The sequence below is a fragment of the Peromyscus leucopus genome, chromosome 5, assembly GCF_004664715.2.
Source record: "Peromyscus leucopus breed LL Stock chromosome 5, UCI_PerLeu_2.1, whole genome shotgun sequence".
Classification (NCBI taxonomy): domain Eukaryota; kingdom Metazoa; phylum Chordata; class Mammalia; order Rodentia; family Cricetidae; genus Peromyscus; species Peromyscus leucopus.
In genome coordinates, this window is record NC_051067.1 from 144,535,765 (window position 1) to 144,679,943 (window position 144,179).

A 144,179-nucleotide genomic window follows, 5' to 3' on the forward strand; every position below is an offset into this window, starting at 1 on the left:
AACCTGGGGTTAGACACCATATGAATAATTCTCTATGCAGAAAGGCTTTTGAATTCCCGTTTGCTCCGGCCTGACCCATCCTTTGTGCCAGCACACCTAAGGTGTGGCTCATTTGCTCTTCGGAAACACAAGGCGACAGCAAGCTTGTATAGCTAGAAGCAGTTCTTGAGGATGAAAAGGGCCAAGGAAAAACATCTTGACCCTGACTTGACCCCAGGACCAGGGCTTGAAATCCCACCGATCCCTGAGCTTGCCCCAGAATCAGACCACAAAAATCTACCAATCGCAAGCTACCCTGGAAAGCTCTGCCCCCCAAGAAATCCTGTATGAGGTCTGTACCTGGTTTGGTTTCCTGTTGTTTCTCACACCAGGGAGGAAGCCACACTCCTGGATGTTTCCTTCCCAATCAATCTCTAGAGTGAGGCTTGTTGTGCAGCGTGACATTTTCCCCCGAGAGGACTCCAGCTGTAACAGTTTTCACCAGAGCAGAACTGTTAACACTTTTCCAGGGGAAACCTTCCCCTAGCAGAGTTATTACACTCTGGGAACCTAAGCAGAGCTGTAACACTTTCTCTGGGGAAACTTTCCCCTAGCAAAGCAGTGCTGTAACACTTCACGGGTCCTGAACAGAGCTATAACACTTCTGAGCAAAGCTGTAACAACTTCACTGGGGAAACCCTCCCCTGCCAAAGCAGAGTTGTTACACTTGCTTTGCGGAAACCTTTCCCTGGAGCAGGGCTGTAAGCTGTTACGCTTGTGCTGACTTTAGGTATTCCTTGGCTCCCGACTGCCACCTAAGCTGCATTGCTAACAGTTTTCAAGCAGCCAAAATACAATCAGAAGCTAGGAGAAGAGAGGTTTAGTTTAGCGTAAGGGGCCGGGGTGAGAAATGCTGGGAGACAGGTACTGCATGAGACTTGTCCCAGGCTTCCATGGTACCTAACAGTACACAAATCATGTTCAGCACATCTTCACGAAGTGAATACTCTGCTATAATTACAGTTAAAGAGAAAAACAACCAGATCGCCCATCTTCACCTAAACCAAGATAAACATTCAGGGACTTGTGGTGTAGATCAAATAGTAGAGTAATAGCAATAATTACGAGGGACAATCACTTAATTTCACATAAGATATATTCTAGTTCCAGCGCCTCATGAAAATACTCCCCCACATTTAATGCAGGCACTGGACAGCAGTAGTCCTCAAAATGGGGTCCTCAGACTATCAGCCTCAACATCAGTGGGGACTCACTAGACTTGCAAATTCCAGGGCTTGCCCTGACCCCAGCTAGAACTCTAGAAAATTCTAAAGCAAAGCCCAGCAATTAGTGTTTTAATAAGCCCCAGGTTTTAATAAGATGAACGTTCGGCGTTGGAAAGAACACTCTGTGTAATCACCCTTGTAACTGGGCTAAGTAAGTACTCGTGTTTATGTTTGGGAAATGGTGGCAAGTTCTGATTACCCTTTCTTTTTCCATGTGCTGACCTGGACTCTGCAGCTGAACCCTGAATTCCTAATCTTCCTGCCTCCATCTCCTGAGTGCTTCTGGGATTACAGATGGCACAGCGCCATGAAGTCAAAAAACTGCAGGCGAAAACCGCTCCATTTTAACTAACCTTGTGGTTTCCAGAGCAAATTGATTTTTGGGGGGGTGAGGGGTGGGGGGGGAGGCGGTGGAAGGTTCGAGACACGGTTTCTCTCCGTAGCTTTGGAGCCTGTGCTCCAAAAGGAACTGCTCTGTAGGGCTGCGCGGACACCCACCTGCCTCTGCCTCCCGATCCCTGGTATTTACGAGTTTGCGCCACCACTGCCCCCGCGGTATTTTTTAAAAAAAATTATCCTCCCTGCCTCAGACTGACAGGCAATTTAGCAGGTTCCAGCCAATGGGAAGCTAAGCTCGAGGCACTAGCCCATCCCAGCGGCGCGATTGGCTGACGTCCACGCCCAACGCCAGCCAATCGGCGCACGGCGCCCGCAGGGGAACGACGCGCGCCTTGGGTTTAACATGGCGGGGGCTGTCAGCTCCGCGGCCCGCAGTGCGCCGGGCTGTGCTGACCGGGAGGACGCGGACTCTCCAGAGATGGAGGTGACGGAGCCGGCGGGAGACGACGCGGAGCTGCTCGAGGGCCAGGTGCAGCTGGGGGTCCCGGAGGAGGAGAACGCGAACCTGGTGGCCGAGGCCGAGGCCGTGGCCGCCGGCTGGATGCTCGACTTCCTCTGCCTGTCTCTGTGCCGAGCCTTCCGCGACGGCCGCTCCGAGGACTTCCGCCGGACTCGGGACAGCGCGGAAGGTGAGTGCGGGCCGTGCACGGCCCGGGGGGGCTGCCCTGCGGCCCGAGACCTGCTTTCCCGCACACCCCGGGCGGGTTCACGGAAGACCCAGGCCGCGCGAAACCCGCCGCCGCCTCCTCCCGTTGGCTGGGAGCCCCGCCCCCCGCCGCCTTCGCCCCGGTTTAGTGTTCAAGTCGGGCTTGATAGGAAGGAGGACAGACTGGGTTAAAATGTAGAAAGTGGTGGCCAGTCCAGTTGCCACTGCCTCTTTCGGCCTCCCCTCACCTAGGTGCTCCTTTAGTTGTGTTCCGCGTTCCCATGCTGGGAACTCTTGAGTCAGTTGGCGTTATGTTTGTTTGCAAGCCCCCTGGACCGGCTCACAGTGGTGGTCAAGCCAGACCCGGCCAGAAGATGATAACGTTACCATGACTGTGTGTATCTATAGTATAAATGTAATATTTTTGGTTGTGAGGCTAGCCAGCTATCCCTCCAGCCAGTATAAATGTAATATTTACCAAAATTCTCATCAAGCCATATTGACAGACTGCATCTCAGCTATAACAATATTCAGGTTATTTATAGAAAAGTGAGTTAGTTAATCTGAGGTGCTAGTAGGTGAAGAGGGGTGCTCTAGATCCGTGTGTCATGTTACAGTTCAAAAAAGTTTCCACACCGATAAAGCTGGCGCCATGGCGTGGGTAAGTAGCTGTAGAAAATTAAATCCTGAATTCAAGTCACTTCACTGTACTTTCGTTGAGAATAGGCTACGGTTACTCCATGGTGATAGATTAGGGTTGGAGACATCACAGTGAACTCCTGTTAGTTAATACATATGCAGTCTTTTGGCTTCGTGTGCTGTAACATGTATCTGACGTAATCGGCGCATGGAAAGAAGAGGTATATCTTGCACAGTTCTGGGTGTTTCTGTCCCTGGAACCCTGAAGAGTCAGCTCATCGTGGTGCCCAGCTCCTAGTGGAGCAGAAGAGCGAAGGTGGCAGTCTTTTCAAACACGGGGCACAATCTCAGCTACCCCTGTTCATTTAAGTTAAGGGCAGTGTATCCGGGAGAGAGCAGACTGTCAAAGGTGGCAGCCACAGGGAGCAGAACTTTTTGATGCCAGGATGTAAGAGAGACAGGAGGAGTAAAGGTCCCACAGCCCCTTAAAAAGACACCCTCGATGACTTAACATCTGCAGGAGGCTCCATGTCCTAAAGTTCTACAGTCTCTCAGCAAGTGTGTGGACTAGGCCTTGAGAAGGAAGCGTTCTAGATTCAAACTACAGCAGATGAATATAGGAAACTTTAAGAATTTGGAAGGAGGGAGGCGTGCCTGGGGGGGGGGTAGAAGAGCTTGTGAATGCTTATCTTACAAGCCTAGGATGTTAGTTTGATCCCCAGAACCCATATAAAAAAGCTGAACACATTGTATTCGCAGCACTGGAAAGACAAGGTTCACTGGCCGGCCAGCCTACTTTGTCAAGCTTCAGGCCAATGGAAGGCCTTGTCTTAAAAGGGAGAAGGGAGATGAGGAGAGGTGGCTCAGTAGTTAAGAGTTTAAATGTTAAAAAAAAAAGTTTGACAGTGTCTGAAGAATGAGACCCAAAGTTTGCCCTCTGGCCTGTGTATGTGTGACATATCCGGGAATATGGTTGGCTCACCAGTATACATATTCACTGCCAAGTGCATCTTTGTGAGTATTCAAATATTTGAGAAATAAATGTTTTAAAATCTATCTTTATGAATTGAACAAACTCAATGGAAACCTTGACATATGTATAATATTTCCTATAATATAAAGAATTTCATAGTATAAATTTCAAAGTAGTGCTTTGATACATTTTATAATTTAGATATGACTCTTTCCTTGGTACTATTTGTAAAAGCAATTTTGAGTTTTTCACAATTGAGTTACATTTTGTAAGAACAATATGTTACAAAACTTTCTGATTTTTAAAAGATTGAACACTTAGAATCTATAGGTCTATGTTTATGATCAGTTTTTGTTGAGTGTTAGATTAGTCAAGGTTCTCTAGAGTAACAGAAGCTACAGAATAAATCTATATATAGAAAAGGAATTTATTAGAATTATTTACAGGCTGTGGTCCAGCTAATCTGTAATGGCTGCCTGTGTACGGAGTCCAAAAATCCAGTAATTAATTGGTCAATCCATGAGGCTTGATGTCTTAGCTGGTCTTCAGTATATACCGGAATCCCAAAGTAGGAAGTAGGCTCTAATGTCAGTGAAGGAATGTTTATCGAGGGTGGGAGGACACTAGCAAAAAGAGCTTCCCTCTTCCATCTCCTTTATATAGGCTTCCAGTAAAGCATGTGGCCCAGATTAGAGGTGGATCTTCCCACCTCAGAAGATCTGGATCAAAGGTTTGTCTTCCCACCTAAATTCCAAATTAGAAGTGGATCTTCCCACTACAGATAGTCCAGTTAAGCAAAAAAAAAAAAAAAAAAAAAAAAATCACTCATAGGTGTGTCCAGCCATTTTTTGGTTTTAGTTAATTCTAGATGTAGTCAAGTTGAGAACCAAGAATAGCCATCCCAGGTGTTATAATCTAATACTTTACACTGAATTGTGGCTACCAGATTGTGATAATATTTTAATAAAAGTTTTTCTTTTCTTTTTTAGCTATTATTCATGGACTACCCAGGCTTACAGCTTACCAATTGAGAACTGTGTATATATGTCAGTTTTTGACAAGAATTGCAGCGGGAAAATCTCTTGGTAAATACAAATTTGATATTAGAAATCTTTTAACTTATGTCTAAATATAAGACATGAGAAACTGATGAGCACTATATTTTCCTTTTGTGGCAAGGAGAGAAAGTTTGCCTATACATCTAGCATACACATAAGCATATCTAAAGCAAATAAAGAAATACAGTTTTGTCTTTCTAGAACAGTGACTCTCAAGCTTTAGCCTGCTTCATATTATGTAAAGGGCTTCTTAAAACAAGAGAGCCATTCTGCCTCCCCATGAGTTTGGCTCCCAGATGATTCAGATGTTATAGTGGGAGGACTACATTTCATAGACTCCTGGAGATTTCAGGTGAAGTGATGACAGCCACCATACACACACTGTTTGCTGGCAGTTGTTGAAACTTGATGCCTGTCCTTGTACAAGAAAACATAATTTGTAGTTGTAATCTGTCTCCCTTATTTTTATGGTTCATTTTAGACTATAATGGACAACTTTATTTTATTAATCATGACTCATATTTACAACATGGTCATTTAGAAGGCTGTTTGGTAAAAATAATTACTTTATGTTGGTTTTTATAATTTATAAAAAACTTTCCCAGCAATATTTGTTGGTGAACAGTACTTACATGGAACTGCTTACTTATAAAAATGTATTATATAAACTCTCAGACTATTCACCATACTAAATTATACCTAAGCCATATAACCTGCTTTATTTGGAGAATGAAATTAGGGGCTTGGTGTCTAATATTATTCCTGGGGCAATTAACATTCTCCCCACAATATGGAACCCATGACAAACCAGAGTAACGTTGACACCAAATTCTAACTCGGTGAACCAGTTGGTTTATTGTAGTTACTTAACAGGATCGTGGACAACTCAAAAGCAATTGCATCACCAAAAGCTCATCCCGGTATGAGTGGCAACTCAGGAAAGCTGAAACTCTAGAGCTCTCTGGATAACTTGTAGGCAGTTCAACAGGCTAGGGAGTCTCCTTTTCTGAGTAGCCCCTACTTAGCCATAAGGGAGGGGCTTGTACATCTGGTAAGTTTCAGGGACTTCCTGGGTCTTTATACGCTTACCTCTAGGATGGAATATTTGAACTAGAAGGAAACTGCTGCACAGCAGGGCTAAAATAGATGCAGAAGAGAGGGCTATGTGTAGGTTAGGGCCTGTGGCTGAAAAAGCTAACAAGGTGATGTAGACACAATTGGAAAATTTCAGACCATAACTTACAGTATTGTAGTTAATTGGGTGGTTTTGTAAATTAGATGTGGCAGAATATTCTAAACTGCTTAGCAGTACTTTACATATAATAGTTACTCTGAATATCTTTGTTTCTTTCCAGGTAATCTTCCCTTCAAGGGATAAAAAAACAGATTTTGTAACTAAGCTGTGGTTGACTTGTTTTGTTTGTTCATTTTTGCAGAGACAGGGATTGAACCCAGGGTCTCGTGCATATTAGACAAATGCTATACCAGTGAGCCATATATATCTATCCTGACTCCATGGCGTAATCTTTAAGTGTACCAGGATTCTGTTTTGAATATATATCTTAGATAAAAATCACACAGATCATCAAGCAAGAATCAGTTTCACCCTAGTTAAAGTTTAGGGTTTTGTTTGTTCGTGTTTTGCAGTGCCGTGTACCCAGGGCCTTTGACTTGAAGGTGAATGTGCCACCATCAAGCTGTAGACCCATTGGATTTTCGGTGACCTTTTAGTAATTCCTCATAGTAGCACTTCCCAGTAGAAAAGTGGTCCATGTTTGAAATTTAAGATGTTTTAGTAATTAAATTAAGACAACTAAAAGAAAGTAGAATTAATTTTAATGGTATCTTGTTTAACCCAGTAATCCAGTATTTTTAAAATGCCAAAAGGTTGATGAGGTATCTTATTTTTGTAGTAAGTTTATGATGTAGTATTTTATGTTTAAAGTAATCTGTTTCAGCTAGTTGCGTTTTAACTCCTAAGTGCTTATAAGTAGGTAGTAGCTGCCATATTGGCTCCTGTCTCCAGCCCCACAGAGCTGAAAAATAAGACATCTCGGGGGGAAAAATGTTTATAACAAGTTTTCTCATCTCAAAAACTTTTATGTACCTCAGGCTGTCCAGAAACTCATAGTCCTCCTGACACAGAGACTTGTAGGTGTGTGCCACCATGCCTGACTCTTTATTTCTTCAGGTCTAAGATTAGGAATTTCCAGGCCTCTTACACTGCAGCAGAGTTCAGCAGATGCACTGTGAGGAAAAGCCAGTCATGTGTGTTCAGTTTCTTTAGTTTCCAGTCTACCAATCCAATGTCAAGGAACCCATCAGAAGCTTTTCTGATTTCTCTTTTCCCTGTAAAATGCTGCCTACTCGACCAGGTCTTCAAACCCCATCCAGAAGTAAGCCCGGGCAAGAAAAGAGGAGACAGGCGCACGTTAGCAGCTCACCTCCACGGAGACTCTTCAGAACTCCGGCTTGCCTCACTCTCGTTGTTTCCATGTCAGCTCCTTGTCCTTTGCAACACGACTTGACATTTCCACCTGTCCTACTTAGAGGGATTGTGTGATGGTTATGTGACGCCTGCCGCTTTGCCGTTCTGCTCCAGGCTGGGGCCTTTTGTTCTTCACTTGGATTTTAGCGCGCGCACTCACACACACACCCGGTTCTATGAGAAATGTAAGTGGAAGGTTTATAAATTATGTTGAGGGGCCAGAGAGATGGCTCAGTGGTTAAGAGCACTGGCTGCTCTTCCAGAGGACCCAGGTTCAATTCCCAGCACCCACATGGCAGCTCACAACTGTCTGTAGTTCCAGTTCAGGAGATCTGACACCTTCACACCAATGCTCATAAAAATAAGTAAGAAAAAAAATAATAAATAATAAATTACATTGAATCTGTTGATCACTTTCATAACGGTAGCCATTTTTACAATATTCTGTCAGTCAGTGAGTATGGGAGGTCTTTTCATCTTCTGGTGTCTCCAACTTCTTCAGTATCTTAAATTTTTCATTGTACAGATCTCTTACCTTCTGGTTTAGATTTAATCCTAAGTACTTTATTTTACTGTGATCAAGATTTTTTTCCTGGTGCTTTTCTCAACAAACTTATTATTGGTGTAAAGGAAAGCTACTGAATTTTGCATTTTGATTTTAAATTCTGCTACTTTTCTAAAAGTGTTTATCAAATCCAGATGTTTTGTAGTAGTTATTAGGGTCTTTTGGGCACAGAATCATGCCGTCTGCTGAGATGAGCTGTTCTTTGAGACACACAGTAAGTGGTCTTTAAAGGTCCTGGTATCTGCCTCTCCCAGGTTTCTAGTCCTACTTCAGAGAACAAGGAAAGTTGCCTGATAAGCTTTTTTTATTAGTAAGAATGTCTTTTGTATCCCTCTGCCTTATATTCCATCTCAGTTTTCCCAAATGTTCTTTTTGTCCTGTCTGTATTTCTTGGTTATTTTCTCATTATCCTTTCTTGTTATTTCTTCTTACAGCACTTGGCTTCATGTGTGCAGAGTAAGTGTTCTACTGAACTGCATCCCTAGGTCATATTCTAGAGCTTAAGCAGTTTCCAGATGTACCTAGTCATCCATGTGTTTGAAAATTCCTGAATGATTCTCAAGTAGAGCAAACATAGAGCCCCTGGCACTATAATGTACTTCTAGGAACGTACTAGGTATATTGGCTTGTTCACATTATGTCATTTATGGATTATGAAGTCCACATGGACAGAACTTGTTTTTATTTTTGTTTTGAAACAAGGTCTCACCCAGGCTAGGCTTGAATTGTGAGTCATGCTCCTGCCTCCGCCTCAGAAGTGCTGGGATTATAGACTTGAGTTACCATGTATTATGGTTTGTTCTTTGTGTTTGAATCTTAAGTACTGAGTACAACTTGGATTATAAATTATTATTTTTTTAACCTGAAATATTGGAAATGCCAAAAGAGGCCAACAGAAAATTTAAATCCATGAAACTGCTAATATGGATGGCTATTTAGTATATGAAGTTATACCCAACATTAAAATTCGCTTCAGTATATTCACTTATTGTGTAGTTGAGTTGAAATGAACCCTAACAGTTATGAAACTAGAGCTTTAGAGTAATATAGCTAGTAAATGGTTCCTGCCCCAAAATTTAAAATATAGTTGTATAATGGAATAAGAGCATTTTTACCTCCAAGACACTTAAAATTGTAGCCAGGCATGGTGGTACATACCTGTGTTCCCAGCACTCTAGAGGCCAAGACAGAAAGAAAGAACTGGAACTTAAGAACTGGGCTACATAGCAAGACCTGTCTTAAATAAATTTTTAAAATATTAATAAAAAGTTTCTGGTTTTTATAATCCCAGTGGTTTTTCTTTTTTTTCTTTTCTTTTTTTTTTTTTTTTTTTTTTTTTTTTTTTTTGGTTTTTTCGAGACAGGGTTTCTCTGTGTAGCTTTGCGCCTTTTTCCTGGAGCTCACTTGGTAGCCCAGGCTGGCCTCGAACTCACAAAGATCCGCCTGCCTCTGCCTCCCGAGTGCTGGGATTAAAGGCGTGCGCCACCACGCCCGGCTCCCAGTGGTTTTTCTTTCTCTCTCTCTCTCTCTCTTTTTTTTTTTTTTTTTTGGTGAACAAATTAACTTACAAAAATCATTTCCCTAAACTGTTCTGTATGAAAAATGCCTGGCATATAGTATATAGTGGATAAATTTGAAAAAGGCGAAGTTTTTAAGGTTCTACTTAACTTATAGTTAATTTGCTTTTCTGTTTTAAAAGATGCACAGTTTGAAAGTGATGAGCGTCTTACACCCTTGGAATCAGCCCTGATGATTTGGGATTCAATTGAAAAGGAACGTGACAAACTTCATGAAGAAATACAGAATTTAATTAAAATTCAGGTATGAGTAGTATTTTGTGCTTGCTGTTTTGCTGTAAAATTGTATCAGTTGCTTTTCTCGTTGATGAAACAAAATCCCTAACTAGAAGCATCTTAAGGAGAGGCTGTAGAGATGGCTTAGTGGTTAAGAGCATTTCAGTTCCCAGCCCCACATTAGGAGTTCACAGCCACCTGGAACTCCACTTCCATGTTCTGGTCTCTGCAGGCACCTGCACACATGTGTGTGCACACAGATTTATACACATAAAGAAAAATCAATCTTCTGAGGAAAAAGTGGAAACAATAATCAGAGAAGAAGGGTTTGTTTTAGCTTATAATTTAAGGAGAGACAGCCCATGTTGGGAGGCATAGCATAGGAGTGAAGTGCTTGGTCATCTCGTGTCTGCAGTCGGGAAGCAGGGAGAGATGAATGCCAGTGTCCACTTACTTGTTCTTATTCAGCCCATAACAACCCTCACCCATGGAATAGTGCTGCCACTATTGAGGGTAGGTTTTCACTGCTCAGTTAGTCCATTCTGGAAATATGCTTCTAAGTCCAGTAAATTTGAGAGTGAATATTAACTGTCACAAATATGAAAACATCTAATATCCAGAATAAAAATAACCTGTCAGAAGTTGTGCTATAAACCTAGTGAAAATCTTAATGAAATCTTCTCCTTTAGAGCATTGGCCCTTGGCTTAGAGCCTTCACATGAGCACCAAGCCCAGATCCTAATGTTTCATATCTAGGTGTAGGTTGCCTCTCTGTTGCAGGAAGTACTGTAGCTATTTAAAGTTCCAAACAAACTTTAAAACTAAGGATTCAAGCTCTTCTCTTTTTTTAACGAAAGGATTATAAATACAGAGGAAAAATAGCAGGTTGCTTGTTTATTTTAGGGTGTTGGTTCCGGTGCTGGGGATTGAGCCCAGGGCCTCACACATGCTGTGCGTGGATTTTTGTGATGAGAGTATGTAGAATTTTAACCATGCTAAGACTTGAATTTTAGTAGACTGCTTAAGAATGAGAAACCAGAAAAGCCAAACATCTGCCTGCAGTTAAAGAAAATACTTCCTTGGTTCAATACATTTTTCCTCAGCTTTAGAAGATTTGTAATTTTTTTTTCTTAAGTTGCACAAGAGAGAGAAACCCAAGGTGGTTTCCTACTTAGTGTGATGCCAAACGAAATTAGGACCCGGAGATGAGACATTGTGCAGAAAAACGCCTGCTTCTTCGAGAATTCAACTTACAAAAAAGAGACTTTTCATGTTTTCACAATCTTTGAGACTCTAAAGAAAGCTGACTGTTTACTACACTACTAGACAGTTGAGAAGGGGACAGTGACATTTAGGACATTGTTGCGTTTGCCTCGCTGTTGTATGCATTTCACATAACAGTTCCTCATTTTGGGTTGTGAGCCTAGCCCTTAACGACTGAGCCATCTCTCCAGCCCTCACATAACAGTTCTGCCGGGGGTAGGTGTACTCTCTCCACCATGTAGAGCATATAGAAATGAGCAGAGGGATCAGTAGTCTTTCCAAATAATAAATTCACTTCTAATCTATTAATTACTGCTTAGAGATGCTGGATATATCATTGTAAATGTGTACAGAGCTAATAAGAATTTAAAAAAAAATTTAAACCATAATTATTTCATCATTGAAAAACTACTTTGTATCTTTATCAAATAAAATACATAAAAATGTTTTAAATGACGCCTTTCAGAATTAACTATGCACTTAGTCAAATAATGGTTGGGTATTTTAAAAAGCAACTTAAGATTTGTATATGTCCTCTTTAAGGCTGTGGCTGTTTGTATGGAGAGTGGCAGCTTTAAGGAAGCAGAAGAAGTGTTCGAAAGAATATTTGGTGATCCAGAATCTCACACGGTAATTATTTATATTAAAACAATAGAATTAATTTTACAGCTGTTTATATGGGGTAAGGAAAATGGAAAGAAAATTGAAAGAGAAAAGAAATGCTTTACCAAACTCAGTATATTAAAAAAATAATTCTAACAATCAATACAAAAATGTACTATTTCAGTTACCCTTTTTTATATCAAGTACTTATATTTACAGTATGGCTGACTTGATAGCCAGTCCCATTTCAAGGGCTCAGAAGTTACAATGGGATTTGGGGGCTGCCACATTAGGCAGCATAAATATAGAGAGGCAGTATAACTTGTTTACTTTTCTAGAATCTGTCACCTCATTTATTGATTGATTGATTGACTGATTTTTATTGTTGTGTTGTTGAGATAAAATCCATTGCTGTATCCAAGGCTTACCTCAAATCTCAAGATACTTAGCCTTCGCCACTATAGTACTAGGACTGCAGACACGTGCTGCTGGGCCTTTCCCCGTTTTCTGTGCTTTCCTCTTCCTTTTTCTTCCCCTTTTCCTTTTTGTGAGGTGGGATCTTGAGAGTGTGACACCACTCCCAGCTGGAGTTTGTTATATGATCATTTGCAGTTTGTCTGTGTATATTAATACGGTCAGTAGGCCTCTGGTTGTTAAAATATTAAATACAGTGTTGTTGGGGTAAATTAAATATCTTCAAAGAAAGAAAAGATAATCTTATATTTTTAGCAAATTTTTTTATTGAACATCTATCCCTCTAGAAGAAAACAGTGTGTTCTGGATATTTAAGTAGATATGTTTGCACCAAGAAACACACTTGTGGGAGGAGCCCCTACATCAGGAAACTAGCTAGCTCAGAATGTAGCTCTATGGTGGCACTATAGCACTTGCCTAACATATACAAGTGCTAGATTTGGTCCTTGGCACCACCAAAAAGAAAAATCAGCCAGGCATGGTATAGTACATACTAATCCTACACTCAAGCATATCTTCTGGTCATTTGAGAAAGTGTTTGTCTTTCCCAGCATAACTACTAACCAGTCTTCTCTCCCTAAAGATCTGTTTTATAATGGAATCATATACAAGGTTGTGATTATAGTAGTTTATTCATTTCTTTTTGTTGTTGTATGAGTAGGTAGTAATTTAACTTTCCTGTGCTGGACATTTAAGTTATTTCATTCTTTGCTTTAGGTAAGACATTATCTGATTTGACCCTTCTCCTAGGATATAATACCCCAGAAATTTCAACAGAGAGCCTGATGATTTTGTTGGATTTCCTACTCATGTGTTGTCTTCTTAGTATTATTAGATTAATGAAAACTGTTTCTGTCTCATTAGAGAAAAACTTAGGAACAATAAACATAAAGTACTTAGGAGAAAGTATTCAACTGCCCTAGTGTTGGCATAATCAGTGAGACATTGCCAACTAACTCATTGAACTAGTTCCCATACTTTCAGCCTGGCAGCAGTTTTCATTGGTTAGAACACCAACAATTGGCCCACAGGATGGCCAAGTGTTTAGATGCCTGCTTATCTTCCTCTCTGAAGTATAAATTGATGCATTAGAGAGCCAAGGAAAAATATGCAAGCACACATTCCAGTGAGTTCCATTTCTGGAAAATATCTTAGAATAACTTATTTTTTCTCTATATGCTAAAAGCCACGAAGTTTAAAAGACAAACAGGAAAATCCTAGATCTTACTGAGACAGTCTAGGATCGAGCCTACAGTCTTTTCAAGTTCTATAGTATTTATTGTTTATCCAGCATTGAGACAACTACTGTATAAGAAAAATTTATATTGGGCCGGGCGGTGGTGGCGCACGCCTTTAATCCCAGCACTCGGGAGGCAGAGCCAGGCGGATCTCTGTGAGTTCGAGGCCAGCCTGGGCTACCAAGTGAGTCCCAGGAAAGGTGCAAAGCTACACAGAGAAACCCTGTCTCGAAAAACCAAAAAAAAAAAAAGAAAGAAAAATTTATATTGAGCACAAAAGGAGTAAGAGAAATTGTTTGAACATTGCAGTAATAGCAAATAACTGCAGTTCTTCAAGCAGGTAAATGAACAAGTGATGATTGATCAATATACTAGACAGTGGTACAAATAACTTTTCCTATACATTAACATAAGTAATTGCCGGGAACATAGAATTAAGGAAAAACACACTTTTACAAATGCTACTATTTGTGTAAGATTAAAGCCACAGGACTTCAGGGATGCTGCAGTGAAGTAAATTGCTTGCTATGCCAAAGTATGATGACCTGCACTCAGATTCCCAACGCCCACATAGAAAGGCAGACATAGTGGCAGGTACCTAATCCTGGTGTTGGGAAGCAGAGACTGGAGGATCACTGGGGCTTAGTGATTAACCAGTCTAGCCAATCAGTGAGGATCGGGTTCAGTGAGATAACCTGACCAAAAACATCAGGCGGAGAGCAATAGGGGGAGACGGACATTGATGCAAGCATCATATATGCACACCAGAACCTATAAATCACGTTAGAACTGGTGAACAACACTACCTTATTTACAGACATGTAAGTATGTTGTACAAGTGTAAAGAAATGGACCTTGGGGAAGCGGCAGTACTGGGAACAGAACCAATGGTCATGCTTAGACTAGACAAGCACTCTGCTTCTGACCAGCTGTGCACACCTTCAGCCCTAAGCAGTTTATAAAGATAGTCAATTCTGAAGTCTAGGGAACAGTTAGAGGTGAGGACAAAAAAGTGGGATGCAATCAAAGTATGGAAGTAAACAGATTTTAAACATATTGATAGGGTTTTGTTTTTAAACTGGGCAGTGGACAATTAAGTTTATAATCTCTGTTTCCTCCTATGTGTCTGAAACAAAACATTCAGAAATGTAGGGCATTAAAAAGGAAGAAAATACATGCGTTTTTAAAATTGTATCTTGAGTTTATGTTTACAAAATAATTGTTTTTCAATCAAATATATATTTGAGATTTGTTTTGTATTAATACATTTCTGTTTTTTCTTTAGTCTTTAGAAAGGAAATTACTCAGGATAATCTCTCAGAAAGATGCATTCCACTCCTTTTTTCAACACTTCAGCTATAACTGCATGATGGAGAAAGTTAAGAGTTATGTGGATTGTGTGCTAAATGAAAAATCATCAACTTTTCTAATAAAGGTACACATGTTATCTCAAGGAGAGAGAAATTGTTATAATGAAGGAGAGTACTTGAAAGGGAAAGTCTTATTATCTAACCTGAATTTTAAGTTAATGGCGATTAAAGCGGAATATCTTTTTTTTTCATTTTTTAAATTTATTTATTAAATTTAATTTTACATATCAGCCACGGATTCCCTTGTTCTTCCCACCCCACCCCAACCCGCCCCCACCCCCCACCCCCCACCCCCCACCCCCGCCTTCCCCCCAGCTCATCCCCCATTCCCATCTCCTCCAGGGCAAAGACTCCCCTGAGGATTGAGTTCAACCTGGTAGATTCAGTCCAGGCAGGTCCAGTCCCCTCCTCCCAGGCTGAGCCAAGTGTCCCTGTATAAGCCCCAGGTTCCAAACTGCCAGTTCATGCACTGAGGACAGGACCTGGTCCCACTGTCTGGATGCCTCCCAAGCAGATCAAGCTAATCAACTGTCTTATTTATCTGGAGGGCCTGATCCAGTTGGGGGCTCCTCAGCTGGTTCATAGTTCATGTATTTCCATTCGTTTGACTATTTGTCCCTGTGCTTTATCCAACTTTGGTCTCAACAATTCTCGCTCATACAAACACTCCTCTTTCTCACCATTTGGACTCCTGGAGCTCCACCTGGGGCCTGGCCATGGATCTCTGCATCTGATTCCCTCAGTCATTGGATGGGGTTTCTAGCATGACAATTAGGATGTTTGGCCAGGTGGCCTTTGAATACTTCAGAGATCTATTCAGAGGGCCTGATCCAGTTGGGGGCCCCTCAGCCTTTGGTTCATAGTTCATGTGTTTCCATTCGTTTGGCTATTTGTCCCTGTGCTTTATCCAACCTTGGTTTCAACAATTCTCGCTCATATAAACCCTTCTCTTTCTCGATAATTGGACTCCCGGAACTCCTCCCGGGGCCTAGCCGTGGATCTCTGCATCCAGATTCCTCAGTCCTTGGATGGGGTTTCTGGCATGACTATTAGGGTGTTTGGCCATCCCATCACCAGAGTAGGTCAGTTCGGGCTGTCTCTCGATCATTGCCAGCCGTCTATTGTGGGGGTATCTTTGTGGAATATCTTTGAGGTAATTATACTCCAAAATATTTAGGTACACATGTGTATGTGTGCCAGCAGAGGGCATCACATTCTCTGGAGCAGTCGGGAGCCACCTGATACAGGAACAGGGAACTGAACTTGTCATCCGCAAGAGAAGCTCTTAACCACTAAGACATGTCTCCAGCTACCAAAATTTTGTTTAAATCGCCTAGAGAACATTGTGTCTATCTATCAAATGTATTTACAAGAGGTAAAAACCTTCCACAGTGCCTATAAACCAAGCAATAGCTAGTGGAGTTGCGAGCGTCGTCAGAATCGTGAACATAATTTGGTACCTTCTGTTAGCCTGGGAACAGATACTTCTGCTACAGCTATCGAAGATTATGTGTGACCTGTTCAACATGCCTGATGTGTTCTTTTTTCTCCTCCCTCCACATTCCACCTGTTCTTAAGGCAGCAACAAAAGTAGTGGAAAATGAGAGAGCAAGGGCAGTCGCTTCTGAGGATGAACCCAGTGCTGCTCACACTGAAACAGAGGCCGAAGTGGATTTGAATAACGGAGAAAGGTGTGTATACTCTGGATTTTTTTCAAGGGTTTAGGAATATTTTGTCTTTACCGTAAGTGATGCTAGTAAGCCATTATTAAAGTAATAATTGAGTGATTGCTGGGTTCTCTAATTGATGGTTTGAATACTTGGAGTACGATAGAGTTATTTCATGATTTACATGGATGATATGTTAAGCAAAGTATGAGTGAGAAAATACCAGTTTAATGTGTATAGATTTATTTACTATTTTTAGTGAAGGTCTGCTTAAGAAGTGAAGTGGAAATTAGAAACCTGGTTCATTTCTGCCTCTTATTTGAGCTCAGATTCTACTTGCCTTTGGTATAAACTAAGTTATTCTGGTATTTTAAGGTATTGTTCTCTATATTTTTCAAGGATATCGTGCTCTACTCAAAAAACAAAACCCAGCAGTTGGCTCCAGTGCTGGAAGAAGTACCCTAGTCAGTCCTGACCGCTGAAGGCAGTAGTTCAGTCTCAGGTTATTTTCAGGGATTTTCAAGGTTGGTTTTGCTTTAGGGTTTTTGTCTGTCTGAGCTGCATCCTCAGCCAAAGGGTGGTGCTTGTTTGGTGTTTGGTTTTTGTGTTATTCTTTTGGACAGCTCTTTGTGTAACTGAGGCTGCTCTTGACCAAACAGTCACTTTGTCACCGAGGCTCACTTTGAACAGATCCTGAGCCTCCTGCCTGGACCACCCAAACGCTACATTTATAGGACTATGCCACCACACTCGGCTGGGGAGTGGGAGGAGGGTTAAAGTAAGTGTGTGTGTGTGTGTGTGTGTGTGTGTGTGTGTGTGTGTGTGTGTGTGTGTGTCAGTCAGTGTCAGAGAACAGCCTGTGGGAGTTGGCTCTCTATCATGTGGGCCCCAGATAGTGAATTTCTGGGTAGTCAAGCTTGGCCCCAAAGAAACAGTAACCTTTATTCACTCACTAAGCCATTTCTCAAGATGCTAAGGGTGAATAGTGCACTTTTGTTTTATGAGCTAACCCTGTTGAAGAAGATAAAGTTTGACCATTATAAAGATTCTTTCTTTTTTTAATTTTATTTGTTGTTCTTGTGTGTGTATATGCGTTCATATGTGTACCAGAGTGCATGTGTAAAGGTTAGAGGACTTCTGGTAGTTGGTTCTTTCCTTCCAGGATGGATTCTGGGAATTTAAGTGAAGTCATCAGATTTACAGAGTGAGTGCTTTTTTTTTTTTACCCACTGAGCTATTTGTTGACCCAAGATTTCTCCTGTTGAACCCATGATAAATTTTTTCTATTGTTGTATACTTAACCCAAGGCTAGATAGTTAAGACCTTTTCATTTCTGGATGAATGGATTTAGTAGCCCACATAATGCTTAAAGTTCCAAGGATGCTATCTTAACTACTTATTTAGAGGTGGGGGTTGGGCCCCAAGTTAGAGAAACACTTCATTGTAACCCTTAGGACTAAGGCTAAATCATTCTAGAATCTTCTCCTTTTTGTTCCTGTGTGTCAGCATGGCTTGCTCCTCATTCATCTCAAAGGCTTCACTAAAGTCTCATTTTGGCTCTATTACTTTATTTTGTTTGGAAAATAAATGATCCTGAGACCAGGACATTCATGTAATTTAAGCCTTCTTGCCCAATGTAATAGTGCTGTATTATAGAATTAAGACCTAAATCATAATGTTTAGAGATAATAAGTCCATTTCCTATCTCCTCTCCTTATGTAGCACCACTCAACTTTTTTTCGAAGCTCTCCTAGACACAGACATAGTACAGAGTGTAAAGTAGAACCCTTCATGTTCTCATCTGCTTCTCTACACTCTTGACTCTCCTTGACTGCATATATCCAACTGTCTTTACAAGACTTTGGATCCCATCTCAGCAATACTGCTCTGATGATTTGTATCCAAGGTTATAATGTAGCTTGGTACCACACAAATACATCCTTAAAGTAACTTCCAGAGTTCACTTTGCAAAGGTAAATGTTTAGATTTCTTCCCAGCTTAAAACTCTTAGCTTACAGTACTAAGAGAGTGAACCCAGGGCAGGACATGAATCATACTTTTTTTTTTTTTTAAATTGAAAATAGATTTTTAAAAATATAGTCTATTCTAATTATGGTCTCCCCTCCCCTAGTCTTTCCAGTTTCTCCCCATCTCCCCTCCCATCCAGATCCACATCCTTTCCATCTCTCATTAGAAAACAAATGGGCGTCTAAGGAATAATAAAATTCGATTAATAAAAAACAAATATGACAAAACAACCAAACAAGAAAAGAAGTCAAAGAAAAAGTACAAGAAACATATATAGGTGCAGAGATACATATTTGCACACTCAGGAATCCCAGAAAAACCAAAACCAGAAACCATAATATATACAATATATACAAAGGACCTGTAAGATAGAAAAGGAATAAAACACCCTGACTTAACATTATGAGACAAAGAACCTCCAAAGTTACTGCTGAATTCATTTTTTGTTGGCCATCTACTTCTGGGCATGGGGCCTACCCTTAAGAATGGTTTCTTGCTGGCCAGTGGTGGTGCATGCCTTTAATGCTAACACTCGGGAGGCAAAGGCATGCAGATCTCTATAAGTTTGAGGCCAAAGAATTGTTTCTTTCCCCAGTGAGACTCCCTTAAAGAAAACTAATTTTTTATTTTTAAGTGGTTATCAATTGGAGATAGTTTCTTGGTTAGTGATAGGGGCATGTGTCCACTTCCCCTGTCAGCACCAGGACCCCATCTGGTGCAGATCTGTGCATGCTGTGCATGCTGCCCGTGTCTGGAGTTCATATGTATGCCAGCCCTGTTGTGTCTAGAAGGCCTTGTTTCCTTGCTGTCTTCCATCCCTGCTGACTCTAACACACTTATCTTCTCTTCCACATAATTGTCTGAACCCTGAAGAGAGGGATTTGATGGAGACATCCCTTTTAAGGCTGAGTGTTGTAAGTAAAGTCTTTCACTCTGTATATTGTCTAGCTGTGAGTCTCTGTATTTGTTTCTGTCTGCTATAAGAAGCAGCTTCTGATGATGGCTGAATAAGACACAGACAGATCTATGAGTATAGCAGAATGTTGTTAGGAGTCATTTTATTGCTACATTCCTTTAGCAGGACAGTAGAATTTGTTTTTATTAGCAGAACATAGTATTTGAGACTATCTAGTCTCAGGTATCTTGGTCACCAAGCAGTGCCGGGCATGAGTTCCATCTCATGGAGTGGGCCTTAACTCCAATCAGGTATTGATTGGTCACTCCCACAAGTTTTGAGCCACTGTTTCCCCAGTTGTTCTTGCAGGAAGGTCACCATTGTAAATGGAAGGATTTGTAGCTGGGTTGGTCTTTACCATTCTTCTTTGGTAGCATGCAGAGTTATACTCATGTACCATGAACAGTAGTCAGTAGGGTGAAGGCTCTATGTAGGCACCAGCTTGATTTCTTCATGTTCATTGAGTTGTGTAGGTGTTGTCTTTAGCAATAAGGTCTTATTGTCAGTTTGTGGAAAGCTACCAATAGCCTTAACCATAACTCTTTGGCCAACAACTCAATTAGATGTAACCTATTCCCTGTACTGGAAGCATCATTTGATGACAAGAGATGTTCAGTTGAGGCTGTGTCTCTCCTGTTACTTGACAATTTCATTTAGATTACCTTTATGTATGTATATATTAATAGGAAACTACTACTGTATGAGGTTTCCTTATGACCCCTCAAATAGCTCTTAGTTTTAGCTTTCCCTCCCATATTCCTTCCCTCTCCTCCTTCCATGTTTGATCATCCAATTCCAACCCCTCCTTCTTGTCCATCTGCAACTATTCTATTTCCATTTCCTAGGGAGACCCATCCCTCTCCCCCAGTCCCTTATTGTCTTCTTAACCTCTGTGGCGGTATGGATTGTAGCTTGCTTATCAGTGACTTAACAGCTAACATCCTCATATAAGTGGGTATGTGTATTTATCTTTCTGGGTCTGAATGGCCTCACTCAGGATGATTTTTTTTTCTAGCTCTAGCGTTTCATGATTGCATGTCTTTTAACCATTGAGTAATGTAAATCATACTTTGACCAGGATATCTGCTGCATTTGCAGCCTTCCCACCCTCGTTTCAGTTATCTGAGTTAGCAGTTGACATTTGCATTCTTGTGGTACTTAGATTCAAGTAACCCTTATTTACTTAATGACCACAAAGCTCAGAAGTGGTGGTGTATCAGAGGGTGACCCTGAACTTTGATCCACCTACCTCCACCTCAAGTGCTAGAATCATAGGTGTACACCACGTCACCCAGCTTGTCAGAACAATATTCTATCTGTGAAATTATATGGAAAGAAAAAATTTCTAAGGTAAGCATGTTTCCCCATACTTGTAATCCCAACACTTGGGAGGCTGGAGCAAGAGGCTCTTGAGTTTAGAGCCAACATAGGCTCCTTACACAGCAAGACTCTGTCAAACGCATGAAAAGGGGAAAAAAGAACTTGGCCAGGGCTGGAGAGGTGGCTCAGCAGTTAAGAGCATTTGCTGCTCTTGCAGAGCACCAGGTTTGGGGCCATTAACTACTGTCTGTAACTCCAGTACCTTCTTCTCACTGTCTCACGCGGAACACATGCATATGCGGGCACAGCACGCATGCACATAAACGGAAATCGATCTTGAAATCGAAAACAAGGAAAGAAAGGGTGTTGTAGCACGAATCTTAAAACTTCTTATTCATAAAAACAAACCCAAGGCCAGTTATTGGGGTGAGCGCTGGAAGATCAGAGAAGCAGAACAAGCCACAACTTCCTCACCTCGCCAATTCCTCAGCTGATCCTATTTCCTCAAACTGGAAGCCTCTGAGTCCTCATCCAGAATGAATCTCAGCTGAACTGTTTGTTGCTCAGAAGCCTAAAAGCTTAACTAGCCTCGTTAAGTAATGGCTTTCTGCCATTACTTCCTGGGATTAAAGGCTCTTGTTACCATGCCTGGCTGTTTCCAGTGTGGCCTTGAACCCACAGAGATCCAGACGGATTTCTGCCTCTGGAATGCTGGGATTAAAGGTGTGAGTGCCACCATTTTCTGTTCTGTTCTCTGACCCCAGATACGTTTATTAGGGTGCACAGTATTTTGGGGAACACAATACCACCACAGGGTGCTTTTCAGATTTTGCTGTCTTTGTTGTTTTTGCAGAGGACTGTAACATTAACTCCCCTTTGCCCACCTGCCTTACACTATCTAGCAGCACAGAACAGAGTTCTGTGATCTTAAAATACTATCTTCTGTTCTTAGAAAAGTTCCTTGGTTCCTCCTTTCCTGGGTTCCCTTCTTTTTATTCTCTTCTAGATAAGCTCATATTTTCTATTCAAAGTCTCCTTCAAAGATCACCTGTGTGAAATTTTGTGTAGCTCTCTGATTACAATTGTTAGGTATGTGTTCCCACAGTACAAGGTATCAAATCATGTATCCATGATAAACCCTAACTTTTGCAATAAATTACCTGTTTATCATAATACTAAGAATTCTTTGAAAGTTTTTTTATTATTCATGTTTTATTTGCTTTGGATTTGTTTTTTCATTTGTTTGGTGTGTGTGTGTGTGTGTGTGTGTGTGTGTGTGTGTGTGAGAGAGAGAGAGAGAGAGAGAGAGAGAGAGAGAGAGAGAGATAGATTGTGGCTATGGCTGTGTGTTTTATCAAACCTAGAGCTTTATACATTCTAGGCAAACATTCTACCTACTGGGTTATACCTCAGACTTTGTTGAAGGAACCTGATTAACTTTGAACATCTTAATTGGCTCAGTATCCATCATGCCTGGCTCCTTACCAGAAACAAATTAAAAATTTAACTGAGTGCTAATTATGGAGAGGAAAGTCAAAATGAGAGACAGGATTGAAATATCCAAACCATTCTGAAAGCTAACCCAGGAAGAATCGAGTTCAGTGGGTGTTGTGGTGCATGGATTGATGCTAGAGCACTTGGAAGAGAAAGCAGGAGGGGCATGAGTTTGAATCTGCTCTGGGTTCCATAGGACATTGTCTCACTTCCCACCTACTGCCACATCCTCTAGAAGCTCAATTTGAGACAGATTAGAAAGACAAGAAAATAAACTTGAACCCATCAAATTACATACATTAAACACCTTTTGTGTTTTTCATGTATCAGTTGTACTCAGTAAAGCTGTTAAAAGAGAACTTCATGGAATAGGAGTTTTCTAAAGAAAAACATGATAAATTCTTGGTTGCAGTACTAACTATGCTTAACTTGTGTCTTGGGAAGTTTGATTTGTACTTCCTAAGCACATCTGAGCAAAAAGTGGCCACCTTTTAATGGACTCCGTAAGTCCTTTATCCAAGATGTTTCTTGTGGATTGAAATATGTCTTGACTATGCACCAAGTTTCATTTGTATATATTCTTAGAATCTTATTTTTCTTTTAAAGTGTTAATGGCCAACAGTCTACAGAAACTGAATCTTTAGTGGATACAGTATCCATAATAAGGTAAAGTAAAATGATATTTTTTTGTCCCTAAAATCATTGATGAAGCAATTCATGTAGATTTAAATATGTTATAATTGGCATAATTAAATACAGCTCAGAGTTCTCTTTAACTCAACAGATATTCAAGACCCAGAAATGTCTTAGAATTTCTAGCTATAAAGACTTTGATATGGAATCTAGGGTTGTTTTGCATAGTTTCCAATAGATTGTTAGACTAACAGATAGGGAGCATGTGAGCTTATTCTGGTATTCTATCATCATAAGGCTCACAGGAAAGGACTAGAAAGTACATTTTCTTATGTGTGTCCATATTCCAATTATATAAAATTATTTGAAAAACTCTTTCTGGTCTACTATAAATGCTGTGCAAGACAATCTAAAATATTCAAAGAGCAGAAAGTCTGTGTAAATGATTTCAGAAATATCAGTTGGGTCGCTGAGTGAATATATGGGAGGAGTTGGCTAACTTAGTGTGGAAAGGATTGGTGACTAGGATTTAAGAATCCAAGATGTTATATGATTTGTCCATAAAAACACTGGATTAGATTATATATATATCTGGGGAGGAGAGGGAACAGGTTCTCAGTGTGTAGCCCGGGCTAGTCTGGAACTTAGTGTAAAGTCTATGCTGGCTTCAAATTTGCTTTGATCATCCTGCCTCAGCCTCTTAGTGCTAAGATTATAGGCATACACCACCATGCCTGACTTGAATTAGTCTTTTGTTTGTTTGTTTGTTTTTTGAGACAGGGTTTCTCTGTGTAGCTTTGGTGCCTGTCCTGGAACTTGCTTTGTAGACCAAGCTGGCCTCCAACTCACAGAGATCCACCTGCCTCTGCCTCCTGAGTGCTAGGTTGAAGGCATGAGCTACCACCACCTGGCTTTGAAATAATTCTTAATCACACCTCTTAGGTATAAGAGAGATATATAAATGATGGGAAGTTCTTGAAAGGATGGTGACTGGCAATGAAGAATGATAGCAGGTGGTATCTGTAGCATTCCTGAGTGGCTGAGATGTCTGTGGAAGCAGGAGTAGCATTCATTAGGAAATAAAAACTATTGGAGCTGGAGAGAGAGCTCAGTGCTGGAGCCCTTGCTTAGTTAGCATATGTAAGGACCTCAATGCAATCACTTGCGCTGTAAAAACAGTGAAGGCCCACTATTGGAACCCTGTGACTTCTAGGAGGTTGAAGAGTAAAGTAAGCTTTTCTCTTCTTGAAAAGGTCAAAAGGAGAAAACTATTGTCCAAGGTGGAGCAGGGATGGGGTGGGGGCCAGACTTAGAGGTGAAGAGTTTGAGAAGAGCATTCTAGAGAACACAATACAATAGAATAGAACATTTCAGGGGAAAGGAAAGGGGAGAAAGGATCTGCTCATTGCAGAGTGTTTTCGTGGATAAAAGTACAGCTAAAATGTCTACATTTTAGGTGGGGCTAACATACCTATAAGGTTCAGACACACTGCTTTTTAGGTTCTAAGTTGCTTCTATATAAAATAAGAATAATGCTGTCTTTGCAAGGCTGTTAAAAAAAAATATGCCACATACATTATTTCCAGTATAAACTTGCCTTTAAAAAAAAAAGTCTTGGGAGTTGAAAAGTATGTGATCTACCATCAAATGAAAGAATTTTGAAAATTCTGCAGAAAATGATTTTAGAAGCCAAAGGAGAGAAGGAAAATAAATTTTTTGCAGTTTGAGGAAGGTTTGGGAGTTCTTTTGTTTTTGTCTTGTTTTTCATCCTCAGTCTATTTGGATAACTGATAGAATCTTGATTTCTGAGTAGATGAACTGTAAAAAGATGAAATAAAGGGAAATTTGACAATAGAAATATTAAAACTTAACATGGGATGATAGGTAAGAAGAGCACCAAGAGAAGCGGGCCGGTGTAGAAGATCCTGTAGCAAAGGTGACAAGTCATTTCCTTCTGTGCCTTCACTAGACTCTGGAACTAATCACTAACTAACTCTTGTTTTTATTTAGGTCTCACAAGAACATCATATCTAAATTGAAACATGAAAGCAGTCAACCAGATTTTAATAAGAAAGAAGCAAGAATGGGAAATCTTCAAAGTGAGTACTGTTACTGTAGTTTTAGAAGTAGAGACAAGTGCTATAGCTGTTCACCTTACCACCACAGCACAAAAGGCCCCTCAGAAGACCAAAAGCCGACTTTAGAAAGTGAGCTCTTGTTGATGGTCTAGTCTGAGTTATTTGGCTGTGTGTGGGAGTAGCATTGGTTTTCTGCTTAACTGTATTCAGCAACTTCAGACTTTTTTGAGCTATGAATGGAATCAAAGCTCATTATTAACATTGAATAAGTGAATTTGGAATCTGTACTTCTAGGGAAAATACTAACATTTTTATCAACTAATCAGTACACAGTCTTGTTTTATGTTTGTTCTATTTAAAGACACTGTGGTGTTGGCTCATTAATATTGAATCGTTGCCAGCTGCACTATAATACATGCCTGAATAAAATAATATGCCACTCTTCCATGTTGCCCTCTGACCTCCACAGGTACACATGCCCATGCCCACTCATAAATAAATGATTATAATTTTTTAAGTTTGAATAAAGAATATGAAGTGCTTTGATGGTTGGCTCTATTTGTGTCTGTAAGTATCAATTAAGCTTTAGAGTGCAGAATGATTTAAGCAAAAGTCTCTCCCCAAAAGCCAAACTTCTGTTTTTCTTAGTTAGCTATTTTTAGTTGGCTTGGAGTCAAGCTGACAAAATGAGAGTGATTTTGTTCAGTTTAGAATCTAGCAGTGTAGTCGAGCCCTATCTTAAACTCATGATCCTCTTACCTGACCTCCAGAGTTTACTTGTGTGCGACACCATGCCTAGTTTTTATGTTTTATGTAATCAGGGTTTGTAGCATTGTTTTCTTGATACAATCCCTATGAAATTCTACCTTATTGGTTTAAATTTATTCTCCATGAATCCTTTAATTAGGATTCCTTTTCTTTGCATCTTCATTTTATTTCCTATTTGTCTAAATGTTTTTTAAGTCTGTCGTTTCTAAATTCTTACATGCTGAAGACTATCTAGTGTCCTTTGTGTATCTTTAGAACTTTTTGTCTAAGTATATAATACTCATTAGAAATACTTTCTGGCCACAGCTTAGCAAACAGATTGATTTTGAGTTGCTACAGTGTCGAAGTCTGACATTAACATGACTTCTCCCACCTTTGTGTGTGAGTTACTTTTCTCTCTTCCCTGACCAGGTTTTCCTAGGACATGTGCTGAGTGCCAGACATCCCTCCTTAATTACTGTTTGGTTTTGGATTTCCATTTAATTAAAGTGATTTTTCACTTTGAACTTGCTTATTTAATCTCCAGATAACTGAAGGATGTTCTAAATAGTTTTCTAATCTCCAAATAATTGAAGGATATTCTAAATATCATTCTGTTACTGAGTTCATGTTTAATTCTATTGTGGTCTGAGAATAGTTTGTAGTAGACAAAAAGTACCTGTATCCTAAGCTGGCCATGAACCTGCAGTAGTCAGTCCTCTGCTGTGGCCTCCCAAGTGCCAGTTGTCAGAGGACAACTTTCAGGAGGTGATTGTCTCCTTCCCCCAGGGATAGAACTTGGATAACCAGACTGTACACTAAGAACGTTACTGGCTGAATCCTGTTACCAGTCCCTTAAAGGATTTTGTTTCTCTATGGTGCATCCTACTGTTGGTTTGTCTTGGTGATTGTTGTTGATGTATATCTGAGAAGAGAGAACAATATGTATTCTGTTATTAAATATCATAAAAAGACTTCAGTGATCCTATAGCAAAAGTACTTTTCCTTCTATACGCAGGTGATTAGATATGTTCCTGGAGGTGAGAGGACACTTCTGTGTTAGTCAAATGGATTCTTAGACTTAGGTTGCTTCCAGGTTTGAAGGAAAAAGAATTCAACATAGAGAGCTCATTTTCTTAGAGTAGCTAAAGTAAACAGGAATTTCATGGTAACCTGTTGGAAAGTCCACCCTTTCTTCTAATGTGAAGCAATGTTAATGTTGGTGTTTTTATTCACAGGTGAAATAATGACAGAAGAAAATAGAAGAACCATTAGAAGCAATAGATTATGTAGTTCAAAGAATCAGCCAGACATTGATGAAAAACACAAGCGTAAGAAAAAACAGGTATTTTTCACTATATTTGAATAATACTTATAAATATTTAAGTATTTATACTCGTTTTCCTAAAAGGTCTAACTTTAAGGTTCTTATGTATTTGAAAATTACACACAAAGTAGAAAATACACCATTTGATCAGGGGCTTTTTGTTTTGTTTTGTTTTGTTTTGTTTTTTGTTTTGTTTTGTTTTAAGACAGGGTTTCTCTGTCTAGCCCTGGTTGCCCTGGAACTCACCCTGTAGAGATCCTCCTGCCTCTGCCTCCCAAGTGCTGGGATTAAAGGTGTACGCCACCATTGCCTGGCCCCTCAATCTTGATTTAATTTTGGTGTGTGGTATCTATCAAGAAGTTTGTCCATTTCTTTTAGATTTTCCAAATTTGTGAATTCCAGGTTTTTGAAGTGTGACCTAATGATTCTCGAATTTCCTCACTGTCTGTTGTTAAGTCCCCCTTTTCATTTCTGATGTTGTTAATTTAGATATTCTCCATCTGCTTTTTAGTTTGCTTGTCTATCTTGTTGATTTTCTCAAAGAACTCTTTGTTTCATTGATTCTTTGTATTGTTCTCTTTATTTCTACTTTATTGATTTCGGCCCTCAGTTTCATTTTTTCATTCTACTCCTCTTGTGTGAGTTTGCTTCTTTTCATTCTAGAGCTTTCAGGTGTGCTCTTAGATAGCTCGTATGAGATTTCTCCAAATTCTTTATGCAGGCACTTACTGATGTGAACTTTCCTTTTAGAAAAGGGAAACTTGCCTTTTCGACAGTCCTTTCACTCTGTTCCATAAGTTTGGGTGGGTTGTGCATTCATTTCACTGAATTCTAGGGAGTCTCCAATTTCTTTATTTCTTCCTTGACCCAGTGGTAGTTCAGTTGAGAGTTGTTCCATTTCCGTGTGTTTTTAAGCTTTCTATAGTTTGTGGTGTTGTTGAATTCTTTTTTTTTTTTTTTTTTTGAGGGGGTGGGGTTCGAGACAAGGTTTCTCTGTGTAGCTTTGCGCTTTTCCTGTAACTTACTCTGTAGCCCAGGCTGGCCTCGAACTCACAGAGATCTGCCTGCCTCTGCCTTCGAGCGCTGGGATTAAAGGCGTGCGCCACCTCTGGCTTGTTGTTGAATTCTAACCCATAGTGATCCAATAAGATACAGGGGGTTATTTCAGTTTTTTTGTACCTGTTGAGACTTGCTTTCTGACAGAGTGTGTGGTCAGTTTTGGAGAAGATTCCATGAGGTACTGAGAAGAATATTCTTTGGTGTTTGAGTGAAATGTTCTGTAGATATCTGTTAGGTCCATTTGAGTCATAATATCTGTTATTTCTCTGTTTAGTTTCTGTCTGGACAACCTGTCCATTGGTGAGAGTGGAATGTTGGATGTCTCCCACTATTAATGTGTGGAGTTCAATATGTAAATTAAGCTTTAGTAATGTTTCTTTTACAAATGTTGGTGCTCCAAAAATACATTTGGGGCATAAGTATTCAGATTTTTCCTTTGATGAGTATGAAATGTCCTTCTACATCTCTTTTGATTAATTTTTGTTTGAAGTCTATTTTTTCAGATACTAGGATAGCTATACCAGCTTGCTTCTTAGGTCTGTTTGAGTGGAAAATCTTTTTCCAACTCTTTACTTTGAGGTAGTGTCTATCTTTGAGGTAGTGTCTATCTTTGATACATTTTCTTGTATGCAACAGAAGGATGGATACTGTTTTTATATCTAGTCTGTTGTTAGCCTATATCTTTTTATTGGCGAATTGAGTCCATTGATACTGAGAGATGTTACTGATCAGTGATTGTTAATTCCTATTGGTGGTGGTGCTGGTGTGTGTGTGTGTGTGTGTGTGTGTGTGTGTGTGTGTGTGTGTGTGTTTCCCTTCTTTGGGTTTTGCTGGTGTTGGATTATCTATTGCTGTGTTTTCGTAGGTGTAACTAACTTCCTTGAGTTGGAGTCTTTCTTCCAGTACCTTTTGTAGGTCTGGATTTGTGAATAGATACTGTTTAAATTTGACTTTGTCATATAATATCCTATTTTCTCCCATCTATGGTGACTGAAAGTTTGGCTGGATATAGTCGTCTGGGCTGGCATTCTCCATCTATGGTGATTGAAAGTTTGGCTGGATATAGTAGTCTGAGCTGGCATCCGTGGCCTATTAGGGTCTGTAAGACATCTGTCCTGACTTTTCTGGTGTTTCGAGTCTCCATTGAGAAGTTGGGTGTAATTCTGATAGGTCTGCCTTTATATGTTAATTACCTTTTTCCTTTGCAGCTCTTAATATTCTTTCTTTATTCTGTATTAGTATTTTGATTATTATGTAGTGAGGCGACTTTTTTATGGTCCAGTCTATTTGGTGTTCTGTAAGATTCTTTGATTCTTTATATATATATATATATATATATATATATATATATATATATTTTATTTTACAATACCATTCAGTTCTACATATCAGCCATGGGTTCCCCTATTCTCCCCCCTCCCACCCCCTCCCCTTACCACCAGCCTACCCTCCATTCCCACCTCCTCCAGGACAAGTCCTCCCCCGAGGACTGTGATCAACCTGGTAGACTCAGTCCAGGGAGGTCCAGTCCCTTCCTCCCAGACTGAGCCAAGTGTCCCTGCATAAGCTCCAGGTTTCAAACAGCCAACTCATGCAATGAGCACAGGACTTGGTCCCACTGCCTAGTTGCCTCCCAAACTGATCAAGCCAATCAACTGTCTCACCTATTCAGAGGGCCTGATCCAGCTGGGGGCCCCTCAGCCTTTGGTTCATAGTTCATGTGTTTCCATTCATTTGGCTATTTTTTTTTTTCAATAATTGAGTAAAACTGAAATTTATTATAAGCCACAGTCATCCTAGGGACCTCCATGCTATATATATAGCCTCTATGGTTCTATGGGTTGTGGTCTGATTGTTCTTTATTTTATATCTAGAATCCACCTATGAGTGAGTACATACCATAACTGTCTTTCTGGGTTTGGGTTACCTCACTCAGGATGATTTTTTCTAGTTCCATCCATTTGCCTGCAAATTTCATGCTTTCATTGTTTTTCTCTGCTGAGTAGTACTCCATTGTGTATATGTACCACATTTTTTTCCATCCATTCTTCCGTTGATGGGCATCTAGGTTGTTTCCAGGTTCTGGCTATTACAAATAGTGCTGCTATGAACATAGCTGAGCATGTATCTTTATGGTATGACTCAGCATTCCTTGGGTATATGCCCAAGAGTGGGATGGCTGGATCTTGAGGTAGTTCGATTCCTAATTTTCTGAGAAACTGCCATACTGATTTCCACAGTGGTTGTACAAGTTTACATTCCCACCAACAGTGGAGGAGTGTTCCCTTTGCTCCACATCCTCTCCAACATTGGTTGTCATTGGTGTTTTTGATCGTAGCCATTCTGACAGGTGTAAGGTGGTATCTCAGAGTCGTTTTGATTTGCATTTCTCTGATGATTAAGGATGTTGAGCATTTCTTTAAATGTCTTTCAGCCATTTGTAGTTCTTGTTTTGTGAATTCTCTGTTTAGCTCTTTAGCCCATTTTTTAATTGGACTGTTCAGTACTTTGATGTCTAGTTTCATGAGTTCTTTATATATTGTGGAGATCAATCCTCTGTCAGATGTGGGGTTGGTGAAGATCTTTTCCCAATCTGTTGGCTGTCTTTTTGTCTTATTGACTGTGTCTTTTGCCCTGCAAAAGCTTCTCAGTTTCGAGAGGTCCCATTTATTAATTGTTGTGCTCAGGGTCTGTGCTGTTGGTGTTTTATTTAGGAAATGGTCTCTGGTGCCATTGCGTTCAAGAGTGCTTCCTATTTTCTTTTCTATTAAGTTTAGTGTAACTGGATTTATGTTTAGGTCTTTGATCCACTTGGACTTGAGTTTTGTGCATGGTGACAGATATGGATCTATTTGTAATCTTTTACATGTTGACATCCAGTTATGCCAGCACCATTTGTTGAAGATACTTTCTTTGTTCCATTGTATAGTTTTGGCTCCTTTGTCAAAAACCAGGTGTTCATATGTGCATGGATTAATGTCAGGGTCTTCAATTCGATTCCATTGGTCCGTATGTGGGTTTTTATACCAGTACCAAGCTGTTTTTATTACTATAGCTCTAAATAGAGTTTGAGGTCAGGGATGGTGATGCCTCCAAGGGTTGCTTTATCGTATAGAATTCTTTTAGCTATCCTGGATCTTTTGTTTTTCCATATAAAGTTGAGTATTTTTCTTTCCAAGTCTGTGACTGTAAGATTCTTGTACCCTTATAGACATGTTCTTTAGGTTGAGAAAATTTTCTTCTATGATATTATTGAATGTATTTTCTGGGTTTTTGAGCTGGGATTCTCCTTCTTCCATTCCTGTTATTCTTAGGTTTTGTCTTTTCATAGTGTCCCAGATTTCCTGGATATTTTGTGTTGGGATTTTTTTTAGATTTAATAGTTTCTTTGACCGATGAATCTATTTCCTGTATCGTATCTTCAGTGCCTGAGATTCTCTGTTTCATCTCTTGTATTCTGTTGGTGATGCTTACGTTTATAGTTCCTGTTCGCTTGCCCAGATTTTCCATTTCCAGAATTCCTTCAGTTTGTGTTTTCATTATTGCTTTCATTTCCATTTTCAGGTCTTAAACCATTTCCTTCACCTGTTTTGTTGTTTGCTTGTTTGTTTGTTTTTTTCTTGGCTTTCTTGGCATTCTTTAAGGGATTTATTGATTTCCTTCAATTTTTTGTTTGTCTTTTTCTCAATTTCTTTAAGGGTTTTTTTTTTTTTTTTTTTTTTTTTTCATATCCCCTATAGGGACCCCTGTCTTCATAAAGTTATTTTTAAGTTTGTTTTCTTGTGTGTCAGCTGCATTGGACTGTTCAGGTCTTGCCGTTGTTGTATAGCTGGACTCTGGTGATGCCTATTGCCCTTTCTGTTATTGATTGTGTTCTTACATTGGCATTTAGGCGTCTGGATTTGGGGTGGTTATAGGACTTGGTGTTGATTCCTGCATGCATTTGTCTTTGTTGGATGAGTGGGTTTTTGTTTGTTTGTTTGTTTCTCTTTTCTCTCTGGTCTTCTAATATAAATGGCCAAGGGTTCTAGTGACTAGTGAGTCTTCAGGGTGTCTCTGTCAGGGTTTTGGGAGCCTTGGGTCCCTAGATCTGATCTGGCCTCTGGTAAAGCCAAAGTCTTCCTTCACAGTTGTAGGCCACAATATGGAGCCCAGTGGAGAGGGTACAGTATAGTATGGGTTTGTTGGGTGGGCTTAGGGCGTGTTAGTAGGCAGTGGGTGGTGTCTTATCTGGAGGACCCTAGGACCATCCCGGCTTCCTGTAAAGCTGTCAGGGCTATGAGCAAAGGGGATGTGTCCCAGGGATCAGGCACTGGGGAATGTGGCAGCTTGGCTGGGAGGCAGGTCACTCACCTGTTCTCTAGACTGGTGTGGACTGTACCTGGGCATGGTCCAGGAGTCTGTTGGAGTTGTGGGGAAGGGCTGGCCACAGGGAGGATGGAGAGGTGGGAGGGGCTGGGCTGTGAAGCGGGTCTTGGGGGAACAGAATCTGGGGGTGGGGACAGTCCAGCTGGCAGGCAGGGCACAGGTCACTCACCTGCTCCTCAATTGGGTATTTATTATTTTTAATTTGAAATGTGCTATCATGTAGCTCAGGCTGACCTCAGACTCTTTATGTAGCCAAGGCCACCCTTGAATCCCTGCTTCTCCTCTCTTTACCTCACTAGTACTGGGATTTACAGTCATCTACCACAACTAGCTTTTAGTAATTCCTTTGCTTCTCTTCTGTCTGCCCCTTGACTAGTTCTCTGATGGATATAAGAAGACTAGTTTTCAGGTTGTTCTGGTTTTCCCATTGTGGATAGGATGATAATTTCCAAGTGCTTTGCTTATCAAACTGGAAACCAGAAATCTCTGCCTCACGCAATCTTTCCCAGTTGTATTTGAGGATAGAGCACAGGTGTCGTTTATAGATAACTATGAGAGTTTTTCTTTTGTCGGGAGAGTATCACCCGTATGCTCTATAGGATATATGGGTATTGATTATGCCACTGTTTGCCTTGCCAAAAAAAGTTATGTGGACACTGCTAACATCTGTTTTTAATTTTCAGTTGACTTTATGATAGAGAACTCTTTTCATGGGGTGGCTGACACACTTCATTTTATATTGTATTGGAGCTTTCAGTTGTTATTTTTTTATTTAAATTACTCAATTTCTACTTGGATAGCTTTTTTTTCTTATCTGTTAGGCAAAAGTCCTTGAGCCTGCCTCATTAAAATTTGTAGATCCTTTTATAAACTTAGTCCATTAAGGAAAAAAGTAAATACCTTTCAGTATATCCTCCACACAGAGATTACATAGTGTGAATTATTATAACAAGCTTTTCTTTTACTATAAATTATGCCATTGTGAAGGACAATGTAGAAGACACAGTCTTGGAGTAGTATACAAACCGGGAAGGATTTTGGCTATGGTCAGTGCCAGTTCCTCTGGTATTCAGTCATCTGGGGCATAGTTTTCATCTCCTGTCTGTCTTCAGGTCACGTTGATTTTCCTTTTCTTAACACCAGAATTTTCTAATAAGAATTTTTTTTTCAATTGTAGTAAAATATACATAATGGCAAATGTATCCTCTTAAGATTTTTTTTTTTTTTTTTTTTTTTTTTTTTTTTTGGTTTTTCGAGATAGGGTTTCTCTGTGTAGCTTTGCGCCTTTTCCTGGAACTCACTTGGTAGTCCAGGCTGGCCTCGAACTCATAGAGATCCGCCTGGCTCTGCCTCCCAAGTGCTGGGATTAAAGGTGTGCGCCACCACCACCCGGCTCCTCTTAAGATTTTTAAGGCTTATCATTTTTATTTATGTATATTTCTCGGGTAGGGGTATGTGCATGTGAGTAAAGAACTCAATGTGTCTGGTTTCCTGAGCTGGAGCTACAAGCAGTTGTGAGCTACCCATCAAAATTCTAGGACCCAAACTCAGATGCTTTGCAAGAACGGAATATGTTCTTAACTACTGAGCTATCTCTTCACCATGTCTTATTCATTTTTAAGTATACAGTTTAGTAGCATTAAGCATATTCATATTTTCATATCATCGCTGCAGTCTACCCATAACTTTAATAAATTCTGGACCCATTAAAACGCTCTTTCTTTCCCCGTTCTCTGCCATGCTTCATAACTGTCCTTTTTACTGTCTGTCTGTCTCGGAGGTTGGCCATTCTAGGTACCTCATATCAGTGAAATCATTCAGTACTTGTGTTATTTTTATGTGAGTGTTTACCTGCATGGGTTTATGTGTACCACAGGTGTACCTGGTGCCATAGAGGTCAAAAGGGGGCATTGAATCCCCTAGAACTTGACTTGCAGATAGTCAATAATAATAATAATAATGCCATGTGGATGCTGGGAACTGAACTCAGGTCATCTGGAAGAACAAGAAGTGATTTTATCACTGAGCCATCTCTCTAGCCCTAGTACTTATCTTTTCATATCTAAATTATTTCACTTAGCATAATATTCTTAAGGCTAAAGCATGTTGCCAGAATTTCCCTTTTAATAATAAATAATATTCCCCATATACTGTATGCTTAAAATTCTTTCATTCATTGATGGACCTGGCTTACTTCCTCATTTTAGTGTTGTGGATAGTACAGCAGCGAGCAATAGTGTACAAATAGTGTGTTGGACACTCAAACCCCTCTTTATCACACCAAAAGAAGGAATAATTAGTTGGCCACCTATCCCAAATACTAAATGTTAGTACTTTGTCTATGCAAAGTATTGATGTTATTTAAATTTTTTCAGCATTTTCTCCCAGCCTAAATTGAGTGGTTGTGTTTTTGAAAGTCTGTCTTGCAGAAGACTTGAGTGCGTGCGTGCGTGCGTGCGTGCGTGCGTGCATACCTCCCCCAGCACAGGGAAAGGATGTTCACTGAGTTCATTAGTGAAGTACTAAACATTCATGAGTTCTATTTAGAAATATGGAGTGCTCTATGGAGGGTTAGATAAAGGCTGCTTGAGCTAGCTCAGGGAGTCTGAAGTTAGACAGGCTGTTACTGTATAGCTGTCCCATCTTAGCTGGCCAGGCTTCGGTAACACTACCTGAAATACTACATGGGTCATGGTAAGATCTTATAAAACCAATAAAACCATATATGTATGTGTGTGTGTTGATATGTATCAAAAGAATATAGGAAAATAATTTTCCTTTTTAAGAAACAGCATTGCTTTGACTTTTAAAAGATATATTCTCTCTAAAGAATGTTTCTTTGAGTAACTTTTATGTCTTTTCAACAGGCATGGCTTTGGGAAGAGGACAGATTTTTGAAGTGTGGTGTAAGGAAATATGGAGAGGGAAATTGGGCTAAAATACTATCACATTATAACTTCAACAACCGAACAAGTGTCATGTTAAAAGACAGGTGGAGAACGATGAAGAAACTAAAGCTGATTAACTGAGACCCTGAAGGCTGAATGGGTTTGTTTCCACTTAACACAGGACAGTTAATACTTGAAGCACTACATTTTATTTAAAACTTTCTGGTGACTGATGTAGCTGCACTTTTTTGTTGAAAGCATTATTTTTTTTTTGTGATAATCTTGTTACAAATTGGTACTGTAAAATTATATGCCATCATTGTTTTCTTCAAGAATCTTTATTTTTGTAAAATATAGATATGTTGAACCCTATCAAATTCAGTACCCCATCCCGCATCCTGTTTTAATACAAAAGTAAGAGCCTGATAAGATAAAAAGTATTTATACTTATACAGCTATTTCTGTTTGCTCTATTCCATGTCTGTAGACTTACAAAATGCCACATAGAAATTGATATTCTCAAGAATTGAAGGATACTCCTTTGTGGTTTTGTTGCTTGAGTTATGGCTAATGTACTACTTACTGAAGATTTTATTGCTATTGTGATAAATGTTCAGAACAATCCAAAGTTCTGACAAGCTTTATTTCTCTCAGTAGTTTCATTTAAAGGAAGTTGGGTTTTCACCAACAATTTATTCTTTAGAATATTTAGTTAAAGAGTAATAATTAGCATTTTGAGTTTTATGTGCTGTATTTAGCTAGTGAATAAAAATCTCAACCTAATGAAATATTTACATTAGAAACAGGGTATTGTGTAATGTCTCTAATTTTCTATCAAAGTGTCATGTTTTATTTTCGTGTTGTTCTTGATTTGATGTTATCCTATTTATCTAATAAACAGAAACATTACTAATTGCTGTGTGCTTCCTGACCCAGTAGCTCCCACCCATGTTTACCCAGTGACCGTGTTTACCCAGGATGCTGCTGATTGGTTCCAAAGCTGGCAGCTTGGATCAAAATAAGCATCTAAGTCAACCTCACTCTAAACATAGTTCATAAATCATCAAATCTAAATTGCTATTATAAAATACCTACTATTTTATCCTTTGCTTTAAAAAGTCACAAATATGGTGCATCATTAAAATGTACTTACTAAAAGCTTTTATTTTTTAATTTTTAGCACTCTTATTTAGTGAGTGCATAAATCTTCATGCAATGGCATACATGAGGAAGTCAGTAATAACTTGGAGTGTGATAGTTAGTGTCTTGTCAACTTGACACAAGCTGGAGATACTTGGGAAGAGGAACCTCAACTGAGAAATACCTTCATCCGAATGCCTTAGGCAAGTCTGTAAGGCATTGTCTTCACTGGTGATTGGTATAGGAAGATACAGCTCCCAGGTGGCAGTGCCTGTCCTGGGCGGGTGGTCCTGGATTGTGTGAGAAAAAGCATTCTGAGCAAACCATGGCAAACAAGCCATCAAGCAGCACTCCTCCATGACATCATCAGTTCCTTCATCCTTATTCCTGCCCCAGCTTCCCTCCATGGTAGACTGTGAACCTCGAAGTGTAAGTGAACTAAACCCTTTTCTCTCCAAGTTGCCTCTGATCATGGTGTTTTATCACAGCAATAGAAACCTAATTAAGACAGATTGAACTCGAGTTGTGAGACTTGGTGGCAAGTACTTTCACCCACTTAGACATCTCATCGGCCCCAAAAGCTATTTTAAATTTCTTTAGGCAACTTTTTTTTTTCATATAACTTGTAGATATGTGAAAAGAATTATAGGTAGGCTACAGAGATGGCTCCATGATTAAGAGCACTGGCTGCTCTTCCAGAGGACATGGGTTTGATTTCCTGCACCCACATGGCAGTTCACAACTGTCTGTATCCAGTTCCAGGGGATCCAGTGCCCACCTCTGGGCTCCATGGAGATACAGCATGCATGTTGTACACAGACATACATACAGGCAAAGTGTCCATATATGTAAAATAGGTTTTCTCAAAGAGTAATAGAGAAAATAAATTGATCAGTATATTTATAAAACATTGTCTCCTAGTCTCAATCCTTTGAGTTACTTTTTAAAAAACCTTTTGTTATTGAGGTAATTATAGATTCATATACAATTGTAAGAATTATAAAAAGCATTTGCCCAGTTTCCCCTGGTGCTAATGTCTGATAAAACTATAGGATATCACCATCAAGAAATTAATAGTGATAGTCCATTTTGTCAAGATTCCCCAGTTGTCTCCATATTGAGTTCTAAACAATTTTATTTATATTAATCTGCCCTCTTCTTCAGAGGCAAGATCCAGAACAGTCCTAATAACAGGAAGATTTATTGAATTCTTACAAACTGCACTTACTTCCCCAACCCCTGGCAGCCACTGACTTTTACAAAATGTAATTATTTAAGCTGTTAGGCCTGTCGCTCAGAGCACTCACCAGGTATGTGCAACACCCTGGATTCTCCCCAGCACTGGACAGTAAATAAAAGGGTTAGAGTGAGGCCATCAAGGATGCATTCTGCCACTGTGACAACCAACAAGCTGAGCTACTGCTGGGTCAGCTCCGTGGAGCTCCCATGTTTAATACAGATTCAGAGAGGTGCCTAGTGAAGAAAATCCAGGGACCTTTCATTTTGATTGAGACAGTCTCTTCTCACTGTGTAGACTAGCCTAGTCTCCAACTCACAGACATTCCCCTGCTCTGCCATACCACCATACGTGGTGCAATAACTTAATAAAAGGCTGGTATTTTGCTTACTCTCTGTCCCTGACTGCTCACCTCAGCAGTTGCTATGGTAACAGCTTGTGCTTCTGGGACAGCTTGGTGCTAAACCATGCAATGTAATGCAGGTTTTCACAAAAAACATGACTGTGTGTACTGACATGTTTGTTCCTTGAGTCAATTCAGATTTGTCTTTGTTTTGCTTCATCTAGGCTGTAGCAACTTCAAATGGGCAGTTTTGGGTTTTTCAAAGGTGACAGAGCTGGAGATGAAGTTAAGCCAAACAAGCAAGACTCAGACAAGTTATCACTGCATAGGCAGAGTCCAGATTAAGGTTTGCATCTATCTAGGTGTGTATGTGTCTTAGCTAGGGTTTCTACTGCTGTGAAAAGACTCCATGACCACAGCAACTCTTACAAAGGAAAACATTTCATTGGGGCGGCTTACACTTTCAGAGGTTTAGTCCGTTATCATGATGTTGCGACATGGTAGTGTGCAGACAGACATGGTGCTGCAGCTGAGAGTCCTACATCTTGATATGCTGGCAACAGGAAGTGAACTGAGACACTGGGTGGTATCTTGAGCATAGGAGACCTCAAAGCCCACCGCCACAGTGGCACACTTCCTCCAACAAGACCACCTACTCCAACAAAGCCGCACCTCCTAACAGTGCCACTCCCTTTGGGGACCGTTTTCTTTCAAACCACCACAGTAAGTATACATAAGTATAGGACAGAAAAGAATACTATGAGAGGGAGGAAAGGGTTAATGGGATGCATGGGACTTTCCGTGAAAGTAAAAGGGAATGTGAGTTAGAGGCTGGGGACCGTGGTAGGAGTCGGGAGAGGGATATGAATAGAACAAAGTTATAAGGACATGTATGGAAGTACCTTAGGAAATTGACTTATTTTTACGCTGATAATGCAAATTTAATGTTTTACAGAAGTACTTGAGCAAACAGCAAAGAGCCTGGGACAGAAAGTCAGAAGATGGGATGGAATGGGGGTTAGGGTTCCCTTTAGACCGTACTGGGTCAGCTTTCAATTGGAAGAGGAGGAGGAGAAATGAGGAAGAAAACAAAACTTGAATAAGAAACTGGAAAGTGCCCAGGCAGCATCTGGGTATAACTTTTGCACTTTGTTCAGACCCATGTAGGAAGTGGGGCGAGACAGTAGGGTGTTAGCAGGTCCTGGCTCTTCTGAGCAGATTTTCTTTCTTTTTCTTTTTCTTTAACTTTTATTGATTCTTTGTGGATTTCACATCATGCGTTCCGATCCCACTTATCTCCCTGTCCCCTCACATCTGCCCCCTGCCCTTGCAACCCCCACTCCAAAATCAAAACCAAATTTAAAAAGAAAAACCGAAAACCAAACAAAGTAAAGAAACAAAACAAAAGCAAAAACAACAATAAAATAAAATAACAAAAGACTCTTGTGAAAGCTGTAGTGTGGTACACTGAGACACAGTTTACCCTTTGGTCCGATCATGTTTACTTGCAAGCGTTCATGGCCACGAGTCATTGGTCTGGCTGGAGGCCTCTGGTTTCTGCGACACCACCGGTAATGGACTCTCACGGGAACTCCTCTTGGATATCCTGTGTCATGGAGATCCTGCAGCTTTGGGTCTGTAGGTTCATCCCCTTCACATTCTAAGCAGATTATTCCAGAAGTTTGGTTTCTAGGCCTGGTTGCCTCGGACTGTGGCCAGAGTTCTGTCATGTAGACTCCACCCACTGTTTGTTCCAATAGCCAGTCGCTTGGAGTCGCTTCCAGTCTGGCTGCTGTGCTTTTGTGTTCCACTCAAAGTGTAATGTTAGTATGAGTGTGTGTGCATGTGTCTGTCTGTCTGTCTGCAGGTTCTCTGTGGAGATGAAATCAGTTTGGTGCCAAGTGTCTTCCACAATCATTCTTGTTTTCTTGAAACAGTTTCTCCCTGAGCCTGCAGCCGAGCCAATTGAGACTTGGTAGCCAGTGAGTCCTGAGGATTCTCCTAATCTCTGTCTCCTTGGCGCTAGCAAGCATTTTGTTGTTGTTGTTTGTTTGTTTGTTTTAGGTGAGTGCTGTGGATCAAACATAGGTCATCATGCTTGCGTGACAAGCATATTATGAACTGGGCCATCTCCCCAACCTTAGGGATAATAACTCTACTCTTGAGCCAGGACAAGTTAGAGCTAAATATAATTTCATGAGCAGCCATTAAAAGAATGCGTATGTAGGTTCTAAAATGCGGTACTCACAAGTATTTAATCTTAAAACAGAGTGAAGCAGAGAGAGAGAGAGAGAGAGAGAGAGAGAGAGAGAGAGAGAGAGAGAACAATAACAAAAAGGCAACTTTAATTCAACACCATCACTAATAACATCTCAGCACCAGAGGACCAGGGTCCTGGTAAATTTCTAATGTAAAGGTCCAGACAGCAACTATTTCGGGCATTCGGGCCATAAAGGCCATCGAAGCCGGCATGCACTCTGCTGAAACTGGTCAGATAATACACAGGTGGATAGGTGTGCCTGTGTCCCACAAACTCACAGGGACAAGTGGCAGGTCGGGACAGCCCACAGCCTGTGCTTTGCTGCCCTTCCTGTTGAGATCTAGGTTTCCTTTTGTTTACAAATGAGGCAACGTTTGTTCCAACCACAAGTCATTTCTGAATCTGGAACTTTATATCCAAGCCCAGCCTTCTGATGAGAACTTGGGCATGTAATCTACAGGATGCTAACTCATCACAGCTTCTTACTAGACTTTGACCCCTGGCCCTCTTGCTGAAGAGGAGAATGCAATGGAAAAGGGTCTCCCTCTCTTCCAGTGTAAGCAGGCCTTCTTTCTAAGGCAAGCCACCCAAGGCTAGAAAGCAGCCTGCAGTGGTGAAAGCCGGCTGGAGGGTGAAGTTGGTGCCAGTGTGGGTGGCAGTCCATCTTACTGAACCATGTGGAGTAAAGAACACATTTCCATCTCATCTCGGGGCTCCCACGCCAGATCATAGCACTGAAGATAATCACAGTATTAGCTTAACAGCTCTGGAGTCAGAAGATGATAACAGAGTCTAGCCTCGGGCTCAAGAGATCACAAGGTCTGGCAAAGCCAACAAAATGATAACTGGTACACAAAATGCTTTAATCCCCCCCACACACCCCCATGTAGCCTGCACCCTATACACATGTATTCATGTCACAGTACTTCAGTGTTAAGGTGGGTCTTCACTTCAGTATGTTTGTGTTGAAATACCAAGAATTCTAAAAAACATTGTAACACAATAAATGTGATGGCTTCATACGATCTATAATTCTCAAATGAAAAGAATATTATAGTAAGTTTTTTTCAGCTATTTACATGCTTACTTTTTTAAAGGTATTTGGTTTTTCCTTTCCTCTTGAGTCTTTGAAGTGCTCACATCTACATTAAACTCTATAAATATGTATAATACTTCACACTGCATGGAATATCTCATTTCTTGCAATCTCTGATAGGCACGATAGTATTAACTGTTGGATGCCAGAGAGCAGAACACAAGCAGTTATTTTGACTCTCACTAAAATGTATATGCACATCACAGAACAATATCCCACAATGCAAACTTCTTTGTTCTGGCAGGATCTCCCCACCCACCCCCCCTTTTTAAGATTTATTTATTATGTATACAGTGTTCTGCCTGCATGCCAGAAGAGGGCGCCAGATCTTCATTACAGATGGTTGGGAGCCACCATGTGGTTGCTGGGAATTGAACTCAGGACCTCTAGAAGAACAGCCAGTGTTCTTAACCGCTGAGCAGCTATCTCTCCAGTCCAGATCTCTCCCCTTTATTCCAGCATGTCAATATCACTAGCATAAGGAAGCCCAGGTCAGGGGAAGTCTGTGGCTGCAGCAGATTGAGGGAGGCATGGGAATTGCCCAGAATGCACCTGTGATGGAGTGTGTTCTTTGCAAATGTCTGTCTCATGGTGTGAAACACCTCTTCCCCTCTCCGATCCCAGTGAGCAGTGACATCAATAGATGTTCCAAGCCTTTCTCCTGCTACCAAGTGGTGAGAAGTCTGGCATTGCTGAAAGCTGATAAGGAATAGCAATCCTATGATGAGTAATTTTGTGGCAAATGCATCTGGTATAAACTTGGAATTTTGAGTAGGAAGTAAGTTGAATGTATGCTTCACCCTTCTGAATCCCAGGAAACAGAACTGTGATACAGTGTGATGGATCACATGCTGTCCATGTGCAAGCACAGCAGGAGTTCCAAAGGTCATAGGGTGGCTTCCCCAAGCCTCTTCAAACTCCCATTGGTTTGTGCCTGTAACCCGAGCTCTTGGGAAGTTGAGGTAGGAGGATCGCCATGAATTCATGGCCGGCCTGGGTATGTAGCAAGAACTGGTCTCGAATGAAAACAAAATCAATCTAAAAGCCCTTTCTGTCTTCCCAGATCATTCTTCACAGGAATTTATTTCTAGTTTTAAGAACCCTGAATTACATTAAATGAAAGGCGCACCCTGCATCTCCCTGCCCTCCTCCACAGAGATTTTACTCAGCAGCTAGTAGGTACCTTTCTGGGTGGTTCTCTTCACCCTCACACCGAATAACAGGCTTCAGCTCCCCTCATTCTGTGGATAAACCTGGCTGAAGCCTTCATCACGGCTCCCTCACGTGAGGAGGGACACACGCCACGTCAACTCCTACACGACTCCTCACATCCCTGTGCTCCTTGCCTTTAGTCGTTTCCTTCTTCCTTTCTTTGTTTCTCCTGTGGGATGGATTAGTTCACAGCAGCCTCCTCTTCACCCCCACCCCACCCCGGTCCTAGCGCTGCAGATGTGAGATGTACACCAGGATGCAGGCCCCGTTCCCTCCGATCTGTGATGTTGTCAGCGAGTTTGTTGGTTAACTGTTTCTGGTTTTAGTTTGCCATTCAGTCTGTCAAATGATTATAACTTAGTATTTGGTGCTTTAGATAGAAGTTGATTCTTAAAAAAACAAAACTAACGAAGAAAAAACACTACCCAGGACCAAAATGATGGCTCTCGCCTTGTGGCCCGATGGCTTAGGAGGCTGAAGCAAGGAAGCCAGCTTGGGCTACAGTGTGAGACCTTGTCTGAAACGCAGTTGAAAGTGCTGGGTTCCCCCCCCCCCAGAGGACCCGGATTCCATTCCCAGCACTCACATGGTGGCAAACAACCACCTGTCACTCCATTTCCAGGGGATCTGACCCTCTTCTGACCTTTGTGGCCACGCACGGTACACACGTGGTAAAGACACACATGCCGGCCAAACAGCTACACATATAAAATGATTTTTAACTAAAAACACGCTGTAGAGATTGCTCAGTGGTTAAGAACATATACTCCCCTTGCAGAAAACCCAAGTTCAGTTCCCAGCCCCCACATCCAGTAGCTTCCAACCACCTGTCACTCCAGCTTCTGCTCATACATAACGGAAAATAAAAATAAATATAAAAAAAAAAGAAAACAAACCTGTTAGGATCAAGTGTTGTTTACAGTGGATCCTAGAGTGGGGGTTAACTCGTTCAAATGTCATGCTGTGTCACGAAATTCCGTAGTCAAGCTAGGCCTTGAACGTGTGATCCTTCTGCCTCAGCTCTCCCAGTAGTTGGGACTACAGGTGTGCCTAGTCCCTGTCACAGAATTGATCAAATTCGGGGAAAATATTCTTATATTGCTGTGGCTTCGGTGTAAAATGTCCCCAGGAAGCTCGTGTGTTTGAACTCTTGGTCCCCGGCTGGTGGCAATGCTTTGGGAGGTTATGAAACTGTTAGGAGGTGGAGCCTTCCTACAGGAAGTGAGTCACTAAGAGCAGGCTTTGAGACTCCATAGCCTGGCTTCACCCGCCCCACGATGGACGGCATCCCTTCTTTTTCTATAAGCCAACATAAACCTTTCTCACTTAGACCGTTTCCAGTCGTCTATTTGGTCACAGAGAGAGAAGAGTAATGTATTTTTGACTGAATTTCCCCCCACCGGTTCATGTTTTCAGTGCGTAGGTCCCCAGCAGGCAGTGCTGGTGGGGAGGTGATGTCAGGAAGTGGGGCTTCACTGGAGGAAGCAGGCTCCTGGGTCTGAGCCTTTGAAGGTTAGAGCTGACTCCCGGCCCCTGCCTCCCTCTTCCTGCTCTGAGCGGCCTCTGACACATGCTCACACTGGCTTGATGCTCTGCCTCAACACAGGCCAAGATCAACAGAGTCGGAAACTTGAGCTCCCCAAAACTCTGGGCCAAAACAACGCTTCTCTGCGAGTTAGTTGTGATGGGAACAGGAAATGTGAGCAATACAACCGCCAAGGTAAATTGTACATTCCCTTTCTATTGTCAATTCATTCTTGGTAGCTTGAAATGACGTTTATGTTTATGTTGTATTTTGATATTTTTACTTACAATTTCTTCCTGAAGCCTTTCTTTTAACTCTTACGAGAATAATACATCTTCATAATTTTAAAATTAAAATTGCTTGCCGTGGTTTAAAAATGAAGATCCCTTCCACCAAGTTCTAGTGCTCCCTACAAGTGGCCCTTCTCAATCCTTTTCACTTTTTCTCGGGTATCTTAATATTTATCTTCAAAAGTACGCTCATGCTTTTCTGCTGTTTTTCATTGACCTCTCATCATAGCAGTGATTCTCAACCTGTGGGTCATGACCCTCGGGAGAGTCGAATGACCCTTCACAGTTGCCATCTGAAAACACGAATGTTTACATTACAATTCATCACAGTAACATTACAGTTACGAAGTAGCAATGAAAATAATTTCTGGGTAGGATGTCACCACATGAGGAACTATGTTAAAGGGTCACAGCATCAGGAAGGTGAGAACCACTGAGCTATAGGAACAAGTGTTAGGGTCTCCTACATGTTAGGCCTGTCTATACCCCAGCCCCCCCCCCACTTACACCCGTCTACACCCCAGCCCCCCCCACTTACACCCGTCTACACCCCAGCCCCCCCACACTTACACCCGTCTACACCCCAGCCCCCACACACTTACACCTGTCTATACCCCAGCCCCCACACACTTACACCCGTCTATATCCCAGCCCCCACACACTTACACCTGTCTATACCCAGCCCCCCCACACTTACACCCGTCTATACCCCAGCCCCACACACACTTACACCCGTCTATACCCCAGCCCCCCACACTTACACCCGTCTATACCCAGCCCCCCCACTTACACCCGTCTATACCCCAGCCCCACACTTACACCCGTCTATACCCCAGCCCCTACCCCAGCCCCCTCACACTTACACCCGTCTATACCCAGCCCCCCACACACACTTACACCCGACTATACCTCAGCCCTCCACACACACTTACACCCGTCTATACCCCAGCCCACCACACACTTACACCCGTCTATACCCCAGCCCCCACACACACTTACACCCGTCTACACCCCAGCCCCCCCCACACACTTACACCCGACTATACCTCAGCCCTCCACACACACTTACACCCGTCTATACCCCAGCCCACCACACACTTACACCTGTCTATACCCCAGCTCCCCACACACACTTACACCCGTCTACACCCCAGCCCCCCCACACACTTACACCCGTCTATACCCCAGCCCCCCCACACTTACACCCGTCTACACCCCAGCCCCCCACACACACTTGCAACACCTCCACTCCTCACTGTACCTGTGTCTCCACTGTCAAAACCTGTCATCCTCATGCTAAATGAGTAGCCACAATTCTTTTTTTCGTTTTGTACAATGATGTAATGTTTATCTCATTATAACTCTATGGCTGTTGTTTACACCTGAGCTTTATAGTTTCTGTGGGTCTGTAATTTCCATATGCCCAGTTCCTCTAACCAAACTGAAAGTCTCCAAGCCTGTCACCATGTGACGGACATTCTGTCACCACACTGCCTTCTGGTCCTGCCTGCAGGGAGTCGTGTGGCTAGCCTGGTCTGGGCTGTCCCTCTACCCTGAGAATCCCACTTGTCTTTCCTGGGCCTGTTCCCTAGTCTCTGGGGGGTCCTGCTTGGTTTACACTCCACTCCAGTTTAGGTTGAGCACCCCTCTGATGTCCTCCCAGAAAAGGGGCATAGAGCAGAAACTTTCATGCTTTACATGTCTAAAAAATCCCTTGTATGTGGTGAGTAATTTTATTGGATATAGAATTTTATTTTGAAAAAATTTCCTTTTCGAATTTCAAAGGTATCACTCTTGTCTTTTAGCTTCAAATGCTGCATTATAAATTGTCATACACTGTTCTAATTACATATGAACCAGATTTCTTGGTCTAGAATAGTTTGGATTCTTTTGTCTTTTGTTATCCCAGACATCGATCGTTCTGTGTCTGGTGTAATGCCCCTACTGATGCTAAAGAGAGTCTCAGCCTCCTCAAGGATCTTTGCTCCTCTGTAGGGGCCCTAGTTTTTGCTCAGCAAACAGGGGATCTTCAAAAAGTCACCCTGCACTGTGAGGGTCCTCCTGCCTTTCGGGAGAAAGGTTCTTACTGCTGATTCCATCTTCTCTAAATGATATAAAATGAAGTTCCTTCTACCTCATCCAGCTCTTGTGTATCCATCAGTAAAATCTCATTTTCTTCCAATCTTAAAAACGTGTGCCGGTGGTGGTGGCGGCGGCGCACGCCGGTAGGATTTGCTGAAGGAGGCGGAGGCAGGAGGATCACGAGTTCGAGGCCAGCCTGGGCTACACATTTTAGCCGGGCGGTGGTGGTGCACGCCTTTAATCCCAGCACTCGGGAGGCAGAGCCAGGCGGATCTCTGTGAGTTCGAGGCCAGCCTGGGCTACCAAGTGAGTCCCAGGAAAGGCGCAAAGCTACACAGAGAAACCCTGTCTCGAAAAACAAAAAAACAAAAAAACAAAAACAAAAACAAAAAAAAAAACGTGTGTCCTAGTTGGCTAGGGGGCTTTCTTAGCATCCATAGTGTCCTAGGTTCAATGCTCAGTACCAAAAACTAGAGTGAGGATGCACACCTGTAATGCTAGCACCTGGGGGATGTTGGGGAGGAATCAGAAGTTCAAGGCTGCCCTCAACTAAATAGTGGGTTCCAGGCCGGACTGAGTTACATGAGACCTTGTCTGGGGGGGGGGGGGGGGAGATACATTCAAAGTTACTGAGTTGAGGCTGCCCTCCGACTCCTCACCTGTGTTATCTGCATAGTTTATTTGGGAAGGAAGAGAAGTAAGCTGTATTTCTCCCCTAGACCCAAAGCTGCATGTCTCTTTCAATACACTTAACTGGTTACTTATGCCTCAGAGTGTCCAACCAAACATCCTGGAGCTGCAGGTTGTTATGAGCCACCCTCCATGGGTGCTGAGAACCAAACTCCAGTTCTCTACAAGAGTACCGAGCACACGCTTAACTGCTGAGCCATCTCTCTAGCCCCAAAACTGAAGTTGTTTTTTTATTAATTTTCCACGAAAACAACCTTAGCAGTTAAATGGAAATATAATCACAAATAACATTGGAGACAGTTGCCACCCTTAAGCTTGCTGTTGGCCTTCTGTTGTTACATGACCAGTACCCAAAAATACACATTTTAGTCAACCATGTTAGTTAGAATTATGCAATTCAATTCAGACCAAAGGAATTATAGCTTTTTAATATTGATTCGGTTCTTCAAAGAAAATAATCCTCAGTTGGAAACCCACTTCAAAATGAAACCAGGTTGAGGTCCTGTACTGGAGTCTTGGGCATACTCAGGATGACCTTTACCGAAGTAGAGTCCGGGATGAGGAACCTGGACGAGGCTCCACAGATGACTACAGGACAGCTTGCCATCCTACACCTGAAAGCACACCATGGCATGTGGGTACAAACACCTATCTTCCAACCATAAGGTAAAGCTAATATTTTATTGCCTGTGTATGAGATCATGACACTTGCAGGAAGATCCACGCCTCCTATCATATGTACCTCTGTGTCTCACCCTAAACATGTGCTGTAGAAAGAAAATTAGTAAGTACACTTCAACTAAATGTGAAGTCAGACATTACAAGATTGTTTGATCCTGCATCAGGCACCAAACGTTGGAAACAATCTTAGCTATGAATGATGAGAGAGTGCTTAGAACTAAAGCATTTGGCTCATTCATTGGTGCCAAATCTCAGGAAAATTGTAACACTTTAGGTAATTCCTATTGATCTAGCATGGATATTTAATCTTTTCAACTAACCAAAGAAAATTTCTTCTTTAAAAATGTTTTTAGCAAGGGTGTTGGCTTTTCATCACAAAACACCAAATGAAATTTTAATAACTTTCCCTATGAAAAATTATTTGTGACAATTTACTTGAAATTAGTTAATAACTTGTAAGGTAATATATAGGAGCTATACGTGTGAGAGTCACATATGTGTATTTTTTTAAAGTGAGAAACTTTTAAGAATAGGTATATCACATGTCTTTTATCCTAGCATTGGGGAGGCAGACACAGATGGATCTCTTAATTCGATGCCACCTTGCTCTACAGAGTGAGTTCCAGGAAAGCAAGGGCTATACAGAAACCCTGCACACCCCTGCCCCCTCCAAAAAAAAGAATAGAGACAAAGAATAGCCGAGCATCGTGGCACACTCCTTCAGTCCCAGCATTCATGAGGCAGAGGCAGTTGAGTATCTATGAATTAGAGGCCAGCCTGGTCTACACAGTGAGACCTTGTCTTTAATTTAAAACAACAAAACAAAAAACCAATAAGGACAAAGAATACGTAGATGCCCTTAGAAAAAACTTACCCCAAACTGGAGCCCATGGCAGTGATTCTAGTACAAACAGACATGTACTCTGTGGCCAGAGGTAAGGTCAAGGTCATAGCCATAGGAGCTTTGAGTGTGGGTCCTTAGCTCAGTAAAAATAAAAACAAAGAGATTGTGATCCTTGAGAACTATCCCTAAGTTTTCTTTCTCAAAAACAATGGAGAGTGCTCGGGGACTTGGCATAGTTTTTGGAGGCTTCTGAAGTGTTGAACTCAGCTTAATAATACCCAACCCACGGGCAAGCACCCTGCCAAGTGACCCCAAGATGCTCTATATAAAAATGAAGCGGTGCACTTCTGGACAGGAACACTGCTCGACCCGCCGCACTTTCTTCCAGGTCCCTTGGCATCGAGGATTTCCAATGGCTTGCCAGCGAAGAGTCTGATTTCTGAAATGATATCATAGAAACGTGGGTTATACTAAAAGCAAACCAAAGGAAATTCTAATCTACACGGTTACAACTTTTTAAAAAAGATCTATGTGTTTTTAATTTATGTGTATGATTGTTTTGCCCTCGTATGCATGCCGAGTGACCACAGGGGCCAGAAGAGGGTACTTGATCCCCTGGAGCTGGGTTGTTAGCCTCTATGTGGGTGCTGGGAACTGAATCCAGGTCATCTACAAAGAGCAACAAGTGCTCTTAACGGCTGAGCCACCTCTCCAGCCCTAATGTGCTGTTTGTTGATGTTTTTAAAGACAATGTGCTAGCTAGTGTTATATCAATCTGATACAAGCTAGAGCCATTCAGGAAGAGGGAACCTCAATTGAGAAACTGACCCCACCAGACTAGCCAGTGGGCAAGCCTGTGGTACATTTTTTTAAAATTGATGCTTGATGTGACAGGGGCCAGCTCACTGTGGGCCATGCCATCCCTAGGCTGGTGGTCCTGGATGCTGTAAGAAAGGCTAAGTAAGCCATGGGGAGCAAACAAACAAGCAGCATTCTTCCATGGCCTCTGCTCCAGTTCCTGCCCTGACTTCCCTCAGTGAAAGACTTATAGACTATAAGGTTAAATAGACCCTTTACTTCCCAAATTGCTCTTGACCATAGTGTTGTATCACAGCAATAGAAACCATAACTAAGATAGATAGTAATCACACAGTTTCAAAATATATTACAAATCAGTTATTTAAAATTATTTATTCATTTTTTAAAATTTTATGTGTATGAGTGTTTTGCCTAAATGTATGCTTGTGGGTATTAGATCCCCTGGGACTGGGTTTACAGATGGTTGTGAGCTGCCATGTGGGTGCTGGGAACTGAACCCGGGTCCTCTGGAAGAGCATCCAGTGCTCTTAACCACAGAGCCATCTCTAGCCACCTCCCCCAACCCCCTTTCTACAGTCACAGAGAAGACTTTCTTGGGTTCTGCCAATGTAAGTTGCCGATTAATCCCTATTCGAGGACACTCATGTTCAGAGAGTTGCTTGGGGTTTCCTTGTCCATTTCTCCCAGGTGAACGTAGGTGCTGCACACAGACAATGGTGTTCTGTGTATGGTTCAGCTAGGAGGGTCTAACCAAATGACCATTTTCGTCCTATTCCAACTCTTTGATTTCATAATGAAATATGTAAAAAGTACAGAAAACAAAGCCAGAGAATTAAAAATATTATTCATTAAGTCACTCATATAGTAACCAGGGTTTAAGTGCTCTCTTTATTGGGTACAAATTGAATTATAAATTCATTTAAAGTCAAAATAGAGATGAGGTATTCAGAAAAACATTAAATCCAAATATTAGGTTTCATTTGATATGAATTCCTTACCCACTTTATTGCTCATATGGTGAACTCAATAGAGACCGCTAGGCACAAGTGACTAATAAACACGAACCGAATTATTAAATATTAAAACATGATGGGAATAATGAATGATTAACTGGAAAGGTCAGTATTTTACTTTTAATCTATTTTTGCCAGTTACACCTGACATGCTGGAAACCATTATGGTGTGACTAAATTGGTTCTTATCCATGGCGTCTTCGGTGATTCCTTTTCTCTAGCTATAAAAGGCGTTTAGTGGGTCTAACTGAAAGTGAGTGCAGAACCGGGAGAGGTTTTCGGGAGACACAATGTCTGCAGTCACTGTTCGCAGAAAACCCTCCTCAGGCACAGCGGATCGGAAACATTACTGGGGTTCGGCTCACCTGACAGGGCCAGCACACTATGACCCCTTATCTGCCCACTCCATCTTTTTGAATGGGACTTGTGAGTTAAGGATGAATGTTATTTTTTTAAAGATTTTATTCATTTTTAATTATGTGCATATGTGTGTGAGTCTTTCGGGAACCCAAAAAGCCGAGCTGCGATTCGCAGCAGCAGTGAGCTCCCCAGCCGGCGTGCTGAGGACTGAACTTGGGTCCTCTGGGAAAGCAGGACGAACCCTTAGCTGCTGAGCTGTCTCTCCAGCCACAAATTCGATGTTTTTTAAGAATTAAAAGAAGCCAAGTATGGTAATCTATGTTTGCAGTCCCAATATTTTGGAGGCTGATTCTGGAGGACTGCCATGAGTTCCAGGCCACCGTGACCTGTGTAGTGGGTTCCAGGCTATCCTTAGCTAGAGTGGGACTCTATTTCAAACAGCCACAAAGAGTTAAGGAAAAACCAAAAAGAGTAATATTTCATGACACATGAAAATCATCTAAAACTTAAATTCTGGGGTTCACACATAAAGTTTTGTTAGAACAAAGCCAAGCTTTAAATAGTATCAATGGCTGTTTCATGACCAATGCCAGAGTACAGTAGTTATGAGAAAAGATGTATTTGATGAAAAGCCAAAAATAACTGCTTTCTGACATTTTATAGGACAAGTTTTTAGGTCCAGTCCTCTGGGATTACTAAAACTCTGGTTCACCAGGTCCTAAGTAATGGGACCAAGAATATGTACATATTCTAATTCTCCAATCCAAGAGATTCAGAGTCAAGTCGTCTATAGTACTTTAGAGTGACCAGAGTTTTGGTAGTCTTTGGGGAGCTTCATCTCAAACGAACCCCAATAACCAAGCTGGCCTATGTACTTCTGTTCCAGAGAGCTTCTGAGTCCCATAGTGGGAACCAAAGCCCTGGATGGGGGTCCCTGGATAGTTTCTCCTCACTGCTCACATCCTGCCCTGCGTTGAAATGCTACATACTGCTCAGCTCTTCAGGACACAGAGGACGGATCCTCAGGGTGAGCAGAAAAGCCCTCGGTCAGTGGCCCTTCCTTACCCATCAGAATCCAGGCCGTCTCCGGAACAACGCAGGCTCACGGAATTCATGGCCGGAGGCTGACAGTCCACACACACTGTGTATCCCTCCCGGAGATACTGCATCCATCGAGTCAGGGGACGGTTGTCCAGGGCACAATGAGGAGTCAGGGACTCTGTCCTGAACTCCATACAGTATCTGGAGCAAAAGAAGCCAAGAGGTCAGTTACCATTCTTAGAAGCAGCCCAATACTGTAGGAAGTCTTGAGCTATGTCAACCCCACATGGTAAAGATTATTCATTCTTTACTTTTTAGACAAGGTTTCATTGGGTAGCCCAAGTTGACCTCTTTCCTCAGTCTCCTAAGTGATGGCATTACAAATGTGCCACTGTGCCCAGCATAGGTACATGTATGCATGCATGCATACATACATATACATACATACATGAGATTGAGATAGAGGCTCACATACCTCATTTTGGCCTCAAACTCAACAATGTAGCTGAGGCTGGCCTTGTACTCCTGATCCTCTCAATTCCACCTCACCCTAAATGTGAGGATTACAAGTGTGCACCACCATGCTTAACTAAATATTATAATTTTTTTAAGAGTGAAAATTCGAGGTTCAATAACGCATCACTAGTAAGCATCCTGGGGTTCTGAGCATGTGGCTGTTAGGTCTCCCTTGTCTGATGGAAGAGAGTGGACCCAGGTGAGCATGGAGGTGCTGTGGGATGGTCTGTATGTCAAATTGCTCTGATTGGTCAATAAATAAAACACTGATTGGCCAGTGGCCAGGCAGGAAGTAGGTGGGACAAGGAGAGAGAATTCTGAGAAGCAGAAGGCTGAGGCAGAGAGACACTGCCAGCCACCTCCATGACCAGCAGCATGTGAAGATGCCAGTAAGCCACCAGCCACGTGGCAAGGTATAAATTTGTGGAAATGGATTAATTTAAGCTATAAGAACAGTTAGCAAGAAGCCTGCCACAGCCATACAGTTTGTATGCAATATAAGTCTCTGTGTTTACTTGGTTGAGTCTGAGCAGCTATGGGACTGGCAGGTGACAAAGATTTGTCCTGACTGTGAGCAAGGCAGGAAAACTCTAGCTATATATAGTTACTTTCCTAGAATTTGACAATTAACCTAAAATTTTTCTTTCAGGATAAAGAAAACTTCGCCCATACCCAGCAGGAAGCAATTTTAAGAATACAATGCCCACATTCCCAAAGAGGTGGTGTGGGGCGGATGGTTTTTTGGTCTTTTTAATGGGTTTTGGGTCTGGGATAATTTTCAATGTTGAGGGGGGGTTGGTTACAAGTTGTTGTCAAGGGTTAGGAAAAAGGCTAAGCAAAGGATATTAGATTTAAGGTTCTTATAAAAAAAGAAAAGAAAGGAAGGAAGGAAGGAAGGAAGGAAGGAAGGAAGAAAGAAAGAAAGAAAGAAAGAAAGAAAGAAAGAAAGAAAGAAAGAAAGAAAGAAAGAAAAGAAAGAGACAATTACTAGTTTTAAATACTTTACATTGGATTGGATTGTTTTATATTGTATACAAATTTGAAACTGATATTGTTAGAAAATGTTATATGTATATTTCTAATTGTATTTATACCATTCATTTAACAATGTAATGCAATTTTCTGATCCTTGAATGTTATTATTACCAACTATTAGGATATAAAGAAATGAAAGTTAGTAGTTAGACATTACAATAGAACTTGTAGTCATATTAGATATGTTTTAAAAATTGAGCAGAGATGTTTTAGACAGGTCATCTTCAAACCCTTCAGAAATCTACAGAATATGGCATTTAAAATGTTTTAATAACTTAGAAAATTTTTCTTTTTTGAGACATGTTGGATCCTGGCAGTACCAATCTACTTCAGAGAAAATATGGGCATTGAAGAAACTGCATATGGAGTCAACTTTCATTGTGGCAAAAGTTAGCCACTGGACAACAAAGTATCCTCGAATCAACAGGACAAAATGGACAGACAGAACACGAAACAAAGGACTACTGATTCTTGCCAAAACAAGTGTGGTTATGGCTTTATCAAAAGGCATCTTCTGAGGCCAGGACAATATGGCCCCATCCCTGAAGTGGCCTTCGCATCCGGAAAAGGTACAGTGCCCTTTTCTTCGAAGGCAGCTTAACAGGCAGAGGGCCGATGGATTCTGTTGTACAATGGAACAGCAGCTGAAAGCTCACACCTCTCGATAGTAGACTGGCATTTAATAGAGGGATGTGGAGAAGAAGGGGATGCTGAGATAAAGCCATATATACACAGCCAAGAAGAACGGACAGCTGAATTCAAAAACTGTCAACAATTTCCAGAATTTAAAATCCTGAATCATGACAGGACACTAGTGGAATTCAGGTGTTTCTGGGACATGGACTGCTCTCACCCAATGTGAGGTTGAACTGTTGACCTTGTGTACATCCTACTTCACAAATGAGTCTGTCAGATACGCTAAGCCTATAGGCTGAAGATGATGCCCCAACACTGCAGAAACCTCAGGTGACTGTCCAGGCAGCTGGCTGTTTCTGTCAACTCACAAAATTTTTGGAAGTTGCTTGCATGCACTTCCTGTTTTTATTTTTGTTAGCTAATATTATTTCCTTCTTGGGTCTCTGAGGGAGTTGAAGATTAGTTAGTTATGGTTGAAGATTAGTTAGTTATAGTTGAAAATTAATTAGGATAGAAAGTGCATTAGATACATCTTGGATTTACCAAAATAGGATAGATAATGGAATTATTTTCTCTGATTTGTCAAATACCTGTTTAGGTATTTATTACTTGTATATATTGTACATAGTTATTGTACTTTTGTATATAGTTTTTCTTATGTTAGTTATAACCTTTTTCTTTTTTTTCTTTTTATTAAAATAGAAAAGGGGAAATGTGGTGGTAGTCTAATTGTACTGAAATGTGATTTTAATTGTATGTTGATAAATAAAGTTGCCTGGGGGTCAGAGCTATTAGAGCCATAGACAGAGCGTGGTGGTGGTGGTGGTGGTGGTGGTGGTGGTGATGCACGCCTTTAATAGATCTCTGTGTGTTCAGGGATACAGCCAGCATTGGAGACATACGCCTTTAAGACCTAGAGGGCTGTACATACAGACAGTGACGAGGCAGTCACGTGTTTGGGTTTAGAACCAATGAGAAGGCAGAACAAAATACTATGAAAAGACATACACACAGGAAGTAGGTCTCTTTTGGGAAGCTAGGACCACCGCAGGAGGAAGGGTGAGATTTTAGCTCTGAGCTCTGATCTCTTGGCTTTCTCTTTTACATTGGTTCTGTGTTTCTTATTTAATAAGATGGTTGGTTACATCTACATGGAGGTGCCTTCTAGCCCGTGCATGAAGTGTCAATGAGAAGCTCTCCGAAAGAAAGTATGTCAACTTTCAAATTCACAAAACAGTTCAGTAAGACTCTCAGAGGCTAAAGGCATGGTAGTGTACTCCTTTAATCCCAGATAGGCAGATTTCTGTGAGTTCTCGGCCAGTCTGGTCTACAGAGCAAGTTCCAGGACAGTCAGGACTACACAGAGAAACCTTGTCTTGAAAAACCAAAGAGAAATGGAAGGGAGGGAGGGAGGGAGGGAGGGAGGGAAAACATAGCAGTAATTTTAAAGCAACAAATTACCCAGCATCCTCGGTGTGTGTAGACCACTGTGGAGATGCGGCTTGTATTGTTCTCTTCTTGTTGAATGCAGAACTAGTTATAAATGCAGGGACTAGAAAAGGGAGAATTACACTGTATTTGTGCAGTCCAATACTCCATAAGGCTTCCCAAACTGGGTTCTGTGCCGGTCTGAGGCCTCTGTTTCCAAATCCAAAGATCTTAGTGGCACAGCATTGAGCGAGGCCGTGACAGCATCTTCTGAAGCAAACGGAATCAGTATTTATATGCATCTAGATGGGTACAGGGGGAGCCACAGGCCTCTGCTGAGCACATCGACCTCCAGGCATGAAAGTGTAAAGGAAGGAGAGGGACCAAAACAAAAAGCTGGCAGAAATTAAAAAAAAAAAAATGGGGACAGGGCAAGGGAAAGAAAGTGGTAATGGATATTCGAATATTCCAGCATGAGAAAGAGAAAGAAAGAAAAAGAAGAGAAGAGAAGAGAGGGAAAGGCAGTGAAAATGAAGTTCAAGGATAGATGAAAGAAAGAAAAGGGAAAGAAGAGAAAGCAAGCAGGAAAAAGTGAGAACGACTAGAAGAAGCAAGGCAAGAAAATACGGGTGTCCCCAAGACTCTTGGGAACCACAGCACGGTAGCTTTGCCCGCCTAAATCCCTACGACCGAATGTGGAGGTTGTGAAAACTGAGCAAGAGTAAAACGTTTCTGGATGTGCAGATGCACAATGAATATGAGCTGTTTCTGGCGTTACGTTGCGTGACTCCACCCCAGCCGGGACTCTGAATATGTACACTTTGCCCTGTGTGTGTCCATCACCTCAGGAAATGCCGGCTGGAACACTGGCCCAGCTTTGAGGCTGTGGTGTATTAGGGTTTGTAGTGTTCTTAGTGTAGATGCCAAGATTTCTGCCCTTATTGAAATACAATGACTCAACTACGGTAAACAAGGCCTTGATGTTTTCATTGAAGCATTAAATCAGTATATCTTCATCTAGTGTTGTATTAGAATTTAAAAATTGCTGTTTGAGTTACTGACTTGACTTTACTTTAAAAAAATAAAGTCATTCAGTGATTTTGACTTGGGATTAGGACAAAATTTCCAACAATTTCTGAAATGGCCCTAAACATCCTTCTGCCTTTTTGTACTGTATATTTTTATGAGGCAGTGTGCTCAAAATTGATGATTATAAAATCAAAATATCAACCAAACTCTGAAAAATGTCAGAGATGTTCTGTGTCCTGTATACCAAATATTCAACCAGGACCTGCTTTTTACATAAAAATAAATATGCCCAATCTATCTCATTAGTATGTGTATTTGCTGTCACCTTTAATAAGAGGTAAAATTATATGTAAAAAAAAGAATTGTTTTAAAATAAATTTCATTATGACAGTAAACATTTTATTTATTTACCTGTTTTATGTACTTATTCATTAGGGTAAATTTGGATGTTAATTGGAAGGTAAAAAGGAGTCACAAGTAGAAAAAGTTAAGAAGTCCTGGTTTAGCCTTGTGGTGGTGGCACACACCTTTAGTCCCAACACTCGGGAAGTAGAGGCAGGCTGATCTCTGTGAATTCGAAGCCATCCTGGTCTACAGAGTGAGTCCCAGGACAGCCAGGGCTGTTACACAGAGAAACCCTGTCTCAAAAAAACAAAACAAAAACCAAACACACAAAGATGTCATAGGAAAGAAGCTGGACCTCCATGCTAGCAATCATATTAAAAAGATCCCTGGGTTCTCTGGCCAGCCAGTCCTGCTAAATCAATGAGCTCCAGGCTCAATGAGAGACCCTGGCTCAAAACTCAGGTGGAGACAGACTAGGGAATATACCCAACATCAACTCCTGCCTTCTATGTACACACACACACACACACACACACACACACACACACACACACACAGCTGTATAAGTTCAGTACAGACAATTTTTCCCAAATATCTCCAGTCCTGCTTGGCTGAATCTACGGATGGTATGGACAGAGCCTGGGTGGCTCAACAGCCCCTCTGCCTTCTGCTTCAGAAACTTCTAGATAAGGGCAGATACAAACTGGTGTTAGGTTTTGAGATGCTAAAATCATTAATATGAGCAAACTGGTGTGAGGGCACTAGTTTTAAAAAAAAAGAGAGAGAGAAAGGAAAAGAAGAAAAAGGAAAGAAAAAAAGAAAAGGAAGGCTCCACACTACATGTTGATGTTCCTGGCCCATGACAGCCACAAGATGGCAGGCCTTAATTCTTTTTCAGATTTTCTTTTCCTTTTTTCCTCTGTTTCTCTCTCCCTCTCTTTCTTTTTATTTTAAAAGAAGTAACCCTTTATTGACATGTTCCTTCTACAAAACCAGTGGAGTTGGTTGTTTTGGAAGCATTGGTCAGAGATCAAATCCCATATCTTTACCTGACTCCTCAGACTCTCCCTTGGCTCCAAGTCTGGCTGGGGCTGCAGCAGCAGCAGCAGCAGCAGCAACAGCAATCAGGCGGCAGCTGCAAATGCAGATGCATCAGCCCACAAGGCTCTGACCTTTCCAAATAGGAAGGTCTACTAAGTTTTCATAGATGAAGCCAGGCCTAGCATGTGCCTGTGTGTGCTCAGGCCAGAGGAGTCAGGGGACTTCAGATGTCAGTCCTGGAAGCTGTCTACCTTGTTTTATGAGTCAGGGTCTCTGTTGAGGCTGGCTGCTCACTATGGCCACTGATCTTTAGAGACCATGTGGCTTCATCTTCTTAACACAGGCGTTATAAGCACGTGCCACCATGCCTGGACTTCACCTTCTGTTCTTTAGGACTTACTGTCCTAGTGTAGCTCAGTTAGTAGAGCATTCTCTTAACATGAAAGATGGCCTGAATTCTATATCTACCACTGGGGGAAAAAAACATGCATGGTGGTTCATATACATATACATATCACTCAGGAGACAGATGTATGAGGATCAGAGGTTCAAGACTAGTCTGGACAACAGGAGAGCCGCTACTCGTGTTTAGTTTCTATGTTGATAGTCTGTGTTGTGTTACTGTTTGCTTGGGGACAGAGTCTTGCTATGTAGCCCAGGCTGGTCTTGAACTCCCAATCCTCTTGCCTGAGCCTCAACACCCCTGGATTATGGCACATCTTAAAAGCAAACCAGTCCTCGGGATCCTGCCTGCCCCCACACCAGCGGCTGCAGGGTTTGGATCCAGGTTACTCTTCCCCCACACATGAGTATTCTGCACCCAGCCCAGGAGCCAGATGACCTGCAGCGCTTTGAACCAAAGCCACTCTTTAATAATAACCCACAAGTTTAATGTTCATATCTCGAGGGTTGTAAATAATTTAAAAGTTATTTTTGCCTTCAGCCACGCCTCTGCTTCTGTGTGGAAGCGCAGACATGGCTGGTGCCTCAGGACACAGTCTCTCCATAAATGATGGTTCCCCCTTCCTTTTCCCTTGCTGGCAGCAATACTCAGATGTAATATAGTCTTTGTTCAGAGACCATTTGCCAACTCTTTGGCAACCTATGAACCCACCATTGTTCACTTTTACAACAAGTTTCACCTTTAAAAAAGCACGGCACTGCACATATTTCCTTTGAACATGAAAGTAAATGAAATTTGCTTTGAGAATTTCATAAGCCCTCTGACACAAGGGCATGCCACAAAAAAAGCAGGCTGCTCTGTGCACACAGTGCAGAGGAGAATAAAAGGGAAATTTGGCAAATAGCCCCTACCTGGAAACACAGTTTATATTAATGCACATTGGTCTTTTGTGGGGAGGAAAATGCACATAAACCTCAGTAATGTGCAACAGTTCAGGTTTTTATATTTGTTTTCAGGATAAAATATAATCATATACCTTAAGTCAAACAAGAAAAAACTCATTAAGAAAAGAGTAATCTTATTCACTGGCTTCGTGGGGCTTTTATATTTTGTCTTAGTCATCAGACTCTCTAATCCTAATTTTAACAATGACAGTGTGGAGGGGAATCGGCACAGGATTTGCAGCCATGGGCTCCAAGCGTTAGTTCTGGTAACCCCACACTATCAGTTGTTGTCTCCCAGAACACTATTGTCTTCGCGTGTAAGCACAAGATAACGAGCTTGTCCTATTCCCTGTGGAAAAGAGAGTAACACATCCCCATACCCTCAAGATATCTAAATCCCAATCTCCAGAAGGTATGGGTGCCTGAATGTGTGATGGTACAAACTGGCCCCTCGAGTCCTGGAATGAAAGGCAGCCTCACTGATATCTCAACTGTAGCCTAGCAAAACCCGAGTCAGATTCCTGACCGACAGAACTGGAAGATAATAAACTGGCATTGCTTAGGTCACTAAGTGGGTGGCAGCCTAACTTTCTGAGGTACTAAGTGAGTTTACAGCCACACCACTAATGGTTTCGTTCTAGAATCTGCTTTCTTAGAGCGAGGATCTTCATTTCACCATCCATTTGCCATCTTGGTAAACTAAAGAATTACCCAATTCGTAATCCTGATTCCATTGAGATTAACAACTTTCTTCTCCCCCAGTATCTCTTTTTCCTCCCATTTTACTATGAGCAGCGAGAAGAATCAAGGCCTTGCCTTCAACCCCGTGCTCAGAGCTCCCCTTGGCTAAATATGCAAGCTCTGTTGTGACAACTTCTACTTCCCAGGTAACTGGAGGCTACACCCGCTACACTTTCTGCTCCCACATATCAGGAATTCCTGTCATCCACAAAAAGCCACGAATGGTTTTCCCAAAGAGTCTTCAGAAGGGAATATGCCCTTTCTGACCGACCCACTAGCTTCGATCTGAGTAGACCTGTGCTGAACTCTGTCTCTCAGAACTGTAAGAAAAAAAATATGTCGTATTAAGCCACTACGTTTCTGGCGACTTGTTACAGCAGCTGTAAGAATGAATATGATGATCACTTGTAGGATTTCTATGAAGACTGACTCAAGAATGTTTATGAAATCTCTGTGAAGTAGGCATGTGTATGTCTGTAGGTGGTGCCTGTCTGTGATCCCCACACTCGGGAGTTAAGGACAGGAGGATCAGAAGTTCAAGGTTATCCTCGGGTACAGAGAGAGTTTGAAGCCAGCCTGGGCTATATAATCATGATCCAGTCTCATGAAAACAAAACAAAAAAATCTGTGCCACTCAAAAGTGAGGTATAACTCTGCCATGAGCTAAGGCTCATGCTCCGTGAGTATGAACTCTGGCAGTGTAGAAGGAGGTAGTAAGAGGCACCCATGTGGCCACGTGGCAGGAAAAATGCTCCCTTCCATGCTCCCACGTCAACCTGACAACCTTTTTATATGCATTTAGTTACTTATTTATTGTGGGTGGTGATGGGTGCATTCCAGAGTGTGTGTGTAGAGATTAGAGGAAAACTGGCAAGAGTTGGTTCTCTCCCTTTACTGGGTGGACTCCAGAAATTGAACCCCAGCTGGAGAACCTTCCCAGCACAGTGCTCATCAGCCTCAGCTGTGATGAGCTGTGATTGTGCTTGTTTGGATCTCTAAAGCCTACCACAGTCACAGCATGCAGCAGGTACTTGGTGAGTGTTTAATGAATGAGAGACAACCAAATGAATGAGAATGTGTGAGAGAGATCTGGCTATGACATGTGTTACCCCTTTGATCACTAGGATTGGTTGATCTGGCTTGCTAAGCATGTGTCCCCTTCCTCCCTCTATGGGCATCCTTTCTTTAGCTGTGTGTCTAGCTGAAGAGGAGGACCTCTCCTGATAGAGAAGGGTCAGTCAGTCTTCAAGGCTGTGAGAGCAGCTGTCCTTCCCTGCTGGGACCTCCACACAAGCTCAGAGAGTCTGGATGACCAGGAGCTGGTGGGAAATGAACCCTGACGAATCCTCCAGGCTAGACCACGCTCACATTACTGTTTCACATCCATCTTTTGTCCCGAGTTGTCCTTCTAATGGATACTTCATGAACACTAGTGATTTCACTGCGTCTCTTCTGGGGTCGGGGAGATTTGTTTAATTAAACCAAGTGGGGGAATCCTGCATTTTCTATCTCCCTCTTTGCAGAGTGAACATGTCTCGATCATCATTAGTTCTGAAAAGTTCTTTGGTAGAGAAAACAATTCCCTTTTGTTCACACTATTATCACAAAAGAAGATACCCTTGGGAAACTCTTGCCAGCCATGATGTAGCCAGAGGTGTGAGGCCATGGTGAGGATATTCTAAAACTCTAATGAGCATTAGACACTCCAGAAGAGTTTGTTACAACTCAGACGGAATTATGGACCCACCCTGGGTATTCTGATCTCATGGGTCTGGGTCAGGCTCCAGAAACTTACACTTCTAAGGAGTGTCTAAGTGGTCCAGATAGTCCTGGTCCAGGATCTCATGTTAGAAGGCACTGCAGTGGAATATTCAATGGGCTTATGCTCCCCAGCCAGCCTGTGAGACATCACTACAATTCATACACCCTCCGCGGGGAAGGTAACCTTGAGGACCTAAGTTAAGACTAAAAATGTGAAGATTGCCCTCTTCTTTGCGAACTATGAGGTTGTTACTTTTGAGTTTAAGAAGGAAGTGTAAACACAAAGTCTACACAAGTGTTAAACCAAGGCCACTAGCGCTTCAAGAAGCAAGAGAAAAAGACCGCTGTATCAAATCCTTATTGGGGTGCGTGGCAGGAGCTGTGAGAAGGGAGATTGGGGACAATGTGGATGAGGATGTCAGAGGAGGAACATCTGGAGCTGCTGGACAAAGGAACAGGTATCTCCAGGCAGAAAAGGGACTATCCAGGGGTCTGAGTACGGGCCAGGTTTTCCTGGAGGCACACTTTCCCTTGGATATACAATAATCACACTTCCTGGTGCTCAACGCTTGTGCTCCATCTCCTTTTCTTAACTTTCCTGCCACACTGTCTTTCCTAAAGAGACTCAGGACTGGGAAGTGGTATGCATAGCCTGGGTGTTGAAGAAATCCTTCTAGCAGCCAAATACTATGACTAGGTAGAGCAGATGGCTTTCCTGCTAAGTGGACTCTGGGTCCTAAGAGCCACCAAAGACCAGTAGTCAAATGCAACCACCCTGTGGGACACGTTGTGCTGTGTTTCTGCAGAGGGCCTGGACTGAGCAGGAACTATGCCCTAGGTTGCTTCTGCGAGCAGTCCCTTTGGAACTGCATAGGATTTCTCCCAGAGCTTAATGTGGCTGCTCCATCAGAGGCCTCCACTACGATCCTTCGCCATCACAGATGTGATCATGATGGTCCCTATAGAGAACACCTCAGCAGCGTTCCTAGGCTCTTCGGGAAAAGGCAAAAATCTAAATATAGAGTCCTCTCTAGCCCAAAAGCCGGCACCAACCCCCAAAATTTCTCACATTCAAAACAAGGGCTTGGGGGGGATAACTCAGTAAGTGAAGTGCTTGAGGACTTGAGTTGATCCCCCAAAGCCCCATAAAAACAGCCAGACATGGGGGGCAGGGGCTGTACTTGGGATCCCAGCACTGGGGAAGCATAGAGAGGCTGACCCCTGAAGCCACTGGCTAGCCAGCCTAATTTAACTGGTCAGTTCCATGCCAGTGAGAGGTCTTACTGAAGAAAAAAAAAAAGAAAGAAAGAAAAAGAAAAAGAAAAAGAAAGCTATCTAGGGAATGACCTCTGAGGTTGACCTTTGACCTTCACAAGCATGCATACATGTGCACCTGAACACATGCATGCACACCCCTTAAACAGTCAAACAAGCAGCGTTTTAGTCTTTTAGGGCTGGCTTGCTTGCCTACCTGTGGCATTACACCCAGTGTCCTCTGGCCATTGACGAGACAGAGCCTTATGTTGTAGACTCCGGGCTGCCACTGCCCTTCATACTTCCCGAGTCCAGGGGCACCTCAGCATGTCGTGGAGTTCTGTCAGGAAGAGCACTCCCCGGTCCCTCTACTTTGGGCGTTACTGCGCCCTCCTCCCCTCTAGATCGCAGCCCGCCCTTCCAGAACAATGTGAGCAGTGCTGGGAGGATTCCCCATCACACTGTGCTCAAGCACTGCCCATTCAGATTTCTCCCTTGTGGTCCTGTGTTGGCCTTGGTCAGCCCCTCTCACTGCCTACAACTCACCATCAGGTTTATGCATGCTGGCCTCTCGTCTGGGCAGCTCAGGATTTCTTAGTTTCACCTCCAAGGAAACCCCTGTCCCTCAAGACTAAAGGGAATGACCACATCACTCCCACTTACAGCTCCTGGTGAGACTGATTCCTTTGTGTCAGTTGGGCAAATTACCCGGATATAAATTTCTAGGATTAATTTCCCAGAGTCATCTGATGATTATGTCCCTTCCCACTAAATTGCAATCTCTGAGACTTCGGGCCTCACATCAACTTTCCTCCCCACCATAACCCCACGTCTGGCACCAAGTTGACTCTCAGCAAATAAACACTTATATATGGGGGGAAAAAACAAAGAATGAAATTGCTTGATAAAGATCACGTTGATGGAAAATTTTCCAGGTTCTTATGAAAAACATATGGACTTTTCTACCCAGGAAAGTCAACATGTTGCCCGGCTGGAGTCAGGCCAGATCAACACATTGGTGCTGGCCTCTGTTTATTTCTTTGTGATACTCACATAGTTCCTGGTACATTAGTGAACCGGCTTCCTAGTCCCCTTCACCAGCTACTCCACACCAGATCCATCTTTCCTTTCCTTTCCTTTCTTTATTTTATTTTATCACTTTTGAGATGAGCTCTCATTATGTTGTCCAAGGTGGCCTCGAACTCTTTGACTTAATGATCTTTCTGCTTTCTGCCCTGGAGTGTCTCAGAGTCCATGTGCCTGCCACTGCACCCAGACCAACAACCTTTCCAACTGACTCACAAATCCGACCACTTCAGCCCCAGTTCAGTCATCCTGAGAGGAGAGGCCCATGTTTCAAAAGATCATTTTATCTCTGTTGAGAAACGTATGACTTTGCTTCCATTTTTCATATTTGTTAGTGTGTAAGTTAAAAGCTCTGTTTAACCGGAAATCACAATGGAAGTGAAGAGGTTACCACCGCTAGATGATTGCTATGCTGTGTGAAATATCATCACTCTGTCTGATGTCCTCTGTCACCAGCTTGATTGATGTGCTGAAAACGGTATGCATTCGTGTGAGTCCTGGAGTGGTACTCAGTGGTACTTACTGAGTTCAGTGCCCAGGAGGAGGAGAAAAGGTCAGGCAGCTGGGTGCAAACTCATGTGGTTTATTACTGAGTCCATGCAAGATGGAAAGGACCATCCCCTTAAACACACACACACACACACACACACACACACACACACACACACACACACACACACACACACACACACGAAAACCAAAAACACTGAGGGAAGCAAGGAAAAGAGAGGCACGAGTACAGCTAGCGAGTTCCCCCTTCAATAAGCATTTCCTGAGCTTCCTATCTACTTCAGGCAGACTGGTCCATCCCACTCCCTCCACTTCATGGAACTTTCCCTGCCCAGAACATGACCTTTCAGGAAGTGACTAAAAATCATCAAAAGCAACAAAGGCAGCAGCCATGAAAACACCAGTACCAAAGGAGTGCCCGCAGTCCTGGCCCTGCGATGAGGAGTACTCCAGGCAGCCGGCTCTCTCTTCCAGGGGTGGGCAGGGTGCCCCTCCGTTCAGCGGCTCCTGCTGCACTGAACGCCTGCGCACACGTGTGGTGGGCTGGCACTGACCGGCACAGCCGCTCCAGGGACTCCATTCTCCCACGAAGCAAGGGCGAGCTGGAAAACAGAAAGAGAGCGCGCTCACCTGAGTAAACCCAGCCTGTCAGGTTGTTCCTGCCCACGCAAACGGCAGAGTCTGTCTAGCTTGTGTAAACTTCATAAACTCAGCCATGACCCGTATCTGGGAGCACAGCAAGTCCCAGAGACATGAACTCTACCCACCCTGATGGCTAACTGATAATCAGGTACTTCTGAGGAGGTCCAGGATCCTCAGGGTTGGCCAGGAACGCATCCCAGGCAAATTGCTACAGGCTTACAAAACTTTCTCTCTCTTCTCTTCTCTTCTCTTCTCTTCTCTTCTCTTCTCTTCTCTTCTCTTCTCTTCTCTTCTCTTCTCTTCTCTTCTCTTCTTCTTCTTCTTCTTTTCTCTCTCTCTCTCTCTCTCTCTCTCTCTCTCTCTCTCTCTCTCTCTCTCTCTCTCTTTCTTTTTTGTCCTTAATAGTAACCTTTATCCCTACCCCTGATCATAACATGAGTTTCATTCCGGATTATATTTTCATCTGTACATATTTGTGGAAGACAATGTGCTATTTCAATATATGTATACAATGTGTAATGGCCAGAGTAGTCATTGGTAAATCAACTTTCAAACTAATAGCCATTCTGGTTAACAGCCACAATCACCCATCGGTGCTACATAACATTAGGAGTTATTTCTCCTAACTGTATCACTATACCTGTAGCCACCCTTTCTCCATCCCTTCTTCCTCCCTCCCCAGAACATTATTAACAGTCATATACATTCACTGTAGAAAACAGGGAAATAATTATAAAAACAAGAAATGTACCTTACCTACCAATAATCCCAGTACTTACTGGCCAGTCCTTGTAGAAAATGTAATGACAACAATAATGTGACTCAACAGTAATAAAAACAAAATAGACACACAGAGCTGCGGGATAGAAAAAGGACCCTGCTGTACGGCCACCTCACTACAGCCACCTGGTTTTTTTTTTTTTTTTTTTTTTTTTTTTTTTTTTTTTTTTTTTTTTAACAAAGGCAAAAGTACACATTGGAGAAAAGATAACTGCCAGGTCCAAAAGCTCCTCCTCCCCCCCCCCCAAAAAAATGGCAGTGCTGGTGACAGTGTTCTAACCAGAAGGACTCTGGATGGGTAAACAGAAGGGGTGTTATTGGGTAAACAAGCCTAAATGTTTCTGTTCACCAGGAACCACCCATAACCTTCCCCCAAAGGTCAACCGCCCCTGGCAAGGGCACCCAGTCCTGGATCAATTACGACAGGCTGTGTCAGCGCAGATCCCCACCCTGCTGGCTGTCACACAAAATCTGCTTGCATTGCCACCATTTTGCTCTGTAAATGATTCTGGAAAAATTAGATATCTCCATACAGAAGTATGAAACCAGATCCTTATCTCTCATCCTGAATAAAAATCAATTCCAAGAGGACCAAAGACCTCAGTGGTGTCCCTGAAACTCTGAAACTGCTACAAGACAAAGTAGTGAGTATGTCCAAAAATATGGGCACACACAAGAACTTTCTGAATAGGACTCCAGGAAACAAGGCCAAAACTTGACAAAGTGAGATCTCACGACATTTAAGAACTTCTGTACTGCAAAAGAAACTGTTAACGGAGCGAAGAGGCAGGCTACAAAACAGGAGACAATCTTTGCCAACGATACTTCTGACAGAACTTCTGCCTAGAAAACTAAACATCAAGATAACAAACAACAGCACTAGAAACGGTCCATGCACAATCCACCAACGCTAGGAAGGGTCCATGCACCCTTCGCCTTCATTAGAAAAATCCACCATTGCTAGGAATGGTCCATGCACGATCCACCATCACTAGGAACGGTCCATTTGCCTTCATTAGAACAATCCACCATTGCTAGGAATGGTCCATGCACGATCCGCCCTCATTAAGAACAATCCACCATCGCTAGGAATGGTCCATGCACCATCTGCCCTCATTAGGAGTCAGAGGAGATGAAAGACGAATTTGTTTTCATCAGCCAGCTTTCCTCTGCCTTTCTATCCCCTTCCCCCCATTTTGTTTACCTTTGCACAACCACCCCAATTAAATAATGATCTGGATCTTGGGCAAAATAAATAAATAAAGTGGTTTCTAAAATTGAAGAGTTCTCGAAAGAAGCACAAATAACGAATAAATACTTTTAAAAGTGTTCAGCATACTCAGCTGCCAGGGAAATGCAAATTAAAAATACTTTGAGATTTCATCATACCCCAGTAAGAATGGCTGCTATCAAGGAAACAAATGACTGCGCTTGCTGGCAAGATTTCAGGGGCAGGGCAGCCCTTATCACTGTTGTCACTCAGGGTAAACGGGTAGAGCCACTATGGAAATCAGTGTGGAGGTTCCTTCAAAAGTCTAAAAATAGAACGGCCCTTTTATCCAGCTGCACCACTCCGGGCTTCCTCCAGTTCCTAAGCTAGAGCACACATTCCCTCTGGACCTCTCTCTTGTTTTGTTTTGTTAAAACAGAGTCTCTCTACATAGCCCTGGCTGTCTTGGAACTTACTTTGCAAACAAAGCTGGCCCCGAACCCACAGAGATCTGCCTGCCTCTGCCTCCCAAGCACTCTGATTAAAGGCATGTGCCACCACACTGCCGGCCCCTACCTGAGCCTCTGTAATCACAGCATTATAGATGTGTCCCTGAGCTAGATGCCAAAACTTTCTTCTTTACAAACAAGACCCCCTTTCTCTATTGCTCTCATACTCAAGTCCGTAGTCCTTTTTACATATAATCCCTCTTTCTTTTGAAAGCTTCTGACCCTTCACACATGACAACTTCTTTGTCTCCCAGTGTATGCTAGCTGAGAAGTCATGGTTTGGGGAGGACATATTTGGTAACACACATCTTATCCCTAGTATGAAAAGTGCACACACTCCAAAGTTCAACATTTTTTATACTATGTTAAAGCATCCTCCGTTTGCTATCTAAAATCCCATTGGTGTCCCAGGTCAACCACCTTCAGGCACAAGATGAGCGGTGTGGGTCTTCACTCCCGTATCCACCACAGACAGACCCTTTGGAAAATCAGAAACATGTCGTCACTTCTTGTTCTGCTCATCTCTGATGACCCCTCTCCATTTGAACAATGTATCTAAATGAGGAAACTCCATAGACGCCATATATTGATGGCCTCGTCATTGTGACTTAGATATTGAGCAATCTGTGGACCATTTAAAATTGTATTCAAGTCCTTTGCCATTTTTGAATTGAGTTTTTAGCTTTCTGCTGTCACGGAGTTGTAGATGAACAGTAACTCCTCGTCAAATTGATCATTTTCACATATTTTCCTCTATCCCTGTGGTCTATCTTTTTTCTTTCTTGATGGTGTCTTTTCATGCAAAGAGAGAAAATGGTTTTATAATCCAGTGAAGATGGACTCACCTATTTTTGTTGCTGCTGTGGCCTGTGCTTTGGGTTCAGTACTGGGGTGTATTTTGACATGCAACTTCAACATCCTGAAAATTTTCCCAATGATTTCTCCTACAAGTTTACAGCTTGTTAGGTCTTTTAGTATTTGTCTGTGGAAATAAACATCCATCTTTGTTCATTTGCATGTGGATATCCAATTTTCCCAGCACCACTTGAAGAGATCATCCTTTCTCCTTCTCATCACCTTAGCATACTGGTCAAAAGTTCATTGACTAGTAGCCAGGTGTGGTGGCACACACCTACCATCCCAGCACTTGAAGGCTGAAGCAGGGGGATTGAGAATTCCTGGTCATTCTTGGGTAGATAGGTAGAAACCGCTGAAACAAGTTTCACTATCTAGTGGTGTGGGTATGGTCAAACGGAGCAGCCTAGATCATGTGAATCTAGGAATCAGAGAGAGCAACTCTCCTGAAGTCCCTCTGAAGAGACTCCCAATCTGGTAACTGGTTATGAAGGCTGCCTCTGCCCTTCATTCTTTCTTTACCTCCCTTCCTCCCAGACTTCCTCAGTCTAGCTGGTCCTTCCATGTGTTGAACTTGAACAGCACTTAATATGTGAATTTTATAATGCATTTATTTCAAATTTTAAATTTTGAACAATACCATAACACAAAACTTGGTGTGTTATTATCTTGGAATTTAGTAATGTGGTCTTGAGTTCAACTTTAGTCGAATATTAAGAGATGACACTGTAGGGTATTTTCTGATAGAATTTAGCCTCTCAAGAATTCTTTGGATCTGTGTCTCATGCCCAGCATTTGTTTGATTGGTTTGGTACTATGATTGAAGTCTTCAGGAGTCACAGAATCACTGTGTCAACTAAAGTGTTTTTTGTTGTTGTTGTTGTTGTTGTTTTGTTTGTTTTTTTTTTTTGTCTAAGATTTGTCCTTGTCAAAAAAGTTATTTGCTATTTTTCCAACCTGACTTTCAAATAAATCCCCATAAAGAGCTGAGTGCCAGGGCGGACCTGTAGTCTCAGATACTTAAGGGCTGAGACAGCAGAATCACTTGAGCTCAGGAATTCATCCATAGCCTGGGCAGAGTTGATTGCAGTCCATCTCAAAAGTAAATAAATAGATATATAAAATAAAAGTCTCATAAAGACACACAGAAGTTCTAGGTTCCAAGACCATGTCTCCATAGCTTCATTCTAAGACAAAAAATGGAAGAGGAGTTGAAATATAATTATATGAATAAAAATGTGTTCCTTATGATTTTGTGCTAGAAGATTAGTCTGGGATATTTATTTGTCTTCCACAGGAAGTTCTAATCTTGATTCTCTTGTGAACTTTTGATTGAGTTGGAATTCACTGTAGACCACAAGAGATCATTGGTCCCAGAGATTAGAAGTACAGGAACTTCTGACAGATTTATTACAGGTCATATATTAGAGTTGCATGACATGCACTTCCTTCTGAACTATTTCATTAACAGCCCTGCCCCTTTCCCACTAAACTTATCTTTACAGACAACATGCTAGAATATTCTTTCTTCACATCTGCTTTTACCAGCTGCTAGTGGGGTCTGTCACTGTGTTACCTGATAAGATGATACATGATGGCCCTGGACTCCATGCTGGTCAACTGCTTAACAGCTAGGACTTGATGACATCACCCCATTCCCTTTTGAGGAAGGAAGCCTAGATTTAATGGGTACAGGAAATTTGGTGACGTCTTTCTCTTCTTTGTTTAAACTCAACCCAATATTCAGGTTGGGTTTCTCCAGAAGCAGCCTGTAGGGTGTGGACTTGAATGCAAGGCCTTGATTTGGAAAGTTGAGTCCACCAAACACCATGAGGGAGCAGAGGAGAACAGACACAGAATACACATCTATGTTCCTACTGTTGGCCCAGCACACCTCTGGCTCTCTCCTCACTGGAGAGTGAAGGTGATGGATGTCCAGAGAGTGAGGAACAATGCAGTTCTTCTTACGGTTAGTTGGCCCCAGATATCCCTACCTCCAGGCATAGAATGACCAAGAACAGAAAAGTAGTTATACTGGACACAAGGATAAGGTACATTTTTACATGTTCTGATAGGGACAGCCAGTCATATCCAAGTTCAATTGCATTACTGTTTGGTTTTTGTTGTTGTTGTTGTTTTAAGACAGGGTCTCACCATTCAGTCCCAGCTTGCCTGGGATTCGTTATGCAGACCATGCTGTTCTTAAACTCTCAGAGATTTGTCCATGTGCTGAGATTAAAGGTGTGGGTTGCCACATCTGGTTTCTCTTTTTTTTTTTTTGTTTGTTTTGTTTTTTGCTTTTTGTTTTTTGTTGTTGTTTGGTTTTTGTTGGAGGAAGTTTAGTTTCTCTCCCTCCCTCCCTCTCTCTTTGCTTTTTTTGAGAGTTTCTTTGTGCAACAGCCCTGGCTGTCCTGGAACTCACTCTGTAGACCAGGCTGGCCTCGAACTCACAGAGGAGGTTTAAGTTTCTTTTCTGTGGCTGTGATAGAATACCATGACCAAAAGCAAGTTAAAGAAGAAAGGATTTATTTGGCTTATGGTTTCCAACTTAGAGAGTCCATCATGGCAGGAAGGCGTGGCACAGCTGCTGAAAGACCACATCTCAACTGTACACAGCAAACAGGGACCACGTCTCGACAATACACAGCAAACAAAGACCACATCTCAACCATACACAGCAACAGGGACCGCATCTCGACAACACACAGCTAACAGGGGCCACGTCTCAACTGCACACAGCAAACAGGGGCCACGTCTCAACCCACACAGCAAACAGGGGCCACGTCTCAACTGCACACAGCAACAGGGACCACATCTCAACCCACACAGCAAACAGGGGCCACGTCTCGACAACACACAGCAAACAGAGACCACGTCTCAACCGTACACAGCAACAGGGACCTTGTCTCGGCAACACACAGCAAACAGGGGCCATGTCTCAACTGCACACAGCAACAGGGACCTCGTCTCGGCAACACACAGCTAACAGGGGCCACGTCTCGACAACACACAGCAAACAGGGGCCACATCTCAACTGCACACAGCAACAGGGACCGCGTCTCGACCGCACCCAGCAAACAGAGATGGAGCAAGAAGATAGGTGGAACTGTAAACCTCCAATGCCTATCCCCAGTAAAAGTTTCTCCAGCAAGGCTCCTCCACATCCTTAAGCTTCTATAACCTCTTCCAAACAGTGTCTCAAATACACAAGCCTATTGGGGACACTTCTGTTCAAGCCACCCTCATTTCATGTGAGATGAAATCCAAACTCCTCACCGCACGCACGCACGCACGCACGCACGCACCCAGCTTTAACTACACTGCCTCTTAATTCCCTGAGCACAGCAAGCCTCTAGGGCCTCTACCCACATTTTCACTTGGTTTTGAATTTCTTCCTGTCTTGAGTATGGCTAAGCACTGCTCATCCTGAAGTCTCGGAAAAAAACTGGTTCCCCTTTAGAGTCCTTTTCTCTCTGTGTCTTAAAGTTCAGGAGATCTGGCCCCTGCTGGCAACCATGAGTTTTAATCCTTTCTAGTCCGTTTACTTCTCTTGACAGTACCTCTGTTAGGGAATATTTGAGCACACTGTGAAATACAAGTTTACGTTTGTGTTAATTAAATAAAATTAACCTAGGATCAGGAGGCTAGGTTAGTAACTAGTTGACAGAAAGCAATCGTAGAGCATCAGAGGGCACCTGGTAGAGATGAAGAGACACACCAGAAGTAGTAGGGAGGGATTTTGAGTGGCACTTTTTTTTTTTTTTTTTTTTTTGGCAGAATGGTGTGCTTTTGGGGGACGCCAGCAATGAGAGAAGGTCAGCTAGTTGCTACTCAACCTCTCTGAGCTCGCAGGTTTCCACCCCAGCTTTTGAATCTTGAGTCTTATCCATAAATAGAATGGTAAAGATTTAGTTAAAGCTACTTTTAGCAGCAATGACAGAGCCAGTGCCTGCAGGAAGAGAATTTCTGCCAGGCTGTAGCCTGAGCGGCCCGGCCACTGCCAGAGAAGCAGGCCAGTAAGGGCAGAGTTGCAGCTGCTGGCTGAAATAGCAGTAGATTAAAGTGAGACGCTGTGCAGAGGATAAAACAACACAACTCATCTTGAAAATAACGAGATCCTTCCATTTTTATCATCTGTGGCTTGAAATGATATTCCCTTTTACTTGATCCCAATTTTCCTGACTTGGAGGTTTCAGCATATAGTGAAAAATGTTTCCTGCCTGTGCCCCTCATGGTCTTTCTCTTTCTGTATGTCTCCTGCCTGCTCAGTGTGGACTTTTCCCATGGAGTACCCAGTTCTGGGTCTGTCTTTCTGTGGAGAAGACACCTCCCATCTTGGGTTACCATGGTCTTTCTCTAAGTTAACCATAGCTCTTTGAGTCATGCCAAATGACTGTTCTTGGTCTCTAGGTTTCTGTGGTGATATTTTGTGTACAATCTAACAAATAAAGCTTGCCTGAAGATCAGAGAAGCAGAGCAGACACTAGTTAGCCGTAGAGGCCAGGCAGTGGTGGCACATACTTTAATCCCAGCACTTGGGATCTCATGCCTTTGCTCACAGTACTTGGTAGGCACACACACCTTTAATCCCAGCACTAGGGAAGTTGAGACAGGAAGTGATATGGCTGGGCACGGAAAGGAATATAAGGTGGGAGGAGACAGGAGCTTGGTCCTTGTCAGCTGAGGATTCCTGAAGGTAAGAAGTCTTTCTAGTGACTGCTGCTCTGCTTCTCTGATCTTTAAGTTGATATCTGACTCTGAGTTTTATTAATAAGACCAGTTAGGATTAATTCTATAGGCTCCCAAAGGAATTTTTTTTTAACTTGTTGTTTGGTTGGTTATGTTTTGAGACAAGGACTCATTGTACAGTCAAGATGACCTCAAACTCATCATCTTGCTCAAACTGGTCTAAAATGGAAATCCTCCTCCTTCAGCTTCCTGAGTGCTAGGATTACAAGTATGAACCACCAAGATGTCTTCAAAATTAATTTAATTTTTTTCCCCAGTGAGGTGTTTAGTATATGTCTGTGATTCCAGCACTTTGGAGTTGGCGGTAGAAAGGTCAGAAGTTTATGGGCAACCTTCAGGTACACAGTGAATTCAAAGCCATCATGGGCTACATGACATCCTATCTCAAAAAAAAAAAAAAAAAAACTAATGTTTTTCCTGATGATGCTCTCTCAAGGAAGCACACACCACCACCACATCACAAAGCAAACTGCCAGCGAGAGGAGAGTCCTTCATTTCATCATTACCCCTGAGGTCTTTCTCTGGTGCAGCATCTTGATCTCGTCCTTAGGTAGCACCCTCGCCTGGGTTCATCGCGCAGACACGGCACTCCTCTGTCACCCACCCTGCCTGCTGGCTCTCCGCCATCTGAAAGTCAAAGGCTTGTGCTTCCTTCCTCACGTCAAGTTCAGATATCCTAATATCCCAGTGGAATACTCTCCCTGCACACATTGCAGCAGTACCATATTTGTTCGCAGCTACAGCACACACGGGCAGGCACATCTCGTGGTGTTTTATATGCCTGCCATCTTCCTTTTCCTTTCTAGGCATGTACATGCCTTTCTGGGCAGTCTTATCAAAGCCTTTCTGAGACTGGGATGAAACCGCATTGCCCAGGGGACTGTTGGTACCTCAAAAAAAAAAACAAAAAACAAAAAACAAAAAACTCAGTTTCTGTTGTTCTGTTTTGTTTTTTCCTCTCCTAATAAGTGTCGTTTTCCTCAACCGGCTTTAAAAAGGTCTTTTGAGACATCAGGTGGATTGTTTATAAAACTGTAGCAAAACAATGGAATGAGCTACTTTGTTAAACAAGCAGGATTTTAGAGATCCTGTACACCCAAGTGGGGGAAAAGAGAATACAAACAAGAAAGATAAAGATGTCTTCTTCTGGGTAGCATTTCTAGGAGAACGGCATTCTTGTATGTACTTCCGGCCCCCCACCTTTTCCGCAATGCTGGGGAACACACCCAGAGCCTCATACACACACACTAGGGCAGGGCTCTGACACCAAGCTACATCTACAGTCCTACAGTACATCTCCAGAAATAGATTTCCATTTCTGTACTTTCCAAATTCCTCTCAACAGATACATATTCTACAGTCTAGGAAAAAAATCCTTTCTTTTTTGGTCTCTGTCTGTCTGTCTGTCTGTCTGTCTCTCTCTCTCTCTCTCTCTCTCTCTCTCTCTCTCTCTGTGTGTGTGTGTGTGTGTGTGTGTGTGTGTGTGTAAGTGTGTTAGCACAGAGAGAGACACAGACAGGAGGTCTCACTATGTATCTCTGGCTGGTCTTGAGTTTGCTATATAGAACAGACAGGCCTCGTACAGAGATCAGCTTGCCCCTGCCTCCCAGTGCTGGGACTAAAGGCCTGCATCACGGTGCCTGTCAGGAACAGTTATAAAAGAAATAGGAATATGCTCCAATAGCAGTACTTTGTGAAGCCATGGCTAACACCCAGGTGTGCTGACCACACTCACTCTCTTGAGACAGTGAATTGGATCATCATGTGAACATGAAGAGAGCTTTGTGTGGCTGAGTTGTAGAGCCTGTTCTTAGCATGGATGGAATTGGGGGTTCAGCCTCAGCACCGGAATTGAGGCTGATGAATGTAGAGGAATAACAAATATCAGGACACAGAACCCCACAAAGAGCACAGAGTGAGCTGCCAGGACACTCACACTCCACCTGGGTCTGTTTGGGTCTCACCCTGCCAAGTACTCAGCTTCCCGGAAACTCTTACTTTTTAGAGGCAGCACAACAGAACGTTTAAAAGCTGTGGGCTCTGGAACTAGACTTTGTGGGTTCAAATCCTGCTTCATCACCCGTGAGTGGTGGTCCCTCGGACAGTTATCCAACCTTTCTATGCTATCTTGTTTGTTAAATGAGACGAAATGAAGCGTAACTTTCAGCAGGTTGTGATGCCAGTAGGGAGACCATAGCCGTAAAGTAGTTGTGCTGGGGGTAGGAGTGTGTGTGTGTGTGTGTGTGTGTGTGTGTGTGTGTGTGTGTGTGGTGCTGACCCAGGGTAAATGCCACCTGGGTGTTAACAACATCCCCCTCCTTGACTCTAGGCCACCACTGCTAAATCCAGACAACATCTCAGACTGTGCTGTCTCTTGTAAAGCTCCGGCTTTCTCAGTCTTCGTGATCTGAGCCATCCTTCTTCTTGACTGGATGGAAGCCCATGTTTGTATGCACAGTGTCCCTTTTCCCACTGGATTTCGGGCAGTTTGTTTTCTGGACTTCCTGGAGATCCAGGAGAAGACACAGGGGCTACTCAGTTTTTGCCCTGTCCTACAGGAGTTACTAATTGCTATGCATCTCTCTACCTTTTCCCTAGCTTGCTGGGAAGGATGCAATACAGCCCTCTGTTTCTGTGGTCTTAGCATGAAGTCCGTAGGAACCTGAGTTAGCAACTTGGGAGTGGTACTGGGCAAACAGCACTTCCACTAAGTTATTCCAGGTGGAGTGTGTGGGGACTGGGTCTGTCTGCTCTCCTGCTGGTTTAGATATGTCCAATGGAGATTGTTTTGCTTTGCTGGTGGTTTTGGGTTTTTTGTTTGTTTGTTTTTCGTTTCATTTTGCTTTGTTTTGGGGTGGGTGCAGGGTTTCTCTGTGTAGCCCTGTCTGTCCTGGAACTCGCTCTGTAGACCAGGCTGGGCTCAAACTCGGAGATCCACCTGCCTCTGCCTCCCAAGTGCTGGGATCAAAGGCGTGTATCATCACCACCTGGCAACTGTTTTGTTTTTTTGTTTGTTTTTTTTATTTTTTTTTTACTTATTTTTTCTTTGTAGGAAATAAAGAGACTTATGATATATTATTGGTATTAAACCCATACCATCACCAAAATGCTACCTTTTGAAATAATTCATCTCAGTATGGCTTTCTTTGGCAACTCAGTAATTCTATAGGTGCAATAACATTTTTATTTTATTTTACTTTGCCCAGTAAAGATGTTTCTTTCATCTAAGGGTCTCCAGGGTTAAAATAGTTTTAATTTTTACATAAGAGGAAAAAGAAACCTTTCAACTTTGAAAAATAAAACATTTCAACTTAGATAAAGAAATGCCAATATTCCATCTCTTTGTGACACCTCCCCCAAATGTGATACCAGGATGGAGGAATCAGGATGCTTAGTCATACTGATGCAGTTACACTTTTCATCACCTTGGACACACTGTCAGACCAAAGGGCTTCAGAAAGCAAGGGTAGGGAACATAACTTTGGGCAGGAAGAGGTTAGATGGTTCTGAGTACTGAGGAACTTGGGACTCTAGGCTACTGGAATTTGCTGTATTCAGGAATGTGTATGGAGTCACCAGAAATTCCATGAAAAGAGATGGCTGGCAGCAACCTGAGGTCAGAAAGCCCTGTGTTTCCAGCCTTCGCTCTCCCCTCATTCAGTGAACTTGGGTGATGGGGGTCCTTGCATACCTCAGCTTTGGCATTTGTAAAATGGTAACACAGGGTAGCCACATTTTTTTCAACATTCCTGAGTCGGATGAGTTTCAGCCTTTAGGACTTCTCTGATCTTACGTAGATGTACGTAAGATAAACCTCAACACATATACTTTATTTGGGTGTCTTCTCGCCCCAGGGTCTGGGGTAGATTTTTACAAAAAAAGAAAAATAAATTGTGGTGCTGGTGATCAAACTTGAGACCTGCTCATACTAGGCAAGTGCTCTACCTTCAAATGACACCCAGGGAATGTAATTTTGAAAGAATTTACTCACATTGGTCTCAGATTTATTCTGTGGACTAGGTAGGCCTTGGATTTCTGATCCTCCTGCTTCAGCCTCCTGCGTGCTGGAGGATTTCAGTGTTTGCCACCATGTCTGGGTAGACACGTGACTCAAGATTAACAATTAGAAATAAGTATGCTATGTACTCCTGAAATCAGTGTAGAAATGTTTAATTAACTGAAATATCCAGTAGTGCCCAGTGTAGCCAAGAGCTGATGATGGGCTAGCTGGATACCTAAGAGCCTGCCGCATACCAAGTTCTGGGCTTCTTAGGTATTACCTTCGAGTAACCACTTGCCAGTCCCCTGTCGTAGTCTTGCCGTTTTCCTTTTACACATGAGATACTTTGAGATCCAAGAGACAGGCATACACTCTCCAAAGTCGTAAGGCCAGTAGATGGCAGGGTAAAGGTTAAACCCAGGATTCTTTGAGTCTAAGCACAAAATCATGGCATTATGACTCTTTCAGATGGGAAGAGATCACCAGTAAATAATAAATACTTGGAGGGAAAATTCCTGAGAATAGAGGCATTCTGCCAAAGAGTTGCTCTCACAGGCAGTTTCAAGCAGCAAATTTAGCTCTGGCCAGTGGAGGCAGGCCCAACAATCCTGACCTACTGTAAGTCGGCTTGCCCAGGGCTGAGGAGGCTGGGCCTCTCAGCTCCACCCTGCCCTTGGCTCTCATCCTTAGCTGTAATGCATCAGCAGGCTCAGTCTCACCAAGTGGCCAGCTTCCAATGGCCTCTATTTCCTCCTTCTCTTCACAAGAAACTTCAGACTAGAGCATGTACCAGCAAGTGGCCTTGCTGGTCTCAAGTCAGCTTTTCTTTAGTCTGCAAGTCCTCTGTTGACCCCTAGGGAAGTGCATTTAGGACTCTTGGATGGGCTTTGGAATTCCACCACACACCATTCCCTTTGCTGGTGTTAGTTCCTCCATTTCTGTGATTTGCTTTAGAGTTCTTCACAAGATGGTAAACTCACTTAATCTCCTGAATTTATCTAATAAACCCCAGTCCCAAATAATTGATTTTACTATTTCTACATCCCAGGCTAAAACAAGGGTGTTTCATTTCTTTGTGGCCACATAAAGGCGGGGCAGCTGTGGGTTGGGAAGTGAATCAGCCTAGCACTGCCAGGTCTCTTAGAAACCAATTACTGCCAGGTGTGGAAACACACACCTTTAACCCAGCACTTGGGAGGCAGAGGCAAGAAGATCTCTGTGAGTTTGAGGCCAGCCTCTTTTACATAGGAAGTTCTAGGACAGCAGGAACTACATAGAGAGACCCTGCCTCAAAAACCAAAGGAAAGAAGTAAAGAAGGGAATTCCTCTCACTATGCTCCCTCTGCTCCCCATCCCTCTGGAGATCCTGATCTCTATATCCGGTTGTGTCCACACTCGGCCATGTTCACTCTGTTAGCTTTAGGGCCTGGCAGAGGCTTCCTGATCCCCACAGGCAACTGGGCAGAGATGCCATGAGGCTTCCTACAGGTCTTCTAAGTGTTTCTTCCAGACTGTCTTCCAGATTACCTTGAAATTGTCCCCTCCTGCCACCTAATTTCACTGTCCAGGATCTCAGTTATCCACTGTTTGAAAGTAGTAAGTGGAAAATTCTGGAAACAATAAAGTTTCCCTTGTATGTAGTTCCAAATAATGTGAGGAAATCTCACACTGCTCTGTTACTGTGTTTCAGAACATGACTCATCCCTCAGAACATGACTCATCCCTTTGTCCGTCACGTTAATGCTGTGCACACTACCTGCCCGTCAGCCACGCCAGTTATCAGATCCACTGTGGCAGTTAATATCACCACAATTAATTAATAATGAGCCTTTATTTCACTTAAATAGAGCCACGAAGTGCAAAAGTAAAAATACCAAAGAAGTGTTAGAACACAAAACATGAACGGACAAATGAACCCTGGCACTGTATAACAGGGCACACAGAAAAAAGCAAAACAAATCAGGGTGTTAGGTATCCCTGGTCATCGTGGAAAGTGTAAGAGGGGATTTGCTCTACTGTCACGTGTGGTTTCGTGTGTGTTTCTGGGTACACAGTGACTTCCTAGGGAGTAGAGACTGCATGCATCTTCAGTGCCATCCATCTTTGTGTTTACCACAAACCTAGGCTACGGAACTCCATAATTAATACATAGGTAACCCCGCTGCGGAAGAGTGATTTGGCCAGAACCAAATTCTGGTTAGGAGGTGTTGCTGCGTTATTCGAGTAGCTGAGACACACAGTTTAAGGTGCTGTCAGGGGTGGGGACACATGGTTCAGGGTCACTACATATCCTGAGTAATTGATATTTCCAGCTTTCTTTAGTCTGAGGCAAGATGTCCTGGAACAGGGGGGAAAAACTTATGAAAAAGGGCATCCCTATTCACAAGTAAACAATTAGTTCTCAGTCAGTAAATCTTTCAGGTTTTTGGCTGTGCTTTTCCAGCATCAGACCAGTGACTGGCCTGCCTGGGGACTGACAGACTCTTAGCAAATAGGAAAGAGAGGTCTTGTCCCTTGCTGGACCCTGTGGTCCTCTCCCCAGAAGATGCTGAGGACTTGAGTGACGGAGTTCCGGTGTACAGACGTGATTAGCAATAATCACAGCTGCTTTTGTTTTCAGAACTGATTTCTCCGGCACAGTTTGTTTTTCAGGATTATGTTCCCCATTTCTTCCTTTACCTTTAAATTCAATTAAACCACTGTTGTTGACTGAACCCTACAAAGGGGTAAAGATCGGAGATGCTATGGGAAATTTAAACGAGGAAAGGCCTCACTGCAAAGGAAAGCTGGTGGATGAAAACACGACAGAGACCCGAGGCCGGGAAATCTTAAGGATAGCTCTGGAGAGCACAGAAAACCTCACGGGAAGCAGCTGTGGTCCACATTGGAGCCCACCAAGAAACACAACCTCAGACCTCTGAGAACTTTAAGTTCCCCCATCCCCACCAAGGGCAAGCTTAGCACGAAGTGGGCTAGTCACACCTGTCCTCATCACCATTTCCATCCGCAAGCTTTATCTATGAGGTTGACAGAAAAAGTGTAGGGAAGGCTGGCCCGGAGGAGACACGCCCCTGAAAACAGTCAGCGCCCTTCCTTCCAGGCCCCAGGTGACTCTCTCTATGCAGCTGGAGTTCTTGAGTCACAGAATCCATCCCTAGAGATGGCCCACAAATGTCCAAGAGGGGTGCTTCGGAGATGTTAGATGAAGAGGACTAGAAAACCTAGGGATGGAGTTGGGGGTCCTGGGACTAGGGAGGCTGAGATCGGACTGGACTAGACGCAACCAGAAGGCTCCCGGCTCCTAGCGGTCCTGCGCCCTGCCCTCTGCCTGCTGGCTGGGGTTCAGGGCTGGCGGCCCCTCCCCGGGCCCAGCCACCCACCTGGGCACGCCCTGGCGTAGTCGAAGCAGCAGTCCCCGGTGAGACGGCAGGCTTGATCGCAGAAGCACGTTCCGTAGACCCTGTCCAGTCTCCAGCCGCGGGCGAAGCAGGCTGGGTCCCGGCCAGGGCAGCAGCGCCCGGCCTCTGCGCAGCCAGCCAGGGCCCCGGGCCACAGCCGTGCCAGCGCGCACAGCACCATCCACAGGGTCCTCATGGCCAGAGCTGCTGCGGCACCTGCGACCCGACCCAGCCTGAGCCTCCGGCCAGCGCTCCGCTCCTCCGACAGCCGCAGCCCCCGCCCCTGGCCCTCCGCCCTTCCGCACCGCCCCTCGGCCGCCCTGGCTGCTCGCCCGGCGGGCTCTGGGCGGGTGGCGCTCCGGCCCAGGTGGGACGAGCCTCTCCTCCCGGCCGCCAACCCGCCCCGGACCGCCCCGGAGAGTCGCCAAGCAGGTGCTCGCACATCCCGCCCCGTCGGCCACTTTTCGAGGCACCAAACTTACGTTTGGGAGATGCGGTAGCCAGTGCGTGTTTGCACCCGAAAGCCGTTGTCAGATAAACCGCGCTCAGGTGCACCCGGGCACCCCAGCTCTGGGATTTTCCCAAACCACCGCTTCGCCAACTCTCGCAGGCTCTGTCGGGCACACAGGAGCCAGGGACATCTTTCTGCAGCATTTATAGTGGCGTTTTCTCTCCCAGGAAAATGCTACTTTGCTTCACTTAAGGGACAAATAAATGAATATGAAGGAAATGATGAAGCAGAAACTGTGCCCTGCTTTCTATGAAAGCTTACTTCTCACCAATAACGTTTTTAAAAATAATGTTCACTCTGAAGTGTTTATCTAACTTTGGAGGTTTTTATTTGTTTGCTTGCTCGCTTGTCCTTGCGGTGCTGAGGATGGAACTCAGACCCTGTCCAACACAAGGCCCTACCACTGAGCTATATCACGCCCCCAACTTAGCTCTGGCTGTCCTGGAAATTACTATGTAGATCTGACTGGCCTCGAACTCACAGAGATCCACTTGCCTCTGCCTCTCAAGTGCTGGAATTAAAGGTATATGGCTTCGCCCCCGACTTTTTATATGCGTGTTCTTTCTTTTCTCTAAATATATTAAATTTTCTATACTTTATTCTTTATTCATCGAAATTTATTCCAGAGGTCCCACTTTTCCTTTGTGATCTTAAATCATTTATTTAGTATAGTTTTTGGAAAGAAACATTTTCTATATCTGAGAACTTAAGAAACCAAATTAAATTCAGAGTCGAATTTCTTCCTTCATACACGGTCTTCTCAAAGTGGACTTTCTCATTGGAGAGAAAAGCATTGAAAGTAAAAATTTTAAACTTTACTACAAATGTGATAAAGCAATTTAATAGCCAAATATAAAAATTAGGCATGTCAGGAAATGGAAAAAATAACTACATTGTAAGGGCTGTATCTGATCAACCCTAATCTGAGATTACTTCGACCAGTGTAGAAAACAGTTTTCTTTGATTGTCCAAAGAAAATATACTCTAAAGTATTAAAAAAGAAAATCTTTCTTTGTGAGTTTATACAAATAAGTTCTCAGCATTGGAAAACTTTTTTTTATTTTCCTTTCTGGCAGGTCTCTCTTCCTTTTGCAGTTTAAAGAAATAATATGCATTTCTTTGTGTTTTTAGTTCTTGATAGTTGGGGCTAAATAGTCTTGCCAACAGATCACACCCTCTGCTCTCCCCCTGTGGCAGGTTTTATTAGCAGTTTTGTAGCAACACATTCATGTAATTTATCTTTGAGCCTTCTCTAGTCTGTCTTCTCCGTGGGACGCCTCTGGGCAGATGCTTCTGCAATGCCATAAGAACCTGGAATAGTGCCAGGAAGGTGTAAAAAGCAAACAACCCACTGACTAGTTCCTTTTCCAGAGGAAAACTGAAATGAAATGCTAACAGGAAAGCGGAGGTGAAAAGCGGAGCTGGGAGATGGCGGAGCAGAGGTTAAGAGTGCTTGCCACTCTTCAGAGGACCCAGGTCGGGTTCTCAGCACTCAGACACCCTCTTCTGGCCACAGAGGACACACACACAGACACACACACACACACACACACACACACACACACACACACACACACAGAAATAAAACAGAGAAGCAAAAAGCATAATATCAAATGCTTGCTCAAATACCACATCTTCACTCCCTTTCCCATTAGGCCCAGGCAAAAGCAAAAGTCGAAAGGAAAGAGGCTAGAAACGGGCCGGAGCTGCCGTGCGGGGTCAGAGCACTTGTCTGTCATGCATGAGGCCGTGGGTCCTACTGTCAGTGCTCAACCCCACAGCTTAGCATTCACACTGGAGATGTGAACGTCGAAAGGACTTGGGTCTGGCTTGGGTGCTGCCATCCCTGACAATCACCTCAGCATCCTCATCTTACGGGTGCAAAGTGGGTGCTAAGTATCTACTGGTGACTCCGTCCTCCCCTGCCCTACTTTCAGACTAAAGACAAGCCAAAGACAGATGTAGCTTTACTAGTGTGCAACACCCAGGAAAGCACAAAGGTTAAAGTTTTCAAAAGGAAGAAAACCACAAATAAATGATCAATACTTAAAGCAAGCAAAGAGGCTTATCTCTGGTAACACTCAAAGAAGCTCACAGCCTTGAAGGCATCAAGGTAAGCCTTCTCTAGGAAGCCACAGCCCACACACAGCAAGGAGTGGGGTAATGACATTTAAAGCAAAACTGTTCACATTCTCACTGGAAACTGCATGCAGTCAGACATAATAGTGACTGACTTTGTTCTCCATGCTGTGTTGCCGTGTGTGCAGGTGAAGGACAGAAATCACCCTGACCATCATCTGGATGAACAGGAAGTAATCAAGTGCAACTTCCTATCTGTTGTCTCTGGGGGTGATCCAAGATTGGGAAAATGACAGAGGGAAACTGAGACCTAGCTGTGCCATCAGATTTCCAGAGCACAGTAAGTGTAAGGCACCTCCACCTGTACGGTTCCATTTGATCCTCTATAACTGTGAAGCAAATATCTCCCTCTTCTAATAGCTGAGAGACGCATTAGGCAGGCAGCTAATTAGTGACTTAACAGACGGGGAACCAAACTTGCCCTTTCCAAAGCACCAAAGGTTCTTTCATAACTCACCAATTGTTGGATGGGATAGTGAAAAGAGATGGTAATGGAAAATAAAGATGGGTAACATTAGGAAGCATTGATTGAACACTGTAATTGGATATGGAAATCAAAATACCAACAATTTCCCAAGAGGCTGGAATGCATTAAAAATGTAAGTTTGGGGGCCAAGGAGATGGCTTAGCAGATAAGGCATACACTCACTGTCAGCTTCAGGCTTGCACACACACATGCATGCATGTGCACACATGTGCACACACACACCAAGGCAACAAATAAAAGGTTTGAATTTTTAGTCATGAAACTGAATAATGACTTTTATTAAAAGCAGCCAGGGTGCTATGAAAGGTATAGAAATCTCTTGAGGTTGGGTGACAAATAGAATAGTTGACACAATTTGGGGTCATTTGTCAGAGGCACGACACCTCATGGATTTCTGTGACATCGTTTATTGAATACCAGATGTCTTTGACTATAAGCTATGGGGTTTTTTTGTACTAAGACAAAACAAAAACAAACAAACAAACAAAAAACAACTTGACACCCAACTCACTATCAATTATCAATTAAATTATGATGCACACAGATTATTGGAGGGACTTTAGTTTCAGAGATGAATGTACTTTGTGTATTTTAGGTGTTAATGTCAGCCACATAGCTACCAAAGTCTCTCCATCTGAAGGCAACCACTTACTGACAAGTTTCCTTTACTGTGAAGGGTATTTGTTGTGGATGATGATGGTCTGGTTTTGGTTTTGTAATTCAAGGTTTTTGTTTTGCTTGCTTTGCGTTCTAAGAGAGTGCTTCGTTGCAGCCTAGCCAAGTCTGGAACTTACTGTGTAGCCCAGCCTGGGCTCACACTTTGGCCAGCCCTCCTGCCCAAGCCTCCCAACTGCAAGAACAATAGACATGAGCCACCACACCTGGTTTGGAAGCTTTCTAATTTCGTGGAGTCTCCACACACACACTTTTTCTAAGACATAGTTTTACCATGTAGCCATGACGGATCTGGACCTCAGTATGTAGATCGTGCCAGCTCCAAATTCCAGCTCCAAACTTGTCTTGCCTCTCAGGCCTTTGCCTACCGAATGCTGGTATCACAGGCCAGCTCCACCGTGCTGGACATAATTCTTGCTATTATTTCCCAAACTGTTGGAGTCTTTTGAAGAGCCCTTTCCTGGCTCTACACCGCAACATGCTCACCATCTCCCTCTAGCAGTTTGGTGGCTGCAAACCTCACATAAAAGTCTTTGGTCCATTTTGAATTGAATTCATTTTTGTTCAGGTTCAGAGGTCTACATCTATTTTCATTGTTCTTCACATGGCTGCTCACTTTCCCCAGCACCGGGAAAGTACAAAATGCTTCATGGATTTGTAAGTCACTCTTACACAGAGACAAATCAGTCTGCTTCATTTTGATTTTAGCACATGTGCTGCTGAAGCAAGCACTCTAGGTAATAAAGTTCAATTGGTTAACACATATATTTGGTTTTTCAAGACAGAGTTTCCCTGTGTAGCCCCGGCTGTCCTGGAACTCGCTCTGTACACCAGGCTGGCCTCGAACTCACAGAGTTCGCCTGCCTCTGCCTCCCAAGTGCTGAGATTAAAGACATGTGCCTAATATTTTTAAAGCACCGGGCCTCAAACCCAGGCCCTTGCTCTCTACCACTGAAATACATCCCTGGCCGTGGCTTTTCCTATATTATGTGTTTATTTTATGTGTGTTTGTGTCAAGCAGGGGACCTGAGTATCACAGCATGTGCATGAAGGTCACATGACAAGCGTCGTGTGGTCCCTCTTCTCTCCTTCCACCAAGAGGATCCAGAGGATTGAACTCAAGTTGTCAGGCTTGGTGGAAAGTACCCTTACCCACTAAACCATCTAGCTGCCCCCTAGCCCTTGTAGACTTTTGGAGAGAGGGTTGTTTGTTTGCTTGCTTTTTGTTTTGAATTGATACAATGTATCACTGTGTAGCTTAGGTTAGCCTGGAACTTGTCATCCCCTGCCTCTGTCTCCTGAGTACTGGACTTATATGCATGTGATACCACATCAGGCTTCTTTCTCTCTTTGTGTTCTATTGAAGTCTCTGTTGTTTGTTCATCTGTCTCTGTTTATTTCCACAAATCCCAGGGGACCGTCCCTTTGGAAAAAAAATCACTCTGATAATTCAGCTGGAAGCAAATGTCTGAGGTCTGTGGGTATCTACAGTGTAAACATGGAGAGTCGGAGGGCTCCTCCAGTAGCTGGAGATGGAGTGGGGGAGTCGGGTCACTGTTGACTCCCCCAGGCTCTGGGCCCCAGAATGACAACACTCAAGCCACAGAGTCCATGTTTGGTGTTTTCTCTGAAGAGTAATGGCATGACCTTTAGACCAGTCAGAACATCTTAGGTTTATCCTAATGACCATACATAGATTCATATGCCAGTGCCCACGTAACTCCGGAAAAACGAAGAGGAAGGCACTCAGAACACTGAACAGCAGACCCTTCAGGTAATGATCCCTAATGAAGTCAACCCCAAGGACTTGATGGCTCAGTCATAAAGTGTTTACCATGCAGGCATAAGGACCTGAATTTGGTTCCCAAGCACCCACAAAAAGACCAAGCATAGTGGTATGCATACATAATTTCAGTCCTGGGGATAGGGTGGAATTATGTCAGTCTAGCCTAACTGGTAAGCCCCACATTCAGTGAGAAACCCCAGTGGAAATGGGTAAAGGAAGACACTGATGCCAACCCTGGCCTCCACATTCATGTTCACACGCACGCACGCACGCACGCACAGTTCATACCCATCTCCACCACCCAAATCAACCATAAGTCTAACCGAAGCTCATGAAGAATTTTTCTCAGTGGGTAGGGGGTGACAAGAAGTGAGAAATGTGTTTCATTTTTACTATCCAGGTCACACAAAGGCTCATACAGTGTCTCCTGAGAAAAATGAAGAACAAGAAAGTAGAAATATTTCTAGTTGCAACTGGGTAAGTTGTTCTTGTAACCTTTTTATCATACATACTACCTCACTTGTCCTTAATAGTTCATACTGACCCACACCTCAAAATAGCTCCAGTGCCAAAGAGCAACAGTATATATCAGTCTGGAAAACGAGTTCCTTCAACTCCAAACCAACACTCCACATACATGGCAACCACAGCACCCAGGTTCCAATGGCCTTGTCCACCCACAAGATGCTCAGTAAGTAGGACTACATGGGCCTTTCGCTGGGGTTGACAGGCTGAGCAGACATTGGTGAGGTTACAGTTGGGTGAGGCTGTAAGTCTCTGTGCAGAGGGACCTCTGCTGTGAGATGCTTCTAGCAGCCTCAGACCTGTGTGCAGGTCCTCGTGAGCCCAGAAACCACGACATTTTATCAAAGCACACTATGCCTTCTTGGCCTGTCTTCTGTTAGCAGAAGTGAAATGCAGACTTGTTGGTTTGTAAAGGATAGGTACTTACTCTGCTCACAGGCCTGGGAAGTCCATGAGCAGAGCAGCATCCTCTTCTCAGCTACGCCGTAGCCTGGAGGAACACCTTAGAATGCAGCAGAGAAAGCTAGATACCTCATTTTATAACAAAGTCGTAATGGGATGCCCCATTGGTTCATTGCTCTATGAAGAAGCTCCATGATCTGAGTCCTCCCAAAGGTCGGACTTGTTAATACGCTGCATGGGAATTGTTGGGGAACACATGCAAACCAGAGCACATCCCAGGATCAGCTATCCTTCCTCTCCGGCAACAGGGGCAGATCCAAGTTTCAGCAAACGAAAGTTGTGAGACCCACAGGCCTAATTGAAATGACCGCGGCCTTTACAGAGCCAGTCTGTCAGCCCTAGTCAACACATCCAGCTCTAAAACCCTGTCAGTTAATATACACGCCGCAGTGTGGGAGCTATGAGGCCTTCATCCACTGTAAGGGCTTTACAGAAAATGAAATTCTGAAATGTGAAAAGGTGCAGCCGAACACTCATGCCAGCAAACATTGTTGACTGTGGCAAAGCCGTGGACAGCGCCAAGATTTCTCTGTGCTGCTCAGAAATGCTTTGGAATTATAAGCAAAAGCTGAAAAATACAAAGGAGAAAATCATCTGGTTGACATTAAAGAAGACGTGCAATTTTGTTCCTTTTACGGTAAAATAGCCTCTGATCCACACCAGGAATCTTTATAGCAAACTGTTCTTTCTTCCTACACGCAAACTCTGTGTCGGCAAAGGGCACAAAGCCCTAAGAGGGGGCCGAATTAGCCGGAGAGAAATGTGCCCCTTTGGGGAGAGGAATGTTCTTACTCCATTTATTTCAAACAGGCAAGTGGGAAGTGAGGGCACTCCCTGACCAAGCGGGCAGCCCTGCGTGGGTGTGGAAGCAGTTCATAGCTGTGACCTTGAACCTAGACATTTGCTTGAGAGCAAACATGTTCACTGCGTGCTACGCCTCCAAATAGTCTCCTTTCCTGGGAATAACGGAGCTACTCTTTGTTAAGGTCTCTCTGGCCCCAAGGATCTACATTAGCTTTTAATGTATCCTCTCTGGAGCTATTGGGTAGAGTGAGCATCTATTATTCATAGCTGAGGGGGTTGTGAATTGATGATGTTCTCATTGCATTAATGTCCAGATTAGAGACACTCAAATCAGTCCTTATGTCATCTTAAGAGTTTTTCTACTCACAAAACTAATTGCATAATTAATACCTTGCTTTCTAGTAACATTTCATAGACCAGTGGGACACAGAGGCACATGTCTTTACTTCCAGCCCTGGTGAGGCAGAGCCAGGCAGATCTCTGAGTTTCAGGACAGCCTGATCTTCATAGTGAGTGCCAGGCTAGCTGGGGCTGCATAGTGAAAACTTGTCTTTAAAAAAAAAAAAATGAGGACTGGAGGGATGGCTAAGAAGTTAGGAACCCCTGTTGCTCTTTCACAGGACCCAGATGCGATTCGCATCACCCACATTATGGCTCACAACCATCTGTAGCTCCAGTTCCAGGGGACCCAACTCCTTCTTCTGACTTCCATGGTTACCAGACATACTCATAGTGCACATCCATACTCACAGGCAAAACATGCATACACATAAAATAAAATGCATACATCTGAAATATTAAAAATAAAATAAAATCACCTAGGCATTGCATGATTAATGAGGAATGAGACTACTGCAAGGCCAAGGGTGGGAAGCCTTATATCTTACTGCTGTTTCTTAAGGGCTGAGATACTTAATGAGAAGGAAAATTGAGCTGGGGGGCGGAGAAGTGACTTCTAAAGCTGATTCTGTTGTTTCCTTTGAGTGTGAGTTGGAACCTTTACCAAACAGAAGTCTCGGTTTCTGGACTGCAAAGGAGGGCGGCAGCAGAACCTACCTCAAAACAAGAACGACAAGAAACCGGGTCTAGTGAAGCTGGAGTAAAATTGTCGGTGACAGCACTTTATAAGCATTGTGTCTTGTCACTGTTAGTGTCCTTACGTTAAAATCTGTTCACATTGGGATGTTTATAACCCGAGACAAATAGGAACGTACATCAGAGATGGACTGCTTGGATGACTGAGACAGGACACTGCTCTGTGTCTCAGATGGGCCTTAAATGCACAAATCTTCCTGTTTGAGCCTCTGGGGTGGTGGATTTACAGATGTGTGTTGCCTCACTTAGATAACTTCGAAAACCTTCTTAAGAGTTGTGTGTGTGGTTGTTGTGTATGGTGTGTGTGTGTGTGTGTGTGTGTGTGTGTGTGTGTGCAGGTCACAAGTGCTCTGTGCTCGTGGAGGTCAGAGGACAGCCCTTGCCATAAGTCCTCACTGTCTACCTTGTTTGAGACAGGCTTCTGTTCTTCTAAACTGTGTATATGCCAGGCTCACTGGTCCTCGGGCTTCTTGTCTCTCCATTTCCCTTCTTGCTATAGGAGCTCTGGGGCCAGCTACAGCTGTGTGCAGCGGTGTCGTGGGGTCTGAGGACTCAAGCTTGGCTCCTTAAACTCGTGCTGCAAATTCTCTAACCACGGAGTCATTTCTCCATCCCCGGGAGACGTGAATGCAAACTTTGTACACATTTTGGCTTAGAAAATGCAGTACATCTCCTTTTAGTAAGATTAAAAGGATAACATTATTAGCCTTTTAAAGAAAGAAAAAAATGCATGCAGAAGTTTGCTGTGTAGCCCAAGCAGGCCTCAGACATGCAACCCTTTTCCTCTGCCCTTCTGAGTACTGAGATCACATGTGCCGCCATGCCAAACCAGAAAGACCATTTCCCAACCTTATCTAAGATGCTACGCAAACAGAACAGCACATCTGGCCTCAATCCCTTGGGCGGTTTGCATTTTAGCTGGAGATGGCAAACGTTTAAATGCTGTCCCTGCTTTTCCAGCCTTCTGGGAATCACAGAGAGACCCTGAACCACAGCTTCGCAACAGTCCGCACGCTCCGTGGTTATTACATCCTGGTCCTTGGCTCTCACCGGAGAACACTTGACAGGTGGGAAAGATCCACCCAGACTTTTTTTGCCCTTCTTCCGCAGAAAACTGTTCCAATCAACAGCCCCACCTGCTGGCTAGCTCCAGGAACTAACTCAATGCCCTCTCACCAGATACATCTACACAATTCAAAGACTTCGTCTCCGGAAGTCGTTATTTCACGTGTTCACAGATCTTTTCCATTCTTCTTTTGATTTGCTGGAGCATCCCTAACAAAGCACCACAGAAGACGGTTTTTGTCTCCGGTCTGGAGGCAGGAGCCTGAAAGCCAGAGATCGCTGGGTTGGTTCCTTCCCACCGTCGTCCTGAGGGGAGGATCTGCTCCGTGCTTCCCTCCTTGATTATCGACGGCCCTCATAATCAAGTTGTTTTCTTTCTATATTTATAACTATGTCCAAATTTTCCTTTTTATTAGGGTGATCCTCCTCTTGGATTATGGCCCTCCCAAATGACCTCATAAGGCCACATGATGAGGTGCAGGGGGTTAGGACCTCCACATACGAATTTGGGGAAACACAATTCAACCCACAGCAGCTTCATTTCATCTTCTTCCAAACTGCACATGTGCTGAGACATCTTTTATCTTCATTACGCCTCTGCTGCTTCTCCACCTCCCTGTGTCAGGACCTCATCTACGGTAGGAGCATCGAAGAAGCAAGAAGCCATGTGCTTTGAAATTCAGCCACACCTGGATAGGGGTGTGAGCAACGCCTAAAATCACTTCGGATATGGGCTTCTACTTTTAGAAACTTATTTCATTTATTTCATTTATGTATTTAGTTGTGTGGGGTGTGTAGATGGGTGCCTACGTGCAAGGACACACCATGTCTGGAGAGTCAATTTTCTCTTGCCACCATGTGAGTTTTGAGGCTCAAACTCAGGTTGCCAGGACTGGCGGCAATTCTTAACTACTGAGCCGTCTCACCGGCCTGAGCTGGATTCTCTTCCGGTGGTCCCTCCTCATCCTCTCCTATCAAACCAGATTTTTCTCTTGTCCTCAAGCAACAGTAGGACAAATATTTCCTACACAGCATTTTCTCATTCCCTTCACGAACATTCAGAAAGGGTTGGGTTCTGGCACATTTTCATTGCCAATGCATAGCATTTTACTGTTATAAAAGAAACACCAGATTAAAAGTCCTAGGGTCACTATCAGTTCTCCTCTCTGCACACCCCGCCCCGCCCTGCCCCCAGCCATCAATGCAATCATTTCTCCAAGTCATTATTAACTGATTATGTGGTCAGTGTTGCAGTATGTGTTGGAAATGTAAACATCAGAAAGTCATGATGTCTGCAATGGAGACATATAATGTTGAGGTCCACACATATTAGGTAACTAATATGACTGGGAAACAGAGGATAGAGTGATTACGCATCATCCGCTGTCCCTCTAATAAAGAACAGCCCTTGTTAGGGAGGCACAGCTTCCTGGTGTGTGGGATGGGAAGAGAGAAAAGGCTGCCCTGTGGAAGAGAAGGCTTGCCAGCATGCTTGAAGCGAGCCAGAGGTAGATGGGCCAAGCAAGTGTGATAGCTCCTGAAAGAATTGTTGAGCGGTGTCTTGGCTAGAGTTCCTGTTGCTGTGATGAAGCACGAGACAAAAACCAAGTCCGAGAGGAAAAGGTTTACAACTCTCCGGTCACACTTCATCACTGAGGGAAGTCAAGGCAGGAACTCAAACAGAGCCAGAACCTGGAGGCAGGAGCTGATGCAGAGGCCATGGAGGAGTGCTGTTTACTGGTTTACTCCCCATCGTTTGCCCAGCCTGTTTTCTCATAGCACCCAGGACTGCCAGCCCAGGGATGGCACCACCCACATCCACCAATCACCAATTAAGAAAATATCTTACAGGCTTACCCACTGCCAAATCTTATGGAGGCATTTTCTCATTGAGGTTCCTCTCTCAAAAGACTATAGCTTGTGTCAAGACAACATAAAAACTGAAATGTGATGGTATTGTGTTCCTCAAAATATTGTGCACCCTAATAAACTTATCTGGGGTCAGAGAACAGAACAGCCACTAGATACAGAGGCTAAAAAATGGTGGCACTCACACCTTTAATCCTAGCCTTCTGGAAGCATGGATCTCTGTGAGTTCAAGGCCACACTGGAAATAGCCAGGCATGGTGACTCATGCCTTTAATCCCAGGAAGTGAGCCTTTAATCTGCAGAAAGCAGAAAGGTATAGATAATGTGTGAGGACCAGGAACTAGTGCTGGTTAAGCTTTTAGGCTTTTAGCAGCAGTTCAGCTGAGACCCATTTGGATGAGGACTCAGAGACTTCCATTTTGAGGAAACAGGATCAGCTGAGGAATTGGCAAGGTGAGGTGGCTGTGGCTTGTTCTGCTTCTCTGATCTTCCAGCCTTCATCCCAATGTCTGACTCCGAGTTTGATTTTATTAATAAGAACTTTTAGGATTCCTGCGACAGCTAGCACAAGCAGTCTTCCATCTAGTCACAAACTTCAGTCTGCTTCTGTGGATGAGTCTGAATTTGTTCAAGGCCCTGATAAGTTAAAGTGATGGATGCCACCTGTGACCTCAGGGACATGCATATTGTTCAGTGTGAATAAATGAAGTGCTTCTAAACCTGCAACTCGATCCTCTTAAGTTGGATCCATTGTTATCATCGAGACAGTGAGTCTTTGACACACTGTTTCATCTACCCTCCCAATGACTGTTGTGAGCTGCTAGGTGGCCATCCACCCGTGGAAATCGTTCATCTCTTCTCGGAGGTTACTCTCACATCATTTCAACTCGCACCAGTTCCTGTTTGGGGCTGGAGTTATTTTGGCATTTGCCATTCGCTCATGAAGCTAAAAATGGAATAGACTCAAAAGCAGGCTTTGAAATTATTCTTTTGAGAAAAAAATCTCAGAATCCTACTTAAACCATTTGATTATTATCAAACGCCAGAGGGGCATGTTGGTGTGTTGTTTTGTTTGTTTGTTTGTTTACAATGTCACGATTTGGTCAGAACTTCCTACCAAGAGCCCTCTACAGTGGCTGACTTCTCAATTCTACTTCTTAACAATTAATAGGAGGTAAGTTTACTTATTATAATTCTGGGAGCGGGGATACCTGAGTGTATGTACATGCAGGATCCTACTTTCTTAGTATAATCAGTACAACTGACTTCCAATCAGTTAGGTCTAGAATTTAACCTAGAAGAAAGTAATTAATATACTTGTAGTATACTATACTCTCTCTCTCTCTCTCTCTCTCTCTATATATATATATATATATATATATATATATATATATATATACTACTTATAGTACACCGCATGTGTACAGGAGCCTTTGTATGTGAAAAAGGGTGTCAGACCCCCGGAACTGTAGTCACAGACAGTTGGGAGTCACTGTGTGGACACCAGGAACGGAACCTGGTTCTCTGCAAGAGCAGTTAGTGCTCTTACTGGCTGAGCCATCTCATCAGCCCCTCTTTGTTACAATTCTGATGACTCTCCCCCAAAGGCACATGTGCCCAGGATGATGCTGCTGGGAGGTGGTAAGATCTAGAAGTCGGGGCCTTATGTACTCTCTCTCTCTTTTTTTTTTTATGAGCTGAGAACTGAACCCAGGGCCTTGCGCTTGCAAGGCAAGTGCTCTACCGCTGAGCTAAATCTCCAACCTGCCTTATGTGCTCTTACGAGTAGTCCCTAGGTCATTGAGGGCACTCACTTGAAGGAGATGGGGGGACCCTGACCTCTCCCTCCTCCTCCTCTTCTCTGTCACATGCTCACAGCCAATGCCACAGCATCGCCATCCATGAGGGGCCTGAAAGCGATGGGTCCTCCTGATCACAGACTTGGCTAAAGGCAAGAGACAAAGATATCTTCTCTACTTGTAAGTTAATTCAGCTATTTCATTAGAGAAAGCCGGACAGCACAAAATTGATGACTCGCATTGCCCCAACTGAGTCCTTCACTTGGAATGGATTTTTGTCTCCAGTCTTACAGTGAAGAACCAAGAAATTTGAGAGTTTTAAGCAGAATAAGATGGAGCTTCTCTAACAGTGTTGTTTGCGTGAACCATGGGAAGGATTTAAAACTAAGATAAGGGACCAACTGAAGGGTTTCAAGATGGATTGAGCAATCAGGTTAATACATTTTTAAATTTTTTTTAATTTATTTTTTTTAATACTCTCTAGTGACAAAGAATGGATTGAAGGGAGCACTGTAACAAATGTCTTCAGGGTTTGCTGTGTCACAGCCCTGAAGTGGCCCCATGTGACTGTTAAAGCCCATCCACCCAGACCAATTCTCAGAGTCCTTGGGTGGATGCTAGACCCAAGGGCAACCAGTGCGCTGTAATAGACTTCACAGGCAGAGCTATAGAGATACGCTGGATATGCCTGCTTGTTCTCTCTCTCTCTCTCTTCCTTTCTTCCCTCCCTCCTTCCATCTGTCCCTCCAGATATTATGACTGAGTTATCAAGGGTAAGACTCTTTTTAATAGGATCTTCAATTTTTTCATGCCCAAAGTGGCTCACTGGGAGCCATTTTACAAACCCAAAATAAGATAGAAACAAATTCTCAGGTGTGGTGGGGACCAGAACAGGGCTGTTGTGACATTAGCGTTTCTAGGGACAATTGTCAAGAGGGTGAGTCAAAGATGTGGCCTGGGAGATAGAGGAACTGAAGAGACAGAAAGACTGAGAAGAAAGACTCTGTGTTCTCAACTGCCCCAAATTACTATGCCTTACTTCAGACCCCATTACTCCCAAGAACACCTGGTCTTCGTGACGGCCATTTCTTCCCCTTACTTACGTGCACACTGAGCTGGGTTGGTTTGTATGCCTTGCAACTAGGACTCATAAAGGAGATTAAGTGCACAGTTCAGACTCTTTCCTTATCTTTCTCTTTCTTAATTATTTATTTTTTTATCCCACCACATCCCATTTTTTTTAATCAATGCTTTTCTCTCTCCTGGAATGATCCAAAGCTGGTTGGCATGTTCCTATCCAATGTCCAATGGCATGTTCCTAGCCAAGTGTCTGCTAACCATCCATGTGCTGTGCATAAGCCAACCCAATTCTCCCGAAGTCTTCCCATTGGAGATGTGAGAGCAGAGTAAACTCAAGAGAGAGGCTTATGGTGGCCCTGGGAAGAGACTTAGTTCCATTTTTCCATCACACTTTGTCAGGAGAGAAAAGACAAGCCTGCCCAGACAGCACTGATAGCAGCAGGCACTAAGTCAGAACCGTTAACCCCACACCACCTTCCCAGACACAAACTATAAGACTGATGTGAGATAACGCTGATCTGAAAGCCGCACCGTGTTCCACAGCCTGAGTTAGCTGCTTGTAAGCAAAACCAAAGTATCAACCAGTGAAGGAAATGGGTGGAAGATTTACTTTAGGATTTAAAATGGAATCAGGTTGGAGGAAGTAAAAGTCATCGCACGCGCGCAAACACACACACACACACACACACACACACACACACACACATACACACAAGATAACAGAGAAATACAGATAGGTGGGAATTCTGGATAAGCAGAATGCTAACTGAAATTAATTTGGATGAAATGACTCACGTATTTCCATTTGATTTGTTGGGGTTTTGCCTATCTGCGTTTCTCTTAATATTTATAGTGGACATTGCATTCATGACACTGTAGTGTTGGTGTTTTAAGAAGACGCGCCACCGCTGGTAGAATGCTTATGCAGAACCCATGAAGCCCGGGGCTCCACCCCTAGCGCTTCATAGACTGGGCCTGCTGTCACGAGTACGCCTGTAATTCCAGCACTTCAGACAGAGTCAGGACTGTCGAGTCACACTTGGCTAGATATAAATCCAAGTCCATCCTTGGAAGAAAAAGAGGAAGAGGAGGAAGAGGAAATAATCATTGTTGAAAGAAAGAAGCAAGAAAAGGGGAAAACTAAGAGGAAGTGGGGGGGAGAAAGAATTATTATTTTTTAATTGCCCTGTCACTGTGAGGCCCTTGCAGTGAGCCCTGGTATCATAAATGTTTTGATGACCTGCTCTGCATAGAAATGTTTCCAAGTTAGTGTGTGTGTGTCTTCATGTCTCTCTGTGTGTGCATGTGTGTGTGTCTGTAGATGTCTGTGGATGTAGATGTCTATACTACCAAGAAGGGGGAAACGGGGAAGCCATCTGCACACAGAGAGCCTCCTCACAGAGGATTTACTCAATAGTAAAACACTTTGTTCCTGATTCAAGTCTAAATTGTAGCCACAGCAATACTGAACACTCAATGAGACAATTGTTCAGGTCAACTTCAAAGGCAGGCTGAGGTGCGGTGCGGGGTAGAGCGGCCACACCTCCACTCTTGGCAGAGAGGCACTCAGCCTCCCTGCGAACAAGCCAGCTCACTCTGTTGCTTCCCCAGGGGACTGGACTGATGGAGTCAAGATGGGAGACTTCAAACATGCTGCATCGTCCTGTTTTCTTTTCTCTCCTCCCACCCTGCCACTTCCTGTGTGTCTGTTTACACTCTAGAGACAGACACACAGACACACACCTCAGGCCATACCCCTCAAAAGCCCAGAACGAAAGGCTCCTGAAACCAGGAACTGCCCAGAGTGTGTACACAGGGTGTGATTCTGTGATTCACAAACTCATTCCTAAGTGACTAGTTGGTGGATGATTTTCCCTGGGTTGTGGTCCAAAGCTGAGAGCCTACCTAGAATTATCTTCCCATTGAAGTCATGATTAGATCTTTCAGGTTTATTAAGGATCTTTTAATTTCGATTTAAAGATTACTTCAAAGATCCCTAAGGACCTTAATGTTTTTCTTTCTTTCTTTTTTTTAAATGAATTTGTTTCCGTTTTATTTTAGTACTTGGGGTACAGATTAAGTGCAAAGATGATACTGTCTGTATGAGACACATTTCAGAAAGGGCACTTCCTACTACTTCAACAGTCATTAGCAACAGTATTTTCTTTTCAGTGCACACAGATTGTTTTTGGACTGCTGTATTGAACCCGGGGTCTCATGCATGCTTGAGAAGCACTTTACCTTTGCGCTAACCGCACACCATTTTACAGTATTGAGGGTGAAGCCTTGTACAGCCCTCAGAAGGAAACAGGACACATGTTACATTCACTCCACTTTACAAGACAGGAAACAAAGATAAAAGAAGCCAAAGACCCTTGACCTTCGGAAGAAGGTAGCCAACTGGGAGACAATTGAAACACAGCTGTTTGGCCAGCATCTGGCTCAGCTCCTCTCCTGGACTCTGCCTTCCTGGTGTCAGCCCAACTGTGGTGAGGTTGGTTCTCCAGAGAGGCTGTGCTCCCAAAACAGATTTCCAATACAATTTCATATTTCATCTCTGACAATTACTTGTCAAAAGTTTAAACTCTGTGCATCACTTTGATCAAGTGACTTCTAATAGAATTTGAGAAGTCAATGCAGGATTAAATATTTAGCAGTCTCGGAAAACTAGGAAATTAAAACATTTACTTTTACACGGGGAATTTTTGTTATAGAAGATTCTGCTTGAGTGGTTGGTAGAAGCTTGCAAGCATAACAAGATAATGGGGTAAAATTCTATGGGAGAAATGAAATGGAAATTCAGGCCCAAGGAAACAAAAGAAGGTTGCAGCCTTTCCCACCGTTAGGAAAAAACTACAGACTCATTCCTAGTTGGCCAGTTGGCAACCAACTTGTTGATGACAGTGGGTATAAAATAATCACACTATGTATCATTAAATGAATAGATTTAAGAGCAATGTCATGGTGTTAGGTGCCAGTACTTATAAGATAGTAGAAATTGCATCACCCTACATCAATAATACAAAGGGAAATGCAAAAAAAAAATTAAAGTGTAAGGAATACAAAGTTCTTCAAAATTTTTTGAAACAAGCATTTGATGGCCCCTGCATTGGAGAGTCCATTGCCTCAGCTGAGGGTGGAAACAACCGACGATGACACTTTCCTGGGTGAAATATACTCCACCAAAGGAGAGAGAAACCTCCAGGAGAGCAGCATAGGCCCAGAGACTTCCCTTTAGATTAGACGGTACGGGACATTTTAAAAGTCTCCAGTAACCCAGAAACCTTGGGATAAGCGATTTGACTGTGCAGTTGTAAAGACAATAGTAGAATGGAAAACTGGGCTGTTTTGTTTGTAATCAGTCAAGTTCTGACTTCAATAACCTGCTTTTCCAGTTTCCCACCAAAACCGCGGTCCTTTCCCTTTGGGAATTAGCTCAGTTAAGCAGTGTGAGTGGAATAAGAAGGACCTGCTTCTTAAAGGATCCCAGAAGGAAGAGGGTCTAGAGAAATGGTTCTCAACCTGTGGGTCAAGACCCCTGCAGGGTCCAGTAACCCTTTCACAGAGCTCACCTATAAGACTATCGGAAAACACAGATGTTTACGTTACAATTCGTAACAGCAGCAAAATTATAGTTACTAAGTAGCAATGAAAATAATTTCAAAGTTGGGGTCACCACAACATGAGGAGCTATATTAAAGGGCCACAGCATTAGGGAGGTTGAGGACCACTGTTCTAGAGTATTCTGGGCGCAGGAGAGAAGTGTCCCAAAATTGCCCTCTTGATATTTTCTGGAACTTAAAAAAATGTTGTATTTATAGATACATACATTTATTGTTATAATGATACAGAGTTTTTCTAAATGTATTCCTTTTTTATGTATGTGAGGTTTTTTGGTTTTTTTTTTAGGTATGAGTGCTCTGTCTGCATGTATGCCTGCACTCCAGAAAAGGGCATCAGATCCCATTATAGATGGCTGCGAGCCACCATGTGGTTGCTGGGAATTGAACTCAGGACCTCTGGAAGAGCAGTCAGTGCTCTTAACCGCTGAGCCATCTCTCCAGCTCAATTTATTCCTGTATATATATAAATATAAACACTGAGAACATTTGTTTTCACGGTCATTAGAGACTAGTTCTTGCTTCTTAACCTAGGCCACCTTTACACTCTCAGTCCCTCTGCCTCTGCTTCCTGGGTGCTGGCATTCCAGTGTATACTACCATGCGGAGCCTGAAGACCCAGCCCAGGTCACCTTTCAGACCCAAGCTCGCTCGGGCGGCTGCATCCACGTCCTTGTCACTGTTGGCTTTGCCCTCATGAGAGCCTCCCACATGTCTACCTCATGTCCAGCTTTCTCTGTGCTTGGTTGGCTGCCTAGGCTGCCTTTGGAGGGCTGGTCATATCCCATCATCCTTTTTAGCCACGCATCTCAGAACTCAGCCTGAGTTTCATAAAATGGAGAAGAGACAGTTTTGAAAGGAAGGCAGGAAGTGGGGGAATCGTGATAGCAACTGTGATTTGCAGTTTGTTTTCTCCTGAAGAGGAAACTGAGTGTGTAGTGGCTATGCAGGCCACCTAAAGACCATTGGTGTAATGAGTAGAGCTTGACTTGAAACCCAGACTCTTGTAATTCCCAAATCTGTGGCTTTACCTATGGTACCTTCCAGAAGCAAACAAACGGAAGGTGACCACTTATGGCCCCCTATTAACACTACAGCTGGTGAGAGGTAGTGATCTGAGTATTGCGGGCTTCTTATTACCCCTGCCTCCCTGTGTCTCGCACTCTGCGTCTTCCATTTATGCCTTCTTGATATTCTCTGGATGTACCAATGACTAGAAGCTTCTAGAGGCACCACAAGCACTGCAACACCATCCCTCCCAACACCAAAAGCTCTGCGCGCTGTCTCTCAGGAAGGGTGCTCAGGATGTGGACCTGTTTCTACATCACAGTCCATCCTGGGACCATTTTTCCACTGAAGCCCACAAAGAGTGATTAATATTGAATCATAAGACAAGTCCTTCAACAATTAAGCTGGAAAGCAGCCAGTTAGCTAGCATCAAAGCCAGGCCCGGTATGATGGGGTTTCATTAGCTGGACAGATAAAGAAGAAAAGAGAACAGTTAGCAACCACTGGAGTATTTGGACTGTATAGGGTGATAAAGTCTGGACGAGAGAACAAAGATAGGAGATTGGGAGCGATGTGGTCATGGGCAGCTAAACAGAAGCACGTAGGTGGAGATGGGACATCACAGGAAATATAACAAGGGACTGCCGAAAGCTTTATATGGCTGGGGCCGCAGGCCTCATGGGGTCCTCCTAAATTCTATGCCGGCAGTGAAAAGGGGACATCCAGAATGGCTACACAGTTGTGCTGAAGTCAGTTTTATGTCATAGGACTGCCTGTGCCCAGGGACATGGTCAGTATGGTATATTTCATACAAAATGAGCAGAAAGACCTACCCACCCAAATGCTGTTCTCTTCTAGCCCATCATGGTGTCCTTCTTCTCCACACTGATTGTATTTCCAGATTAAAGCAATGCGTCTGCTGTGGTGTATTCCCAGAGACCATGCTGGGAGACTCTAGTAAGAGGGTCGGCCTTCTTGCCCCCTCCTCCCCTGTCTGATAGGATCTCCCCTCTGCTGGGTGAGCTTTATCTGACCTGAGCATGCCCACCATCCTGCTTTTACCATCATAGCCAGGATGGCTCCCTCAGCAGGAGGACTCCCATCATGTGGTTCTACTATGAAAAAAGAATGCATTGGATTCTGAAAAGCAGACTTGGCTACCAATTTTGGACTTTTGATTTCCAAATAAACCATTTCCTCAATTTTTCTTAAAAGTTGTTGAAATCATCCCATGCCAAATTATGTTCGGGTCTATGATGGGACACATATCAGACAGCAGCCCCATGAGATCATATCCCATAGACGCCCTGGCCATCTTGGTGTGTACCAATATATTCTACAGTGCCTGTGGAACAAAATCTCTTAATAGCACAGTTTCTAGACTGTGTACCTATTGTTAAACAGCACATGGTTATGAATAGGAAAATACCTACCACACACCTTCTACTTCACTGAAGTATCAAATGTCCTGAAAAATCACCCTCGTTGACAAGTGGGTGTGATTCAACTCATATTTTTTTCTTTAATTGAGGTGGAATTCATGTAACATAAAATTTTCCATTTGAGTATGAATGACTCAGCTAACTGACATCAAAGACAGACTCAATGTGATTTGGTCTCGCTGAGCTAGACTGATAATAAAGGAATGAATAGCATTTAATCACCACTAGAGTACTCGAGGCTACAATGGGGTAATAAAGGCTGGACAGGGATGATACTTAGTGCGTTTGTGATATTGTGCAACCATCACTCTTGTCTGGTTCTGAAGCATTTTCACTCTCCATCCCAGAAAGAAACCTATAGCTTTTAAGCCACGACTCCGGACTTTCCTTCAGTCTCTGCCTCTAAGCATTTGCTGCTTCAGGCTGTTTCAGAGAAAGAGAATCATGTGACCTATGATGTTCAGTCATTGACTTATTTCACCTTAGCATAATTTTTTTAGCATTTATCCACATTATATATATATATATATATATATATATATATATATATATATATTCCATTCTCTTTCTTTTCTTCCTTTTTCTTCCTTGTGCAATATTCCATTGCATAGATATACCACATTTTTAACTTTCAAGGAATTGCTAAGTTCTTTTCCATATTGACAGCACCATGTTCTGTTCTTGGCAGCAATTTACCATTATTGAATTATAATAGCTATTCTGGTGAGTCTGACCAGGCATCTTATTGTGGTTTTGATTTCTATGTTGAGTACCTTATGGTGTATTTGTTGGCCATTTGTCTACCTTTTTTTAAAAAAAGGATTCTATCCAAGTCTTTTACCCACTTTTTAAGTGAACTGTTTCCAAGTCACTCTAAAAAGTGATGTTTTTTTCACTGAACTGTTCATAGTGTATAAATATATGAAAAGTGTGTGTCATTGGGCAGTGGTGACACATCCCTTTAATCCCAATACTTGGGAGGCAGAAGCAGGCAGAGATGGATTTCTGTGAGTTTGAGACCAGCCTGGTCTACAGAGTGAGTTCCAGGACAGCTAAGGCTACATAGAGAGACCCTGTCTCAAAAAAAAAAAAAAAAAAAGAAAGAAAGAAAGAAAGAAAGAAAGAAAAAAAAAGAAAAAGAAAAAAAGAAGGAAAAAAGAAAAAGAAAGAAAAGAAATTCATGGGGAGGGAGGTATATGTGTACTGTGTTCAGAGGTGTCCTCTCAATCCCTCCCCACCTTATTTAAGTGTTCCTTTGTTTTGGAAGTGCTGGGGTTCCCCCCATGCATGCACAGCAAGTGCTCTACCACTCAGCTACAGCCCCAACTTCCACCTCACTTTCCTCTTAGACCTCCATCAGAACTCTAGCAGACACCTCACTTTCTCCTTAGACCTATCAGAACTCCAGCATACACCTCACTTTCTTCTTAGACCTCCTATCATCAGAACTCCAGCATACACCTCACTTTTGGACACAGGGTCTCCCACTGAATGGAGTTCATGGATTCAGCTAAACTGGTTGACCAGCAAGATCTAGAGATCTTCTGAGCACTGTTTTCCTATCACTGGGATTACAGCCATGCATCATCACACCAGCTTCCTCTCCATGGATGCTGGGGCTTGAACTCAGGTCTTCATGCTCATGGGGGAAATTCCTAACCAATCAAAGGATCTCCTGAGTCCTGTTGGTGATGCTTTCTAATGGTGGTGACAAAGCCAATCAGCATCTTGGCTTGTTCATCTTACTGACTATTACAACAGAAATATACGCTCGTTCCTTTGTGTCTGTGTTAACACAATTCTGATAATAGAAGAATCATTGAGCCCTCACAATATGTTTACTATGCCCTGACAGCTTTAGGTATTTTTATACTGATTTACTTATTGAATTCTGGTGACAATGCAATGAAATGCTTTTCATACAGAAGAAAAACTGTGACCTGGTTCCAACTCCAAGTCACACAGCTAGAAAATGAGAGAACTGGCATTTCCCTAAACCCAAACGTGACTGGACACTGGGAAATGTAAAACAGGATTGGCTTGAGGTAGTGCTGGGCTCAGGTTTGCTTTTGTTTTGTTTTAGCCTGGGTAATCAGCTCTAACAGGTGGTTTTGGGTCAGTTTATGTGAGGGCTCTGCGAAGCTGTAGGGACAGGGAGATGAGCGGCTTTGTGCAGAAATAAAATGTGTTCCAGAAAGCCGGTCAACTGGGAGTGTTAAAAGATTACCCACAAACATGGAAAAGGAGTTGACAACAGTGTGACCCCCCTCAGGGGGAAGTGGACAGGTTTCAGCAAAATGCTGTATGAGTTTCCACTAATGAATGGGGTCGATGATGGAAAGGGAGGCAGGCAGCTCTCCAGAGTGCTGAGGTCAAGATCGCCATAAAGCGATCACAGGGACCCTTCATCTCTTCACGCTAATGGCTCATAGACGCATCACCAGATGCAAACTTAATGAAAACCAGGGCACCAAAATGTTCACTAGGGGATTTTTTTTAAACAGATAAAAGCTCAGTGGTCTAGTCTATATTTTAACACAGAGAAAAAAAGTCATTCCAAACACACTGAGTAAGATTCTCTTTAAAAAAAAAAAAAAAAAAAAAAACAAACTGACTCATTAAGTATAGGGTGTGTCTAAATTGCTCCCTAAAATATGCAAAGAAGCCTTTGATAATGTTATTGTTTCAAGAATAAATGTAACAATAAAGCAATGAACATGTTTGAATATAGTTGGGTCTTGGACATGAGATACATCACATTCTGCAAAGCCTTAACTTTCTCTTTCCACTTCTGGTCTTCTATTTATTTTATAGGCTTTCTTTTAACTCCCCTTTCCCTCCTAAATTCCTTATAACTTTATAGCTAGAATTTAGTACAGGAACTGGGCAGCTAAATGACAGTTCCAGGAGCAAGGAGTGGGAGAAACTTAGCAAACGAGACTGATCTGGAGCAGAGAGCAAAATTAGCACCACATGAGGAGAACGCAAACTGCCCTGGGGTATGAGTTTGGTTCTGTGATCCACGTCTGATACTAAATAGTCCTTGTAAATAACCATCTACGCATAGACTTTTAAAAGAATTTTCAGTAGACGTAGAGGGTACAGTGTGTGGCCAACATCAGTATGAGAAGCAGCTTTGAAACTCAGCTCTGTGACGCAGAAGTCGCAATCAGTTATTCCATGACTATTTTCTTCAGATCTGTTTTTCCAGAAGAACTTCAGGATTAGGTCGCAAATTAAACAAAAATGTGTGACTTTACTGGACTTCAACATCTTTTCGTTGGACCTGTCTTCCTTGAGAGAGACCAGCCAGATGTTTTGTTTTGTTTGACACAGGGTCTTCTCTACCTCACCAGATAGGATACGGATAGTGCCCTCAAAGAGTAAGGATGCTTGTGCATACACGAGGACCCAGCCTCAAATCTGCAGTATCCATGCAAAAGGCTAGGCATAGCCATGTGCCCTTGTAATCCCGGCATTGTGAGAATCAGTGAGGCTTCCTAGCTGTCAACCCAGCTCCTGTTTAAAGGGTGGAAACTACTGAGCAGGACACCCAATGTTCCCTTCTGGCCTCCATGGTGCACACATAAGCACACATTCCAACACATTCCACCCCTACCCCCATATGTACTTGCTCATACAACAAACAAAAAACAAAGTAAAACAAACAAAAAAAACTTAACTGTATGTTGAGGATGACCTTGAACTTCTGATCCTCCTGCCTTCATGTCCTAAGGGCTGGGTTTATAGCCATGTGCCAGTATGCCCAATTTCATTAAGTACTAGAAATGGATCAACTCAGTCCTTCATACAAGTGACTCAATCACTCTATTGACTGAGCCACAAGAATTTTCTATGTTATTTTCTCCCTTGCGAATGAGTCTGCTATATTGTGGTTGGTTTTTAGATAACATTTTATTTTATTCCTAAAATAAAGAACAAAGTCTGTTGAACAAAAAGGAAAGAAATAAAAGGAAGTAGAAATCAGTAAAGTTTCTTCATGAGCTTAACAAAATCACTTGTTATTCCATCAGGCAAGTTATTGAATGATGCTCCTCTCAGGGTGAATAGGATGATCATGGGAAAGATGCAGGAGGGAGGAGAGACTGTGAGGCAGTAGGAGAGATGTCCTCAAGGAGCTGGGTTCGGAACACACCCTGTGGAAAAGAGATGGGGTCACAGAAAGGGTTGGATGGGCAGGAAGGATGTGAGGGCTCTCAGCATGGGAGCAGGAAACGGACACCCTGAGGAACAAGGAGGAAGTCAAGAATACATCTCCCTGGAAGAGAGAGAGAGAGAGAGAGAGAGAGAGAGAGAGAGAGAGAGAGAGAGAGAGAGAGAGATCCTCTGAGGTGAGCGGGGCAAGAATGCCATAGTGTCACAGAGCGCGGGAGCAAAGAAGGAGACCTGCCTTGTGAGAGAGAAAAGAGCTTGTGGGTCAGAAAGTCTGGAGGGTGAGAATCTTCTGGAAGTGTATTTCTACCTCTAAATAAATATATAAATAAATAAATAGAGAAAGAAAGAAAGAAAGAAAGAAGGAAGGAAGGAAGGAAGGAAGGAAGGAAGGAAAGAAAGAAAGAAAGAAAGAAAGAAAGAAAGAAAGAAAGAAAGAAAGAAAGAAAGAAAGAAAGAAAGATGGCCAAAATGTCTCAGTGAGTAGAACTGCTTGCTGCCAAGTCTGATGACCTGAGTTTAATCTCCAACACTCGCAAGGCAGGAGAAAACTAACCATTCAGGCTGTCCTCAAACCTCCACACAGACCCCTGGCATTCAAGCTTCAATATACCACACACACACACACACACACACACACACACACACACACACACACACACTAAATGTACGTGTCGGTAAGAGCCTGCATGAAAATCCGCCGGTAGCATTAGCAAGCTGTGTCCTCAGAAGCATGCTTTTGCTTGGGTATTTGCTTCTGGAGATGGGGAATGAGATGGGAGGGCCATCCACATGGGATGCTGGAACCCTTCCACACAGTTTGTGTTCACACAGGTCCAGTAAATGATGATACCCATCTCCACCATGATTTGCAACAAGAAGAGTGAAGTTCACCATTCTCTCTATGGCTGTCTGTCTGTCTGTCTCCCCCTCCCTCCCTCTCAACCCCCTCTCTCCTTCCCCAGACCCACCCTCTCTTATACACACGCATACACGCACTCATACACACACATGCATATTGGATTTATTAATGTTTCCAAGTCTCGGGTGCCTGTGTGTTAGGCTGTCACTGCAAGTGAGGCTGACTGAATAATGACAATAGCTAGTTATTTGTGGTAATCACATGCTAGATCCTGCATATCATTCATTTCTTATTTTATTCCTAAGCCAGTCCTGAAAGTCAGGCATTCCTGGGCTGTGTTCTGAGAGGAAAACACAAGCACAGTGAGATGACGCTGCCGCGCTGCCCCGGCCCTTTGAAGGAATGAGCCAGAACTCCGAACCCAGCTCTGCAGACTTGAAGCTATGGTGCGGTGAACTCAGGCCCAGAAGCATTTTGCTGTGGGGGACGGGGACATTGAGTGCTCAGGTTCTGTTTAACTGATGACATTCAGGCCTAGTCTCACCCTCGCACCTCTGCCTCAATGAAGATGAAGAAAGGGAGGTTCTGAGGAAGAGAGGTACAGAAATCTCTCCCATTTCGGGTTTTATGAGGCAATAAAACAAAGCAACATTCAATCGGCCTGACTTGGGCCTTTCTTTCTCTTGCTCCACACTATCGCATTTCTTCCATGACGGGTGAGTCACGGGGTGGCAGTTACTTAGTTTTCATACATAATAAAATGCTCTGTTTCCCTGACAGCTCAACCCTGGGCAAAATATCATTTCTAAAGCATGCCCTCAGCAACCATCTAATAAATGTGGGCTGCTGTGACCATTGCCTCTTCTTTCTGTCCGTGTTATATGAGGCTGCACTGTACATTCATCCATCTCCTCTCTAGAACGGGACTATCTTCCTTGGCAGGGACTATCTCATTTTGAAATCCAGCTCCAGGACTGTGCCTGACACTCGGTAAGGGTTTGTCGAGTGACTATGTTATGAGAAAGTTGGCCTCCAGTGCAAGGCTCTGATGTATTGGGAATTCTGATTGGTGCCTTCACTCAGCACTCCTGTTCCTCGAGGAACAAATCCTTCAAAGCCACAATGTTGTAGAAACACTGGGTTTCGGTTACACTGAATATAGTATTTGGACATAGGAAGAAAATTGTGGTACTTGGTGGAGGCAACTTGATGGAGATATGTACTTTTTCTTGAATTTATCCTTGGGGTGATGGTTGGCTGGGTTTTTGGATTTATGCAGCACTTGGAATTGAACCTAAGGCCTGTGATAGGCAAAGGCTTTACCATTGAGCTACAGGCTCAGACTCATAATTTCTTACACTTGAACATCAAAGTATAATAAATAATAAACATCTGAAACGTGTTGTGCATGTTTGTAATGGTAACTTTTCAGGAAAATTAATCAATACAGTGAAGAAGAGAGAGTAAGGAGAAAGAAAAAGAGGGGGGAATATGTCTGACTGTTTATTACAGTTTCCAAAATGTATGTGTTGTTGGAGACTTGATCTTAGAGCTGGAAACAACAGAAAAAGAAAAAAAAAAAAAAAACCACAATGTATTTGTGTTAGAGAGTAGTTTTGCTATTTTGCATTGATTTGCATACTACAAATTAAAGAGCATTGGTTTCGCAGTTCTTGGCTTGATAATCTCCCTGGAAAACAGTTCTGGGATGTTCATGATTGGGAGGCATTGTTTATCCACTCTCTGACCAAACTCACGTCTTTCTCTAAAATATGTCTTCTTTTTAGGGTTCATACATCAGACCTCTTGTGAGGACAGCATGGGGCACAAAACAGAGCCACCAGCAAATACGCAGCCCCCCTCAGCTGCCCTTCCACAGAGCAAGCCAAAGTGTGGCCACTGATGCTTTCCCTCCTGCAGGGCTCTCCTGAGGTAGCTAATGTGTGTTCTTCTTTTAAAAACTGCAAGTCTGCATTTAAAGACAATCTGGCCATTTGAGCAAATAATATAGGGAAGAGAAACATCCATCATTTAATTCTTATTCATTCCACCATCTAAAAGCACAACTTTAATGATAAGATCCAATAAGGATATATGGGCATTTAATGTGAGCATGAGCATGGGCAGGGGCAGAGAGGAGCTCAGCAGTTAAAAGCCCTTGCTGCTCTTGCTGAGGACCTGAGCTTGCTTCCCAGAACCCTTATCAGCTGACTCCCAGCCATCTGTAACTACAGCTCCGGGGCATCTGATGGCTTCTTCTGACATCTGTGTGACACACACACACACACACACACACACACACACACACACACACACACATTTAGAATTTTTTTTAAAGATGAAAATAAGTAGAAAAAATTAAGTCATTAGCAGGAGATTAGCTCCACGTCTGAGAGACAGGGCACGTCCTTAATCCGGGGCTCCTTCTCTGAACACAGGACCCTTACCTGAGACGAACAGGGGGAACCACATGTGTCCAGTCCCATCTGACTGCCGTCAAGTCCTTCTCTCCCTCAGACCTACTAACAACTTCATGAGTGACCCCTACTTTCAGAAATGCTGACTCCCTGGCCATCTGCTAGGATCTGTTCTAGATATGAGTGCCTCAGAATTTTTTCCACTTCTGGCTGATAATGGAGGGAGCTTCCGGCTGGGAGAAGAGCCAGATGGGCTGTGATTTGCTGAAAATGATTCTCGATTTTATTATTTATTTATTATTTTCTACCAATGGTAGAAAGACATTCTCAGGACCTTGGTGGTGGTATCCTGAGCTTCTTGTCCCCCAGCCTCTGAGGACTTTCAAGTACCTGTGGCTGGCCCCACATTCTCGTCTTGCCCCACAGGGTCACTACTGAAGCTTACAATTCTGTTACATCTCGGACACACGTCCCTTTAAACACATCATACCTTTCATCTGGGTCCTTGGCACTCTAGCCTTAGGAGACATTTTATGCCTAGTAACTCACTGGGTGTTTGAAAATGTCAGTGACCAAAACAGAATTTGAGAACAACTGGTTTCTAAAAATAGCCCTATTAGTTAAAGCACACACACACACACACACACACACACACACACACACAGATTTTTGTTGCCCTGTACCTTCACTTATGTACCAGGAAAAATGGAAAACAGTTGCAAAAAAAAAAAAAAAAACAAACAAACAAAAAAAAAAAAACCCAGAAATATCACTTCCTTATTCACACACACACACACACAAAAATCAGCTAAGCTTGCATGTATGCAAGCATATAAGAGTGTGTGCATTAGTAAATTTTGCATGTGTATGCACGGGTATGCTCAAATGTATTCAAGTGTGTAGGATATATTCAGGTGCATATGTGTGTCAGTACATGTATGTGCACACATATGGAAGCCAGAGGGAACTTGTAGTGTTGTTCATCAGACGCTAAGAGCATTTTAATTTATTAGCTTTTTCGCACAGGGTCTTTCACTAGCCTGGAACTCAGAGCAAGGGCCAGCATGGTTGAGCAGAGAATCCCCAGGGATCTGCTCATCTCCACATTCCCAGCACTGGAATTACAAGCACCTGGCTTTTCAAATGTAGTTTCTGGAACATTCTGCTCAAGTCTTCAAGCTTGCAAGCTAAGTGCACTGTGGACTGAATTATTTCCCCAGCCCTCTTAGCAAATTTTAGAAGCCACTGCTGGTTGGTGTGGTTCTGAACTCTTGAACTAGGACCAACTGAGTAGAATCATTTATGCTGAGTCCACACCACACCACAAAGCCAAACCCAGGCTGTTTATCTGCCCTTCTAAGAATTCCTAAGTTGTTTATCTGAACTAATAAGAATTTGAGTGAGCGATAATAGACAACTTCAAACAAGCCAAATTGGGGGGCTGTGATAAGGAGAAGCCCTCTGCCTTCACAAGGAAGCAGCTCATGCGCTTCCCCATCTTGGTTTCTGTAAAGACAGCCTCTGCTGAGCTCATGGGAACGCTCACTCTAGTCATTAGAGTGAGGTGTTGCCACAGTTCAGGGTCACAAATGAAAGACAATTAAGACCTTTAAATCCATTGGAATTTTTTCTTCTGGCAATATGTAAAAGGTCTGAAAAGTTATCATTCTGCATGATACCAATGCAGACTAATATTCCACAATAAAATTAATGGTAGAACAGTCTCCAAGTCATATGTTAAATGTGATGCCTCCTTGTATTGGGTGCCTGATAAATTATACCTTTCAGATCCAAGTTAATGGAGCGGTGGGAAGGAATCTCTCTTCTCCCCATGCCTCCCACCCACTCTTTTCCCCCTGCCTAAAACATCTGGCGGTCCTTTGTAGTTCTGGATGATTTGATTTGGAATTCATTAGTAATAATTGATGTGCTTTCTGGAATTTGTTTAAACATTTAATCATGCGGTGGGTTGTTAAGCCAAAGGAATCGTTCAAAAGGAGCCTGCCAATGTGGTGGAACAGAGACGGGCAATTGTCGAGCTGTGAGGCCTTAGGCTTTGGGAGGCTACCACCACCCTGCACAACCCATGCTTCTACCATGTCATCCAAGCTCCCTCCACTTTGGGTGAAGGAGCTTGGATGACATGGTGGAAGAGAAATCATAGAAGTGTAAACACTAAAGTATAAGACTTCCCTTTGGAAAAAGGAATGAGAGCAGCTAGCCAAGCATGCGCATATTCATGACTAAACGGGGCACACAGCTGTGCAGAGAGCCACGATTGGCATGTGAGAAGTTTAAATCGGGAGTCAGGAGGATCCATGGAGGTGTTCCTAAGCAGGGTCAGGAGGGGGCTCTATAGCGATGCTGGGGACAAGACTCTTCGGGGTTTGGGGATCATGGACTTTCTGTTCTAATCTGATGAAAGCTACTAATACGTTCATGTAGAGCTATGGATGTGTTTGTGTTGGTCTGCAATGCTAATTGGTATACAATTTCAAACACAGGCTCCTGAAACATATCTAAAACTCAAATTAAGTAATGGTAGTGCCAGTTGTGGTAGCTCATGTTTATAAACCCAGGGAAAGGCAAGGAGACCAGGAGTTCAAGGCCAGTTTTGGCTATGTAGCAAGTAAGAAGCCAGCCTGAGCTACAAGAGACTCTGTTGGAAAAGTTCATTCACAAACTAACCCAATGTACTGACTAATTTTGTGTGTCAACTTGACACAAGCTAGAGTCATCAGAGGAAGGAGCCTCAGTTGAAGAAATGCCTCCCTGAGATCCGACTTTTCTCAATTAGTAACCAATGGGGGAGGGCTTAGCCCATGGTGGGTGGTGCCATCACTTGGCTGCTGATCCTGGGTTCTACAAGAAGGTGGGCTGAGCAAGCCATGGGATGCAAGCAACTCCCCTCTGTGGCCTCTGCATCAGCTTCTGTCTCTGGTATCCTGCCCTGTTTGAGCTCCTGCCCAGACTTCCTTCAGTGATGAACAGCAATGCTGAAATGTAAGCTAAATAAACCCTTTCCTCCCCAACTTGCTTTTCGGACCCTAAGACACTAAATAAATACAAATGTACATTGAAAAAAGAAACCCTGCATGGGACTGGCCTAGGCCCTCTGCATGTATGTTACAGCTGTGTAGCTTGGTCTTCTTGTGGGACTCCTAACAGTGGGAGCAGGGGCTGTCTCTGACTCTTTTACTGGCTTTTGGGGCCCTACTCCTCATACTGGGTTGCCTTGCCCAGCCTTAACACAAGGCAAGGTGCTTAGTCTTGTTACAACTTGATATGATTTATTTTGCTGATATGCATGTGAGACCTGCCCGTTTCTGAAGAGAAACAGAGAAGTGGATGGGGGAGTTGTGGGGAGGGACTGAGAGGAGAGGAGGGAGGGGAAACTGTGGTCAGGATATAAAATCATTAATTAAAAAAATAAAGAAACCCTAGAAAGGTTTTGGGGGTGTAGCATTTTGGTAGAATGTTTGCCTATTGTGTATGAAGCCTTGAGTTTGATCCTCAGAACTTTACACACACACACACACACTCACACTCACAAGTGCACAAAGGGAAAGTTCTTACTCTCTTCTTTACTGGGGGAAGGCTCTCACTATTTAGCCCAGGCTGGCCTCAGCTTCCTGGCTCTTCTGCCTAGCCTCTCAACTGATGAAATTATAAGCATGTGTCACTATATCTGGTGAAACACACATTTTTTTTTCATTTTTAAAGTGTTTAGGGACTATAATAACCCTGTCAGATGCTATAATAGTTTCTCAGGGGAATCCTTAGCTTCTGTTTTTTGCTTATTAAGGACAGTAGCCAACACTATGCGAGCCATGAGGGGTCTGTGGGTAGCCCTGGATCAGATGACAACCCCAGCTGCCTACCCAAGAACACCTCCCTAGAAAGTCTCCCCTTCATGTCTTGAGTTCAAGTTTTCTCTGTTTACCACTATCTGTAAGCACTATCAATAATCCAATACACTGTCAGTAATCCAAAACACAGTTCAGAGAGGCTCGATTAAGACAGGAATTTATTGATACTTATATCCACACAAAAATGTGTTCAAGTATCTTGAAGTTATTTTATCCCTGGTTTGGCTCACCATTCTAAAAACCAAAGACAGTTTCTTACATCCATTACACTACCACCACGTCTAACACAACTTAACAACACTTCTATAATATCATCTACTATCCCAATTTCCCATTTATTCCCCCATGTTTGTTTAGTTATTTTCCACCAGAACCCAGTTAAATCCATACCTAGCCCTGCTTGTTCCGTGTCCTCAGCCTCACAACCTTCCGTGTTTTTTCCCCTATCAGCACACACGCCATCTTCCCTAGGCCACTGACTCCCGAATAGGTAGGCCAGGTGTGTTGCAGATGGAGTTCCATGGTCTAGATTTCTCTAAGCCCTCCACAGGTGGTCTGACTAGATGTTTTCACTGCTGTATTTCCTATAAGCTAGAACCTGGTTAAACTTGAGCTTAAAGTTTTTAATAAAAATCCTTGATAAGATGCCATGTGTTTGTAATGCATGATGTTGGAGGTCTAAAGTCTTAGCCTCTCAGCGTCAGTGAGACAAAAATACTCCCACACAGGCTGGCTCAGGAGGTGACAGCCTTTTTCTCCTTGTAGAGAAACAGTCCTCTACTTACGATTAGAACACATCTGTAAGACTTTGCCAAGTGCTGCTGGACATCAGGAAAGCCAGCTCTGCATCAATGGTCCCCTTGCACTCGCTGTGACTTCTCACAAACACAGCATTCCTTCCTTTAGGAACTTCCTTCCCTGAGGAGGTTCAGTCCTCCAGTCTCCCAACATGACACCCAGCAACTGCAGTCCACACAGACATCTCCTGATAGCCCTAGATGAGTTTGGCTTCAGTGCAGCAAAATTCTTGTGATGTACTAGGACGTCTTCATAGCAGGACCCTGGTTCTCTCTCAGGAGCATAAAACCTGATAAAGTGGGCATGGGTTGCTGATACCACAGTTTAACTGTTTTTTTTTTTTTTTCTTTCTTCTTTCCATAAAACAATGAATCAGATAGAAATCAAGAAACACTCAAGCTTTCTTTTCCTGTTATAGCATGTGTGTGTGTGTGTGTGTGTGTGTGTGTGTGTGTGTGTGTGAGTGTGTGTGTGTTTCTCTTTTCCTTACCTGTAGAGCTGTACAACACTCCCCCATTTGTTTATAACCAAACATTCCCACCACAGATAAACATTTGGAAGTCTTATCAGTGATTGCAGACCTCTGAGAATGGTGGGAAGTGCTGTGGAAAGATTTGAAGAGCTCAAATTTTCATCCTTTTTACATCTTGACTTGTGCAGAGGCCATTGATGCTTTGGTAGCTGTTGCTCGGCTACACACGGTTAACTTTCCTCAGGAATTCTGAAAACTTAGGCCTTTAATTTCATAAAAATCACACCACGATAGCGAAAGCCACTTGAATCTTGCTTTCTTATTTGTTATAGAATCAAAGTTGATGAAAATATAAAAACCTTGGAACATATGATAAAGCCAAGCATTGTGCTGTTGTTAAGCCTCTGACATAATACTATAAATCTTTGATGAACAGCCCTTCAGATACAAGCATTGGCATGTCTGAAGTCAGAATTGGGTTTTCAGAAATCCTAAAGCCATTGAGTCCAGCCACATCTTCTTCCTGAATTCTTCACTGCCAAATGAGGGTTCCTGTGACCTCTGCCTGAGTCGCACTGAAGGGAAAGAAAGCCCCCGTGTCTCCAGCTTCTCTACTCTTTACTGAGCACTCATGTGATAGAGCCCCCGTGTCTCCAGCATCTCTCCTCTTTACCGAGCACCCATGTGATAGAGCCCCTGTGTCTCCAGCATCTCTCCTCTTTACTGAGCACCCATGTGGTAGAGCCCTGTGTCCAGCATCTCTCCTCTTTACCGAGCACCCATGTGATAGAGCCCCTGGGTCTCCAGCATCTCTCCTCTTTACTGAGCACCCATGTGGTAGAGCCCCTGTGTCCAGCATCTCTCCTCTTTACCGAGCACCCATGTGATAGAGCCCCTGTGTCTCCAGCATCTCTCCTCTTTACTGAGCACCCATGTGATAGAGCCCCTGTGTCCAGCATCTCTCCTCTTTACTGAGCACCCATGTGATAGAGCCCCTGTGTCTCCAGCATCTCTCCTCTTTACTGAGCACCCATGTGATAGAGCCCCTGTGTCTCCAGCACTCTCCTCTTTACTGAGCACCCATGTGATAGAGCCCCCGTGTCTCCAGCATCTCTCCTCTTTACTGAGCACCCATGTGATAGAGCCCCTGTGTCCAGCATCTCTCCTCTTTACTGAGCACCCATGTGATAGAGCCCCTGTGTCTCCAGCATCTCTCCTCTTTACTGAGCACCCATGTGATAGAGCCCCTGTGTCTCCAGCACTCTCCTCTTTACTGAGCACCCATGTGATAGAGCCCCTGTGTCTCCAGCACTCTCCTCTTTACTGAGCACTCATGTGATAGAGCCCCTGGGTCCAGCATCTCTCCTCTTTACTGAGCACCCATGTGATAGAGCCCCTGTGTCTCCAGCATCTCTCCTCTTTACTGAGCACCCATGTGGTAGAGCCCCTGTGTCCAGCATCTCTCCTCTTTACTGAGCACCCATGTGATAGAGCCCCCGTGTGTCCAGCATCTCTATTCTTTACTGAGCACCCATGTGGCCAGGGCCTGGTCACTTTGAGAAATATCACATGGGTCCAAAGGGCAAAAGAATCTGTTAGGAAAAGGGAAGAAAATCAAAACAAAATGAGGCAGTTCTGGATGCAGAGAGCCCAGACACGTGACTGGCATTTCCTGTTTGGTGTCCCAGTGTCCCCCAACCTGCCTCACAATTGGACAGTTACTCACAACACTTCAATGAATGATTTTGTTTCCATTATATGGTTTGTTTGTTTTTGGGTTTTCGAGACAGGATTTCTCTGTGTAGCTCTGCGCCTTGCCTAGATCTCACTGTATAGACCAGGCTGGCCTCGAACTCACAAAGATCCGCCTGCCTCTGCCTCCCGAGTGCTGGGATTAAAGGCATGCGCCACCACTGCCTGGCTCCATTATATGGTCTTAATCATACCATATTTCATTTTGAGCTGAACCCAGTCAGTGGTCCATGTTCTTGTCAAAAAGTTTGATAGTCTAAATCTGATAGTCATCAAGATGACACTTTGAACTCCCAGGCTTCTTCCCCAGTTTCTGTTTTGTCTGCTGTCACCAAGAAGGATTCTGGGCCCTTAGCATCGCTCATGGTGTGGCACTCCTGAGACTCAAGGAGTGAGTTTTGGGTCCTGCCATTCCTAGGCCACACAAAGACACACACAAGGCAACTGCAGACAGGTAGCCTCTCCTCTCCACTCTCACGTTTCAATGAAAAAGAGAAGGGTAATAAAGCAGAGCTAAGGAGAGACACTCCTGGAATGGGAAAGAGCCTAGGGGAAGGGAAGGGGCAGAGTCAGTTTGTGCAGCCACACCCAGCTTCTCTCTGGTTAAGATGGTGTCTTTAACGGTGAGAAACTGGATTACTGTTCTCACACACTGCTGTAGATGGTTATGACTCTAAATTGCCCTTTTGGAGCTTCCATGTGCATTTCCTTCCTTCCTTCCTTCCTTCCTTCCTTCCTTCCTTCCTTCCTCCCTCCCTCCCTCCCTCCCTCCCTCCCTCCCTCCCTCCTTCCTCTTTCCTCCCTCCTTCCTCCCTTCCTTCTCTTCTTCACCCCACCCCCTCCCTCCTCCCACCACCTCCCTCCCTCCCTCCCTCCCTCCCTCCCTCCCTCCCCCTTCCTTCCTTTCTTTCTCCTTTTTTCTCTTCTTCCCTTGCCTTTTGCTGTCTTTCCTTGTTCCATTTCTTCTGTTCTCTCTCTGTTTCCATTCATTGTTTGTCTTAGCTCCGCTCCAGCCCCCACAGATGGAAGAACACTCTGGATGCTGCTCTGGAGGAGAAATCAAAGCATTGCAGGAACTCGGGCCGGCAGAACATGGGACTAAGGTTCAGAAACCCTGGACTCTTCCTGACTTTGTCGTTAATATCTGTGACAGGCAGGATGAGATGAAAGACGCGGAGGTGCTTTGAAAACGGAAACAGAGTGCCATTGTCCGTTCTTCCCAAGCTCCTGCTCTCAGCGTGCAAGTGGGGATGTCTGGCAACTGCAAGAACCCTGGGCAGGCCTCCTGCTGCTGGGCCGGGCACTGGGTCCTCTCGGCCTGAAGACCTTTCTTAGCCTAAAAAGGCCCATTTATAGCAAGACATGCTGAAGAATGCGGGTGATACTAGGCATGCCATGAAACCCGAGAACACAGAGACTCCTGAGCTCAGTTAAAAATCAAGATCAATGTTGTCATTCCAAAACCACTGTTCCATTTAGCTCCATGCCAAGGATTACTGCCATGTTGAGTGACATGTGCCACTGGGTCCAGCCTGAAGCCATGAAAACAGAACCACAGATAGACGCTCTTATCTCTAACTACATTCCTGAGTGGGCCAGTGCTTGATGTCTCCGATAAGGGCCCATCCCTATGAAGCAAGCTGCGGTGAGGAAAGAGGACCTCTGTAAACTGCCAGTTCATTGAGTACCCGTGCTCTCAAGCCCTCTTCCTTTGTGGGTGTTTCAAGCCAAAGCATACATAGAGGAGTCAAATAAACAAAGCAGGACACATTAGCAGCCATGACAATCGAGGGACCAAGTGAGGCAGAGTCTCACAGTGTGGTCACCAACCTACCACCATGAGCATTTCCTGATGTCTCCTTAGAAATGCAAGTTTCGGGGCCTTCCCAAGATCTATTGAATCAAGTTCTTGGGAGGATGAGGGGAGTGGAGGAGGTAGAGGGAGGCCAAAATCTATTTTCAAGGTTTTTTGTTTTGTTTTTTTGTTTTGTTTTGTTTTTTGTCTAGTGATCAAACGCAAGCATTAATACACATTAGGCAAGCATTTTGCCACAGCAGGCATTTTATGTTTTTAATTTATTTTCAGTTGTCCTAGTTAAAGTTACTGTGATGGAATCTCATGAAGAAGAAAGGGTTTATTTGGCTTACACTTCCACATCACTTTTCATCATTGAAGGAGCTCAGACAGGAACTCAATCAAGCAGGGCAGGAAACTCAAAGCAGGAGCTGATGCAGAGGCCATGCAGGGATGCTGCTTACTGGCTTGTTCTCCCTGGCTTGCCCAGCCTGCTTCCTTACAGGACCCAGAACCACTAGCCCAGAGATAGCCCCACCCACAATGGACTGGCCCTCCCTCATCAATCACCAATTAAGAAAATGACCTACAGGCAGATCTTAATGGGGGCATATTCTCAATAGAGGTTCCTTCCTCTCAGATGACTTTACCTTGTGCCCAATTGACATAAAACTAGCCAGCACAATTGACCTCTTGTGATATGACACACATCATCATAAAGCCACAATCTTTTCTTTCTTGTTCATTCCCAGGATTACACATTAATATAAACATCACAATATAAAACATTTTACAAATTTAAAAAGTCCCACAGCCTTACAAATTCAAACATTTTAAAATTCAGTCTCTTTTAAAATCAAGGCTGTCAACTGTAGAGTCCTATAAAATAAAAAATAAGTTAAATACCTTCTTATTTCAAGAAAGAACAACCAGGGCACAGTCACAATCAGATCAGGGCAAAACTAAATTCCAATATTATAAAGCACTCAATGTCCAATGCCTGGGACTCATTCACCATCTTCTGGGCTGCTCCAAAGGGCCGGGATCACTTCTCCAGCTCCGCCCTCGGCAGCACACATACCTTGCCTTCTAGGCTGAGGGCGGTTCCACTCCATAGCTGCTGCTGTTCTTAGTGGTTGTCCCGTGGTACTGGCATCTCCAAAATTCTGGAATCTTCTGCTGCAACTGGGCTGCACTTTCACCAATAGCCTCTCCTGGGCTCTCCTCACAGTGCCAAGGCTCAACTTCTCTACATGACCTTTTCAATCCTGGGCCTTCAAAACCAGAGCTACCTGGGAGACTCTTGCACATGACTGAGTTTGGTGCAGCGTTGGCCACCTCTGAACATCGCTTGCATGTGCTGACTCTGAGGAAACACTTCCCAGCAGATTTCACCTCAGTGATGCTGGTCTCTTCTTAGGCTGATTTCTCAGCTCCAGCCCACCCGTGTCAATTGCCCCAGCAAAGCAATGGTTTTGCTTCAGCAGTTCTGGTATCTTGTTAATCACAGCTGATTCTTCAGCCTCAGATAACCAGAACCACAGAGTCTTTTTGTTGTGGTTGGTGTTTTTTTTCCGAGACAGGGTTTCTCTGTATAGTCCTGGCTGTCCTGACACTCACTCTGTAGACCAGGCTGGCCCTGAACTCACAGAGATCCGCCTGTCTCTGCCTCCTGAGTGCTGGGATTAAAGGCATGTGCCATCACTGCCTGGCTAGAATCACAAATTCTTAACTCAAAATATCAAATGGCACTGTTTTGAGAGAGAGAGAGAGAGAGAGAGAGAGACAGAGAGAGAGAGAGAGAGAGGTGGTGTGTGTGTGTGTGTGTGTGTGTGTGTGTGTGTGTGCGTGTGTTGTGTGTTATGTGATATGTCATTAAGGGACTCTCAAACTTCCCTCTAAAACTTCACACACCAGGCCTCCATCATCTGCATTGCTCAGCATTCTTATCTTCCAAGCTCACACAGAACAGCTCATCAAGCTTTGAACTCTCAATGGCTTTTCTCTCCCAAAGATCCACAGTCCTTCCACAGTCCTCCCAAAACAACACGGTCATGTCTGTCACAGCAATACTCCACTACCCTGACACCAAGTTCTGTCCTAGTTAGGGTTTCTATTTCTGTGATGAAACACCATGACCAAAGCAACTTGGGGAGGAAAGGGTTTATTTGGTTAACACTTCCACATCCCTGTTCTTTATCATAGGAAATCAGGATAGTAACTCAAGTAGGGCAGGAAACTCGAGGCAGGAGCTTTTGCAGAGGCCATAGAGGAGTACTGCTTACTGGCCTGTTCTCCTTGGCTTGTTCAGCCTGATTTGTTATAGAACCCAAGACCACCCAGGGGAGAATGATGAACTGGGCCCTCCCCCACCCACTACCAATTAAGAAAATGACCTACAAGTAGATCTTAGGGAGGCATTTTCTCAGTGAAGGTTCCCTCCTCTCAGATGACTTTACCTTGTGTCCAGTTGACATCAAGCTAGCCAGCACAGCAGTCTATGGTTTCATGTGCCTTCCAGGCATTTCTGATATACATTTAGTGCATTTGTCTTTTATCATCACTGTAAGAAATCACCATGCCTTTACAGACTTAGAACAACATTAATGTGTTACCTTGTGGCTCTGTGGATCAGAGTGTTCTGAGGGTCTCACAGAGCTAGCCTGGGTGTTGCCAGGGCCACATTCCTGTCTGGAAGCTCTAGGAGTATGTTTCCTTCGCTCTCCAGGCTCTTCCAGCTGCCTCCACAGTGGGCCCTGTGCTTTCTAAGATGCTGCATTTGGTTCTCTTGTTAAGAGGTACCTGAAGAAAAACACTCCCGAGATGCCTGAATACATCATGTGGAGTTCTTATTCATCACTTGCAGGGCTGTCCCAAGCACAGCAGTGGGAAGCAGCCCCGACCTCCAGTTTGTCTGGGTTTTTAAAGGCAAAACCCACAATTGTGACATATACAGAAAGGCAGCTGTGAATATCTGCAGCAAGCAATCGTTGTTTATAGAAGTAGAGAGATAGCAGTTAAATAGTCAAGCAGTTAACCTTTAGGTCAGAGACACATTGTATAGGAATTTATGGTTAGTCCAGAGACCAGTTTACCTTGGGAATTTATGGGTGGTCTAAGTGACCAGAAACCAGTTTTATCCAAGATCATTTTAGCACTTACCATATTCTTAGGGACAGTTTCATGAGATGACATAACTATAGTTCAGTAACCAATTACCCTCTGATGCTTCTTCTCCCACTTTCTAAAGTGGTTATAGTGGATCCACTGATATAACACAGACTAACCTCCCATCTCATGGTCAGCTAATTAGTTAGTGCATTTGCAACCTTCATTCATTTTGCTAAGCCACATAGCTTGCTCATAGGTCCTGAGTATGAGGACCTGGACATATAATGTCTACACACTAGTTACAGTTCATACTATGGCCCCCAAAATTCATGTCTGCCCCATAGGCATAATAATTAGCTCTATCTCAGGTCCCACAAAGTTTCAACTCATTACATCAGCTCAGTGTGCCATATCTCATCAACTCAAAAGTCTCCAATGTTATCATCTAACTTGTCTAAATAAGATATGAGCAAGCTTCTAGGTATACTTCAACCTGGGGCACAATTTCTCTCTACCTATGGATTGAATACCAAAGAAACAACAATTATCAGAGGTGACAGCCATTAACATTAATGGCAAGTCAATCAGGGGCTATGAGTTTTAGGCAAATCCAATGAAAACAGGAGAAAATGAGGTCTGGGAAGATGACTCAGCCGGTAAGGTGTTTTACTGTGACAACATGGGGACCCGAGCTGAGATTCCCCAGCACCCAGGTAAAATCTGGGCACCATAGGATGCTTCTATAATCCCAATGCTGGGTCAGGGGAGGGAACTGCTACTGTCTAGGGGTCTTGATCAGGTTCATTTTTCTCTACCGGTGAAAGAATTAAAAGGCAGGAAGAGTCTCTAGCACAACAGGAGACAGCAGAGATCTCAAACAGCAGCAGACAGAACCAGCAGTTGAAGAAAGGTGTTTATGGGGGATAAGGAGACACACACGTGCAACAGACACACAGAGAAAAAGACCCTTGGGGGAGACAAGAAGACGCAGGTAGGCCTGTGGCAGCGGCCCACGGAGGTAGACAGGTCCTGTGGCAGTGGCTGACAGGGACATTTAGGCCCAGTGGCAGCTGGCAGAGACATTCAGGCCCAGCAGCGGCCCACAGAGGTGTACAGGCCCTGCGGCAGAGATAAGCAGACGGAGGTGGACAGGACCGGCAGCGGCGGCCAACAGAGACATTCAGGCCTGGCGGCGGTCCACAGAGGTGGACAGGCCACACAGCGGAGACAGGCAGACGCAGGTTGTCGACTTGCGGAGGTGGAAGGGCCCGGTGGCAGCGGCCGACAGGGACATACAGGCCCAGCGGCAACCGGCAGAGACATACAGGCCCCGTGGCAGTTTGCAGAGGTGGATGGGCCTGGCAGCAGTGACAAGGAGAGGTAGGTAGGCCCGAGGCGGCAGCCGGCAGAGACATACAGGCCCATTGGCCATCCGCAGAGGCAGACAGACCCAGCGGCAGCTGACAGGGACATACAGGCCCAGCGGTGGAGACAAGTGGATGCAGGTGGGCCTGTGGCGGCGGGCCACAGGGGTGGACAGGCCCGGGGACGGAGAGGGGCAGACACAGCTTGGAACGGGGATGCCCCTAGCCCCAACACCTGGGGAAGAGGCTATCTCCGTGGGTCGGAACCAGGGCGAGTCTGGACACTCCGTCTGGGGACAACCCAGGGCCCAACTGCTGATCCTGTGAAACCCAACAACTTGGAGGTGTTGGTGAGACTACCCTGCTCAGCTGAAACCCATCTGGGAGAGGATTCACATGCCTAAAGTTTGAAGTCTGAAGAAACAAGATCAGCTGAGGAGTTGACAAATGAACAAAACGTGACCTGGGAACACAGAAGAAGGCGCTACCCAGTCACCAAACCAGATCACCAGAATCATAAGTATATAATTCACTGACTGAAATCAGCTGTCCCTGAAGAAACAGCCCAATAGCACCAATTTAACCAAGAACCTCTACTAAACCAAGACTAAAAATTAGAACAAGAGAGGCACTCTCAGACACAGACACCACCTGCACCGCACAGAGGAAAAGATGAGTAGACGCCAGTGCAAAAATACAGGCAACAACATAAAGACCTATATGGCAACATCAGAACCTAGTGATTCTACACCTGCAAGACCTAAACATACCATGACAGAAGAAACAGAAGAGATCAACCCTAAAAATGACTTTAAGAAGATGATAGAGGCCCTTAAAGAAGAAATAAAACATTCCCTCAATGAGGAAATAAAAACTTTCCTTAAAGAGGAAATGAAAAACTACCTTAAAGAGGAAATAAAAACTTTCCTTAAAGAGGAAATGAAAAACTCTCTTAGAGAGGAAATAAAAACTTCCCTTAAAGAGGAAATGAAAAAACTCTATTAGAGAGGAAATTAAAAACTCCCTTAAAGAAATGGAAGAAAAAACGAACAAAAAATGGGAAGAAATCAAATCAAGCCAAGAAAAAGCAATTAAACAGATGAAAGAAACATTCCAAGATCTGAAAAATGAATTTGAGACAATAAAGAAAACACATGCTGAGGGAATGCTGGAAATAGAAATCCTGACTAAACGAACAGGAACTACAGAAACGAGCATAACCAACCGATTGCAAGAGATGGAACAGAGAATCTCTGACACTGAAGACATGATAGAGAAAATAGATTCGTCAGTCAAAGAAAACACTAAAGACAAAAAAGCCATAACACAAAACGTCCAGGAAATTTGGGACACCATGAAAAGACCAAACCTAAGAATAATAGGGATAGAAGAAGGAGAAGAATACCAACTCAAAGGCACAGAAAATATATTCAACAAAATCATAGAAGAAAACTTTCCTAACCTAAAGAAAGAAATACATATGAAGATACAAGAAGCTTACAGAACACCGAATAGGCTGGATCCAAAAAAAAAAGTCCCCTCGCCACATAATAATCAAAACACTAAACACACAGAACAAAGAAAAAATATTAAGAGCTGCAAAGGAAAAAGACCAAGTAACATATAAAGGTAAACCCATCAGAATAACACCAGACTACTCAATAGAGACTATGAAAGCTAGAAGATCATGGACAAATCTCATGCAGACACTAAGAGACCACGGATGCCAACCCAGACTATTATACCCAGCAAAACTCTTAATCACCATAGGCGGAGTAAACAAAATATTCCAGGATAAAACCAGATTTAATCAATACCTGTCTACAAACCCAGCCCTACAGAAAGCACTAGAAGGGAAAATTCAACCCAAAGAAGCTGAACACATCCATGAAAAATCAAGCAATAGATAATCCCACACCAACATACACCACAGAAGAAACAAGCTGGTGTAACTATCCTAATATCTAGAGAAAAAGGATGTTTCAAAAGAGAAGAAGTGTTGTGGCAATGCCTCAGTGGTCCAGGTAACTACCAGAACTCGGAAAAGTTGGTTGAACTTGGGATTGACTGGGAGGCCAAAGATTTAAAAAGCAGAAGATTCTCTCAAGACACAAGTTGTGTGATAATAGTGTGTTTTGTATGTGTGAATGAGAATTTGTAAATGTTGAATTCTAGGCTTCGACAATCATTGTCAGTGCAGATTAAGCTGCAAGTATTTATGCTTTAAAACTTAAGTTATAAAGCTAGTTACATCTTTCTAATAACTAGTTTTAATGTTTATGAGCATATTTTACCTACATTACCTTTTCAGGATATTGAGAAAGATGCATCACAAGCAAAGGCTGGAGGCTAGGGGCTAGATGGTTTTGAGGAAGAGGTCTTGGTGGACTCTTTCATAGAGCAAAGGGAAGCAATGCCTTCTGGGAAATGAGCTAAGTTTTAATCTAGTCTTTAGGATTAGAAGTCAAAAACAAAAATATTAAGGAAAGGAAAACCTAATTGATCTTTGAAGTATTGTTATATGGAATTGAGTGGGACTTTTGAGGCCTTTCTTCCAGAAAACAAGGACTTGGTTGTCAGGCCTATATTAGGCCTAAACCTTGGTGCCATGTAGTTGTACTTAAATCATTTCAATGGAAAGTGTCTTAGTGATTGGAACTTATAGTGCAGTTTGGAGTTCTTCCATTTGAAAAATGTGATATTTGCATGGGATTGTTTGAATCTTGTTTTCTAGTCCCTCCCCATCACCACCCTCATAGTCTGAAGGTAGATTTTTCTCTTGATAAAGGAACAAAAAAGGTGAACATCTTGTTTGTAAATAGGTATCTAGTAACTAGTGGTAAACTTGAAATGGTAGAATTCTTTAAAGCCTAATTCTAGGTAGCCTTAAGAAAATATATCTTAATTACTTTTGAACCTGTATTCACTTTGTTTTTTTCAAATATCTTAAGTTATATTTTCTTTTTCAGAGCTGCTTCTTATTTGGGGCTACTTTTCTTTTTTTTTTAATTGAGGCGTAATTTATAAAAGGGTATATTGTTTTGATGAGACTTTTTACAACTGTGGCTGGATGTCTTTCTTTAGTCTTCCAAGAAGGGCCATTTTACTTTTTTAGAGTTACTTTTTAAAGTCATGAGGTCAACAACTTGGACTACTATGCATGTAAGTGCTAATGCAAATTAAAGCCCAAGTTGACCTCCAGCAGCAGTTCATTCTATGTTGACAGTGAGAGAACACTTTGCCTGTTAGGATACTGTTATTCGTGGACTGAAATGCTGAAGAAACCCCTCCCCCTATTTTGTTTTTTTGCAAAAATCAAGGTATATTCTAAGGTTTCCTGGTTGACCTCAACAGATAAACTGAGATGATAGTCTTAGTTCAGAAATGATCTGAATGTAGATTTACAGTCTACGTGTACAGCTGGCTAAGTGAGATCGCTTTCACAGTTCTGCATGTATCCCATCGGCTCCCCATTAGTCACTGAAGTCTTAAAACTGGTATTGTAACATTATTACATTGTTTTGCGCAAATTTTATAAACTTTACAGTACAATATGTGTTCCTTTTCTGAGGCAAACCAAAGGTATATTTCTCAAGGTTCTGCTCCTATCAGCAGCGTTGATGGAGGATTTTTTATACATTTGTAATAGATAGAAATAAACCAGAAAAAAAGAAGAAAAAAAAGTGGTGGAGGAAAAGGTGAACACTGCAAGAATACTCCAAAGGGCTGAGAGTTGCAAACGCCAAGATTGGCTTTGCATAGTAAATGGAATAGAACAGCTCTGAACTATAGCTTACTTTTCCTGGTTTGGTCTGACAGAATGATTGAATGCTTTTGTACAAAAATCAGAGCCTTAAAAACAAGGATTTGGTGAGATTGTAAAATGGTGTGCCACTTTGGCAAAACAGTCTGGTGGTTGGTCAAAATGCAAAACATTGCTACTCTGTTACTCAACAATTCTACCCTTAGGAATATAACCTCAAACTACTGAAAATGTGCACCTATGAAACATGTACATGAAGGTTTACAGTAGTGTATTGCTAATAGTAAAAAAGTTAAAACAACTCAAATAGCTATCAAATACTGGAGAGAAATAAAATGTGGCTTATTCATACAATAGAATATTATTAAGACATAAAAATGAATGAGAAACTGACAGATTAAATGACTTTGGTGAACCTTCATAATTTCATTTGTAGATCTTTCCATTTCTAATTTATAAATACATTTGGGGTTATAAATTATAAATGTACTGCCTCCTGTCAACATTGTATACTTCTATTTGATGATTTCTGTGTCAAACATTATATGGAAATGTTTCCAAGTATTTTCTGTATTAACTGTGAATGAATAGAACAAAATAAATTGCCTGTGATGGAAAAAAAAAAAAAAAAAAAAAAAAAAAAGACCCTCGGCACAGCCAAAAACTCAGCGTCTTCTGAGGGCTGAGTTTTTTTAAGTCTCTGAGAGTTTCCCTCCCCTAATTTAGTGTTGGTCAGAGTGATGGTTTCCCTTCACTGCTTAAGGTTTTCTTTAATTCCTTTTTACAAGTTGGAAGCTTAGGTGGGTGGGATCTTGCCCTGAGGTCACCATGCTTTTTATTCTTTTTAGGATCAGGCTTTTCTTTAAACATTTTATCTCCTTGAGCATTCGACTAGGCTAAATTACACTTCCTGGTGCTCCTTTTCCCCCCAGACTGTACATTTTGTAATTCTCTTTGCCCCACATGCTCCTTTTCATTGTAGATCTACGTAAGAGGGACTACTGCAACCATGTGACACAATCAATCCTAGGCTCTCTTGAAATATCCTCCGCCAACACCATTAATCCTAAACTCTTTAAATTTAGCCTTTGGGAAATTTTTTAGGACAAGGGCAAAAAGCAGCCTCATTCTTTGCCAAAATATCATAAGTATGGTCTCCAGGCCACCTTACTAATACTCTTCCCCTCTGATACTTCTTGAACTGTGCCTCCAAAGTTCAAATTGTCCTCAGCACTGTCTTTTATGTTCCTAGTAGGATGGCTCATTGAAACCCCTCTTAAAGTATCCAACTGCTTTCTTAAAAAAATTTTTTTTAAAGATTTAATTTATTATTATACGGTGTTCTGCCTGTATGTATGCCTGCAGGTCAGAAGAGGGCACCGGATCTCATTATAGACAGTTGTGAGCCATCATGTGGTTGCTGGGAATTGAACTCAGAACCTTTGGAAGAGCATCTGGTGATCTTAACCTCTGAGCCATCTCTCCATCCCCAACTGCTTTCTTATCTAAATTCCCAAAGTCCACATTCTACCAACACAGAGTGTGGTCCTGCCTATCACAGCATACCCTACCTACTCCCTGTTACCAGTTTCCATCCTAGTCACTGTTCAACTTCTGTGAAGAGACACAATGACCAAGGCAACTCTTGCAAGAGAAAGCATTTAACTGAGAGCTGGCTTACAACTTAAGAGGTTTAGTCTATTATCATGGTGGGGAGCATGGCAGCATGCAGGCAGACACTAAAGCAGGAGCTGAGAGCTTTATTATAACCGAGAGAGAGAGAGAGAGAGAGAGAGAGAGAGAGAGACAGAGACAGAGACAGAGACAGAGAGACAGACAGAGAGAGATGATGGGCCTAATGTGGATTTTTGAAATCTCAAAGCCCACCCCAGTGACACACTCCAGCAAAACCACACCTACACCAACGTAGCCATATCTCCCAGCTTTCTAATCCTTCTCAATGAGTGCCACTCTCTGATGACCAACCATTCAAATATATGAGCTTATGGGCACTGCTTTATTCAAACCACCACATTCCACTCCCATAGACTTATAGCCATACCATAATACAAAATGCATACAATCCAACTTCAAAGGTCTCCGTAGTCTTTCAGTCTTAACACCGTTTAAAAATCCAAAGTCTCTTCTGAAACTCAAGGCAATCTCTTAACTACAATCCTCTGTAAAATTAAAGTTAAAAAATCAGATCACATACTTCCAACATACAATGGCACAGAATACACATTACCATTCAAAAACTGAGGAAAGGGAGCATAGAGAGAAAGTACTGGACCAAAGCAAGACTGAAAACCAGAAGGGCAAACTCCAGATTCTGCATTTCCACGTCTGACATCAAAGCACTCTTCAGACCTCCAGTGTCCAGCTTTGTTGGCTGCAGCTTACTTCTCTCCCTTGCCCTGGTTCCAGCCCCAGTCTGCCACTTTCCTTGGCAGGTATCCCATGACTCTGCAATCTCTAACATTTTGGGGTTTCCAATAAAATCCATGCTGCATCTTAACAGCTTCACTCAATGACGTCTCTGGGCCTACATGCACATACCTAGCCTTGGTGACTTTCCTTAGCTACAGAGGAAGATTCCACAATCCCTTTCTTGTGTACTTGACTCTAAAACCAGGCTCACATGGCTGAATCTGCCAAGTCCTGTTGCTTGATGGGGTTGGAACTCGGCCCTCTTGTTCAATTATATTTGCATCAGCTTCCTGTTGGTCTGCATGTTATACAGCACTATGCAGAAGTGGACAGCTGCATCGTTACAACCTCTTTCTGGGACAACCCTGAAATATACAGGCAAAGAGAAATCTTCACAGCAGGCAGAACTTTGGGCAGTATACATACATTTTGTTTGGAAGGAAAAATGGCCAGATGTGTGATTGTCCACTGATTCATGGGCTGTAGTCAATAGACGATGGTCAGGAACTTGGAAAGAGGATGATTGGGAAATTGGTGAGAAAGACATCTGGGGAAGAAGTACGTGGATATATCTCTCCAAATGGGCAAAGGATGTGAAGACAGTTGTGTCCCATGTCAATGCTCATCAAAAGGTGACTTTTAGCCTTTTCCTCTACTATCCATTCTGTATTTCCTCAACCCTCAGCAGGCCCCTTAGCATGTCTTGGTTCTTTTCCTGGAGGAGTGGCCCATACTTTCACTCCTGATGCATCTGTGCCCTTTGTCATCCTGCCTGGATTAGTTTCCCATTTGTCAGGTCCATCCAAAAAACTGGGGAGTCTCACTCAACACCTATGGTTTCTCCCAGCACTGCACATCCTGCCCCACACCCTAAACCTCCCTAGCCCAGGCTAAGAAAGGAATAACAATGTGTGGAGGTGTGAATGATTTCAATTTCCAAGGGGAAAATGGATTGCTTCTCTACAATGGAGGTAAGAAAGATCATGTCTGGAGTGGAAGAGACCCTGTAGGGCATCTCTTGGTGCTACCACATCCTGTGACTAAAGTCAATTGTGCATGAAAATGAGGACATGACTGCTCCTAGGCATATTTGAGGAGAAGGTTTTCTATGTAGATATGGAGAAATCATCCAGAGGCATCGGGAAGGGTCCAGACTGGACTGGGTCATGAAAAGAGAAAGAGAAGAGGAAGAGCAAGAGAAGAAGAGAGGGGGGAGAGGGGACCAAGAGAGGGGAACAGGAGCCAAGAGAGCATATGGGAACCAAGAGGAGGCTTGGCTAAAATGGCTGAGTTACACAGAGATCAGCAACTGGGGGAAGGGAAGCTAATGCAGCCCTTAAAAGATCTGCCTTTAATCTGAGCCTGCTTCCTCTCACTCTTTGGCAAGTCTTTCCTCCCCAGGCATTAGAGTATGCTTCTTCAGGATTCCAGCATACACTGATGACCAGCCTCATGGACTGAACAAACACTGGGTTCTTGAACCTTCCATGGGTATCTGTTGTTGAACTAGCTGGACCACTGCCTGTAAGCCAGTCTATAGATGGGTGGATGATAGATAGATAGATAGATAAAGATAGATAGATAGATAGATAGATAGATAGATAGATAGATAGATAGGTAGATAGATAGACAGATAGATACAGATACATATTCATTCTGTTAGTTCTGTTTCTCTAGAGAATTCTGACTAATACAATTTGAAGAAAGATATGATGGTTTATTGGTCCATGTGGTGGTTTGAATGAGAATGCCCCCCTTAGGCTCATACATTTGCATGCTTAGTCCCCAGGTGGCGAACTGTTTGTAAAGGATTAGTAGGTGTGGTCTTGTTGAAGGAGGTGTGTTACTGGGAATAAGTTTTGAGGTTTCAAAAGCCCATGCCAAGAAGTGTCCCCCTGTCCCCCTGACCTCTCTCTCTGCATGCTGCCTGTGCATCAGAATGCAGTCCTCAGCTGCTGCCTAAGAGCCAGGTCTGTCAGCTTCCTACCCTGATAATAATGGGCTGTAAGCAAGCCCCTCTGGAACTGTAAGCAAGCCCTTCTGGAACTGTAAGCAAGCCCTTCTGGAACTGTAAGCAAGCCCCAATTAAATGTTTTCCTTTATAAGAGCTCTCTTGGTCATGGTGTCTCCTCATAGCAATAGAACAGTAACAACAGCTGTTGTATGACATGTTCTAAGCAAGCCTTGACCTCGTTGAGCTAGTCCATCAGCAGGGCCTGCTGGTGGGAGACAGAAGTCTACAAAGCCTTTGTTTGAAGCTGCCAGGCTTTTGTCTCATGTCAGGAAGGTGAGGAAGAAGCTGGCCATCTTGGAAATTGACCACCTTTATTACCTAGTCACGGCCCCTCTTCCTATCTGTCTTCCTGCCAGGGAGTCTGTCTACCTCCTGATCTCTCAGGACAAATTCAGGTGGATCCCGAGGACTCTTTGATCAGCCTTGAGCTGAAGTGGTGAGTTCCAGGCTCAGTGAGAAGCTATCGCTCATAGACAGTAATGGAGGGAGACACCTGACATCAACCTTTGGCATCTACTTGTGCCATGTGCCATGTGCACATACCATCCTCACTCCATAAACCAGGAGAAATTAGAAAGGAAAAGCGCAATCACCAATCAATCACCAATCCAGCTGAACAAAATCCGGTTAGGCTTAGGACCTGGGAGTCAGCCTTTGGGCCGACCTGCTCTGGTTTCTGGATCATCCTTCTCTTTGTAAAAGGAAACTGAGCAGCCTTATCAGCTTGTTACCCAAAGGTTGAAGGGATCTTTCACTTTGGGATCACTCTGTCCTTTTCAGTCTGGACTGGAAGTGTTTCTGCTGATACAAAATCCTCTAGAATGCCCCCATTCTTCCTTGGAAGTCACGATTCACTCCATTGGGTAAGCAGATCCTTCAAGAACTCTTAACAGATAATCCCATGTCTGCTTTTTGCTTCTGCTGACATGGTAGGGGGGTTTATGAGCCACACTGCTGTTGTTTATTACCCTGAAAAATCACATACATATGCACAATCTATCTTAATCATATCCACCTCCATTCCCTCCCTCCAATTCCCTCCCAAGGCTCCCCCATCACCAGATCCTCCCCACCCTCCCACCCCACCCCTGCCAACTTCATGACTCTTCCCCAACTCTCTCCATAACATACTAAGTCCAGTTAGTGCTGTCCATATTCACATAGATATAGGACCACCCACAGGAGCATGGGCAACCTACCAGTCAGTGTCCACCTCCCAAAGAAAAGTGACTCTCCCTTCCCCACAGTCATCAAAAGCCGCTAGTTCTTCCCCTAGAGGTGGGACCTCAGGAGCCCCTCCTCCATCCATCCTGGATTTTTTAACCTGTTTGATCTTGTGCAGGTAACCAGAGCTACTGTGTAGCTGGAAGTTTTCCTGTGCCCTGGCTGGCCCGCAGTTGAGACAAATCTCTCCCACTTGCATCCCCCAAGTAAACACACAGAGGCTTATATTAATTACGAACTGCTCGGCCATCAGCTCAGGCTTATTACTGACTAGCTCTTACACTTACTTAAATTAACCCATAATTCTTATCTATGTTTAGCCACATGGCTTGGTACCTTTTCCCAGTTTTGCCTTCACATCTTGCTTCCTCTGTGTCTGACTGGCGACTCCTGACTCAGCCTTTGTGTTCCCAGAATTCTTCTTGCCTGTTTATCCCACCTATACTTCCTGCCTGGCTACTGGCCAATCAGCATTTTATTTGTCAACACACATTCACAGCATACAGAAAAACATTCCACAGCACTACTGTGAGTGCATGTGTGTAACACATTTCATATCCAGAGGGCAGCCTTTCATAGTGCCCTTTCCCATCCTCTAGGTGAGCCACATTCTTAATATCTACAAAGAGACTCTGTGTGTGTGTGTGTGTGTGTGTGTGTGTGTGTGTGTGTGTGTGTGTGTAACAGGAAACTCATAAAAACACTAATGTTACTATTAGATAAGTAAAAATCTTTTTAAACAAGCAAAACATACAATAGCATGATATTTTTAGGATCTCTTCTTTAGAAAGAAACTAATTAATGGAACCTAGGTACCTAAAAGACAAGTTACAATGAAAACAGAAAGAAAGATGCTATAACCAAAGGATTATGTTGAACTTTATTTAAGTATGGAAAGGGGAAGCATACACCATCACCTACAGTGTATAAATACTATACAATAGTTTTATCTTTTGTTTCTCCTGAAGTCTCACTACACAGCCCAGGCTGGCCTTGAACTTGTAATTCTCCAGTTTTTACCTATTGGGATTAAAGGCTGACCCCACCACATACACATAGCTGTATTATACTTTCTATCACTGTGTTGGACTGATCTACTTATAGAAAAAACAATTTCCTGTAAACAGTGTGCCACACTATAACAGCAGCAGCCTGGGATAACTTGAGCTCACCATGCCTTTTGATTGCATCAGGGCCACATCTAGCAATTATCCTATACCTTATGGGTTCACATTAGCACACTCTGTGATGTCCACACAATGATATCACCTACTGTGATGGTTAAGATTGATTATCAATGTTACAAGAACTCAAAGGTGAGTCACTGGGCATGCCTGTGAGGGGTTATCTTAAATAGGTTAACTGAGATGGAAAGATCCACCTTAACTGTGGGTGGCACCATTCCATGCACTGGGGTATCAGTCTGAATAAAAAGGGGAAAGCGAACTGAGCACCAGCGTTCATCTCATTCTGGACTGGAGATGCAGCATGACCAGCTGCCTCAAGCTTCTGCTGCCACGAGTGCCTCATCCTGCTAAACCTTACCCTCAAACTGTGAGCAAGGATAAACCCTTTCTGTCTTAAGTTACCTTTTCTAACGTAATTTATCACAGTGAGAAGACAAGCAGCTAATGGGCTGCCCGTGTGTGGCGCAGATGCAGCCCTGCTTTTAAACAACATGGCTAGCTGACCATCACTCAGAAACAGCAAAACTAGATCGAGACCCTTCAAGTGCCAAGACTCTGACAGAACAAGCTTGATTTAGCTGTGCTTGTAGTTGGTTGTTTTGTTTGGTTGGTTTTGGGGACAAGGTTTCTCTATGTAGTCCTGGCTATCCTGGAACTCACTCTGTAGACCAGGCTGGCCTCAAACTCACAGAGATCCACCTGACTCTGCCTCCCGAGAGCTGGGATTAAAGATAAGTGCCACCACACCAGGCTTGTGTTTGTGGTTACATTGCTTGTTTTGAGGATCAGGTTTGAACTGAGTTGTTTTCCTGATCCACAAAGACTAGGTGGGTTTGGGGAGGTTTGGTTTTTTGGAGGTTTAAACCTTTGAGCCAGAATCTTACCACGCAGTCCAAGCTGGCCTCAAATTTGCATTAATCCCCTGGTCTCTGCCTCCCAAGTGCTAGGGTTATAAATGTATACTCCAATGCCCAGCTAAATTGTTTTAAATGAGAATGTCTCAGTTTGGGAGAACAATTGCTGCAGACTAACTTATCAACTGTTCTAAAGAGTGAAGTGTAAACCTAATCAATCTTATCAATAAAAACCACGAGTCAGATATTGGGGCCAAAAGCTGAAAGGGGAGAACAGCAAGGGAGTAGTTACAGTCACTTCCTACCTCTCCGGGTCCTCTGATCAAAAGGGGGCTGAGATCCTGTCTCTGCCCCGCCTTATCACTTCCTGTCTCCTGTTTGTGCAGACCTCCAGACCTCTATGGTTAACTAGTGGCTAGCTCTGCCTTCTGACTCCAAGCAAGCTTTATTTGTCAGAACGCAAACAAAATATCACACAACAAATGAGCCCTCCAGTTCTCTTTACTTGAAAAGCCTTCGAATGTTCAGAATGATGTTTCTTGCCAAAAGGAGGTGAACTCTAATGAAGACATATAATTAAAGAGGAGGGGATTGGAACTTGGGAGCCCCTGTCTATCCATGCGAGTAAAAAGGGGAAGCATTGAGTGACATTAGGTAAGATCTTGAGATTAAGATCACACACTTGGCAGTATTACAAAATATACTACTCTGATGCCTCGGAAGAATGCTCTCTGAGAAAATAAACAGGACCAATAGCTTCACAAGTCTTAGGCTCTTAAATATCACTTGCCTAAAGGAATAGTCCTCAAACTCCCGCATCTAAGGTGTAATTTACCCTGAGTTTGAAATCAGCTAAAAGGTTGTAAACTGATCTTACAGTGTAGTGTGGGTGGGAAGCAGTGTTCTCATAAAGTTCCAGGCAGTGCCAGGAAGCACGTCTCCACACACAGAAATGAGTGCTCCTTTGGAAACCGGTATTGTTGCTTCTATAAAGACAGGAACGAAGTTTTTCCACAAGCAGTTGTAAGATGCTCAGTACAAAAGGTTATGAACCACTGCCCCGACACCCACCCAGAGCATACTGTAGCTGATAGAGAAGATTTAGGACTTTCCTCAAATCTAAAATAGGGCACAAAAAACCATAGTGAGAAGAGGTTTAATACAGAGCAAATTTTGAAGTGACGAATTCCTTTGAAAATGTCAATCCAACACAGAAATCTATTTATGGCAAGGCCTAATTTTGCAACAGACTTTAGAGATTGGTAAGGTGGGAGAAGACTTGGCAAAAGAAAATAATGTGGATTTTTATTTTGACTTGGAAACAAAACTGCATTCTTTACTGGGGAGCAGATGTTCAGAAGGAGCTGGGTGTAAGCATTCAACCAGAAGTGGTATTTGCTTGTACTACACACACAACAACGGACCAATGAAAGCCTCCTCCCCCTCGCTCTTCCTCCCTTCTCCCCCCCCCCCCACATACCCTCTTCAGCCGCTATTGTCTCTAGGTAATGTGAAGCAAACACAGGATGCTACCCACACCAAAGGAGAGCCATGCCTGCCAGAGGACCAGGCTCCAGGTGGTTCTATAGTGCGTGGGCAGAAGCCTTCCAAGCTACTGTACTCCAGAAGACTAGACATTTATGAAAAAGGAGGGCTCAGGATATTGCATTGTGAACTGACTTGCTGCTTTCAGGAAATGTGAATGCTTCTTTCTGTAAAATCCTCTACCAACAAGCTCAGTGTAAATGGGAACATCGGCTTCTTTTTAAAGAGTCCCAGAATGTGTATTCATTTGCCACAAGATGTATAGTTTAACTCCATTGGTTTCTCTGTTTTTCCTACTGGGCTGCTTCTTGGCATGTGCATGCACGTGTGCATGTATGTGTATTTGTGTGGAGAACAAACCCTTCATGGTAGGCAAGTGTTCTGTCACTGAATTTCAGCCCTGCCCCATCCCTTGTTTTCACTTTTTATTTGAGACAGGATTTCACCAGTTGCTCGAGTCAGACTTGAGCTCACGCTGTAGTTCGGGCGGAGTTTGAACTCACGGCCTCCGCTCTAGCCTCCAGAATAGCTGTGAGTCCAGGTCTCTTGGAATGTGAGTAAGTCTCTAGGAGGGAGAAGAGGTCTTTATCTTCATTGCCTTTGGATGTTTTTAAAAAGAGAAAGCTTACTAAGCTGTGTTGTTTTATCCTGGCCCCTTATATAAACACTAGCCATAAATGTATTTGCTTAGACGCTCTGAACAGTGAAGGAACATGAGGAATCTGTGGATAAATGTTCCTACCAGCTTCTGCAGTGAGGAGGATACACAAGCCTGTCCCATCAGACTCTAGAAGATCCTAACCACTTGGCCTTCCCTTCCCTTTCCAGTCTCAATTCGTTCGTCCTCCGTGAGTCCCAGCTGCACTGGGTTTGTTTGCGTCCCTTGAACCTTTCCAGAACTTGCTGGAACTTGCCGCTTTCCTGCCTGCACACTGTTCCTCAGAACCCATGATGGCTTCCACTCCGCATCTGATGGTGTCATCTCCCCAGAGACACTTCTCTTGCTCCAACACGACTCCCTTTCCATTACATCACCATCTCATTGTCTTCACTGCCTCTGCCTTTACCTTCTCCATCTGTCTGTTCCGCCCCCCCCCCAACATAAGAATGTGCACCAGGGTGTGGCGGCATGTGCCTATAACCCCAGCACCAGGGAGATGATACATTTAAGGCTAGCCTAGGCTGCACAGCAAAATTCCACCTCACAACAGAAAAGTAAGAAGAATGTAAGTGCTACGGCAGAGGAAACTTGTTCTGTGTTCGGTTTTTAAGCTGTGGCTGGTGTGGATTGGCTTGTTACAGATGTCTTTACTGAATGATGAGCAAAGTGGAGATAATTGATCACAGCTGAGCAATAGTGACATAGAGAATGTGAATGTGCTCTGTAAACTATAGATAGAATATGGGGAAATATTGATATTAATGTCCAACCATGTAGAAATCAAGGTGCAGGATGATATAAAGGTTATATAATCCTATTATACCCTATCAAACCCATCATCATTGTATTCCAGAACAATGGACGTATACCAAACATAAAGCAGTCATTCAACAAATTCTGTGGGCTTCTGGTATTGTTCACATGAACATATTAGGTTCACCCATTTATGAAAAGATATAGAAATGGCTAGATGAACATGATGATGTATGTGTCTGTGTGTATACAGGTGGGTACAGGTCCGTGTGTGTGTGTGTGTGTGTGTGTGTGTGCTCGCGCACATCTGTGGAGGCCAGAGGTCAATACTGGGTGTTCCTCAATCACTTTCCTCTTTATTTTTTGAGACAGGGTTGCTCACCAAACCTGGAGCTCACCAGTTCAGCTGAACTTTGTAGTGAGTTGCGCAGATCCACCTGTCTTTACATTCCAAGTGCTGGTGTTACAGGCACACGATTCCACAACCAGCTTTTATTCTGAAAGGTGGGCGCTGGGATTCCAGACTCAGGTACCCATGCCTATGCAGTAAGCACTTACAGACTGAGCCACCTCTCCTCCCCCACCAGGCCCTCATTCTTTTGTTTCTTGAAGCTTAACCCAGTTTGGTACTAGACATTTAGTAATTAATTTATGCAATGTGTAAATGAAACTACATTTGGGATATAAAGATTAAAACTTGGTGTTCTTATTTTATTAATTGAACAAATGCTTACAGAGAACCCTAGTCTGTAAGATCCTGCAATAGACTCTGGAACTCACCAAAGAAGATGAGTCTCCATGTTTAAGGAGGTTAATTTAGTAACAAGTAGAAAGATGAATACAGTGATATATTGTGTACCCTAATAAATTTGCCTGAAGGTCAGAGAACAGAATAAGCCACTAGATTAAACATAAAGGCCAGGCTGTGGTGGCACACACCTTTAATCCTAGCACTCGGGAGGCAGAGAGCAGTCTGGATCTCTGTGAGTTCAAAGCCACCCTGGACTACATGAGATTGACTCAGTCTAGGAGAGAAAACAGAGCCAGGCAGTGGTGACACACACCTTTAATCCCAACACTTGGAAGTCACACGCCTTTAATCCTAGCACTAGGAAAGTTGAGACAGGAAATGATATGGGTGGATGGAGAAAGGTATATAAGGTGTGAGGAGACAGGAACTGAAGTCTTTTGGCTGAAGAAAGCTTTTCAGGCTGAGGAGTCCTAGAGGTAAGAGGTGACTTATTCCTTTGTCTCTCTGATCTTTCAGTATTTACCCCAATACCTGGCACCAGATTTTTTATTAAAAAGACTATTTAGCAATTCATATTACATATGGATTTATATTTGGTACTACTATTAGCTGGAGTAGAAAAACCCATTTTTTTTTTTCTGATTCAGGTTCACAATGTATCTCCCCAATGGCTCAGGCTCCTCACATGTATCATGGTATCCCTGTATGCTATGAGTGTTATTTGGCCAAATTTTGTAGAGACCTGTCTGTAGATTCATTGGTCCCTTCAAGAGGAGACTAGAGTCTAAACTAAAGAAGCAACGCTGAGGATGAAGAGATATAGAGGACCTGTTCACTGCTGGAGAAGAAGCACACCCCCTCCTCTGGAAATTAACACATTAACGGGCTCTTGGTACTATCCAGCCTGAGTTCAAATTCTGGCTAGTGTTCCTTTGAGCAGCTTGCTCTTCTGTCTCTAAGTTCCCATACCTATAATAAAACAACTACTGTGTTAACATCTCCTGGGAACCTAGGAACAAATGTCTACCCACATCAGAGAGGGAATCAATGGCAGACCACAACAGTTTCAGTCAAGTCTAGCTTGGTAAACCAAAGAGTTTGTTGAGATAACCTAGAGGATCGAGGTTACTTAAAGGAGTGTAGGTGACCTCAAAATGTCTGGATCACAAAAAGCCTCACCCTGCCATAAATGATGACTTCCCCAAAGCTACATGTAGAGAAGCCCCTTCAGTTAACTTTCCATCTCCTATATATAGCACCTCGCAAGACCACCGGGGGCTGGAAAAGAATTATCCACAGTTGAGAGGGGGGTGTAAGAAGGAATGGCCAGCATCGCAGGTGAAATTCCTTTTTGTTTTTATTTTATGCTTATGAGCGTTTGCATGCATGTGTGCATGTGCACCACGCACATGCCTGGTGCCAGTAGAGGTCAGAGGAAGGCAACAGATCCCCCTGGAACTGTAGTTGCAGACACTTGTGAGCTGCTATGTGAATACTTGGAACCAGGTCCTCTGCAAAAGTAGCCAGCACTCTAAACTGTTGAGTCCCCTCTCCAACGCCAGTGAAGGTCCTTTTTTGAGGAATGGCAACAGGCTTGATCTTGTGAAGGGTCTTTTGTGGCTAATCATAGCTGCTCTGATTAAGATCCCTATGGCTCAGGCCTATCTGTATCCTCACAGCACAGATGGGTGGAAGCAGCCATAGGCCCACCTGGGTCCTCATGGCCCAGGCTGACTGAAGACATCCTCATCCATTACGATGAGCAAATATATGGTGGAGAAATGGGAGAGAAAGAGAAGCAGAGTGGTTTATGTGCTGTGGAAAGAGGCAGAACTGAAGAAGCCAGGGTGGTAAGGAACAGGCTGATGTGGGAGGCCTGCTTGCCACCTGGGGCCACTGTGATGTCCGGGGCCAGGAAGTTGCTGAGACCCATATCTGTGCCCATGGTCCTACCGCAGCTGGGGTCTGTGTTGACATCCAAGGCCCATGTTGCCACCAGAGGCCACATGGATGCCCAGGGTCCAGGTCTGGGCCGCCACCCATATCCATATTGAGCTGCCATTGGGTCTATGCCCAGCTGAGTGGCCTAAGCTGCCACCCAGGGCCATGATGATGTCAGGGCCTGAACTGTAGCAGACGGCCATGTCTGAGTCCTTGGCCCTACTCCAACCAGGGTATGTGTTGATTTCCATGCCTCTGTGACCGTCAAAGGCCGTTTGGATGCTTGGGATCTGAGGTGCCACATGGGTCCGTGGTGTTATCCAAGGGCCACTGCCATTGAGACCATGACAATCTGAGTGCCCTGCACTGCCACCTGGGGCCATGGTGACATCCAGGCCCAGGCTTCTGCCTAGGACCTTGTCTGGGTCTCTGGTCCTACTGCAACCAGGGTCTACGTTGCTGTCCATGACCTGTGCTGTCACCAAAAGCCAGGCTCTGGGCTACCACCTGAGGCCATGTTGGTGTCCCAGGGGCCGTGCCACTTCTGGGGCCATGCCAATCTGAGTAGTCTGAGCTGCCACCATGGGCCATTGGTGTCACCCAGACCTGCTACTGGGGGCCATGTCTGGGTCTGTGACCCTATGGCAGCCAGGGTCTGAGTTGATGTCCATGGCTCCAGTTAGTACTAAGTGCCATTCACATGACTAGGGTCTGGTCGGCCACCGAAGACCATGTAGCACAAATCTTAAAGGACCTTATTAATAAAAAACAAACCCAGAGCCAGGTATTGGGGTAAACACTGGAAGATCAGAGAAGCAGAACAAGACACAGCCACCTCACCTTGTCAATTCCTCAGCTGATCCTGTTTCCTCAGACTGGAAACCTCTGTGTTCTCATCCAAATGGATCTCAGCTGAACTGCTGGCTCAAAAGCCTGAAAGCTTAACCAGGTCTAGTTCCTGGTCCTCACGCCTTATACACCATGCAGGATATCTGAGAGGAGTTTCTGTGAGGATCCAGTATTGATGGTGTGTCAGAAGCCAGAAGCCTTAAACTAGACCAACAACTTGTTAAACCAATCCACAAGAGTCTGTTAAAGGGTATTAAGGATTTATTAAGATATAAAATGGGGAGAAATACACTCAGGGATACTGAACAAAGTAAACAGCTATCCTTGTCCTCGGTTCTGCCCAGGAATCAATGGAAACAGCCATCTAGTCTCCGATCACCCCAGTGTGAGAGAGCATGCACCTCCTCCTCAGTTTTAAGCAGTCATGTACCCAGAAAAAAAAAAAAAAACCACGCCTCTATCAGGCCAGATACCTCAAGGTCATCGGCAGAGTGAATTCCCACAACAATAACTCATTGCAATGAGTATTTGCAAGTAAAGCTGAGTGGACAAAAGGGTCGACTGCATGACACACCACAGCTCCCAGTGCCGCTAAGATGAACGAAGAGGTGTTGGAGAGGTGGGAAACCTGAAGGAGTGAAGTGGGGTTTTTCTTGGTTTATTTGTTTGTTTTTAATTAATATTTTTTAAATTTTCTTTTAGGGAGGGCACTATGGGGGTGAGGGTGGATATGGAGGGACTGGGAAATGAGCAGTTTTGGGGTGCATAATGTAAAATTCCCCAAGAATCAATTTAAAAAAAAAAAACATTTAAAAAAAAGAAAAGACCCCTATGGCGTCACGCTTGAAGGACAGTGTTCTACAACAATGGTATTAACCTTAGTTCTTACCCTATAGAGTTTAAACACATTCCAAGAACTTAGATAGGTGCACAAGTGATTGTCGTCCTTGAAGTCTTGGGAAGCCACCGTACACACTTGTTTTACAGCAACTTTGTTCACACTGGGGGACTTGCTGTGAGTTATGCATACAATGTCCCCATCTTTTCCACTGTAGTGGTGTCTCTTTCACTCAGTGCCCACCTTCTCTGGCCCAGCAGCACACCTTGGGTCTCACTGGCCTCCAGAAGCATTTTCATACCTGAAATCAGCCCATGGCACTCTGCTCTGCCCAGTGTATAGCTCACCCAACCCACGTTTGTCCCACCACTTTGTCAACTTCGAACCCCTCCTGCTTCTTTTACCTTCTTTTCCTCTCGTTTGTTGAGTTCACTGCTGCTCTCTCTGCCCCTGGACTTGATCTACATGTCTCTCTTGGTCATGAGAGTTCAACCTGATCCAGTCCAGCACTTTCAAGGCCCCACAATGTGACTTCAAATTTCCTAGTCTTTCACTCCATCATGCTGTTTCCAACAAAGTTCTGATTGTCAAATCTGGTGACCATATTGTCCCGTGCATCTCTCCATTTGGATACTCTTGTTCTCACTGCCCTTGAAATGTCTACCTTCTTTAGTACCTGTGATGGATAATCTCCATGGTCAACTTGACTGGATTTAGAAACACCTTGGTACACACTTCTGAGTGGTCTGTGAGGGTGTTTCCAGCATATCCTAGGAGGGAAGACCCATCCTGAATGTGGAAGATACCAACCCCTGGACTGGGGAATACCAGGACTCATCTCTCTCTGCTTCCTAACTACGGATGAAAAGCAGCCAGCTGCATCACATGCCTGTCACCACATCTTCCCACCCTCTAAAACAACCTGTGGGCCATGACCCCCAACAGAGGTAACATATCAGATACTTACATTATAATTCATAACAATAGCAAAATTATAGTTATGAAGTAGCAATGAAATAGTTTTATGGTTGGGTGTTGTGGAATATTAGTTGAAGATGTGTTACATTTGTTTATGCTGTGGAACATTTGTTTAATGATGCAAAGATGTGTTGCATTCTTTTATGCTGCATTTGTTTAACTCTGTGAAGCTGTGTAACTTTGCCTGCCTAAAACACCTAATTGGTCTAATAAAGAGCTGAACATCCAATAGCAAGGCAGGAGAAAGGATAGGCAGGGCTGGCAGGCAGAGAGAATAAAGAGGAGGAATCTAGGAAGAGAAGATCAAGGTACAAGAAGAGAAGGAGAGAGGACACCAGGGGCCAGCCACCCAGCCACCTAGCTACACAGCAAGCCATGGAGTAAGAAGTAAAGAAAGGTATATAGAATAGAATAGAGAGAAAGATAAAAGCCCAGATGCAAAAGGTAGATAGGACAACTTAAGAAAAGATGACTAGAAACAAGCCAAGCAAAGACCAGGCATTCATAAAAAATAATAAGCATCCTTGTGATCATTTGGGAGCTGGGTGGCAGGCCCTGCAAAGAGTAAAGAGTTAAACAACAACAACAACAGTTGGGAGTCACCACAACACGAGGAACTGTATTAAAGGGTTGCAGCATGAGGAAGGTTGAAAACCACTGCTCCAGAATCATGAGCCCACATACACCCTTATTCCTTTAAGTTGCCCTTGTCAGGGATTTTGTCACAGTAAGTAGAGATGTATCCACGACAGTGCCTTTTCCAGGAGTTTCTTCCTAACCCTCTGACCATTGTGTGCCTGTCTTTGTCCTGGGCCTCCTTTTCTTCTGATCATAACCTAGATGCTGCCATCTCTAAGGTCCCTTCCTCAACTCACTGATTCTCTTACACGGCACACTTTCCCAGAGCGGTCATAGCTGGTATTTTATTCATTCTTGGTTTTAACTACTACCTACATGCCCCCAAGTATGCACCCACAGATCTTTCTCTTGAGCTCTAGCTTTGTGCACCTCACTCCTCTGAACTGCTCTTTCCACCATTCACTTGCATTTCGATGGCTCTGTGTTCAAAACACAGCTCACTGATTTTCTTTCTGAAACGGTTTGTTTGCCTGCTTTTTAATCTCTGAGTTGGCAGTCTTCTTTGTCCTCATCCACACAAACGGAAACCTGGCAGATGCTCGTTGCCTCCCTGCCTTCTTTGCCCACCACGTCCAAGCAATCATTTGCACTTGCTGAGTTTACCTTCTATTTCTGGCCTTTATTCCCTGCTCGCCACACTAGGCCGTACCCTTATTTTCCCTTGCTCCTCTTGGACCACTGTGAGTCCTGTGGTGTGCCTCTTCATTACTTTCTTGCCGTCAGTCTTGGCCCCCACAAGTTTATTCTGCTTTCTTGCTGACTAGAATTAAATTCTTTGACACGACACTGGTTTTTCCACTGGACAGATGGCTGTCTCCATCATTTGCACCCCCTGTGCCACACTTTACCCTCCAGTGGCTTTGCTCTGCTTTCTCTCCCTGACCCTGCTTTGCCCTTCCGCCTTGGGCACCCGTCCCTCTTGCCCACACCCACATTCACCAGCTCCTGTAAAAGCTTCACTGCCACAAAACACCAGCCTTGAGGTCTTTTCCCATTTTATCCACATTCCCACCGGGTGACTCAGTCCCTGTACTCCCACTGTTAGCATGTTCTGGTTGCTGGTTGTCCCTGCCCATCCTCCACCATCTTCATCTGCAGGATTATGTCTGAATTCTCTTTTACTCTGGAGCAGACACAGGAGGTACACAAATAACGTTGTTTGTTAAAGGAAGCGGAGAACGAAGGGGGGGAGAGGAGGAAAGGAGGGAGAAAGGAAGAATCGTTTGTGGTGAAAAAAAACATAATTTTCAAATAAAATAGCCTGATTAAATACAGTGAAAAGAAAATATAAATATTTGTTTGGGTTAAAATAAAAAGAAATTATAGGTCAGAATTAATTTGCTTTTTTTTTTTCCTGAGACAGGGTTTCTCTGTGTAGCCCTGGCTGTCTAGGAACTTGCTCTGTAGACCAGACTGGCCTCGAACTCACAGAGGTCCGCCTGCCTCTGTCTCCTGAGTGCCTGATTTTGATTTGCTATTGTGGGAGAAAAATCTTATAGCAAACACTAATCATCAATGGAGAGGTGGACAGGAAGAGTGTTTTCATGCAGTGGTCCCTGCCTCGCAGAGAACATGGACTTGTCTAGAGAGGAAGTGTCCTATTGTGTGTTTGAACTCTCGGGCACCCACGGCCCCTTCCTATGCTTTCAGCAGGGACAGAAGAAGACAGCCCCGCGTTCCTGGAGTGACTCCTCTGTAGGTCAGTCCTAAAAGATAAATACATCTCTTCTGGAATGTGGCTTTCACCTCAGAGCATGTAGCACAGCGAACGTTTATTTACTCTATAGAACACAATTTGTTTTGGGCACCGGAATTTGCTCACTTTAATTACAAATTAGCTGGTAATCCGACCCATCATTCTACAAACTGTGGGGAAGTAGTCATTAGAGAAAGCTATCCAGGCTCCTGGGTCTAGCTTTCCGCTATGCC

The 144,179-nt window shown here is 43.3% G+C and overlaps 2 protein-coding genes across 3 annotated transcripts; one reads left to right on the plus strand and one right to left on the minus strand.

Moving 5' to 3' along the window:
- Positions 1-1,974: 1,974 nt before the first annotated feature.
- Terf1 (telomeric repeat binding factor 1) lies at positions 1,975-36,252 on the plus strand. Of its 2 annotated transcripts, XM_028864612.2 has the most exons (10): positions 1,975-2,293; positions 4,912-5,007; positions 9,733-9,854; positions 11,633-11,719; positions 14,690-14,839; positions 16,353-16,465; positions 22,845-22,904; positions 24,882-24,970; positions 26,935-27,041; positions 35,318-36,252. In XM_028864612.2, the coding sequence occupies exons 1-10, from the start codon at positions 2,008-2,010 to the stop codon at positions 35,477-35,479; spliced, it is 1,272 nt and encodes a 423-aa protein (XP_028720445.1). In that variant the 5' UTR covers positions 1,975-2,007; the 3' UTR covers positions 35,480-36,252. The 2 variants fall into 2 exon arrangements, with proteins under 2 accessions (XP_028720445.1, XP_037062318.1); XM_037206423.1 differs by lacking the exon at positions 4,912-5,007.
- Positions 36,253-47,430: 11,178 nt separating this feature from the next.
- On the minus strand, positions 47,431-81,118 carry Sbspon (somatomedin B and thrombospondin type 1 domain containing). Its single transcript, XM_028864613.2, has 5 exons — positions 80,826-81,118; positions 65,108-65,302; positions 55,620-55,710; positions 51,996-52,172; positions 47,431-49,177 (listed from the first exon to the last, which is right to left on the minus strand). Exons 1-5 carry the CDS (start codon positions 81,037-81,039, stop codon positions 49,060-49,062), a joined length of 795 nt encoding a protein of 264 aa, XP_028720446.1. The 5' UTR covers positions 81,040-81,118; the 3' UTR covers positions 47,431-49,059.
- Between the last annotated feature and the right edge of the window lie 63,061 nt (positions 81,119-144,179).

Coding starts and splice junctions, on each gene's coding strand:
- Sbspon (XM_028864613.2), bottom strand. CDS start 81,039: ATGAGGACCCTGTGGATGGTGCTGTGCGCGCTGGCACGGCTGTGGCCC. Junction 52,173..55,619: donor ACACACACCGAGGATGCTGG/GTAATTTGTTGC, acceptor CTTTTGCTCCAG/ATACTGTATGGAGTTCAGGA. Junction 49,178..51,995: donor GACGGCCTGGATTCTGATGG/GTAAGGAAGGGC, acceptor ATATCATTTCAG/AAATCAGACTCTTCGCTGGC.
- Terf1 (XM_028864612.2), top strand. CDS start 2,008: ATGGCGGGGGCTGTCAGCTCCGCGGCCCGCAGTGCGCCGGGCTGTGCT. Junction 5,008..9,732: donor TGCAGCGGGAAAATCTCTTG/GTAAATACAAAT, acceptor CTGTTTTAAAAG/ATGCACAGTTTGAAAGTGAT. Junction 16,466..22,844: donor GATTTGAATAACGGAGAAAG/GTGTGTATACTC, acceptor TTTCTTTTAAAG/TGTTAATGGCCAACAGTCTA.